Source organism: Lichenostomus cassidix, chromosome Z (assembly GCF_008360975.1).
Source record: "Lichenostomus cassidix isolate B80296 chromosome Z, HeHo_3.0, whole genome shotgun sequence".
NCBI lineage: Eukaryota > Metazoa > Chordata > Aves > Passeriformes > Meliphagidae > Lichenostomus > Lichenostomus cassidix.
The window spans coordinates 28,887,155-29,010,212 of NC_139511.1; the positions used below are offsets into that span (position 1 = coordinate 28,887,155).

The 123,058-nt window shown below is 39.8% G+C and overlaps 1 protein-coding gene and 1 long non-coding RNA gene across 7 annotated transcripts; one reads left to right on the top strand and one right to left on the bottom strand.

The window, feature by feature from the left end:
* Positions 1-10,279: 10,279 nt before the first annotated feature.
* On the top strand, positions 10,280-119,558 carry RNF38 (ring finger protein 38). 6 transcript variants are annotated; one of them, XM_085043189.1, is made up of 13 exons: positions 11,255-11,380; positions 25,016-25,100; positions 67,268-67,338; positions 89,945-90,138; positions 95,165-95,378; positions 98,194-98,361; positions 102,339-102,509; positions 104,135-104,296; positions 107,145-107,251; positions 108,791-108,875; positions 110,360-110,481; positions 110,811-110,910; positions 116,111-119,558. In XM_085043189.1, the coding sequence occupies exons 2-13, from the start codon at positions 25,052-25,054 to the stop codon at positions 116,171-116,173; spliced, it is 1,506 nt and encodes a 501-aa protein (XP_084899315.1). In that variant the 5' UTR covers positions 11,255-11,380; positions 25,016-25,051; the 3' UTR covers positions 116,174-119,558. The 6 variants fall into 6 exon arrangements, with proteins under 6 accessions (XP_084899318.1, XP_084899314.1, XP_084899313.1 ...); XM_085043192.1 differs by lacking the exons at positions 11,255-11,380; positions 25,016-25,100 and adding an exon at positions 10,280-10,297; XM_085043187.1 differs by lacking the exon at positions 25,016-25,100 and having other exon boundaries at positions 10,767-11,380.
* Positions 94,012-98,304, bottom strand: LOC146424609 (uncharacterized). The gene is made up of 3 exons (XR_014846988.1): positions 98,182-98,304; positions 94,515-94,579; positions 94,012-94,138 (listed from the first exon to the last, which is right to left on the bottom strand). It is a non-coding gene; the product is annotated as an uncharacterized LOC146424609 (long non-coding RNA).
* Positions 119,559-123,058: the final 3,500 nt, after the last annotated feature.

Consider the following 123,058-nt stretch of genomic DNA (forward strand, 5'->3'; position numbering starts at 1 on the left):
TCATCCTTTTATGCCTCTGGGTGCATTTGTGTATACACGTACCTGTAAGTGCATATGTATATTTCTATATCCATGTATATACACAGCAGGAGTATATCCCACTAGTGCTAGGATTGCTGTGCAGTTCCTTTAAGAAAAGGGCCAGGACCTCCTCTGGTCATATGTATAACTCTGGAAAGCCCTGCAGGTTTGTTCAGAGAAGCAAATATAGAAGAACAAATGTTGACTGTCCCCCAGCAACTGCTTGTCAACACAATAAACTAACCCCTAGTAGTTAGTGAACACATTGCAGATTTACAAACCAGAGGTGGTCACTTTAGACCTCTGTTCTGTTTTCCTCTTTGGCTTCTAAGTACGTCAATACTGGGCCTTTGACTGATGCTTGTCTTACAGTTTTCTTGGGAAAAAATTTCATTTTATTTTGAAGGCTTCAAAACAAACCACTTTCTGGAAGCTAGCTCAAAATCTGAACATCGCCTGTTAAAACTGTGGTGGCTCATTCTTTGCATCATCTAGCCTTGACCCTTCTCCAGTTTTTCTGCTGCAAATCAAGGAATTCTTTTGTCTGTATGTCACAAATAAATAAAATGACCAGAGTCATACCTGTGGGTGACCTCACCCCTTCTTTCACCTCCTCCCACTGCACACTGGGATGATCTGTCTCTCTGTCCTGTCTATTGCTCCACACATCCCCATGGCCCTGCTCACTGTAGACAGCTGCTGCCAGACCTACATGGAGCCTGAAGTGAGGTAATTTGCACTTACACATTGTGATGACTTGTCCAAGCAGATTTTTATGGGACGAGCACTTTTCTGCAGCAATTTTAATTGATTCAAGCACCAACACTTTCCCAACATAGTTAGTTCAGGACCACAACAGTTGCATTTTCTCTCTCCTGGACACCCTGATGTGAGAGGCAGACACTGTAACAAACACAGAATCTGATGCCTTTCTTGGCATGACGAATATGGAACATCAACTGAGCTCTTCACCCCACATCCACCCTCACAGCCAGCTCTCAATGTCTCTGATTTAAGCAAGGTTCTTTCACCTTTGTGAAAAATCTGCAAGATGCAGTGATCCTGGACTCTCATTTGATACCTTATTCACCACTGAAACAGGAAATTGGCCATTGGAGACCCTTGAAGATTTATATTCTTATTGATACACAAGTGAAAGATGATGTTTAGGAATATTTGTTCCCCACTGTCTGTATATACTGTGTGTTGTGTCACAAAACCCTCTCAGACACTTGCATGCTCCCAATTCTGCAACATGCAGACTCATGGTCTGTCTGTTATCTGCTATCTGTTACGGCAATACCTTGCCCTGCACCATCAGTCACTCCAGGCTGGTGCAAATCAAACACCAGCAAACCAACATTTCTAACATGCATCAGAGGGGAGTGAACTGTTCAATCTGTTTCAGCACCAGCCACTATCATATTATGTTACTCATAAGCTGTGCTGTTAATGTCACAAATGATATTTTGTTTTAGGTACTAATCAAAGATCTGGGGTTCTCCATTGTGTCCCTTTCATCTGGCTAGCTGAGCGGCTTTGAAAGGGCCCAGAGGAAGAGCAGACCCATAACATACTGACCGAAATTTCAGCTGCCTCAGGCAAAGAGGCCTTGGTTTGGCCAAACTCATCCAGAAAATCTACTATTCTGAGAGATGGCAGGGTTGTACTGGTCAGGAGGGAAATGAGAGTAAAAGAGAAATTACAATATTTGTTATATCTCAAGCATGTCATCCAATGAGGGAGCCTGCTTTTAGAGTGGCCTTGTGCAGCCTCTGTTACTCAAGCTGTAAGCAGCACCTTGCTCTGGAGATGACTTTACAGAGAAATAGGGCTGTCCACAGAGAGAATCATTAGGTACTTGGGTAAGAAACAGCACACATAAACTATGACACACTTCACTGAGTAACTGTTTCCATAGGTTGGTTGAACGCACCTGAGGGGTCTCTCTGTCTCATACATCTGAAAATCATAGCAGACAATACATTCTACCACCCCGTGAACTATGTACATACCTCATGGTTGCATATATACAACACTTTCAGAACCTTAGTCTTTAAACAGCCAGTCTGAGGCCATATGGATGATTTCCCCTCATCAAACCAAAGCGGTTTTTGTCATGAAGGAGAAATTCAAATGACAACTGCTCAGCAGTAGGAATTTGTAACAGAGGAATTACCTGGTGTAGCTCACAATAAGGTTTAACTGCAGAGCTGGTTAAACTGACTGGAAGCAGGAATGCCAGAACCAGAGCAACCACCATGTAAAGGAGTGAAGGTTCCCTTGCTGATGAGAAATGCTCCGGTGCTGTCTTGTAGGATCATGTCATTCAAGTGGTCAGGGGCCCTTTTTATAGACATAGCTGGCGCTGGGGAATTGACCTAATGCTGGGCTGAGGCTTGAGATTTTCTCGCTCTGGGGAGGCAGGGGAACCCCAAAACCCCACAAAAGAGGTTTCCCCCATGTGCTTACCACGCTGCCGTGGGCGAGGCGGAGACGGGACCTGTGGGACCTGAACCCGTGCTAGGGCTGGCTTCTCGAAGGCAGGATAACAGGAGCCTTGGCGAATAAAGGAAATGAAAAATTTCAGCCTTTGGAATCCAGGGTTTATTGGCAGGGATGACGGGGAGGAGAAGGCAGATGGGACTGGGACGGAACGAGGGAGGCAGGACACGGCGGGATTCCGAAGAGCCAAGAGCCCTGAATGGAAGCGAATATCGGGTTAAGAGGAATGGAAAGATGGGAGGGGTGTTGAGAGGATAGCCAACCGGGACACAGGGGATACAGACTGACAAGGGCTTCAGGGAATGGGGGTACAAGGAGGGAAGATACAGAACTTTTAAAAACCAATAATGACACTGTGGGTAAAGAACTTTCTAGCTATTAACTACATATGGGATAAGGGAAGGCAGATATGCAGTGCCAATCAGACACACTGCTACAGAGGCTCTCTGTGCCCACAGTGCCAACAATCACAGGGTGGGTGCAGGTGCAAGTGTGTATACAGGTTCAGCTCATGCTGCATCTTTGTAGCTTCCTTGGAGAACCATCAGTGACAGCAGGACTGTGTCCAAGGCACTTTCCATTAGATCTCTTTATATTCAACTAAAAACACAAGTTTAATTCACCTCAAGGAGTACAATAAACCAGTCATGACCTGTGTGTTCTTAAGAAATATAAAGTCCTACTTGCCTAAACAGAACAAGAATCAATTATCAGCTTCTTTGTTCACGTCAGCCAACATTTTACCACAAAGTCTTCTTTTAGCTTCTTCCTCTGTACTCCTTGACAAGTAGATGCTGGAATTGCCTGGAGTTTTTCCTTCTGCATCCACTAGGAGGTTTGCTTTTTTAATACACTCACTGTGGCTGGAAAATGGTTATACAGATTGAACACGTGTACATTCACATGTGCACATGCACACACACAAAGACACACACCTCCATTATATCCATCCACCAAACAACAGCAGGAACTTTATTCTGAGCCTAAATCAACCCACTAAAATTAATTGACTTAGAGAATCTCACATTAGTTCCAGAAGGTGGTGAGGTCATCTTAACTCCTCTATCACATCAAGATTTCAAGGGTTTTAAAAGGCTTACAGGTACAAATGCCTCTGACTCTGTCTGGTCCTCAGTCAGCTTCACAGTAGATGCGTGTATATACATATATACATATATATATATGTATGTGTGTATGTATGTATGTATATATTAGTGACAATATCTGATTTTGATCATTTACTAGTCAGTATTTTTTGGTTTGTAAATAACAAAGCCTTCAAAGGCTAGTAGGCTGAACAAGTAATGTCAATCTTTGCCACCTCATCCTAGACTTTCCTCTCTGTATGCATGGACGTTCACATGGAAATGCTAATTCACTTGTCGGGCTCTAACTGGAGGAAAGAAGGAAACAGTACAGGTTCTCCATTAACAGATACAGATGTCCTCCTCCTCTGTTGGCAGAATCCTTTCTTTTCACTGAAGTGATGCAGCATGTGAAAGCAAAAAAAACCCCAAAAAACAAAAACATGGGCATCAATGAAGTATGTAGCTCTGTCAAGCAAGAAGATAAATGTCACAGTGTAATCAGTGCCTCTGTAGGTGTGTTTTCTGGTTTTGGTGGATGAATGGATAATTTCTCTACTACTTGCTAAATATGCCTAAGAGTGAAATGCAGCCTCCAGAGGCACTGAGAGTCAGAGTCTGTCAATTCTGAATGTAGACATCTTGTAAATTCTCTTTGTGCCTCAGACCCACACAGTCACTAATGATGGTTTCTGTCATTCAAGCCTGTTTTTTAAATTTCTGGTTATATTTCTCCAGGAAACTTCAGCCTGGGAGAGAAGAAATTACTGCAGTGTGCACTTGATGGGAATGTACACACAAAGACTGTGAAAGATTAAACAAGGCAGACAAAAAGTTCTGTTACCTAAACCAAAAAAAAAAGTGTTAATGTTCTGCCAATGCCCTAGCCCAAAGTATATTACTCTAGCCTGTCTTCTTCTTGCTCTGTAACGAAACTCCAGTCACTATGGTTGATAATCCCTCTGTCCAGAATCAAATGACTATTTGTTTGTCCCTCTTTTCCTGTACCTTTCTGTTTTTATGGAATGTACAATGATATTTAAAGGCATTTTGCGGGTAAAAAAATTAAAAATTGAAAATTTGCAACAGCTCAAGACTGCATACTGGGTATTTCTTTAAACCAGGCTCTGGAGCCCTGTCAGTGAATAAGCAAATATAAATCTAGCTTTCAGTGTAGTCCTTGCAGGTCTTCTGTTGATTATACATACCTTTCTTATACACTATGAGGCAAAAGTAGGAAGGAGATAGTATTCTCACTGGCAGGTAATCATTCAACAATTGATGTGTTAAATGTGATGTATTTTCAACACAGAGAGATAAGCAGTAAGCAGATATACAAGCATAAGAGTAAGAAAGCAAGTAAAACAGAACAAAATAATACAATCATCATAGGATGTAATATGCCAGATGCAGATGGTGTGACTCCCATAAAAATATCACATCAGTGATGTCCAGCAGTTTGTTCAATTTCTGTTGTGATTCTAAAAATTCCAGTGGGTATCATGGTTGATTGCGGTAGTCACTTGTTTTTGTTACATGATAGCTTTTTCATATCTGCTTTTTTAGGTTTCCAGTTTTTCAGTCTGAGAGTGTACTGTGTTCCATATTGGTCCTAAGGGTACAGGCCAAGTCGAAGTCCAGAGAATTCTGACAGCATTGATGTGAGATTTTGGATATTTGGACCTCACTGTCCAAGTTACTGCAGAGGCTACTAGTTTCTGTGGGTTTACGTGATAGAATACCAGATTTCCCAGTGCAAGGGTTAGCATTGTCTGATACATGAACCTTCCTTTCTTTTTAGATGTTGTCAACATAGTCTCCAGTTATAACACCTCATCATCAGTGTATTCATAAAATTCCAGGGAATACTCTGTATACTTTCCAGATGGTTACTTTCTGTAGTATGCAGGTGGAATGGCAGCTTTTACATATTCATTTGTCAGCTCCTAGTGGAGGAGAAAGAAGACTTGAATCTTGGATTGTACCCAAGCCTCAGTAAAGACTAGTTTCACTCTCACAGAATCCACAGTTTCCCTTACTCCTTTCCCTTGAAAGTCCAGCGAAGTGACTTAGGGCTCTATGAATGATAAGTGTTGAATTATCTCCTGATTTCCTGGATAGCACACTAAGGTATTCAGAGTATACTGCTGGTGTTGCATCTTACTCCTTAAAGAATATTAGCTATATCACTTTCCCTGAGAACAGCTGCAGTGGGTGGTTCAGGAACACTGTTCAAGGCTCTGTAATCTACTGTCAGTCACCATGTGCATCGAGATTTTTTACTGGCAGCTACAGAGGAAGAATGAGACTTGGTAACAATTCCCCACTCCTCTAGTTCTGCTATCAATTAATGATAATATTTATTATATTGGTTCTTCTATCAATATAAATTCAAAATTATATAAATTCTAATTCTAACCTAATGAAACCTAATTCTTTCATCAGTGCACAGGATGAATAGCATTAGAAGGTAACTTGTAATGTGAAATATCAACTAGATTGCTATGAGATAAAGGAGCAGCTGTTTGATTAGGACATAGATGCACAGCCAGGTGTGTTTTTGCATGAAGTCAACTGTGGGCCAAAGGGTATGGTGCACTTTTTCCCTCTTTGACCATGAGACTACCCATGACTGTCCCTTCAGTACATGCTAACCAAAATCTGAGCAGGAGATGAGTGAACACAGTCCAGGAGTCTAACCGTCTGAAGATCAGCTTTTAAATCTGCATTTCAACACTGCAATAACAGGTCTGCTTTTCTTCAGTTTGATGTTCCACACAGGCTACACTCTGCTACCATTACTCAGTACCTATGATAATCACACAACTTCCTATGGGGTTTAAATATTAGACACCATGTCTAATAGTAATTTGAAAAACTGGTCTGTATTTCTGCTTCTACTTTTTCAGAAACAGGGGAATGCATGCTTGGTGTTTTACAGTATGGGATAAAGCTGCATTATCTACTACAAACGATGTCATATTCCCCATTGTAACATGGAAAAGCTTCACAACATCCCTTTTTGATGTGCATTTTAACATGTCTGAAGACTAGAGTGTAAGAAATTTAGAATTACTGAAGCTGTTTTACTTGATTTCTTGTGGAAAGCCTATGTGATCACAGGGCAAAAATCTTGTAATCTACATAGAGCCTAACTATCCAGCTTAATCCAGAGCAGCAACTGAAAGGAGGAGAAACATCCTGCCAGTGACAAAGTAAATGAAAGCATAATGAAAACACCTATCCTTTTGCCTACACTGTCCTTTCCACTTTGTATTTCTCATACTCATTTGAATTGCATATTTTTTCTGTACAAATCAAAACTTATTAGAGAAGAGTTACTCTAAATTGAAGAAGGATTAGTTTAAATTAGGTAGCAGGGGCTTGAGAGATATGGGAAGAGAGTTTGCCATTGAAAACTGAGGCAATAAATGTTGAGTGTCTCAGCCTTTTCTGTATCACACCAGTTATTCTGTCTTATTTATTGGGGACTTACATTTTCTTTGGTCTCCTTTTCTGACCACATACCTGCAGAAGCCCTCATTATTCTTTTTATTCTGGTAAAGTTTCTCCCCTGGTTGGACTGTCTATCACCTGGATTAATACCTCAATGCACTCTAGGAGCCTCCTGGCCTGCTTACATCTTGCTGTGTACTTTTCCAGTGGATGTCAGCATGGTTGAAGCCCCCCATCAGGATCAGTGCTTCAGTGCGAAGCTTCTGAAGTAAGAACACTTCATTAACCTCCTCCCCTGGGTCTGGTGGCCTGTAGTAAACATCAGCCATGAGGTTTCTCTTGTTGGCTTGACCCCAATTTAGCCATAATTTTTTACCCATTTTACCTGTGTTGTTGGTTTTCCAGGGCAGCTCTGTGGAGTTTATTCAATTTTTACACAGAGGGTAACATCATCCCCATAGCCACCTGCTCCTCCTTCCTTGCCTCTCCCTTCTGAAGAGTTTAGAGCCACTGATGCAGTGCTCCAGCCATGCCATTTGTCCCTCCACGTTCCAGTGACAGTGATTAGACCGCAGTGTCCCAGCTGCACAGTGGCTTCCAGCTGTTGCTGTTTGTTACCCATGCTGGGTGGGACCATGGCTACACAGGCACTTCACCTGGCTTACAGGTACAGCTTGTTTCACCTCTATAGGTGAATGCTCCCCAAAACCTTCGAGGCATTCCACAGGTCAGTTACCATATCAATTTTAAAGGTCCATTATCAGTTTTTCCAATCTTGCCAGACTTGTGGTAATTTTTTTTCTATGTTTTTCTAATAGTCAGGCACTTCAGCAGCACCAACAGAAACAAAACAGAGATAACGAAGGATTAATGATAGAAATCATTCCATTCCAAAGTTTGGGTTATGCAAAAAACACCACTTCAGCTGCTATCAGCTTTGAAGAGATTCCCTCGGCACAACTGATGTTTAACTGTTTCAGTTTTTAGTGAAACAAGACACCTAATCCCAGAGTTTTCTACATTGTGTCACAGCCTGATAATCATACCCGAGCCCTGAGAATCATATATGTAACTGATTCTTCCAGACCATCAGGAGATGTATGGAAACCTAGACTCCAATATCATATTGTGTTTTAGCCAGAATTGGTTATGAGGTTGGGAGAAAGGCACTACTGTTCTGGTAAACGGCCTGAATCAGTGTCAAATTACTTGTAATGATTGTTCTGACTCAAACCAGTGAGATCAGAACTCACCTGAAGCCCGAAGCCTTAAACACTGAGTGCAGCGGCTCTCTGATCATTGCAGCATTTCAAATTCGTAAATTTTAAAACAAAAATCACAGCAGAGGGGAAAAAAAGGGCTTTTTATAACTTTTCCCTGGATCTCTTTGATAAAAATTAGCAAGGAGCATAACTCTGGATATACATCAGTATGTTTCTGATTGGAAAAACGAGTTAACATTTGTTATAAACCTTAGATAAAACCTTGTATTTAAGTACCTGAAGACCTTAAGCAGATCTGAAGCAGGCTTTTTGTACACTGCTAAAAGCTTGCCTGTTTTCCAAATGTGCTACTTACCCTAACAGGGTATTAGACCAAAGGTAGCATCTCTTATCCTACTTGAGTAAAAAGACACTCTGGAAAAAAAAAAATCTGAGTCTAGCTTTTGCAGTGATGTTATCTTGAAAAGGCTTTATTTAAATTTAGAAGCAACAGGAAAATGGAACACCAAAGCTCCAGAAGCAAACGAATTGCAGTGCATCACAACTGTCAGGTTATGTCTGCAAGACTCCTGCCCCGCATTGCACATGAACAGCCTTCCTGAACTTCCAGATAGTTTGCAGTCTGGACTGTGAGTTAGACTAATACTTGAAGTAGCTTCATCCTGCAGAAATATCTTTTCTTTAATTATTTCTGGAAGAAAATCTACATTAAAAAAGATTACAAAGATTGTCTTGGTTGAAGGATTGGTGCTATTTTCACATGTTTTCCTGTAATGTAAAATTAGTATTCAAATCTGCTGTTTTTGGAGGGCTCACAAAACAGGAAGCCAGTGCCACAACGAACTTTTAGGTATTACCTTCAGCATCAGAGTAGTTTTAAAGCAACTTCCCTCCAGGAAGTGAGTGAAAAATAAATCATCCTAAAAGCAAAAGTGGCTCTGTTCATCTCTTTTTGCCAGTTGTGAACTGCCAGGAGCTTCATGCAGGCAGCATGTGCTTGCCAGAGAGCAGGAATCTGAAAGAGGTGCAGACACTTCGGAAAGGTGATGTGGAAGATGTGGCAGGACAGTACTTCAGACCGTCATATTTCACAGAGTCAGAAGATAGGAGCTGCTGAAATTGTTTCCTGTTTCAGGGCTGGAGACCTTACACTTCATGATGCTCAAGCAAACAAACCAAGAAAGGTTTTGAACGACCTTATAAAACTGTTGGGATACAAGAATCATCTCAATAGTCTGCTATAAACACCAGAGGCGTTAATCCTCTGGGTAGTCATGGTCACCTGCTCCCACATTGGATGAAAATCTCAACCGAATGACACAGAGTGAAGGAAAAGACAGGCACAGCGGGGCAATGCTAGTAAAGGCAGGATTTGCGGAAACCTTTCCCACTCAAAGAATTGCACAGGAGAAGGCAGCAGTGCTGTGATGTGCTAAATGAAATGAATTCTCTATCTGCATATTTAGATCTCAGAGAATTACAGAGGACAGCAACCCTCTAGGTAGTAAATTTTGCTCTGAATTTTCTTTGTTAATGCATGTGTCATTTTCCTGCTACCTCACTCTTCCTAAGAACAAAACCCGCTGGTTTGGCTCCACACAGGCAGCTGTTTCTCCGCATCGCAGAGACGCACAGACGTGCTCACAGAGGCATTCCCGCACTTTCAGAGAAACTCTTAGCTGTGTTCCTGGTGTATTATCCTTTCAACGGATTTGCTAGAATGTTGCTTTTCTGACAGCGAAGGAGTGAACCGCCTCACCGTGACAGGTTAAGGACACCCCTGTCCTTAACCTATCCCTTTACCGACATCCTTGAGTTCTTAGCATACACCGGCAGGCGCGGTGTGTCCCTGTGAGGGACCGGTACCCACCGCCTCCCGCTGACGCCTGGATGGGGCGGTCCCCGCTCCCTACACGTGCGAGTGGGGGCCGGCTCGCCCATCGATCGCGACCTTTGCCCCCTGCCCCCGGGCCGTCGCCCCCGTCCCCGGAGGGCCATGCCTGCTCGGTGGGTGCGGAACGGCACAGTGAGGGTGAAGGGCCCGCGGCGGCGCCCGCGCCCGCGGAGACGGAACCGGGACAGGGCGAGGATGGTTCCGTCTCCGCGCAGGGGCTGCTCGGGCCGGCCGCGGCTCGCCGGGGGTCCCGGCACGGACCCCGCTCCCGCCGTCCCGAGGGGGCACCGCCGCAGTGCGGGGCCGGCCGCGCCTGTGCGCGCCCCGCGGATTGTCACGCCCTGCGGCAGCGCTGCTGCGAGCGGCAAGAGGCCTTGGGGAGGCGCCGGGCTACCGGCGAGCCGCGGGGCTGGAGGCAGGGAGGGAAGGAGGGAGGAAGCAGGCGGGGAGACTTCCTCCTCCTCCTCGGCGGCAGCAGTAAGCAGCTTCTCCGCTGGAGCAGCCGGCACGGCTCGGCACCGGCCGCCTTCCGCCCGGCGGTGGCCTGCGCCCCGGCCGGAGGCTCCCCATGCCGCCCACGCGTCCCCGCTGGCGCTGACCGCTCCGCCGTCCCCGCGGTGGGGCTGTTCCCGGGACGGCGGCCGCCGCCGGCCGGCCGGAGCGGGAAGCGATGCCGGTGGCCGCCCGCTCGGCAGCCCCCGGGGCCCAGCCCGACGCCGGGTTCCTCGTCCCTGTCCGCCGGCGGGACCGCGGCGTCGCTCCGCGCGGCGAGGAGAGCGGCGGCGAGCGGCACCTCCGTCAGGCCGGCGAGGCGGGCCGGCGCGGCAGATGGGTGGCTTCTTCCGCCGCCCCCTTCCTGCCTGCCTTCTCCTCCTCCCCTCCGCCGCCCCCCGCCTCCTCCGTTGCCTCCTCCCCCGCTGCTGGGGCCGCCGTCGCCGCCTCCACCTCCCCCTCGGCTGCCTCCCTTCTCTCGGCACTCCCCCGGACCCGCGCCCGCGTCCGCTCCTGCTCCGGCTTTCCGGGACTCGCCATGAGCGGCGGTTCCGGTCGCTTACCGCCGCCCGCCGCCCTCTGCCCGCCGCCGCCCCTCCACGGGCCGAGCTTGCCGGAGGCGGGAGCGCGGAGCCAGGGCCGGGGCAGCCCCGCCGGGCACGGCGCACCCCGCGGCGCCCTGGGCGCCAGAGCCCCGCCACCAGGTGAGCGGGAGAGGGGCCCCGGGGGACGGGGAGCGGGTCCGGGCGTCCCACCCCCGGCCGGCAGCGCAGCTGGCCCGCAGGGCCGCGGAGTTGCCCTCCGCAGCGCCCGGGGTCCGTCCCTGGGTGGGGGCCACGGGCGGGACGGGACGGGACGGAGGGCAAACTCGCGCTGTTCTGAGCACGGCGAGGCGAGTCGCGGTGGCCGCTGCCGGCAGGCCGTGTGTCGCCCGGCCGGCAACGAAGTGCTCGGGGCCGCCTTTGCGCCGGTGGCCGGCGCGGCGATGGCTGTTTCCCCGACGGTCGGTCGGGATGCGGCGGTGCGAAGCGCGGGCGGCCCGCAGTGCTGGCACTCGGGCGGGCGCCTCCGTCTGTCGCGCTGCCGTCAGCGCTCCCCAGCCCCTGCCCCTGCCCCTGCCCCTGCCCGGCGGTGCAGCCGCGGGGGTTACGCCGTGCGGGGCATCGTGCGCGCTCGCCCTCTCGCCTGCGTCTCATCACACTTTGATGTGCCCTGGGCAGCGCCGGGGCCTCGCCGGCTCTGCTGCCCTCCTTCCCCTGCGCAGCGGCCGCTGGCCTGCTGCAGCCTGGCGGCTGCGCCCCGCTCCTGGAAGGATTTGTGTGTGTGTGCGTGTGTGTGAGTGTGTGTGAGTGTGTGAGAGAGAGAGGGGGCGATGTGTCCGTGTCCGTGCCCGGAGCCAGGCTCCGCCCCTCGCAGCGGGCTGCCGGTAACTGCGGGAATTCGCGGAGCACAGTGGCCGGTCATATCAAATTCCTGCGTGAAGCTCCAAAATGCTGTTTGCAAGTCAGGCTCTTGCCTTGTGAGACCCCGTTGAGTGTCTTCGGGACTCTCGTCGTCAGTCCCGTAGACGTGTTCTTGGATTTCCTCTTAGAAACCGCTCCACAGCAGGCTCCCTCTGAGAAGCTGGTTTTAGACATGTGGTTCGTTCATCCTGAAACTTCGATGTTTTCAAGACTGTGGTCCTAACATATGGGTTGATGTGCTTGTTTATAGTCAAACACAAGAGCTGCTTCCAAGGCTGCGCTGGAGTTTCCCACATGCTTATATTTAAACGCGTGTCTGTGTGGTTTTGGGATCAGGGCCTTAGATGTTTTCCTAAGCTGTTCTTTGTGAATGGCTGCCGGAATGAAGTTGTTTATGCATATATGAAGTTACTAATTAGGAAGTGGTATGGGAGAAGGTCAGAAAACAAGACATCGTTCTTTGGGCCTGGAGGCTGAAGAAACGAGGTGTCTAATTAAGTCTTTTCTTAGAATGTATTTTTAGTGGTGCTTGTTTCTTGGGCACTTAGTTGGGCAATTTACAGGAGTCTGTGGTATGAGTGTTTATACTGATAGAAATCTTGCCCTGAAATGAAGTAGGTTTTATAGACAAGCTCCTCTTGAAAATCGTGATTGACAACATATTAAAGGATTACCATGGAGGAAGTTGAGAGAGAACTTGAATTTTTACCTTTGCATTGTATTATATAGCTTAAAAGCAGCTTTTGCTGTGTCCTGAGACCACACAGCACGTGGAGCAGATTTGTCTCTCCTGGGCCTTCCAAATAAAATATATGGGAGAAAAATATTTGTTTTCCAGTGTAAGTTATTTGGAAATTGAGGTTGACCTGATGAAGCTCTTCTTCAACTTTTTGTTTTAAAATTATGTGGACATTCCCAGTGTAGATGATAATGTTATCTTAAAGCTTGATCTCAAAACCTATTCTAATCTTCTTAAGCTCTTAGCAATCCTATAGACAAACTGACCTAGTATGCTACTATTGGGAGATGAAAGCTTTTGTATTTTCCACGATTTGGAAAGTCATGGTGGAGAAAAGAACTATAACCTTTATCATATAATGAATTCATCACAGACCTAGTGTACAAAGATGTTAGTGTTGGATTAGGGCATGCTGGACTTTTTATTCCCCAGAAAGGAAAGGCGCTTTTTAGGGTTTGTTCTGAAGTTTTGATATTCACTAGGACAGTTCTTGTGTTTAAAAGCTCTTAAAAGTCCCATGTTTAGTGGTAACTGGAATAGCCAAAATAATTTTGCTCAAAAGAGCTCTTGCAGGTACCCAAATTGAAAGGTTAAGTTTTACAGTATACTTAAGTCACAGTAGCAGATGAATCCTTATTACTAGTCATTGTCTCAAAAATACATAAGACGTTTTCAGATAGTATGAAATGTGATTCATCTGCTAATTGTGAAATAGTGTAATAATTTACAGACAAATCCAGGGCATTTCTAGATTGGGCATGAGAACTGTTTGTTTGTTTGCTTTTCTCCGGAGGGAAAGACTGTTACTCTTCATGAAGGTCTACCTTTTTCAGTCAAATGTTTGTCACCAGAGGGAAAATTATGCATTAAACTCAGGTATCAGGGCTAAACTTGGATTGTTTCGGTGAGCATCCTCATAGTTGTACTCTTTATACTCTTGATCCTAATATATTAACTTTTGATAAAAACCCATATTGTGATCTGGTCTTCAAACATTAAGGGGCAGTGAAATTGCTGTAGTTTACGTGCAAGGTTAAGAGAATGTTTGCTATGTCTTTTCTCCCAGCAGAAAAATGTTCAGTGATGGTTGGGTCGTTTTTGTTGTTTTTCTTTTGTGTTTTTTTTCTGGTGTCTGTCAACAGAATGGAAAGTTGCTGTTCATGGCTGTTAAATGTGAAAGGATATTGGACTAGAAATGCTGCTGATTCTTTGCTTCATTCAGAAAATCGATCCTGATCTTAAAAGGCATTTAACTGTCCATAAAGTATTTTGCCTTCACTGGGGTATCTGCATCTCCTTTGTGAAAAAGAGTGATTCACCTAGGGGAAAGCTTGTCAGCTAGGAAAAGTGTGTCTGTAGTGGAAATTCTTAGGTTTTGTTGTTTGGTTTTTTTTTTAAATTTTTAATTTTTTTTATTTTAAATTAAGGTCTATATTAACATTCTCAGGTTTTGCAACATCTGGAAAAGAAAGATGTTTTTTGAAAGTTGTGCCGTACTTAAGATATGGTGTGATGTCCATGACTAGTGGAAACAGCTTTTCTCTTAAACTTATTTGTTACTCACATTGGCTCTTTGGATGTCATCTCATTAACTTTGTTTAATATTGCTTGCTTTCCTTATGATGTGAAGTTTTTAGTTAGTTGTTTTTAAGGTGCACGTGCAGTTAAGTCCTGTATTAAGAGGGGTAATGGAAGGTGCTTATTTTAGCAAGTAACTATGCATTTGCTAAGTCTTTCAGTTTGGAGAAGCTGAAACTTCTGCTGAAAGCATTAGTGCCAGTTTTCAAAGCACAGTTGATTGTAGAATGTGAGGAGTTGGACTTCCCAGTAAAGATTATATGAGGTGTCAGTTAAGTACAGTAGAAAGCTGAATTAATAGTGATTCTACTTAGTGCTGTATATGCTGAAAAGTTGTAATAGAATTGTATGTTCATATTGACAGATATAAACTTTTGTGCTTTCTGTCTCTGTGTGGTATTTGTGGTTTTGTTCTTGAACTGGAGATCAGTTAATGTGGCTTTACAGTGAGAGTAATATTTAATTCTGGCATGCCTGGAGATAGATGCTAGTTTTTTTTATTTATGACGTGGTGATGCCTTCACAGCTTTATAACCATATAAAATAAAGTGAGATGGAAAGATAACTTCTTGGTAAGAACAAGTGAAGTATGTTCAGTATGTGGAGACTTTTCAAAAGTTACAGTTGATTTTGATAGATTAAAGAAGAAATAAGGAAGCAAAAAAACCACTGAAACCAGAAGCTATCATTGAAGCATCTCCATTTTAATTTGTTCAAAGTGCAATGTAAAGAAATAGCTTGATGGTACTTCTTGGTTAGAATTACCACAATACTGTAAATCTGTTACTCTGCATGTTTGGACATAATCTCTTTGGACACAAGATTGCAATTACCTTTAGTATATCAGAATTATTTATTATAATGTTGGTATGTTAATTTTGCTACTTTTAAATTATAAAGGAAGATAGAAAGCTTTGTTTTTTACATAAATTAGTTGTACTTTGAATAGATTATAGTAATTACAGAGTTAATGTTAACAGACATACAATAAATATTTCAAGGGGTTGTTATAAGGGATATGAGTTGCATATTTATAGGATTAATTTGGGAAATAAATGCAAATGTACTTCCTTTACAATTATTTTCAGATAATATGTATTAATTTTAAGCCATTCTCTGTGACTATCACTTTTGTATTTTTATTTCACTTTTACTTTGTAGTGTAGTAGTACTACTAGTTTATGGGAACTAGAAATTACAATTTTATGGACTGAAGTTGTTCTTTGGAGGTGTACCTTTTAGGTGCCAGCAGCTCAAGTGGATGCTAGTAAATGTTGATATACTGCCAGCCCCCTGCTAAGGATAGTGTGAAACTGTTGTCTATTTTAAAGAATCTGTTTTAAAGAAAATATAAAATTAATAGATGGTTCTTTTAATTGTAGTTCATAGAGTATGAAGAACTTGATCCTTATCTAATCTGGCATATTCTAGATGAAAAATATGCAAAAGCATGGAAATGAAAAATTCTGAATTGTCTCTAATGTACAAATTTCAGTTTAGTAATAGGACGAAGAACAGAGATACGCCTTTAATTTGGAAATGCGTGCTCTGCTTTGCAACATCTGTTTATGAAATAATCTAAGTTATCCTTTTGGTCTAAGTCATCAAGATACTGAGTTTAAGAAATATGTTTGCCTTGTCACAGAAAGGTTAAAATGAGAAACTGATTTAAATAATAAGTATGATTTAAAACATTGTAAATTGGAAAAGCCATGTTCAATTAAAAAAATAGTGGTGGGGTTGTTTTTTTTTTTCTTTGCCTTTTTATATTTAGTGTTGTTGCTTACACAGCCCTTTTTTCACCCACAATTATCTTGGCAAGAGGAGATGAAATCCACATACAGACAAAATCTTTTTGACCTTTCCTTTTCTTTTTCTTTTTTTTTTTTTTTTCCTGATAAAGATAGGCTTTAAATCTTTTTCAACCAATGGCTTTGCAACTTTTTTTTTTCATAGTTCTTGCACCTTAGGTATTTTAAATGGTCTCATATGGCATCTGCTTCATATTAGAAGTTCAAATGGAGGTGTGTCATCTAAATGTAAGGGTTATCAGTGTTAATGTGATGCAAGATGTGGATGGAATAACAGGAAGGTAGGGTACCAGAATAAGAGAGAATGTTAGGAATTTTGCAGTGTCCTGGTTTTGGGTGGAATAGAGTTAATTTTATTCCTTACAGGCACTCTGGGCATCAGTCAGGGGATGGTGAGTGATGGTATTGTAAATCACTTGTTTCTCTTTGGTTCTTTGGTCTTACTCCTGGGCCACCCCTTTCCCCCCACCCACCTTATCTCCCTTTTTATTATAATTATAAAACTGTATAATTATTGTTGTTTTAGTATTTTACTTTATTTCAGTTATTAAACTGTTCTTATTTCAGTCCATGAGTTTCACCTTTCCTGATTCTCTTCCACATCCCACTGGCAAAGGGATAGAGTGATGGAGGACTGCTGCTGCTACATAGTCAGGGTTAAACCATGGCACATTGGGAGCTCCCTTTACATGAATATTTCAGTAAGATGGTGCTGCTCTTCCCCACCTTTGTTTTACTGGAATTTGTTTGTTGCATTATGCTGTGGCTTTTTTAGTGGCTTTTTTTTTTTAACACCTTCTGGTTGCATTCTTCTTTGGTTTTTTCTAAACCATTCTTTTCTTGTTTTTGTGTATGAAGTACAGTAAATGCTTGGTTGTTAGAGTTCCTTGCATTAAGAAAAGGTCCTCCTTTCTTCATGGGAAAAATACTGTTGTTCTTGTGCTTTGATGACTTAAAATAAAGCTTCCTTCAGGAAGTTGCATGATGTGTAATGTAGGGCAAAGAATGCATACTTCACTTGAGGAAAGATGCAGGAAGTGGTTTTTGAAATAGTAAGTCATAGGTATTTTCTCAACTATTTTAAGCAAGCATGATATATAGCGTTTTCTGAGCTTCTCAAATGCACACACATGCTCCAAATGTTCATTCTTAAAACACTTCCTTACGTCTTTCTCAATGGAGGGCCTGGCATCCCAGCTCTAAGCTCTTGGGTTGCTGTTCCCATTATCCCTGGCATCATGTTAAGGTTGAGTCTCTACATCATTCCTCTCATGCTAGCCCTTTGCTGCCATGGATGATGTATGGAAAAGTAACATCTGTTATTAGTCTCTTGGTGGGAAAGCGTGTCAAGATGTTTCTCTAATGTTATTTGTAATGACTGAGGTTCTGCATCCACACAAATAATCTATGCTGCTTGCTGCATTGTCTGGCAGCTGGTGTGGTTTCTTTCACATGGGCTGTCATAATAACCAGCCTTCAATGCAACATTGTAGTATTACAGAGCTCACATCTCTAAGCAATTTGGCTTGGTCATCAGCTTCTAGGACAATCCCAAAAGAAAAAGTGAAATATTAAAGGAAATGTACTCAAGCATTTCAATTAAAAAAGCCAAACCAAACCAAAAACCCCCCAAACAATAAAAAAAAGTACCAACAAAATATACCCCTGAAAAACTTAATTAAGTCTTTTAATTGAATTTTTGTTCTTCTGTATAAGGTACACAACTGTAGGACAAGGGTGTGCAGGCAGTATCATTTAAGATTGTTGCTTAAATTGTTAGGGGGTGCTTATGATAGTTTCTGATATCCTTTATGAATAGTGGAATTGCAGTTTTTCCTGTAATGTGACTGATCTTTGCTTCCAAAAAACGTGATTTGTGCTTCTGTGCATTTTTTTGGAAGGAGGACATGAGGAAGGTTGTTATGTTATATATTTTCTGCCAGCCTGTGGAGGAGTAAAGTATGAATTCTGTGAATCTTAATAAAATACTTCATAATCTGCATGCCTGTAAAATTCCTTGTTAGGAGGGCTACCCTTAAATAGTTTAAAAATTGCTAAAAACCATGCACTGTATTTGTTTGCGTGACTTCTAGCTGTATGAGAGCCTGAGGAATGGCTATTAAACCACAAAGTATGGCTAGAAACTTTAGCTAGAACAGTTGGGTCTGTTGGAGGGCATTTGGAACAGCTCCTGTGTCGTGTGACTGAACCTGCACCACGGAACAGCAACTTACAGTTTGAAAACATTGACTGCCTGTTTTTTCAGCACGGCTGAAAGTTAGCTCCTCCCCATCTTTTGCTGCTTGGCACTTAAAGTATATTCAGGTTCCAGAGCGAAAATATTAGAGATTTGTGTTTACTCTCTGCTTGGGTTCTTGCTCTGTGGAGTTTTTTTTTTGTTTGGTTTTTTTTTAAGGCACATGGATACTTCTGCTTTCATTAAGAGCCTGTGCAAATGTTTGAGGGATGTGAGTTGTGGTGGATTTTTTCCTTCATGCCTAGAAGTTGACATTTTTAAGTAATTTTTTGAATTTCCATCAAAAATGTGTTTATCTGCTTTTTTTAGTGTGTGTGGGCTTTCTGTATAGATCTTTTCCATGGCATCACTTTTTGCCTGTTTATAAGTTGAAGTGGCCTAAAGCCAAGAAGAGTAAGCAGTAGTTTTTGGAAAGAATTGTCATGTGTATTTTGTAGTAGGATATTGAATCTTTTGGCACAGAAGCCCTGTGGGTCTGTGATCGTTGTGGTTTGTGTGTGTTTTTGAGCAAATTTACACCAAGTGTTTATGATATGATCTGAAAATTGCTTTTGCAGATTATTTTGAAGGTTGGGTGCAGGTTAGACTTCTGAGCTGTTTCAGAAATGCCTTATGATTTTTGGAGGCTTGGGGGTGAAAGCTTTTTGCCACCAGTGTGACTAGCATCTTCAAACTTAACAAATTATGCTATTATCCTTGTAATGATCAGGAAGCTGTGGTACATACTGCAGGGAGATATTTCAAGAAAGTGAAAGTCAAGATGTATTTAATGTTGTTCTTCATAAAGGCCTCTTGAGTTGGACTGAAAAAGTGAATATTAGAAGTTAATTTTTAAAGCACTGTCAGTCTCTTGTGCCTATAGGATATTCATTCTGGTTTTATTCAATGAGGTCCAAAAAATATTAATAATGAAGAAGCTGAACCCTTAGGGAAAACAACTTAAAGGATTTGTTGTGTTTTAGCAGCTTTTTATTTGATAAGGCATTCTGAATGTGAAGGATTAGGGAAGAGCTATGAAAGTGGTAAATATGGTAAAAATAATACAATAGTGACTAGGACTGTGTCGCCTTACAAACTTGGAAAAAGCCCTATTTAAGGGACAGTGTATCTCTCTGGTGGAACAGATTACATCATGTGGTGAGGACCAGGCAGTGTGCTGGAGCGCAGGTGTGCTATCCAGAGGGACCTTGACAGCCTGGAGAATTGGGGACCTTATGGCATTCAGCAAAGGACAAGTCTTGCACGGGGACAGAGCAGCTGTGTGCCAAGAGGGTGCTGGCTGGGTCCACGGATGCTGATTTAGTGCAGTGAGCTCACTCACAGGCAGCAAGCTTGTGTAGGGGCTGGAGCACGGGACCTGTGCGGAGAAGTAGGATTGCACAGCCTGGTTGAAGAGATGGCCCAGGTGAGATCCCAAGTGAGAGATCTCAGTGGCCTCTATCCTTCTCTTAAGGCAGATGAAGAAAAAATAGTGCCAGACTTCTGCATGCTGATAGGGCAAGGGACTGGGAACAGGGCTCAGGCTGAAACACATTAATTTCTGGCAGATATTATTAGGAAGAATCTTTCTTCACTCTGAAGCAGAGAACTGCAGACGTTGTGGACCTTACAACTTTGGACAGATTCAGCACTTAGCCAGACAAGGCACTGCTCTAAATAGGCCTGGTCTGAGCTGGGGGATTGGATTACGGGATATCCAGCAGTCTTTTGCAGCCTGAGTAACTCTATTATGTGTGTAATGAGCATGATACCTTTAGCCTAGGGATGCCTGCTTCAGGTGTGACTAGAGAAAGGAATAGCAATTTGGGACTGGTTTAGTTGCTCATGGTCAGAAGTGATGGTGAGAACTCCATTTGCTTTGGCATACAAGTGTCCTGCAAGCCTGGGTATTTTTCAACCCTGAGTTTTTCCTGTGCTTCCTCCCCACATACCCAAAAGTACATTTTGTGATGGGTATGTAATATATAAATGCTTCTGGGTAAAGCATTGATAGCTCTTTGTATTTAAAGCAGAGCTGCATTTCTGCCTCTCAGCCCCTCTTCCTAGCTTACTTGCTGGCTTATGTACAAGCAGTGTTTTCATCTGACAGACAAAAGTATGCACTTCACTTTTTATTATTTTTCAGTCCTAGAGGCATAGGGGATGTTGGGTCTTGTTTTTGCTGTCATATTTGGTACTCTTTCTCAGCAAATGCCAGATAAATTAATTGAGAGATGTGTTCAGCAATGGGAGGGATTTTTTCCAAGCTTGGAGAGTATGTAAAAAAATATAAAAATATATTCACTGATGTATTTTTTCTTTTTTAGTAGTCTTTACCAAATGAGTGTTTCTCATGTGATAACTCTACTGGAGTATAAATTTACTATAGTATTTTTAAGGCAGAATGATACAAACAAGAATTCAGTCAGTAATATAAAATACGAACATAGCAGAAAGTACGAAAAGTGTGAAAAACTATGGTATATGACCTCCTTAGGCTGCCTTCCCATGTAAAAGTGAAATTGGCATTTTTAAGTAAAGCTGTCATACTTGTTTGCTTAGTCCTGTTTCTCTGTAAATAGCTTCTGACTTGAGGGAGGCTTCTTAGTTTCTTAAAAAGACTTACAGGAAATCTAGGAAATTAAGTAGGAGACAAATTAGTCTGCTCTCTGAAGCAAACAGCTTGAAGGGATCTGATGCTGTTCTGTTGGACTTACTGACCCATGGACATAGGTAGTTGTTGGGCAGCTAAATAAAAAATATTTAGCTTTCAAGCAGCTGCAGTGTATGGTCTCTCTTACAAGGATACAGGAAATAATGGAGGATCTTGAGGACTCGGGAAACCAAAGGAATTGCAGGGAATGGGAACTGTAAGAATTTGGAGCGGGTTAAAACAAAAAAGTGGGTTATTGCAGGGAGAAAACCTAAAAATACAGAACCAAATTCAGTGAACACAGATTTTAATTATTTTTCGTGTTCATGTAACAACTGATTTCTTTTGAGAATCACTCTTAAAATGTCTGTGTCATAAAAGAGCATTTTCAAAGTATGTGAGTTGCCTATATTGTTATGGACTTCTTTAGTGTGAATTAACTGAAGCATCATCTGTATCTCTTGTTTATGGGCTGCGTGGAGGCTGTGTGGCAGGGTGGGTAGTGAAGCCGAATGAGAATACCAGTGTTCTGGAGTTACTGAGTCTTCAACCAGGTTGGGGCAAAAGTGGTTTTAAAGCCTTTTATAATTAATAGTTGTGCCTTTGTTTCATTTACTATTCTGTAATGTTACATTTCAGCATTATGTCAAGTTTTTGTTTCCTATCAGTTGTTTGTTGGATGCTGCATTTTCTGTTTGTGACTGATGTCACAGAGAGGTAACTGTTTCTAGTAACTTAGCTCTTCCGAACCTTTGTGTTTCTCCATTTTCTGCTGATTTAGCCCTTTGTGTTTTTTTCATCTCAAGCAGTAAGAGAGGTAACAAAGCAGTCTAATAGTTTGCTTTAGAAGGCAAGACGTAGGAGATCTTTCTACCACTGTACAAGGCTGTAAGAGAGCTTTGTTTTCAAGGTGCTATGTTTAGTTACGGCCTGTTATGTCTCCATAGATTTTCAAAATAAGGTTGATTGTCTGGAAAAAAAATACCTTGAAGATTGCCACCTGGACTGGTTTTAATTTTGATCTTCTAAAGATCTTGAATTCATGCAATTTGATGAAGAAATGTTGTCTAAGGTTTATTTCATCTCTTGAACAGGAAGGTCTAAAATAATCACGAAAGATCTTATCATCTCTGTAGACAGCAATAGGAGAAAATACTTTAATACTGCTTAGTACAGTTGGTATGACTGTTGTTGAATATCTGTATACTGACATGCTTTGATACTTACTATGCGGTATCTTTGGAGTTACTGCTTAGGCATTGTCTGTGCTAGAAAGTTGTGTTATGATAACTTAATCACTATATCTGAAGGGGCAAGGGTGGTCTTCTCAAACATAAAAATGACTTTGAAATGCTCGTTCTGGGAGAATTTGTCCTATTTTGAGAAACAGGATAACTCATCAATACAAGCATATTGATCTGATAACCCAATTGTTCTTGGATTATAGACACAGTGCATCTGGAGAATTGTGGACAACAAATACATTTACCTGTTCTCTAATGTAGACCACCAGCTTATAGATGCTTGAAATTGAAAGTTCCTAACAGCAATGTGTGGTACTGAAAAGAAATTTTCAGCCATGTTGGAGCTCATGTGGTGCCTTTTTGGAGTGTGTGTGTCAGCTGCCTCTTCCTTGCAGTCAGTCCATGTGATGAAATTAAGAGGTGATGTCCTATAAAACATTTGTGTTTTAAGCATTTATCTTGCTTTGCCTAACTCTCGCTGTCTTGGGTTTGCTTCTCCTTGTGTTTAAAAATTTTGTGGTCCCCTCAGCTCATCTGAGGAGTCATGCTGGAACCTCCTGGATTGTTCTCATGGCTTTTCAAGCTTTTACCTTGTCTTTGCTAGCTTCCAGGCCAATTAAGCTTGTCCTTTTCAAGGCTATTGCTGAAGGAACAAGTTTCAAAGTGCAGTAAAATCCTTTGATGGGCTGAATTGTACCTCTTGCAGATTATGTTCAGCATTCCTGTGACCGCTGAAGCTTTTTATGTTATCATTGGAGCAGTGACATCAAAATGGGAGAGCGATCATAAAGTCTTAGAAGAGGGGAAACCAGGACATGTGGTTACCTGGTCTCCAGGGCTGCCCAGAGTGCTCAATACAGCTTCCCAGAGTGGAAAATACAGCTAGCTGGCTGAGGTTGAAGAATCACGTCCTGGGAGACACATTTCTGGGATTTGAAAGTGATTCTCAGCACTGGTAAACAAAATGCTGTCTTGCTTCAGCTGCTTGGATTCCTTTTGAGGATTTTGTATGAACTGCAAAATGGAGCTCAGAACTTTCTTTTTATGGTGTTAACAAGAAAAGCTTTTGCACATGAAGCAACCTGCTATTGTTACTTACGAAAGAAGGGGAAGTGGACTTTGGTTGTTGTCTACGTAAAAAAAAAAAGTGGCAGTCTGATATCTAGTTAAATCTGAACTTGCGGAGTTTTGCTCTGGCTATAGTACATTTGTTTTGGAAAAACTTTGGTGGTGAGTGCTTAAATTCTAAATTTACTCACCCAAGCACTCCAGATGTTACTTTCCAGAAAACATTGTGAAACAGAGCAGATGGAGGCAGGTTTTGAGGAGCAGATTTGCTCTACTGTCTTCAGAAGCGTAGACATAATTCTCATCATCAACCACAAATAGTCATGCGTCAGCTTCGCAAATCAAATATCGTGAAGACAGAACTAAATGTGTGACCTACTGGTCTGTATTGATTTCACTCTTTATGCCTGTGTTTAAAGAGTCATGTGCTGTTGTACTCTGAAATCTGTACTTGTAAAGAGAAAGGCGAGAGACATCCTTCCAGAAGCCTAGTGGCTGATCTTCGTTACTATAGAGGGGCTATTAGAAAGCTTTATTTGCTTTGAAGATGGTCCGGAAGCTGTTGAAGTTGAAAAGGGTAGTGGGCTGAAACAAAAAATGGATATCCCATGAGTCACAAGGTTGTTATTCATTCAAAGTCTCCTTTATACATATGTTTCTGTTGACTATTCTCTATTTTTCCACTGGCTGTTACTGTTATTAACATACTGGTGATCTTAATGAAGGCTTGAGAGTTCAAAACTGATGATGAGATGATTGGTGTTAAATCCAGTGTCTTAAGTTCTAACCTTTTTCCTTTTGACACGCATACTTTGAGTTTGTTTGCTTCTAGAGACAAACAACATGTGCATGTGGAAATGCTCACAGACAAGACACCAAACTTGGACACCTCAATATATATAAGCAGGCATCGCTATATCTCTTTAAAAGATCTGCCATTTAGCAGTGACCACAGTCCTTAATTTCTAATTGCCTCAGTGCATTATGTAAAGTCTAAAAAAAAGGTTTGCTGAAACTGGCTCTATGGTTTCCTAGAATTCTGTGTGTTGAATGCACTATAAACTTAAAGGGCTTTTTTTTGTGAAACTTGTCTACAGTATGCAGCTGTATAGCTAATGACTTGCCATTGGGACTGGATGACCCAGCTACTTTGTCACTTCTCTTCCAGTTCTGTATGCTACTTAATGAAAGCTTGGCTTCAACTGAAATATGCCTGAAAGAAAACTGGACTATATATATGTCTTTAAATCTGTGTATATACTTTTTGTGTAAATGTGAGAGCCCTGTGTTCTGGACTGGAGAGAGGTATGCCTTCATTAAGAGCAACAGTGGTAGTTTGTTCAGTTGTATAAAAATAATAGCAATGCCCATCAAAAATGACCATATAGCCTGGATATAACTGCAGTAACTTTTCCTCTTTCTCGAAGTTTTCATGTCAAAGGGATATTTTGGCTGCTAAGCTGCTAGACAAGTGAAAACTGCTGAGCTATGTGGATATGTCACAGGTATTGGCTGACGTGCATCTGTGTTGCTGCTTTTGCTTTCAGATGTTACCATGAGTATCAGTTGGAGCACAAGGAGCTATGGTAGTAGGAGTGTTTGGGAGAGCTGGGTCTTGTTTACTTGAGAAAGGTAAGAGTGTGATGGGATTGTGGGAATTCCTGATGGAGCAGAGTGAGAATGGATGATTACTAGCCAGGCAAGACCACCAGGCGATGAGATACTTTACCTTGCTGAGTTAAAGAGTATATCACAAGCTGAGAATTGGCAGCTAAGGAGAAGGAAATACCAAATCTCCTAATACCTCTGTAGCCTGTTACTGAATTAGGAGGCATGAATCAAATTCCAGAGTATAGTTCATTTGTGCAGAACACAACAAATGATACAATATGGCAACTAAAATTAAACTCATTGCAGAAAGGAGGTTATGTTGTGATGAGACAGATAACTTTGGCTGAACAACAGTTGCCCACCAAAGCCACTGTTATCACTCACCCTCCTCATCTGGATGGGGAAGAGAAAGTATGACAAAAGGTTCAGTAGGTATGGTCACATGCAAACCAGACTTGGTTTGGAGAAATTACTTAATTGCCAATCAAAAGTCGGAGAAGGAGCATGAGAAATAAAAACAAACTTTAAAACATCTTTCCCCTACCCCTCCCTTCTTCCTGGGTTCAGCTTCAGCTCCAGACTTCTCTTCCTCTTCTGTCTTGAGTGGCTCAGGAGAATGAGGGATGGAGACTGTGGTCAGTTTATCACACTTGTCTTTGCTGCTCCTCCGTCCTCATGTTCTTTACCTGCTCCAGTGTGAGATCCTTTCCAACATCTCCAGCATGAGTCCTTCCTGTGGGCTGCAGCTCTTCATGAACTGCCCTAGTGAGGTTTCTAGCATGGTCACAGCCTCCTTTAGGCACCTGCTCAGATGTGGAGTCCTCTGTGAGCTGCAGGTAATCTCAGCTGCACCATGGACCTCAGTGGGCTCCAGGGGGATAGCCTACCTTGTCGTAGTCCTCATCACAGGCTGCAGAAGAATTTCTGCTCCAGTGCCCAGAGCATCTCCTCTCCCACCTTTTACACTGACCTTGGGGTCTGCTTGGCTGCTGTTGTGCAGCAGCTTTTCTCCCTTCTTAAGTATGGTCTCTTAGAGATATATTCACTGTCACTGATGGCTTTGGCCTTGGTTCTGTTTTGGAGCTGGCTGCACTGGCTCTTGTGTATAGAGAAAGCTTCTGATATCATCTGACAGGATTTATCCCTATAGCCAGCTACCAAAACCTTGCTACACAAGATGGCTTGAAAAAAACCTCTAATTGTCCACATAGGTCACCAATGCAGACTAACATTGCCTGTGTGTATGTGTTATCTGACCTTTGGCTACACAAAAATTTTGATGTCATGATTTTGTCACAGCTCCAAGACAGTTGCTTGAAGAAGGAAACACAACTTCTTTCCATAGGGTGTCCTGCAGCAAGATGAGTTGTACGATGAACTGGGTGGAAAAGCTAACAGGGAAGTAGAGTGAATTCAGCACACTGTGTTTTTTTGTTTGTGATGGCTTATGACTTAAACAGTTTGCTGCCTAGAAAAGTTCTACAGCTGAAAAGGGTAATGTAGGTGACTCTAAAGGCAGGTTTTTCTGGGTTTCTCATCCTGTAGCTTGCATCTAAAATTAAAAATGCACTGCTTTGCAGCCATTATATTGGAAAAAGAAATGTGTATATACAGAGGGATCTAGATAAAGGCTATGAATCCTAATAGAGTTCTCTAGATTACTCACTTGTCAAAAATAAAGTTACTGTATATACTTACAAGTTTGCCATGGGGGAAAGGTCTGGAATTATAAAAAAAAGTAAAATAATGAAATTCAAAATGAAATGCTAAACCAAAACTTTTTGATGTAGATACACATTGATGTATCATGTCTTTTGATTACTTTCTTGGGGATTTCAGTTTTTCAACTTTACCCTGAAGGATTCCAGAAGGTTCTGGGGGTTTTGTGGTGGTGGTGTTGTATTTTTGTGGTTCTTTGTGGTGGTTTGTTGTTTTTTTTTCCCCACACACATCAGAGAAAGCAACTGTAGGACTAACAGAGATGCAGAAGTAATCCAACTATATAAATGGAATGAAAATAGTGTTCAGACTAACCTGTGATTTTCAGTAAAATCTACTTATGACTAACCTGCTGCTTTGTCATTTGATTGAAATTTCTGCACTTTTTCTGTTGTCGTTGTAAATACAGTACCTAGATCTTTGAGCATGTTTTGCAACAATTTAAAGTGGATTATGTCTAATGCCCATCTTCTGGTAAAATGTCAGTGGCTGTGATGTTCAGAGTAGACTTCAGAAAGCAGTCACATCCATCACAAGGACAGAGGGAGCTTCGAGAACATATTTTCCTGTAAGGACAGGGATCAGCAAGGTTGTTGACAGGAATAGAGAATAATGAACTTTACTCAGCAGTGAAACCTTGTTTCTGGAAGAGTGCATGCGTTCATGAGTAAGAAGAAAAGGGAAATGGCATCTGTCCTTGTGCTTATAAGGAAGTGCGCCTTTCCAAGTAGCGCTTGTTTTGCATACCAAGGAAAAGCTGTTGTGTTTGTGAGGATCAGTTGGTGTTGCTATAGGTGACCCATCTTGTATTTTGTACTAGTGAAAATTTTTAACGGTGAAAATCTGCCCATTTTTAGCCTGTCCAAAGTGCTGTGGCTTATCAAAGGTATCTGTATTGTTTGAAGAAAATTTTCTGATTTGTCTTTGAAGGAATCCTTTTTTCACTGGAATGAGAGGGTGTTGGTCCTTTTCATGAACTCTTAGGTAGTTTGTCCCTGTATGAAGCTTTCATTGTGATGACGCACAGACTCTTTAAGGAACACCAACTGAATCCATTGCTAGAACTGTTTCAGTGTATCTTTTATTAAATGTGATACTGTGGACCTTTGTGACAAAACAGAGGAAGAAGGTGAAATCAAGAGATGCTGCAAGAGCTGGTTTAGTTCGTGGTGATTCTTTGAGTGTTGGGCTGGTGTTGGTTGCTTAATGGCTGATGAAGACAGCTTTGGTCTTTTCAGAGTTCATAAAGCATTTGGCTTGTGTGTGTGTGTTTTCTCTAATTCATGTCATGAAGCTCAAAATCAGGCATCCATAGTTTTATTAGCTGTGTAGGAACAGTATAAGAAATATCCCAAAAACTGTGTTTCTAGGGTCATACCTTCATGCGCTCTTAAGCTGCAGCTGGAATGACAGAAGTAGCTGCACATTATCACCTAGCTTCTGACCGTCTTTCTCCTAAAATGGATGAATGTAATTTAACTAGCAGGTAGATCACTTGTGTGGAGGTTCACTGGGTGTTCTTACAGATACATACCTACAGCATATGGGAAATCTGGAAGTGTTTCCTTCATTGGTAGTGCTGCTTTAACACGGGATCGAGAAATGAAAGCAAAGAGAATGCAACCACTTTTTTTCTGTGTAGTAACTTCCAGGTGATACTTGGTTCCTCCTTTTCTCTTCCGTTGTAGCTACTTCAATCTATTTTGATTGTCTTTAGAGGGCTACTAGGATATGCACAGTAAACACAATAAAGAAGTGCTTTATAAAAGTAAATAAATAGTGATGACATTGATTTTTTTTTTTTTTTAACATTTTTGGTTCTTAAAAAATTCCCTATATAGAAATAATGATAGAGATAGCATTGGCGATGTAGGAACATATACCTGGGACCCTGTGAGGAAAAGAGAGTAAACTTGTTTTCTTAGGAAGAAAAGGTTTTTTCCTGTTGAATACAGTTCTACAGTAGTGTGAAATGAATGAAAAATTTTAGACACAATGGCCTCAATGTGCAGATGTTTCTTTGAACTTAACCTTCGTTTATGTGATTCAGATTGTTCATGAATCAAAGGGAAGAGCTTATGCACTCTGTAGCTGCAGTTTTGAGTAATCCTCACAAATCAGGGGACTGAAGCTAGAGACCTCTCATTTTGAGATACTGATCCTTCCTGCCTAATCCGAAATAACATTGCAAGGCATAAGTTTGCAGGCTGGAAAATGCTGGCCTCAGCTGCTGAATGTAATTTTTACCTGATTGCTGTATGTTTTGCTCATATAGCCCCAGTGCTTTCCTCCTGTACAGTACTAGTACAGGCTTGGTGTTCTTTGTCTGGTACTTCATATGCACAAGCAAATATGATGTAAATCATGTTCAAGGCATACAATGAATATTAGACAGCTTTTCTTTCATATCAAGCAAAAAGCAGGAAACCTGAATTGCCCTTTGTCACCCAGAAGCATGTTATAATTTCAAAGAAGTGTATTAACCCTCTCATACAGAACTAAGTGTTTGACTGCACTTTCCCCCCCAGCTGAATTGTTCATTAAAAACATTTTAGCATCACAGTTATTTTCAACTTTGTGTTCATTCTCACAAGCTTTTTAGTATGGTTGACATTATTGGAGAGAAACAGTTTCCTGTAAAAACTGATTGAATTTCCCATCATAAGATGTTACTTCTGTTATGAAAATAATATAGACACATTGGCTTTTGGACAAGTGAGGATCTGCATCTAGAAATCCAGAGCATAGCGTAGCCATTTTATTCTAGGAGAAATAACATTAAATGGATGGTTTATTGAGGCAAACTGTTGATACTTCAGTTATGAAATCTGAACTGTGCTTCTCTCTCTCAGAGTGGCTCTTGAAAGAAGATCTGGACCGTGGTCTATTAGGAGCACTAAGCAACGCTTTCAGTCTTTCTGAGAGATTGTATTGAGAGCACTTACTTTAGTTGCTGCTCTGTGTTGGGCTCTCTTGAAAGGATAATTTATAGATGTTGTAACATCCCACTATTAGTGGAAGTGGAAATCTTTTAGTATTAGACAGGTTGAGCTTTTCTCTGGGAGGAATCCTCTCCAGTTGCCTTTTTCCCCACTATTTAGTCCTGGCCACACATACCAGTGTTTATCTCCTTGATATTCATATCCTAATTCCTACTAATGTTTCCCTGTGTTCCAACTTGTTTTACCATCCATCACCTCTGGGTGTCTTGAGGAAGAAGAGGAGTAAAGACATCATCCCTCCGGAAATTCCTCTCTTTAGACTTCTGTAGCCCTAATGTTATTAGATATTCTTTCCTCTGGTTTCAGTTTCTGGGTACCTGAGACCAGAAGGGTCTGTCATATACTAAGTGTTGAGCAAGCTAAAGAAATTCAGCCTTCCCTCAGTGCTTGTATACTGCTGGAAATTGACAGCTGATGCTTGATCATGATCCAGGAAAATCATAGGCTTAGTGTTTGGCTTCTAAACCAGGAAATAGCATGCCATGCTTTTTTCTTCACGGGGCAGAATCCTTTTACTTGCGTTGCTGCTGTGCTTGGAGAGGCTGTATTTTGCAAAGTGCTACAAATAGATGGTGCTGAAAAGAAAAACTGCTAATCAAGCAGACTACTTTCAGAGTGGGGAGAAAGTGTCATACATATTTTGTCTCACCTGGGGTCAGGAATGTTATTTTGCCCTGTTGAGGCACTTACCAGTCTGATAGGACTGCTAGGGCTGTGGAAAACTGCTTGTGCCCCGTAACCACACAGTGCCTAATAACAGGTTTCTTCTCCTGAGAAGGACTGCTGTCAGTCTTGTTGATGGTGCCCTGTTCTGTCTTGCAGCTTTACTAACACCACACAGAAGTTCTGAAGAGTTTTCCAAAACCTGGAACCTGTTAAGCTGGACTTAAAATCTGGAGGGATGATTGTAGAAGGTGAACAGTGGCTTTTGGAGCAAATTGTTCTTGTTTTGTCAGATACAGGCTAGTCCTAAAACAGACTAGATTGTATCTGTCCCATCATATTTATCAACCTTCAGGAAGTTCTGGTCAGGAACTTCCTGACGGGTAAGTTCTCCCAGGCATATTGTGTTCAGTGGACTGGACTTTTCTGAGGCACAGTGAGTGCTTTTCATCAATGTTCTTTTTGGCAGTATGATACTCATTCAATCATCTTAATTAAAAAGCCGAAGAGTCCAGGTCTGAACGCTGTCTTCCTGCTTTTCCCCACACTCATCTACTTTATTAATGTTCTGTGACTAATTACAGGTTCTTAAGAATGCAGTTTTCAAGGTACTGGAAAACCCTGAGGTATTTTTCAGTCTTGTTCTGTAGTCTTTTTCTGATAATTCTCAATATAGAATTTCTGATAAAATTAACAGATGAACAAGTAGAATGTTTCCATTTAAGAGGAGAAGGCAGAAGGAAATTTTTGGTCCACAAGTGTTGCTGGGATAATTTTTCTTGTTGTGTGGATTCTTTTGTCATTACTGGTGCTGAATTTCATCAGTCACTTTATTTGCCCCTCACTTGCTATTGTTAAATCCTGTCATAATTCTGTTGTATTTTTCTTCCATTTAACCCCAGGTCACACCTGCTGCTGATTTTAATAAACTGGAAAATGAGGATTGCTTTGAAATGGATTGCTTTGAAACTTTTAAGGCCTTGTCCATTAATTGCAGAACCATGCTAGACAGATGAGAATGAACACTCCTTAGTTGAGCAATTCTGCCTACACTTAATCAAGCGTATTTGCTTCTCTGTGGAACTGGCTGGGTCATGTCTTCCACATCTACTTTATTGGCAGTGTGCTGCTCTGCTTGCTCCTGAATAGAGCATGTCCTGAGGATATTCTGGAAATGAAGAGGCCTTGCCCTGGCAATGGGAACAAAGGTTGTACAGAGTAACTCCCTCTGATTTCAATCATGATTTTGTCTTCTTGTTCTTCCTTTCATCTCCTTGAAGGTATTTTTTGGCCCTCTCCCTGCTTTTACTTATGAAGTTACTTAAACGATTTTTCCTCTTTAAAATGATAAGTAACTGGGTCAACAGCCTTGATTTTTAATTGCTATGAATAATTAGGAAGCTTTTATAGTAACCCATCACTGCTCCTTCAAGATGACTTAGCGAATCTACTGATCTCTCCTTCCCCTGCTTTCTGGGAATGTGTTCACTCCACATTCCACTGCTGGGATTGCCTCTTTTCCATGTTATTCCTAAGAGTTATCTTAATAGAAAATCTTGCTGTTAAGCCAAAGCGTACAAAGCTGTAATTGCACTACAGTGGGATGGAGATTGGAAGATATTACAAAACCCTCACAAATCTAGTGGTTTCCTTTGAGGAGTGCTTCCATCTGTTTGCTGTATTCCAATTTTAGATTGTGTTTTTGCACCTGCTTGAGAAGTCTGGGTTCTGTCCACTAGCTAAATCAACTTGTTGCTTCCTTGAAATTAGCAATATCATAAAGTATGTCTCATGTCTGCTTTGTTTGTCTTTTAAACAGAGAACAAAAGGCAGATGGTAATTACACTGCAGGGTAAATAACTGTAGATTTCTTAAATAAGATTTAAACAACGCTCTTGAGGAAAAGTTTCCTGAATGTAACTGAATGTGGTAGGGGTACACCTAGGACAGTCTCCCTCTTCTAAGAACTTTGTTTTTCAGCGGCAAAGTAAAGTATGTTCTGACAACGTTTTTGTGAATATATTGACTTCTCATGGAGGTAGTGTCACAAAAGAAAGGTGGACTAAGATCATATGGAATTTCATAGTAGTGGAAGTGCTGGAGGCAGGATTCATATCTTGCATCTGCACTTGAGCTGGTGGGAAAAGGCGAAAGGATTCACTCTGGGGAGTTGCTGCACTTAATGTGGCAGCCACGTCCTTCATGTTTTCCAAATAAGCTTTGACTGGAGTTCTCAGCTTTCTGATACATAACATCTGCTTGCTGTCCAACTTAAGAAACAAGTGAATATTTGAGTCTTCTGATGGGTGAGGAGGCTGAAGTGTTCTGTCTGAATAGCATGAACACTTTCTATTAAAAAGAAGTCTTTGGTGAGATGTTCATTATCATTAGCATGCTAGTTGGTCTAGGTTACTGGCTAGGTGTTTAACTTCACATTGTCAGTCTTGTATTATTTGGCAATATGCCTCAGGTACAAAGGAGGATGAGTGAAATAAATTTTTAAAACTGCTGTAGTGACAGAAATGGGTATTTTGTTATTTTAGTACAATGGTATAGAAGACCTAGTCATAGTAGCAAAGAATTGTTGCACATTTGGGACTAAGAGAGCAAGAAAAGTGAACAGTTAAAGCAATAGTACGTGATACGTGCTTAAAGGATGAGCTTCCAAGAGTATTCAAAAAATTTGTGTCCTGTGGTTTAGTTTTTGCTATAGCCATGCAAACATAAGATATCTTCCCTGTTTCTCTATTCTGGGTCAGAAAAGACTGTTTAATGATCACAGTTCAGCTCCTCAGTGTTCAGGCAGTTACCTGAAGTTTTCCCACTCCTGTTTTTCTCCTGTGAGCAACATCTGCAGCTTCTTGTCCCCGTAAAGTCTTAAGTTTTAAAACATCTTCTGTAAGTTAGGAAAAAGCAGGTTAAATATTGTGATGTGTGATTATCCCAAAAATTATTACAATATTCGTTATATAATGTTACTGAACTGCATAATTCTGACGATCTTTATCTCATGCCAGACAAACTTTTTTCCAGTTCCTCATGAAAACTCCTTCTGGGTAATTTCTTCTGGAACTTTTGCAGGATTGCACTCCTTAATACACATGATGCCCCTTGACCTTTTGCTTTCTCTTTTGGTATGTCTTCAGAGATACTCTTGCCTGTCTGATCAGTGACTTTCATACTGTTATGTAAACCTATGACTTCATGTTTTTAGGCTGAAGTGTGCTTTAGTTACCTCTTCTCTGAGTTAAAACATACTGGTCTTTTTATGATCTCTTCACGTCCTGATCATTCTTGCTCCGCGTCACTGTGCTGTATGCCAGGTTTGAGCATAACCTGTTGTGTATGCCTTTGATTCTTGCTGCTCTGCATCTGCCTCCTTGGCAAATTCAGCTCTCTTGTAATCTTCCCACCTCAGTCACTGAAAGCTGGTGATGGGCAGAAGTATATTAATGCAGAACTGAAATACATTGTGAGTGTATCCTCCCAGCTTGCTCTTTCCTAACCTTTTAAGCCTTGCTCTGGCATGCTCTTTGTAGCTTCCTAGTGAGTGTGGTAAGCTGTGTTACCCTCAGCTAGCCTAGCCTCAGGTAGTAGACTTCGTCTAGCGTAGGTGTACTGCACTGAACACTAGGCAAATAACCTGTTACAAGTGCTCATCCCAATACCCTGGTAATTAGCTTCGTTAAGTGTACAATTTTTTCATGTAGGGAGTGATTCAGAAAGCATGTTAATTCTGGAAAGATTGTACAGTTGGGTTCTCTGTGTTTCTTCATTGCCGTATCAAATAGAGTCATTTAGGGGGGATAAAGACTTTCCTGACTGCAAGCAAAATTCACGTTGTACTTAAAATCTCTTTGAATTCTTCCTTCATTTTGCCTAGTAATAAATAGTGGAGGCCAGATAAACTCTGACCTCACAACAGAGTTTTGATAGTCTGAACTATCAGTCGGTATGTGCAATAAATAACACTCAACTCCCTTCTTTGAGCAATGCTGAAATTTAATCTTTTGTCTTCTCTCAGAACATAGTATCTTCAGGTCTTCTCTTTGAAATTAATTGCACTTTTAAGTTCATGAGAAACAGAATCTCTGATGCAGAAGTCCACCAATATATATAGTTGTTTTTTTGGAAGAGAAGCATTTTTAATTCAAGAAACTTAATTTTCTTATTTCCAGTAGTTAGTCCTCAGTTTAGATCCCTGTATTGAATTACACCTTTTTCAGAGAAGAGCACAGATAGTGAGCAGTGTTGTCATGAACTTCCTTAATACAAATAAATTGTGCCTTGGGCTTCATCACTCTGCTGGAAGAGCATTTGGATAAGTATGCAAATTCTGTGTTTACACTGATTACATCTTTGGCATTATATCTCAGTTTGTTCACAGTCAGTTATGCAGGGTCCTCTACTTGGTAACTGTGGTGCTATTACTTAAAGCTTCACAAAAAACAGCAGGCTGAAAAAAGAGAGCATTATGTGGAAGGAATTTTTAAGGTTTCCAGGTTCTAATGAACAATTGTTGTTCAAGGCTTGTAGCCCTTCCTATTTCTTGTCACATACATGCCGGAGTTAATTGATTGTGCATTGTTAAAATTGTGGATTCAGAACTTTTACTACAACCCAGTAAGCTCAGCAAGTTTCTCCCAAATCATGCCTTTTTTAGAAGGAGAAAAGAATTGGGGCGTAGTCATTTCTAGTTCTTGCATGGAACTTTCTAAGTTAAGTTGGCTTTTAAATTGAGTGTGTTTTTTAATGTCATGGCTTTTTGATTGTCTGAATGTGTGTAGTTGGTAAACTAACTGTTCTTTTACTGTACATTTCCTTTCATCTGGTTTACTACCTCCTACTGAACCTAAAATGCCTTTTTATATTTTGATGTTGCAACTGAGAAGGTTGCAAATGCACATTTAAAAAAAAAAAGAACTGATGGATTTTCTTCCTTGTTCTTTAAATAGGCAGACAGCAGTAGGATTTTGGAATAATTTCACTTTCTTCTGCCTCAATATATTCTTACCCTAAAGTAAGTGGACAGTATATTGTGTTCTTGCATCCTCCATTCTGGGTTACAGGCTGTCTTGAGAAGTGACCAAAACAGCTGAAATTTGGAAAAAAGAGTAAAAGTTGTATTTTCTTCAGTTATGATAATTGTGGTTGAGGGATTGAGGATTGGAGGCAGTGAGCACAAACTGAAATGCAGGAGCTTCCTTCTGAACATCAGGACACGGTGAGAGCGACTGCACTTTACACACGTTGCCCAGGGAAATTTTGAAGTCTCCCACCTTGGAGATATTCACGACTCATCTGGACATTGTGCTGAGCAACCTGCTCTGGGTAGTTTGGCTTGGACCAGATGACCTCCTCCAGCAATCCCTTCCTTTTCCTACCTGAGCTGTTCTGTGACTGTGTGATTCTTTGGTTTTTTCACAGCAGAATTGTTTCCATAGTAATCAGCAATGATGGCAGATTATTTCTTCCACATTAGAAAAGCTGTCAAAGTTTTTCTCTGAAGCGTGAAATGGGAAGTTCCGACCTCCAAAAAATGTTCTCTTTCTTCCAGAAGTGCTTTCTTTTCTAATTCTTGGAAGTTACTTCTAAGGCATTTCAAATAAAAATATTTGACCAGAAATTGATTTATGCTAACTTCAGAAGGTGAAAATTAAATATTGTTACATTTCAGTTGAGGGCTGTAGATGAAGGTCAGTTTAGGTAGAGTATCCCAACTTCTCTGGAGAAGGCATTTCCCATAGTTAACTTTTGGAGGAGAGGGACACCTGAAGCAAATACATGTTTCTGCTGAAGCATTTGTACCTTAGTAATACATTTGGCAAATTTAAGCTTTATGTTTTCAGAATGTTATCTGTTCCTCTAATTTGGAATTTAAATAAGAATTGATAGCTTTTCAGAGACCAGAAATACTGTTTTCTGACTGTCTTTTGTAACATATGAGATCCATTTTGTGAAGAAAGGTGAGAGGTATGCTTTGACTGCATGGCTTTGATTTGAATTGGTCATCCTGTTCATAACTTTTCATGTTGCTGAGAAGCATAAGCCCTTGAAAACTTTGTCAGTAATCAAGTGTAGCCTAACTTGTAACCCACCAGAAAAATTCGCACTCCATGAGGAGAACAGAATTGACACAACAATGCACTACAGTGAGAGTGAGAACTAGTTCTCTAGGGACAACAGAAACCTTCCAAGATTTAGCTGGCTCAAAAAAAACAAAACAAAACAAACCAGCTGGCTTTATTGCAGAAACATCTTGTTTTGTTATGACAGTCTTTTTGAAGGCAAGGTCATATGCATGTTTTCCCATTGAGATGATAAGGTCTTAATGTGCTTTAGTTTCATGTGTGGAGAAAAGTATATTTTAGCAAAGAAGAGAAAAAGAAAGAAGTTATTTGAAAAATGAGGTATTTCTGATGAATCTATTAAATGAAAATGCATATTCTGTCTCTGGAGTGCCAAATAGATGAGGTGGTCCAACCAAGGCACACATTCAGATGTGTCAGCAGTGAAAATTGCTGATCATTGAGGAAAATCTGTTCATGTATTCTTTAATTAAGTGCTGAGGTAGTACTTTACCTTGGAAGAACTTGCCCCCTTCAATATGAAAGAAGAGCTGCCAGAAAAAAAAGCTCATGTCATTCCAGAGTGATGTACCAGACAAAAAGATCTGTTGGGCCACTTTTACTTTCTGTCACTTCTCTGTATAGCTTTTGTTAAGTACCACATATATGAATTCTAGGTTTTAGCAGCAAAAAGGATTGGGGGGGCAATGGGCCAGGCTGACAGTCTGTGAAGCAGTTTGCTCTCCAGAGGTGGTATGAGCCACCTCTTCACCAGAGCTTTCAAATGGAAACAAGCTCTGGACGTTTTTGCAGAGGACAGTTAGAAGGGGGCATAGACAAAAGTGAAGCTCTTCACTTTTGCCCACATCACACCTGGCAACAGCTGCACAGTTTTCGGTCATAGAGATTGTAACAAATTCACCTTGGGTTAACAAGGGTGGTGTTACTGAATAAGGTGACTACTTTCTGTGTGCTGTGGAAATGCAGTGGTCACTTCTGACCTGGCTGTTTTGTGGATTGCTGTCAAAAAAAGTGTTAGCTGGAGGTCGTGTGTTTGCTAACTGGCCATTGCAGCTACTCTGACTCTGAAAGTTGCTCAGAAAACATAAGGAAAGCACAGGGTTTTTTACTCTGTGTGTGGTTGTTGGACTTTTGCTTTTTTGTTATACACCTCCAGAAAAATTTGATACTGCCTGACTTCCGTAATCAAACGTTGGTGAGGGTAGAATTTGTGTTAGAAGTTGTCTAAAGCATTTTATTCATTTTAGAAACCAAATGTTCATGTTTTGCCACAGCTTTATGAAGGTTTATATCAAACTGCTCGGATATTACTGTAGAAATTGAGCAAACTGAAATGGTTCATAATTCTGTTGTACTGGTATTTTCTTTGAGCTCTTTACCAGCATGCTACCCACGTTCTACATCAACAGTTAAGGAATATTACTTGGCTTTCGGATAAATAAATTGGGACTCCAGCCGAGTGCAGGGACAAAGGCATGACTGAGCCCACTTAAAGGCTGCTCCCTGGAGCTTCCCTGATTGCAGACATGTCACATGCATGGTTGTTTGATATGCAAGTAGCAGTTTACATTTCTAATGGCCAGTGTCCTCCTTTGCATGGTAGATTCACTGACAGATTTATCAAGCTGTGGAATTGCCAGCAGCCCTGCAGGTTTGTACACTGCAGCTGCTGCGCAGTGACTGTCTACTGCCATGGTATAGCATCTTTTACAAGTGCTGCAGGTGAAATGCTCTGTGTGTCCTTTAATATTTAAAAGAATTTAAGGATACATCAATTTTTGTACAGCATTTTTTTGCTCTTTACCAACACACTTCTTTCAATGCAAGAGTCTCTGCATTTTATTGGAAAATGTTAGTCTGATATCTGAAACACTTAAGAGTGTTAGTGAATGTGAAAACCACCAATATGGGTTGCATTACTGTAAAGGTGTTTTTGATGCTGTTTCATTTCAAGGAAAATAATTTTCTAATGCTCTAAATTTTTGTCAAAGTGAAAGAGACTCTCCGAACAACTTAGGGGGCTGCCAGGTTAGCTTTAGGACACAAACACAGAAATTCTTGGTGTTTTCCCAAAGGTAAAATGCATTTCTGCTGTTGGACTGTTTTTGTGAATTTTTCACATTGCATGGAAATTTTTTTCTTAAGAGGGGAAGGCAGCTAAGGCTATAAGTTGAAACTGCATTTCACTCCATAAAAAAATGTCCCCGTCTCAAAACAACTTACAAAAAGAGCTTGTCTTTCTCCAAAATCAGTTAGAAACTTTCATTTGACCTACCTTTCCATTCCCAGACATCCTCACCCTCTAACTGGTCAGACAGACTTTCTTGCAGATATCTCATCAGAGTTTCCTTTCTACTTTTTATATGTTTGTATTACCACATTTTGGAGTTTAATGTACACATTTTTCTTCCCCATTTCCTTACTTTTGCTCTTAATTCTTAGGCTTGAAAAAGCAGGGATGACAATAGGAACATGCTTAGGCAGTAGTTTCTTGCTCCCTAATCAGGACATGGGATATGTTGGGGACGGGATCACCCACTGGGGTTTTGTGGAGGATTTGATTACTGCAGCATTTGTGAATAGTCTGGAGTCTTGGGCAAGTCCTGCAGGTGGCCCCCGAGACACAGCCTGGGAGTGGTGGTCCAGGCTCCTGGAGAGCCTGGCTAGCAGGCCACAGGGGATTGCTGTGATGAGAGACCAATGGAACTCACTGAAACATTGTCAAAAATCAAACAATTTTGACTAACTGGCAGATTCCAATCTAAATAATGCTGAGTTTTTCCTAACCTGCTCTACTTCTAACCCTCAAATTACACTTTGTGTTTTCTTGTCTTCAATGCCCTTCTGCTTTCCATCAGCCCAAACAGCTGACTTCAGCAAATGACTTCCACTGTCCCTCAAATAATATGTGGGACTTTGTTTCTATGTCAGGTGCACTGTTTTGCATTTCTTAAAGCCTTTGGATTTTTTGTCAAAGCCCTGTTCTCTGTCTCTTTCTCTCTCTCTCTGTCTCTCTCTTTCTCCCCCTCCCCTTCCTTCTCTTCAGCTTACTGTTTTCTATTTGGCAGAAAACAAGAAAAATGGTTTTGGTTGTCATTCAGATCTTAGCTGAGCTGGTCCCGAAGCTGGTAACTATCCCATAGGTTTATATGTAGTTTTGAGTAGTGGAATGGCATAAGTTTGTGTATTGTTCTTATAGATTGGAAGGTTTGCTTTTTATTATGAGTTTGCCCTATGAGATAAAAGAAAGATCCATGGACTTCTGAATAAGATGAGCTCAATCCCATCCCTTTTTCAAAACTGTTGAAAAGTTAAGTATGCTTGACAGTAGTAGCTGTGTAAATCAAAAGACTGTTGATTTTTCTTTGGAGACCATGCAAACCAGAAACTAGAAGAGGTCAAGTGCATGTTTATTGTACCAGTCTTGGCTTGTACAGGGAGCTCTCACTCATTACAGAGCAGTTAAGCAAGCAACCTACCCAGGATTGTAGACCTGCTGGTAACCTCTGGTACTTTATTAAACAGTTTTAAATATTCCCAAAGTGCTCCATAAAGCAACTTGTGTTACTTTAAGCCTACACTCTAGATGTGTGCAGTGGAGGGGATTCAATGACTGAACCCTGTTATGCAGTGCTGGGAGTGAATTCCTTCACTTGCAGTGTCTGCTGGCCAAAAGCAGGTATTCACTCTTTTAAATGCAGATTGTAAAAGTAAAGCAGAGCAAGATCATATTAAAGCTCTGCTTGGCACACCAAGAGATGATACAAACCTTGCAATACCAGCACACATGGATTTTGTGAAATTGTCAGAGGAACTGACTTGGAAGTTACAAGGCGGTGTTGGGGAGTCTCCTTAGCAAATTTTTTTTACTATTATTTATGTATTACAACTTTACTTATATGATCAGACAAGTCTCGTAAAACATTTACAGCCTTCTTTTTACCTTGGCTGGAAAATGAGTGCATTCTCTCCCTATGATATGGATCTTTAATTGGTTAAGAAAAGAAACAAACCAGCACAGTAGTTCCCATTTTGAAGGAAGTGGACTACATTGTTCTAAGTGGGATAAATCTCTTGGAAGCCATTCCTGGGTATGTGAAATAGGAGGTTTCACCAACCTGATTGTCTTCTGTGATGAAATTATGAGATCTATGGATGGTGGCAGAGCAGAGGCTGCCATCTGCCTTGATCCTTGGCAAGACTTTTGCTGTGGTATCCCATGGTATCCTTGCATCCAAGTTGGAATGGTAAAGTCTGGATGGATGAAAAACTACTAAATGAGGGTAATAAAGATCGTATAGGTCCTTGAAGGAAGCTGTGTGAAGAATGACTGAGGTCACTTGGTCTGTTCAGGCTGAAGAAGAGGGGGCTGAGGGGAGACTTCTTTACAGTCTACAAAGAGCAAGAGAAGGGTCAGACACTGATCTCCCTGCTAACCAGTGACAGGACCCAAGGAAATGGCCTGAAGTTGTGTCAGGGGAGGTTTAGGATGGATATTAGGAAAAGTTTCTTCACCCAGAGGATGGCTGGGCACTAGAACAGGCTCCCCCAGGGAAGTGTTCACAGCGCCATGCCTGACAGAGCTCAAGAAGCATTTGAACAATACTTCTGGGCACATGGAGTGACTTTTGGGGATGTCCTGTGCAGGGCCAGAAGTTGGACTTGATGATCCTGGTGGCTTCCTCCCAAACCAGCGTATTCTCTGATTCTTTGATGTGTGATTCTGTGAGTGAAAAACTTGCTAGATGTTTGAACTTGGGAAGTAGTGGTTAGTGGGTAGTACTACTGACCTCCAGATAATAGTATCACAGGTGTCTCTCCTGAAATCTGTTTAATGTCTTCAGGTTGCCTTTTTCAGCTGTTGATTGTGCACATCATTAAAATCTGTGAATGCGTCCAGTCTGGGTTTGCAGTTTATGCACTTGAAGTAAGGGCTGCCATCCAGAACAATCTAGACGGGCTAGAAGAGTGGTTCAACAGGCATGTTGTGAAATTGAGCGGAGACATAGGCAGCACAACATGCTGTTTCCCTTAGACAGGAGCTGACAGGCTGGGGAATTGCTCTGCCAAAAAGCTCTTAGAGATCCTGGGTGACAGTGGCCATGCGTGAGCTCTGCAAGTGATGAAGGCCAACAGCATCCTGGGCTGTATTAACAGGAACATGACAAGGAAATCAAACCAAGTGGTTTCTGTTTACTTAGCACTCGTTTAATTGCGTCTGGAATGCTGCATCTGCTTCTGATGCCCTACTATGAGAAAAAATGATGAAAAAGTAGACTGAGCTCTGTAGAGAGCAATGAAGCAGCACAGAATCTGGGGTGCTTGCTCTCTGAGGAGAGGCTGAGGGACTGGAGATTATTAGACATGGAGAAAAGATGTTTATGGAGCAGGGATATATAGTGACAGTCTGCCTACATCTGTAAAGAAGTTGCCTGAAATACAGGTACAGGCTCTGTACTTGGATATACAGCAGGAGAATGAGAGAGTGATCATGAATTGAATCAGGTAATACGTTGAATACCTTAAACTATTTTTAATAATAGCTTTTCATGCCCTTTTTAAAATAATCTGTTGTTATTTTTAATAATGGCATTTCATGTGGTGTTGTCCTTAAGGGGGTGTAGCAAGCTTTAAAATTCCACGTTTCTTTGGGATAGTGTAGCCTGTTCTGGAGTAGATGGCTTCTTTAGTTAGCCAAAAGCAAGCTCTGTTAGTGTATACAGATCAGAAAATGGTTGACATTGGAAGGCATATTTTGAGATCATCTAGCCCAGCCTCGCTGCTAAAGCAGCATCATCTAGGGCAGGTTGGCCTGTACAGTGTCCGCTTGCATTTTTTTTTTGTATCTCCAGATCTTGAAACTGATTTCAGGATAGATGCTGGTGTGAATTTTGATACGGAGACAGGACCTCTCTGTGACAGCACAACTCATGTGGAAAAAACTGCTTAAGAGTCAAGTAGTCCAAATAAGTTTGGTCACTGTTACAAAAAAAAACCAACCAAAAAAAAACCCCAACAAAAAACCCCAACAAAACCCCACACCAAAAAAAAAGCCCCTAATAAAAAGAAGCAATGTAACCCAAAACAAACAGTCAAAAGTACCTCAGAAAAAAAGACAAACAAAAACCCCCAAATCAAATAAATAACACCCCTTTCTGAATGCCTGCATCACTTCTTCAAGAAAAGAGCCTGAGAAGGCATAGCGCTTTTCCCCCAAATTGCATTACGGTTAAGTCTTTATTATTTTACTTTTTCTGGTTTGTTTTTAAGCATATGTATCCTTTGTTGTGGTCTATAGACAGAATGCAGGTGTTGCTTCTGTGACCTTTACAAATTGTATTTATTTGCACTGTTACTATGAACTGTAATCATGAACTATTATGTGTAACATTTAAAATCAACAAGATTAGAAAGCACTTGGGAGAGTTTGGAGTGTTTTTCCTAATTTGTTAACTTTAGGTATGTGATGACAATTGATACATGGAGTCTTACTTTTTAATACTTTCATCTACTTCCTCAGATCTTTTCTGATGATTTCTTTGAGTCTTTCTTTCATGTATCAGTTGAGCAAGAAGAAAGATGTTTTTCTGTTTATATGTACGGTTACAAACTCACTCAGCAGCTGGTGTAGATACCTACATAAAACCTAATAGTGTTTTTCACTCATTTTTCTCTAATTCCATAGAAAATTTGGCATAATTACAAAAATTGCTTGAATAATTGTCTTGACATATGATCAGTGAGTTTTAATAGGTGAAATGCATTAAACTGTTGAAAAAAAAGGGAGTCAAACTTCCTTGCTGTTTCTTACCTACAGAGCTAGTGAAATGTGTAGCTTTGTGCTTAACTCAGACAAAAGGGACCCTGACCCTAGTGTACAGACCTCACTGACATTTTCTAGGTTTGGAAAAGGAATTATAAATAACTACAATGTCCTTGCTGCCTGAGTTGTATGTCAAATGTGGGTGTCACTGCAGGGCTGTTCACTGATGTTATCTGCCTACCAACAGGTGCCTTTCAACAGTGAGGCTGCTGCTTGTGTGCACAGCAGGGAGCATTGTGAGGGCTGTGAACCCCTACACCCTTCAAAGGCAATGGCAGGAGGACATTTTCCACCCCAGGAAACTAAATAAACACGTGGCATAAAATTCTAAATGGAGGTTATATTTATACTTATTTGAAGGCTGTTGCGATGAGAAAAGAGAGTTTAGTTCAGGTTGTTCGCAATGTAGCATGAGAGAATCATAGAATGGCTTGGGTTGGAAGGGACCTCAAAGATCATCTAGTTCCAGCCCTACTGTGGGCAGAGACAACTTGCCCTAGACTAGGTTGCTCAGAGCTCCATCCAACTTGGCCTTGAACAATTCCAGGGACAGGGCATCCACAACTTCTCTGGGCAACCTGTGCCAGTGCCTCAGCACCCTCACAACTAAGAATTTCTTCCTAATATCTTGTCTAAACCTGCTGCCTTTCAATTGGAAACCATTCCCCCTTGTTCTGTCACTACATACCTTTGTAAATAGTCTCTTTCCATCTGTATTGTAGACTCCCCTCATATACTGAAAGGCTGCAAATAGGTCACTCCCTAAACCTTCTCTTTTCCTGGCTGAGCAATCCCAATTCTTGAGGCCTTTCAGAAAGAAGTGTGACTGTTTTGTTCTGGTTGTTCTGTGTTTAAGTAATGGTGCTGCATTCGCTTACTTTGTTTAATCTGTTTCATGTATTAACATGGGAAGGAATTTCTAGGAATGAATACTCAAAAAACTATCTTAGAAATAAAACTTGGTAACAAAATTATTGTTACAGATGTTTCTTCAGGCTCCTGTCACATGCTAGTTGTTCTTTTGGACTAGTCCTGAGAGACAAAACTACTTCAAGGTGCAGGTGTAGTGTTTTCTGTGGGTTTCTACATCTAATCTCTCTGACTGCCCTTGGTTTGTCTGTATACTGCATTCAATTGTGTTTCTGTCCTGGTTTTTAGCTATGTCTTCATGCTTCCTCACTCACTTGGGAGCTGGGCTGTACTGTGTAGATGTAGCTTTCAGTCTTGCTGTTCCTGCTGTCTAAAATACTGGGAAGCTATACAGTGAAGATGTCTTTGGGTCGTCTTTGGCTAAGGAAAACTTGTAAGAAGTGAAAACTGAATAACACGTCTGAATGCTGGTGGCATTCAGACTGTGAAATTCCTGGCTAAACCCAATAGCTCATCTAAAAACAGCCAAGGACTATCCAGTGTTGTTCTTGAATGTTGTAGATACTGGTTTCAGCCACCTTATTAGCTAATTTTTGTGATTCTCTGCCTTTCCAAATAATTTGAAATCATTTGGAAACATAGTTTTCTTTCCTTACAGAGTGTTTTTTTACTAGGTAAAAGTTGGGTTAATGTTAGATTTCCCTTCTTCATGAAGCCCAGTAAAATGTTCCACAGCTCTTAGTTTGTGATTTTATAGTTGTGCATCAAACATTGGAATTAGAAATTATTTTTTCTTTTCTATTTTTAATTGAGGGACAGCATGTCCTGCATGCAACAATATTTTTGTTTGTGTGTGAGAGTGCAAGATCTCCTGACATACAGTTAATCACTGAAAAATGCGATTTATACGCTGTGGTAGTCAAGGACTTACAGAAGTTCTGTATGTTCCTGGGAAAAACCTTTCTATTTTTACCAGTATATAATTCTGTCGTTCCTTTTCTATTTGGCTTAACATGTGGGTTGTGTGGGTGTGGTGTCATTTTAAGGTTTGAATGTTAGCTGAGTTTCATTCAGTTTCTCTGAGTAAGCCAGGATGGTAAGAATGGTTCATTGTACTTAGTCTGCTGAAGCTGGAATACCTAGAGGTTTAGTTTTGTGTTTTGACATCCAGTTTACTGCTTTGATTAATACATCTATGCTGGATGTACTGTGCTTCTAGTTTTTTTCATTGGTGCTACGTATGATAACGAGTGCCTTCATCTTGGGCCTCCTTTCTTCACTTTGTAACAATGAAAGGATTATTTGCACTTGGTTGAAAAGAATAAGGTATAAAAACCAAGAAAGTTGATCAGCCTGATGAAGATACTAATTTTTGAAGTTCTGCTAATGAAAAGTGGGATGTAGTTTACTTACATCCCAATTGTTTCTTAAAGCAAAAAACAAAACTACATAATAGACTTAGTCCCATTTAGTTTGCCTCCTGTGAAATAACATCAGCTGTAAAATCACATTGTATTTCAGAAACCTGTTTTCTGGCCATTTTTCACAATAATCTAATTCACTTTAAGGTGACCATTGATTACAGCATCTGTTCATAGAGTCACCCCAAAATTTACTCTGATTCTTTAGGATGCATCCAGGGGCAGAGCAAATTAGAGGAAATTTGTGGAAGCAGAGGAACCCATTTCAGTGCTGAGATTTCCAGTGTTTCATAAACTATCCAAATGCACACACCTTAAAACAGGCTTTCACACTGGCAACAAGTGTGAAAACATATGTGCAAAATAGCAAAAATCCAAGATGCGCATCACCAAGGGTGGAAACAAAATATTTGCTCCTGCAGCTTGCACAGACCCCCAAACCAAAATCCTTCTGCTTCTTTATCAGGTCCCAATCAGTCCCCTTTACTGATGAAATAGCTCTCTGAAGCGTTGCACTGGTTGTCCAGACTTAAGGGCTGGTTTTCTGAAGTCAGAAGGGTGGAATTTGTCTGACCAAGCCCTCTTGCTTGGCGTGGCCAGTCAGTCTGGGCAAGACACTGCGTCTGTCCCACTTGGGTTACCAAAAACTGTTGTCCCAGCTTGGGGCTTCTTCCCTAGTGTGCAGCACCAACTCGCACACCCAGGCAAGGTATTTCTTCTTTTTTTTCTGGTTTATGCAAAGGAGGGAGCAGGGTGGTAGCCCACAAAAGGCTGACTCCCTCATCATCAAAACTTTACATCATCTGTACATTTTAACACATAAAGGCATCAGCATTCACTGCTTACAGATTACATGACTTTTTCATCAATTAGTACTCAACCCCCTATTTGCTTGTTATATCTCTCACTTCTCATGCTAATTAGTCCTCAGGCACAGTTCTTCCCTCCAGCTGACCCTAGGGTCTGTTTGGAGTAGGTGATCGTTGAGCTGGTGGTCACGATCTCCTGCTGCTGGAATTACCTTTCCCCAGTCACTGCTCAGTCCTGACCTTACCCCTGGTGGTTCTCATCCAGACAGCCCATTCATCTTGGGATTGTGTTCCATTTTCCTTAAAACAAACATCACCCAAGCACACAACATTCACAATGTAATTACTTATCATAACTGTCTATGATTGACAACAAAAAAGTTGCAAAGTTGGATTCACATCCTGGGGGGCTTGATACAAGATGTGCAAGTGCTTTTGTCTGGATTCTGAGATCTGCAGTTGGCCTCCATTGTGTGAAGCTGTGCAAGAGTGTGTGCAGATGGGATGGGTGAACTGTAGTGGGTTACTGTGAGGAAAGAAAACCTGCTTAAGGCTCTGTATACTCAGACTGGGATTGCTGGGAAGCAAACCGTCCCAGCCTACTGTAACTGCAATGTCAGATGTGCTCCTGACTCTGCATACTTGGTCAGGTAAGGTGAACTACCCTGGGTTACCACTGCTCATGCCCTACATAGAGTGGCAAGGTTTTCTTGCTAGTTCTTGAGTATACCAGGAGATCTCCTTCCATGTCACAGTTACTAGAAGAATCATCTTTGTGTGCTTCATTGTCCCGTGAAGTCTGCATGAGAGAGACAAAAAACCAAACTTTTACTACACAGCCTTTTCACTTTTTCTGGTCTTTTTTGTTTCTTCCCCTCTCACATTTACATTCAACCTTTGAATAATATGGGAAAAAAACCAACAAACAAATGAAAAATAAGCAACTATGTGCTCACAACATTTCTGGAAGAGATGGTTGTTTGCATTCATTCTCAATTTTTCCTTTCTCAAAGTAAAGCCTCAAAGAGGCCTGAGTAGGAGGAGGGAAGAGATTTTGGAAGGTATGTTGTACCACAAATTCTCAGTTACATGAGCATGGGTTTTCAGTAAGTAATTTTAAGCCAGTATGATGTACAAGCAGGGCAGTGTAGAGGTAAAATGAGAGAGGACCTGTGTGAAACAGCAAATTTCTCAAAAGCTTTTAGTGAATATTTCTGGACAGCAATATTGTAATGAGGGAGCAGCTGGCATTTGCAGAATGCAAGCCTCTTCTCTCTGAGGGGTGGTCTATGTCAGAACACAGGGAATGCTGTTATGTCATGCTTTGAAACTCAGAAGGATGCTGGTGCTGAGCGCCTCTCAGTTCCAGCTGAGTTCTTCAGAGCTGCCTACAGCTGCCAGAGATAATAATTTTCAGGAACACCTGCAAATATTCCTCTTTTTAAAAAAGAAAGCCAATACTTTCTGTTTAGGAAGGTCTGTTGGGGTTTGTCTGTTGGTAGATTTCAATGGCAAATAAATTGGCTCTCTCAGTACCATTGTATTCAGCAGGTATTCCCATGGATTTGCATGGATCGAGATCTGTTTTATAATTTCTGATTAAATCATCATCAACCAATGCCCATTCTTTGAGCCTCCCTGAACCCTGTCTGTAAGAACAGGAGGACTTTGCAGGTAAACAACAAACACAAAGAAGACATTGAGTACCTCTCTCTTAATCTGTTCCTGTTGATGCTAAATCACCTACTCGGTTCAGTATCTATCCCATGTTTTCAGTGATCAGTCTTTTATTGTTCACGGAGCAGTAGAAATACTTATTATCCTTCTGATGCTTGCTGGTCTTACTTGCAGCTGAGCTTTGTCTTCTCTAATGCCATGCCTGCATGCCCAGGCAATGTTTCTAGATTCCTCCTTTGTAGCCTAACCTTGCTTTCACCTCCTTTTGGCAGGAGGAGCTAAAATGGAGTTTTCGCAAAGGAGTTCCACCATGAGTTTTTTGAGTGGACTGGTCTTCTGATACATGTACTTGATTTCCTGAGTATTGGTCTGTTCCTTTGCTTTGAGAATGTCCTTTGACCTACTTACTTTCTTGTGATCCTTTACCCATCACTGCCACTCTCAATGGGGTCATACCGACCAGTCCTCAAATCTGCTTTCTGAAAGTCCATGGTCTGTGCTCTGCTGCTCACCTTCCTCTCTGCCCCCAGCATTTAGAATTCCCTATGTCATGGTCATTACTACTGAGGCTGCCAGTGGTTTTTATATCCTTAATAGGTACTCCCCAGCTAGCAAATCACATATGTACACCAGCCCAGGTAAGCCTGTCCAGTACCTATGTTAACAAGGTACTCTTCATAGAAATTCTGTTATTTGTACTGTGTCACTCCACCTGCTTTGTTTTTTTTTTCTAGGAAATGTCAAGGAGATTAAAATCATTCACAAAAAACAAGGTTGTGACCAAGAGCAATCCTCAAGTTGTTTAGGGTGCTCCATCTGCATGGGTGGTCTGTAAAAAAGCCTTTTGTCATGATGCCACACTTCCTGATGTCTTTATTATGTGTATCCACAAATCCTCACCCACCTGTTGTTCCCTGAAAGAGCTCCGTATATCCAAACTGATCTTTTGCATAAAGGAATCCTTCACCTTCATCTTCCTGTTTGCATTTCCTGAAGAGCGTCTCTTTTTCCATCACAACTTTCATTCCTGCTATATCTCAGTTATTCCAGTCACATTGTGTGGTGACTGGATGGAGAGCTCTTGTTCCTCCTGTGTGTCTTCAGACTGCATGTGTTGCATGTACATTTCAGACAGGGGCCCCTTCAGCCTATAATGTTGCTCCTGAAGTGCCTCTTGTTCTTGTCATTCAGGGCCCTTTATTCCTTTTACTGCTGTTCCTCAGTTTTTCACTTATTTGTAAGTCTCCATTTGGAGTTAGTAAAAATGTGAGTTTGAAAGTAACTTGGCTGGTAAAAATTGATGATTGCCTTGACTAGTGCTGCTGTGCAAAGAAGTAAGTGGAAAGCATAATATCCATTCACACTGACTATGTTCTACCCTTTGCAATCACTGGCACCTCCCTTGTCAAAATCTTGTGTGTTGGTTTGGGGGGTTTGGGTTGTTCATTGGTCTTGCTTTTTGCCTTTTTTAAAAGACGGTTCAAGAAAAGGAGGAGAGGAAAAGGAGGAGAGTTTGCTTATCAACTTAAAATCTTGGAATTAACAGTTTCATGAAATGTGTTAAAGGCTGTTCCTGTTGCTAGTGTTGTATTAGAAATTGCTGTTCATACTATAACCTCTTCAGTAGCAGAATTTATTACTTCACAGTAAAAACATACTTCAGGCAATAGAATTTGGCATTCTTGGCTAGAGCCCAAGGCAATGCTTCTGTTTAGTTTCTTTGTTTCTTTTTTAATTTAAAAACATAATTTCATTTTGATTTGAAAGACCCTGAGTAGTAGAGGCTTTGTGGATTTGGCTGGTGTTCATAGTTCCAGCAGCTATATTCTGTTTGTATACAAATTGCTGGGTAATTAATAATGGGATCTAATTTGTTTCCATTATACATACACAGTGTTAAAATTGTACTTTAATGTTTACTGTTAACTAACAGTAAATCTTATGTCAAGAATGTGTTAGGGTTTTTTTTATACCCATTTGAATACATTTTAATGCTTCCCTATAAACACACAAACATAGAAACAGACCGTGCACATGCAGAGTTTGTTGTAGCTGGAAAAACAGAGCTGTGTCTTCACTGACTTCAGTTTGGCTGTGAGTGCTCTCGGGTGATTCCCGTGAGACTGATATCATAGCTCAGCCTTCTTGGGCTGCATCGCCTGCCATCTGAGCGTGTGCACATTTCTGATTGTTTTTCATTCTTTTCAGTTCTTCTTGCTGCATATACTGTGCAGTGATCCAGTGATTTGAGCAGGTGATTAAAAGGAAGTCTCTATTCGTGAATTGCTTTGCAAGGGGGGAGTTTTTGAGAGAAGCCTATTCAGCAGATGCTTACTATATAATGGTAGGTAGCTCTGCATCAAGCTCTGGTTTTGTTTGCTAGCTTCTACAGTTTTGGAAAAGTGCAGGTGAACCTTTTGTACTTGCAAGTGGCCTTAAGTGTGTGGGTTGTGGAGAGAAAGCTAGAGCTATAAACATTACTTAGTTTTGTAGTGAGTTGTGGGGGTGTTGTATGACAGTTTAGCTAGAATGAGTTTACCGGTGTGATTAGGAAACCAAGGTTACAGCATTGAGGCAGTTTATGCTGGCAGAAACATGTTCTGCTGGGAAAAACTGCCTCAGTCTCAAACATAAAAATTATCTCTAACCTAAGTTTGCTTTTGAAATGACGTAGTGTATATGACTTTTTGAAATTATGTTCATGTTTATGTGTGTTGCCTTGGCCTTTTAAAGCTGATGGTAAAGTAATAAAGTTAAAATTTGTGTGCCACTGTGCACTGTGTTCAGGCAATGTGAAGATTTTACAAATGATCAAACAGGCAGGTGGGGTTATACACACACTTACGAAGAAAGAAGTGAGCTCCCTGTAGTCCATTTAGGATTTAAGTTCACTTCTTTGGTAGCTGAAGGCACTTTGCTCTCCGCATAGCGTCTAATAAGCCTGTCTGACAAACATCTGACAAACCATATTACTCCCAGTTTTACTGGGTTTTAATTTCCTTGTAATGCCAGGTGGAACAGCATTCACAAGCAAAGGGAAAGGTTCACAAGCAAAGCCTATGCATTGCGTATTTTTTGATATAAGCATTTATGGCTGCTTGACTTTCTGTTCCTTTATTTTTCCTAAGTATAGTGAAGTGACAAGACTGTGTTAATTACATCAAAGGACAGTCCTGCATTGAGAAACTTTTGTTAGTCAGTTTCTCTAGGTTACAGAAAACTTGAAGTAGATGCAGTCTTCTAGGACAGAGAAAAAATTTCTTTATATCCATCATGCTTTTGATTCTTAAAAAAAAGAACAATAGTTTTTCTTCTCATGCTGCTCTTCTGTTTATAGTCAGCAGGCAGGGGAGGGGAAAAGGGGATGTACTTCTGTTCACAGCAGAGAGTTGCACTGTGGCAACTTTAGCCAAAGTTGCTCCAGATGAGACAATCTCATTTGCAGCTGAACTTTGTAATGTTACACCAGCTTTTCAGGTGATGTCCCTCTTGGTCAGCTGGTGACTGCTGAGCATGGGACATTTCAACGATGTCTGAGAAGACTATGGATGCATGAAGAGGAGTATTTCTGCTGTTGTGTCAGGGGTCACTAAGCAGGTCGGAGACTGATCAAGGAAAGTAGCTGCAAGACCCTGGACTTTCTGTGCACATTCACGGTCACAGTTTTCTCTCGTCATTGCGTACAGCCCAGGCTGCTTGCGCTGATGGCTGTAGGAGGAGTTATGAGGTAGCAAAGAAAGGCTCAGCACATGTGTAGTGCCTGGCCATGAGCAAATGTAGTGTTGCATGGACAAGTGTGTATGAGAAGAGGCTGGTAATTAGAAGACTTCTCAAATGCCAGTTATGTACAGGTTAAATATTTGATACAGTTAACCATTAAAATATTTTTACAGGACCATTTTTAATAATGGTATTATTTAATAATGTAGTTACTTTAAAATAGTTACATTGTGGTTTCATAATTGTTCCATTCCAAGGTCTTTTGTTTATCTGGTAGTGCTTCCAGCACCCCCCCAACCCCAGGAACAAATTACCAGGTTGCTTTACATTTCAGAGAAAGAATCTTCTTAGGTTTTGCAACTCCATACCTTGAAAACAAATGCTGTTATAAGTCAAAATACGATGTCCCATATTTTGTTCTTGGCTTTACTTAGCATATGTTTATGCTAGTGTGCCTTACATCTTGCTTCTTTTGAATTCATAAAGGTTGTGTGCATGCTTTCTGTTCACCTTTAACGTGGGGGAAAAAGGCCTCAAGCAAAACCCATAGGCCACCACAAAAATGCTTTCACAGGGAAACTGGGTTTGGTTGGTTTAATTAATTCAAATTGCCAATTAGGATACTTCTTTGATTTATAATTTTCAGTTTAACTGTGGAGCATTCATCTAGAGAAAACTTGATATTACTACTCAAATATATTTCCTATTGAACATAACGTTTGAACTCTTATTTGCTAAATTTTGTGAGGGAAGGAGGTAACTTACAGGAACATCTAAGGAATTTATATAACTGCACATTTTATTGGCTTCTTATGTTCCATGTTTTTGTCTTTTGAAAAATTGCATGGTTTACTTTGTTTTCCTTGATAAAAGTAATTTTTATTTCTTAATTGGTGTTAGGCTTCTATTGAATATAAACATAAATTTAATTTATACAACAAGCTTGTTAAAACAGTCTTGAAAGCAGATGTGTTTTGTCAGTGTGCTGAGAATAAAGCAGCTTTAGGAAATCAGGGAAATGGAGACAAAATTATTTGCAGGAGATGCAAATTTAACAATTTTTTTCTTTATATATAGTATTTGTAGAACTAGTGCTTTAATATTCACTCGCACTTTGCCTTCTTTTTCTGATATGTAAAAATTGGACTCTTTTCTCCTACAATTTGTAATTGATTTCCTAACTTTGAATGAACAAGCTATTAAACTCTTCTCAATGGAAAGATGAAAAAAGGCATGAACTTTTGAAAGAGTACCCTAAAAATCTCTGACTTCGTTTGGTTGGCCAAGAACTTCCTTTAGAGGCTTGACTGATCCAAAAAGTCCAGGACTAATGTTTACTCTTTGAAATATTTTATTACTCTTTGAGTTTTGCACTAGACAACTTAGGTTTCTATTTCAAGTACATTTGAAAATAGCTTTGATTGGGTTTAAATACACTGTCTTAATTTCAATTAATGTATTTTTACCTGCTAGTTTCTGATGTTCAAAGACTTGTCCTTGGATCAGGGACTGTAGCAAAGTTGTGCATACAATTTTAATATTGGTCCATCATGATTTTTCTTGGACAATGTACTACTATGGCATTTCATTGTTCTGCATTTTTTTGTCCTTTGTTATGAAACGGTTTGGAATAGAAATGCTCTCTTGAGAACTTCTGAGTAATCTTAACTTTTTAAATACTGACAAGCTGAATGTACAATCCAAAAAATGGGGCTGTGTGGCTGTTTGAGTCTCAGGAGACCTCCATATGGAAGAATCTTCCTGTATGCTGTGAATTAATCAGAAACTGCCTGTATGCTGCATATTTTATAGAACTGAAAGGAACTAACCTTTATCCTGGTATTACCCATCCTGTTAGTTTTGATGTTTGTAATGTTTGGCCATTTGATTCCAAATTTTTAACAGAGATGGATGGGTGCAATCCAGCTTGTGTTTCTTGAATAGATACTTGACAGAAAGGTATATTACCTTTCTGATGGATATTAACTGCAGTGATTTCAGAGTAGCATGTTAGTTAGAGCTAATTTTGTTAATGTGCTCTTTCAAAAGGAAGATTGTTCTTTGCTGAGAACCTTAGATGTGTTTTGGAGAATGCAAGGATTATCAGAAGGGAAAAATTTAATGAAGTTCAATTTCATTATGAAAAGGAGAGGACTGAGAACAGTTGGGCAAATTCAGGGGGGAAGGATCCATCACTGTTCATTTGCCAACTCCATCTACATGCAAGCCACAGATCTGGGGTCCCAGAACTATTGATTGTTGTGAGGTGATAGGCTGTGCCAAAAGAAAGAGAAATCAAGTGGTATCTTCTGTGCTCACTCCAGACAGAATCGCTATTGACCAATACTGTGACAAAATTATCTATTTGTTCTTAAGTATCAAAGCTTCCAGAGTTCCTTTACTAGAGTTATTAATGTTTAACAAAGGTAAAATGAATGTAAACATTTGCTCTCATTTGCAAACTGAATTAATTCCGTGGCTGACAAGTTTCTAATCTGGGTATTGGATATGTGTCAGAAGAGTGCTTCTGTTAACATTTAATGATCTTGCTAAGACCTGGTAGCCTGTGGAATATGGATAGGCCAATTTTTCTGTTTTTAAAAGAGAAAAGACAACATCATGCAAGAATAATGACTGACGCAACCATACTGAAAAGTTGCCCCATTTGCAATACCCAGTAGGGCAGTGTAGATGCTCTTCATATAGTGGGGAAAAAAAAAAGTGCATATTTAACCCTGGAAGGTTTTCACCTCTATCCTAGGGCATATGGTTGCTTTTTGGAAGAGTTTTTCTGTCTGTTGGTATTGCTGGTGAAACTAAAGGATTTTTCCTGTGTTATGTTTGGGAGGAATTTAGAAGACATGTTCTGCAATGTCTGGGATCCAGGACAGTGAGAAATGCATTTTGGCTCAGAAAGGTAACAGTATCCTGGGATTTGAGAGGATTTTGCCCCTCCTCTCTGCTCTCATGAGACCCCAGTGGGAGCACTGCACCCAGGTCTGGGGACCTCAGTACCCAAAAGCATGGGCCTGTTGAACAGAGAAGGGCCACAAAAATGGTCAGAGGGCTGGAGCACCTCTCCCTTGAGGAAAGGCTGAGAGTTAGGGATGTTCAGTCTGGAGAAGAGAAGCCTCTGGGAAGACCTTATTGTGACCTTTCAAAAGGAGTTTTAAAAGATGGACAGAGACTTACTGGCAAGGCTTGTAGTGACAGAACAGGGAGCAAAGATTTTAAATGTAAGTTTCCTGGAGTACTTCTTCATTAAAAAATTTCTAGTTAACTAATGTGCTCTTCTGATTTGAAACTTGGCAGAGGCTTGGCCAGTGTTCTGATTTACCCTCCTCATGGATGTCCATTTAAATTAAAGAACCTTTAGAACTCAAAATCATTGAAAAAGAAACCAGATTTCTGAAATGCTGGAAACTGAAAGCAACAAACCTGATGCTTTCTCCGTACCTGATTGCTGGCTGAATTACTTGTAGTTTTAGCTGTGGGTGATGCCTGTAATAACAGCCTCTCATATTTAAACCAGAACTAAAACTGGGGATTTTATGTACCAGTTGATACCCTTCCTCAGGACAGATGAAGAAAAAGGTTTTGAAAATAAGCATAGTGTGGATAAGAGCAAGTGGGATATATGTGATGATAGGGACTGTGAACTGTGGAAATGCCTAGTCATCTTGGGAAAGGAATACCAGGATCAAAGTATGTGGTAGTGCATCTTGGTTTTAAAAGCCAGAGTACAAAAAAGGAGTTGTAAAGAATTCCCCGTGAGAAGATTAGCACAGAATTGTTGTTCTGTAAAGCTTAACATAAATTACTTTCTGAACGGTACTCCAAAAACACAGAACCTGCTTTTTCAGAGAAACATTCAGCTGTGTAGGTGTCAAATGTTCTTATTTTCTCAGAATCTTTATCTTATTGATGATAATGATACTGTGGCTTTTGATAAACCAAGTTGATGTTCCTCAGAACATTTCTCTCTTCGTGAAAACCATGGCAGTTTGAGACAGGATATATCCAGAAAGGGAGGAAAACTGTAATATTGTGGAATTGAAATCTCTTTTATAATGTACTGCAAGCAGCATTGGGATAAGAGAGGTGTTCTGTCAATCTTTTTTTCTTTTCCTCCAAAGTAACTTATGTGTTACCACCATAGCTTGGTTTGTTCCATGGACAGAAATATTACTAAACATTTTCTATGATTTTTTTTTTGAGAAGTTGGTGTGGTGTCTCTGGCTGCTGATGCCCTTTGACTCTGCATGTATGAGAAAAAGACATGAAATGTTGATTGTTAACGTGGTTTTCTTTGAAACAAGACTGGGAGAAATGCTTACTAATTGGAACAAAACCAAGAAACACAGGAAGAGAGAAAGTTATTTCATGGCCTGTGAAATATAAATTAACTTTTTCGTTTTGTTGGGGCAAGTCACTCCTGACTGAATATGAGTGTAAGTTGCAGTTGTAAGCACTTAATCGACTGCAGGGAGGTGAGGGCTGTGAAGAACTCATACACAGTAACAGAACACTACTTAACTCTCACTTCTCTGGTTTCTCTCTTAGACCCGTTTGGACTGGGTTCAGGTTTTCACGTTTTACCAAATAAGTTGTCTTTGGAGAGAGCTTGGGCTCTCTCTCACTTGAAATAATTTCCTAGGGATCATGCACTTTAACCACGCTTCCAGAGTTGATTCTGTTTCAAACAGATATTTGCAAGGTCAGTTCCTAAGCAGGCATTGCATCATTATTACTCTTTGCTTTAAGGTTAGATTGAATATGCAGTGAGAGTAAAAGACAAAAGAATAAATAATCAAAGTGGATTTAAAACTTTGTTTCTGGGATTTCACTGATGTTGGACTGTATTGCTCTTTCATATTTGTGTCAAAGATGGCAGGAATTGGCACCAACAACATTTTTACTACTGAAGCATTCGCCTCTCCAGGCTGGGCTGGATGGGAGCTTTAAGGCTTTTTTTGGAAAAACTCAACCAAAACCAAAACACCCAATCAAACAAATCAGCCTTTGTGCAAATTAATTCTAGATTTGATGAGTGATCCCATAAAAACAGGTGGGGGTCAACAAACTAAGTTTTAGAGTTGAAGTTGTGCTTCCATGCCTGGGTTTTGGGTTTTTTTGTTTGTATTTTTTGGGGGTTTTTTTGTGGTAATGATGGCAGGTTTATGTTGGTAACAATAAATGTAAGCCACAGAAAGCCCTTTGCTCACTGCAGCCAGAAGGTTTGTATAAGCAGTCTTTGATTTTTTAGAGACTAAATGAGATTCTCAGGAGAAGATGAATTTCAAGAAAATCAGTTCAATAATCTAGTTACAAATAGAGAGGAGCAAATGGCTTGAAATTTCAGGTAGCTTTTGAAAAATAACTTACATTCAGGAGGCTCAGAAATTCAAGACAACTGACTCTTCAAAACCAGTAATTCAAATTCCTATAAAGATGGAAATGGAACAGTGTAGGGGATATCTGTGTGATCTTAACTGCTTATACAGGGCTTTTAATGTAGTTGTGCTTGGTATTTGCATCTCTTGCTTCAGCTCCCACACAGTAGTTGATGAAAACTGAATTCCAGGACAAGATTAAAAGATTTTATCTATTTTAAATGCTTTGTGTCTTGCCAGTTTTATTCTTTGTTCTAGGATTGATTTACTTTCAGCAAACGTCAGCCTTGAGTTATTGAAATACCTTTTTTCTCTCCTTTTCTAGCTGTTTGCATATGATTTGTAGTAACTGTGTTCGGATGCCTTTTGGGCTTATGGTACTGCTGTTAGTCTCCTTCGGAAAGATGATGAGAGTAGGCAAAAAATTTGCTTCTTTCTAAGCAGATACTGAACTTCCTGGAGGAGAGACTCTTTATGAAAAGGCCCTGCTATATTTTGGCCCTTGGGTAGTATTTTCTGTGGTGAGTTTCACCTCACTCTTTGTATAAATGAACATTATCCTTCTCTCTGGAATGGCATTAAACGTTCATATGAAGGGTGTGAGCACCCTTCCCTGGACTACACTTGCACAGAAGCAAGTGTATGCCTGAAGGCCTGATGAAACAGCCTCCAGGGAACAGCAAGGAAACTGTGACTAACTACTAAGCAAAGCTGCCACAGGGACCAGACACCACAAAGTGGTGATACTCTTCAGAGTTTCTTAGCAATAGTGTCCTTCTCTTGCAGAATTTTAATGCAGAAAGGGAGTTTCCTTTTAGCTTGTTAATAAATGATGAATTATTTTTGTTACATATGAGTGATAACTCAGGGTAGGAGCTGTGAATCTTGCTGTACACTGGGGAGGATAGAATGGAAAATAAAACATTGCTTGTCTTACTCTCTGTGTCTTAAAGCATCAAGCTTTGTGTATCAAGTATTCTTTGTAGGCGGGTCTTGTCAGAGTCCTGTAATACAGCACTTAAGAGGAAGTATGTTTTTGTGCTTTAGCTGCAGAATGTTTCAGACTGCAACTTAAGTTTATGTCAGTTCTTTGGAAAATAACCTCATAATTATTTTATTATGAGAGGAGATCTAAAGAGAATGACTGGAGGAACTGGTGATTGTGTTCGGTCTGTTCAAATACCTGACTGCCATGTCCATGGGAGTAACCTCTTCTGAATCTGTACATCTTGTCTGCAGCAGCATGGAAATTATCTGCAGAGTGTACTGGCAGATCACCCCTTAAGAAACATGAACTGGTTGTGGGAATAAGCTAGTTTTTGGAAAATTGTTCCCTTCCCCACACGAAGGTTGGCATATGTATTAGGTGTTATTTCTGTTTGATCTCAGAGCAGTTGAAATGGTTCAGATTAATGTATCTATAATCAGTAATCCCACAGGCACTTTTGGCTTTCTTTTGGAAATACCGTTTTAAAAAGGGTGAGATGAAGGCATTACTGACCAGTCAGCCTCACCTCTGTGCCTGGCAAGATCACAGAACACATCCTCCTGGTAGCTATGTCAAATCATAAGGAAGACATGGAGGTGCCTAGAGACAAGCCAGCAGGACTTCACCAAGGGCAGATCATGCCTGACTAATCTCATGGCTTTCTATGATCAGTGGGCAAGGGAAGAGCTACAGTTATCTCCCTGGACTTCTGTAAAGCCTTTGACATGGTCCTGCACAGCGTTCTTGTTGCTGAAGTGGAGAGAGAAGGATTTGATGAATGTACTGTTTGATGAGTAAGACATTGGCTGGGTGGCCATGTCTGACGAACTACAGTCAATAGTTCAATGTCCATGTGAAAACCAGTAATGAGTGGTGTCTCTTAGAAGTCTCTAACGGGACTAGTACATTTTGATACCCTAATCAATGGCATAAAATAATTGAGTGGAACCTCAGCAAGTTTGTGGATAACACCATGCTGAGTGGTGCAGTTGATAGGCTTGATGGAAGGGATGCCATCCATCACTAGGTGCATTGAGTGGACCCATGTGAACCTCATGGGGTTTAAAAAGGCCAAGTGCAAGGTCATGCCCCTGCTTCAGTGCAATCCCTCATTTCCATGGAGACTGGTGGATGAACTGATTGCAGCCCTGCAAAAAGGGACTTTTGGGATGAACGTTCACATGAGCCAGCAGTGTGTATTTGCAGCTCACAACCGTGTCCTCAGCTGTCTAAAAACAAGCATGGCCAGCAGGTTGAGAGAGGTGGTTCTGCCCCTTCTGCTGCACTCTGCTGAGACCCCATCTACAGTACTGCATCCAGCTCTGGGGTTCTTGTAGGTATCTAAGGAAGAAAGTTTAAACAATGAGGGTGGAGAAACACTGGAGCTGGTTTGCCCTCATGTGGATGTTGTGGAGAAGTTGTAGAAGTTCCATTACAGAAAGTATTAAAGGCCAGGTTGAACAGTGTTTTGATCTAATGACAGATGGTCTAGATGGTATTTAAAGGTTCCTTAAAATGCAAATGGTTCTCTGATTCTTTGAAATTAGTTCGTACCCTATTGGATGAGCAGTGAATTTGGCCTGGGGACTCTTAATAGTCATTTGATGCAAGTGTTTGGTTGCAAAATTCTTAAATGATCTCTTGGTCATGATTTATTGGCAATTTTCCATGTTTGACACTTGCATAAGATAGCTGGAAACTGTAATTTTTATGAACAAAATTCGCCAGAAATATGAGGCTACAAAGTTAACAGAGAGGGAATGGTCTGAATAGCTTATCTGACACAAATAGTGCTTTTACCTTACTTGTTTATGTAGTTCTTTTTCTCTGATTATGACTTACTATGAGGAACAAGACTTAACAACCTGCTAACATTTTGTTGACACTTGGCTGTGTAGTCTCTTCAGTTACACTTCATGTCTTGACATTTTGAGTGCTAAAAGAACCAGTAAAATACTGATACTGTGTTTATGGGTGGAGTAGTATTTCTGCATTAAGCTGATTTCCTGAAGGTTCATTGAGATGCTGTAAATTTTTTTGCTGGATGACTTCTTGCTGAACAGCTCCTTGAATAAGTAGGAAAAACGGATCTCCAGAGCAAAGCAAATAGCTCTCAATAAGCCTATGGAAAAAATTCCTTGCTTTTGCATGTGCACTGTAAATATATGAAAACACAAATTTTAGACTACTTCATGGTTATTGAGTCTTTGCTTATTCGGTAATGCTGCATTGTTAGTTGAGGAAAATACCTTCTGATGTTGTACTTGATACCTGACTTGAGCCACAAAATTGTAGGGTACGTGGGGAAGCATGTGGCTGATGAGTTGAATCCTTCAGACCCTTTATAGTGTCTCAGATTTTTTGTGTAGGTTTGTGCATAACTTAAAAATATGCAAATATTTTCAGAATTTGGACCTTGCAAGGTGAAGTTGGCTGCCAAAGCAGTGGCGTCTTTCCTTGTTCTAAAACTGCCATGGAGGGGATGAAATTGTATGGTTGACTCTGTGGGTTACCAGTTCACCTGAAGTGTAGCTGTTCTCATTCTTCACTGAAAAACATGTAGCTGCTAAAGTTAGTGCAGAAGGAAGAAGGCAACAGCTAGGCCACGGTACTTTCTTGTATGTGATGAGGGGGCCATTATTATAAGCTTGTTTGCAAGCACAGTGTTAAAGAAATTTTTGACACTATGTTCTGATCTCCTCTAGGTAGGTTTATTGGCCATCTCTCATGGTACAGTCTGGACAAATAGCAATGTCAGGGTCTGGGTCTTCTTGCTCTTCATTGGTTCATCGTTTGTTATCAAGTGGTTGCCATGTGGTCATCTTCACACTGTCTTAGGTTGGTTTTGGTGAGAGTTTCTGTTGGTTTTGTAGTCCATGTTGAAATATGGTTGTTACAGTTCATAAACCACAATGTATGAGCTTCTACTCCAGCTATTTATTTTGAAGTAATATTTAAGTTGCTAGGTTTGTCTGTGCTAGCTATTGCTAATGTTCAGATTGCTAGCTCCAGATTTCACTAGAATACCCCTTTGACTTACACAATATTGCCTTATAGTTGAGCCTAGCAATTCTGGCTAACAATCAGCTTGCATCCTAACAGTTCTGGCTACTAATGTCTACTTTCAAATAATATAAAATTTTCAACACAAAGGTAAAGAGTATATAGATAGAGTTATATTCAGATGATTGCTCTGAGGGCCATTTTGTGGACAGTTCCTGGAGTAATCAGTCCAGTTTTTATCTGTAAATTTAAATTAAACATTCCTTGAAGTAGAAGTATTTATGCAGTAGAGACACAGAAGAAACCTCAGGTAAAAAGATCTTTCTTCAGCCTGTCGCTGTGTTTAGGCTTTTTGCTGTATTAAAGTGACTTTGTCTGTTCCTTTTTTAAGCTCTGGTATTGTTAAAGTATGTTAGACTTCAAGGTTTTAAAATACAAAGTCTTCCCTTTGGGTTTCTCTCCTTTTCTCCGAAAATGTCTGAGAGGTGTCATTCAGTCAAAAAGTCTGACTGGAAGATAACACTTAACTTCCATCAAATTGACATAGCCCCAGATTTAATTTTGAACTCTCAGTTGTGTCATTTTCACCCCATTTCCTGCTGGTTAGTAAGCATTCTGTATGTTTATCTGATAGCTGCAGAAAGAAGGAAAAGCTGAGGGAGCTTTTCTTGCAGAGTGTTACCATGCTTCCTGATGCTTACAATACATAAGCATCATACATTACAATAGATAAGCATAAGTTCTCACTGGGTATGTGGAATTGTGGGCAGCATTCCTCAGCTGAGCATTGTGGTGGAGAAAAGGGGCTGGCAGGTTTACCAGCTATGCTGGCTGCAGTTTGACAAGAGCATGGATTTCTTAAGAAGTAGAGGAAGAGAAGGAAAGGAAGGAGAGAAGCTCAGGAGGCATTTTACTTTTTTTTTTTTTTCTTCTCTAGTGATTTTAGGCTGCTTCCTGGCTAGAATATGTTCCCGAGTTTTATTACAGCCTCTTAATTAGGTGTACTCCTTGCTTAGGAGTTGTTTAAAATTATCAGTGATGTGCCCCATACCACATAAATGAAAAATATTAGCTCTTCCTAGAGTGTAATAAATTCTTTCAACATCCTAAGTTGAAGTGGATGCAAATCTATGGTGAACCAATGTAATTTCAATTTGTTGGAGTTTATAAAAAAGGAGTGGAAGAAACAAGGGAAGAATGGCAATCCTAGTGCGCATTTTATTGCTAGCATTGCTAGCATATAATGTAACATGTTTCTTCTTCATGGTCAGATTTGCACACATAGGGAAAAAAGTTAAAAAGAATTATAATATACTTAATTTGCAGCCTTGCTCTTGCTTGAACAGCCTGAGTAGCTGTATCTTTTATTGAACCCGCCACTAACTTTTTTTGCTGTAACAGCAAAATATTCTGTTTACCCATTAAGTAACTTCTTCATTACAGTTTGAAAGGCTCATGAATTAGAAGGAACGTCTAAAATGTAAATAATGTAACACATTGTTACTGGCACATGATGATAATCTGCAGTAGTGGTTTGCATTTTTTTTTTTGAAAGCTGAGGCTCCTAGATCATAGATAAGTTAATCTCCCTTCCTTGTATCTTTTCAAGTAGACTAGCCATCCATGGCTGTATCTCACCAGAATATATATATACTCCATTCAATTTACAGTTTTTTTAAAGGGAGCAGTTAATTAGGAGTCTAAACTTGATCCAACTGAGACTTCTCCATTCATTTCCTACTTTGCAAACTCTAGTCTGCAAATCAAACACTTAGCCCAGAACTCATCTGATTCATGCAAGTTAATAAGACTCAACAGCTTCACTCTAGATAAAGTAGATTTAATAGAACAGGTGTCATACACAAATGATTTCCTAATGAGGCTGGTGCTGGAGAGGGGAGTCAGTGAATGTATTAATCAGTGGCATTCACTTAAGCAATGAGATACTTCCAGTAGCTCTGAAATTACTGAATTAAAACATCTGAACTCACACCTCGCTTTCTCTTGGACTAGCATTGTATGTGTTTGGATGGTTGAAATTGTCAAGCATGAAGCAGGCCATTCAAGCCTGATACCGATTCTGTCTTTACTACAATACACAAGTTAGAACCCATGAAATTCTGGAGATTCTTTTTGCTGTTCAGTTTAATGTGTGGGTTTAGAACAAAAACAATCCCTTTCCTGTGGTAGCTGGGGAGTGCAGCAGTCTTAGCAGTCTTTTGCTCTTGCGTGTTCCAAAAGAACTGATGTTTTTCCTGGAGTTCAAGCAGTAATATTAAGCTGGGTATTTCACTTTATTTGAAAAAGGGTGTGCAAAAGAATTGAACGGTGTTTAAAGAGGTAAAAGATATATTTGGATATATAGATAATATAGATACATGTGTATTGTCTTGGTTTGAAAGACAGGTGTCTGCCAAGAGAGGTCGAACCCTCCCCTAGAACAGAGAATGTGATTTTTCTTTCCCTCCCTCCGAATTATTTAATTTTGTAAATCAAGGGCTTTCAGGCAAAGGTATGGGAAAAAGGAATATCAGTTCTTTACTAGTATCTATAAACAAGCAATAACAATAATAGCAACCACAACTAGAACCAGAAAACCAATAGCAGATGACTTGTGAGCTGCTGAGCCTTCTCCCGTGTGGTGTAATCACGGTTGCAAGCAGCAGGGGCGCTGTTGAGCTCCCGGCCGGGCAGGGCAGGTGCGATGACTCCCGAGCGGCTGCAGGTGGCGCTGTGGCGCAGGGTCAGGTCAGCCTCAGGCAGCTGGTAATGGCGGGCAGGCTGAAGAGCAGGCAGCCAGGCAGCTCGGAGCGGCAGAAAGCAGGGAGGCAGGATCAGGCACTGGCTCCCTCCCGGCTAGCAGCGAGGTAGCAAGGATTTCTGCAGTCACAGCAGACGCCGTGGTCTCGTGTGGCAGAGGGCGGGGGCAGGCAGCAGAGGCAGCCGGACTCTCCCGGCAGCAGCTGCGGGAAAACACAGCCCGGGGAAACGCGCCCTTCCCAGTGGGAAGAAAAGTTGAATCAAAGCTCACCCAGCCAGGAGAAAAGAAAAACAGGGCACAGTTGGATTTTCCACTGGTAGCAGCTGGAAAGCAAAGAGAGAGCAGCCTCACCCCTCAGCGTCCGAACCACGAGAGAGCGTTCCCAGGGCCGGCTCTTCCCTTACCATGCCCTGCCCAAAGCCGAGCTTTTGTCTTTTACAAAAGACTTGATCGCTCTAAACATCTAACTATTTGTTGCTTAGTAACAGGAATGGGAAGAAATTCTCAACATGTATATAGTGCATCAATTGAAGGGCATTGCTCTCTACCCTGTCTGATGCCAGTAATGGTGAAGAGGTGGCTGATCTGATGTTTCATGGATGCCTGTTGTCTTTTGGTGGTGTCTCTGCATAAATTATGGCTACTGTTTTGTCGCCTAGGTATTAGAAGCTGTGAGTGTGTGAAAACAAACTGACTGTTACAAGTACCCTGTTACTTGCACAGCATGGAGACTGCTTTGGATTGTGGGACAGGGGGAGTTCAAGCTGGGATGTTGCTTGAAAAAATGATGGGCATTAAACCTCACAGCTGTATTTACTGAACACAGCAGGAAGGAAGCGTGTTTGGGAAGGTGCTGTGTGCAGTGGCCCGTGTGCCACATTCTGTCTCTCACATACGAGTCTTTATGACATTTTCCCTACTCTCAGTCAGCTTTGCAGAGATAATTCTTCAGAATTAAAACTTTGATTGTAGTAGCCCTAGGATCTGCTAGCCCTGGAGTGCAATTAAGTCTCGAGTTGGTCCGAAATTCCCTGTAAATTTGGGGATGTGAAGGTAGTTTAAGTGAGTCTGTATCTACTCCCTGCAGTCAGTGCAATGCAAATTGGCTTTTGTTCCTTTCAGTTCTCTGGCATCTTTAACAGTTAAACAACAATTGAAAAGTCTTTGACACAGACTAGAGAGCTGCTGAGGTCATCTTTTGAGATTCTGACTCTGATCTTCCTTGCAGGTGGGTGAAAGGTGATTAACCTGTCTTCAAGTTTTTCTCAGTGCAATCTGTCAGAAAGAAAATGCTTTAAAAACCTAATAACTCAGTTATTGAAAACTGCTTTTATATTTTATGTGTATATATATAAAAAATATTTTAAAGGTTAGAAAAGTCCTACAGGATTTCCTGACAGTGTAACTCAACATTATAGATTGCATTGTTGGGAAGTAGAGCCTTTAGCTGGTAGTCCTCTGTGTCAGTGTCTTCAGATCCCTTACCTCTGCTGGCTCCGTTTAAGGGACTGCATTGTCAATGCAGTCTTTGGAGTAAACCCTTTTTCAAAGGCAGCTTTTGGTGCGGCTGTTGGTGAGGTCAGCCAGCTCATTGGGGCAAAGCAGCCAGGATGTCTGTAAAGCCATCACTTCTCGCTGTTCGGGATTGTGTCTTATATCTTGCTGTTGTACCATAGGGTATTAGTTGATTGAAAATGGAATTAATATGTCATAAAGGCCATGAATGATCCTGTTATGGAAAAGAAAAAAAGAATTGAAAGGAAAATACTGCCATATTCTCTGCTAACTGTGTTTGGTTGTGTGTGGACCAGTTTAGTATGACTGAAACATGTAAATAAAACCCAGGTTGTTTTTTTTCTTGGTAATGTGGATATTTTTAGAATTGAAGCTATGGCATCGTGAAAACTGATGAGCTGCCCAGGTGTCTTATGTTGCGTTTACTAACTGGAACCTCTGCTATTGGAGCTGTGTTGCTATTGCTGGTATCCATTACAGCTAGAACAAAGCCAGCTTATAATTTTGATTGTGTATGCAATCACTGTTCTTGAAAAGCTTATCTCTAAAGCATATAATGTAGCCTGTAATGCTAAGTCCAAATTATTGAGTTTTAATTTGTTAGGGAACAAGTCTTAGGTGATGTTAGATGTAGGTCTGCACCCCTTCTGGAAATTCCTTTCATTATCCATATGCCTGGATGCCTGAAACAAGTTTATATGTATTTGTTATAATTTGGTAGAACTTAACTATTTTCAATATTTGTTGCCTATTTTCTTATATTAGACTGATTTAAGAGGTTGTATTTTATTTCAGTTATGCCTCTGGGGTAATGGGTAGAAAGGTATCAAGCCTTATCCTTAACACTTCATAGTTTTGTAGCTTACTTTTAAGCTTGAATTTATTCCAATTTCAAGAAAGCATGTTGAGTGTTTGTAGTGAAACACTTGAGGTTTGCATCCGTCTAAATCAAGCGGGAGGGGAGTACTGCATATTTTGAACAGTTTAAAACTGGTTATTCTTTCCTTTTTCACCTTGAAGCTTCAACTGTGTAGTGATTTCTTTTTTGCCTTCCCTTCCTACAAAAATACACTGTGTGATCATACTCTACTGCTGTTCAAGCCAGTACAATGACTCCTATAGCAAAATAATATTTTTTTCTGAAGTGATAAGTCAGAAAGAAGCTTTGTAAACTATTTTCATACATTCCTTAGGCAGAAGTCTGAGGACTGGGGTAAGCCTTTGTAGGGATGTACTGTCCCTTGTCTTCCTAGGCATAAAGAAACTTGTACAGAGACATTAGGCAGGCAGAAATTCCATTACAAGAACACTGGACATAATTGAAACTTTGACCTTGGAATTTTCCTCTCTCATTCTTAATGTATTGCTGGAATGAGACTCCTGGTTTGTGGTTACCCAGGGTGCTGAAAATGTTCTATATTACTGTATATAAACTTGGATTGCATAGCTTCTTCTTATTTGTATATGTGCATATGTACTTTACTGCATTTGTTTATTTTGGATTGAGGAATTAGCTATGATTTTATTCTGCTTAAAGGTCTTAAAAAAAATACATGTGCAGAAGCTGGCACACTTGTAAAATGTCTCTCTGATGATTCTGTTATCAGACCTAGCTGTTTGGCAACTAAACTTTGGAGAAAAGAAAGTTTGCTAAATTTAACTTTATTTTTAGTGTTCACAGGAATTGGGTTATCATTTTAGTTATTTTTTTTCTCCCTTCCCCCTTCTTTTCTAGGTAGTATTGGTACATCGTTTCAATGCCACTCAATCCATCAAGATCACATTTGTACTGATGACAGTGACAAGGTGAGATTCATATGAGTGTTTCATTCACAAGATGCACATGCATTGTGGGTTTTTTTATGTATTGCTTTTACTATACAAAGATGTATTGTTTTGCAGATACAGCAGTCACTTTTCAGAGTTGCTTTTTGAACTGTCTCTAGCATAAGATACATATTTTTTTCCAGACAGTCTTTTAGACATTTAATGAGAAATTTGTCTTTAGTATTGTATTTTTATTTTTGCTTATATTCTTTTGCTATTCTAAACATTTGTGATTTGCCATATTGACACCATCAGTTAATAAATAACAGCAATGGTTTTGCTAATTGCTAGATAACGTAGAATGTCGTGTCTTTTCTGACTTCAGAGATTGAAGCCTGGCTAAGTGTTTTTTTCTTTCCACAGTAGCGGTATATTCCTGTTTTGGAATTGGGAAGTGAAGCTTTTACAGATTGGAACTTTCTGTTCAGTGGTGCAGCCTTAAAATAGCAACCTGTCCAGTCGTGTGCATGCATTTCCCTAACCTTTTGTTGGCACATTTGCAGATAAGCTTGCTTGGGGTCAGTAGAGTACTGGATATTAAATGTTCAGTGATACTTGGATCAGTAACGTAAGTGTGGCATACAGAAGGAAATAGTTTTGACATTGAACTGCTTGTGACACTGACTGGCTTTCATGATTTTGCTACTGTTGATCATTTTACCTTAGGCTTTATTGTCTGTAAATAATGCTGATTGATTAACTTTAGTTCAATCTGTAATGTGTCTTACATTGTGTGCAAATATGGCACTTTACAGTAAATAATTTTTTGGCGTGATGTGCCTGGAAGGGGGCCTGTATTGGTTGAATTTTAAATAACTTTTCTTGGGAAATGAAATGCAGCCTGCTTGGCACTGCCTTAATAAGTGCAGTAATCGCTGTTTTGAAATTCTGCGGTAAGTTAATTTTGTAGTTGTTCCAGCTTATCCTTGAGCTAGACTTGTTATCAGAAAAAGTTTCTTTTACTGATATACTGCCTTAGTTTTTCCCCCTCTCATTCTCTCTTTTCACCAGTTTTGTGAGTGCTTTTAATTTTTGTGCTTGTTTGTCTTCTTGTTGGGGTTTTTTTATTTTTTAAGGGGTTGGGTTTTTTTGGTGTGATTTGGTGTTTTAGTTTATTTTTAGGTAACAACCCGAGTTTTGATGACTGGTTCAACCTACAGATACTGATCAAACATGCTATCCAGAGCGTGGCCAGCATTATTTTAAGTTTCCACTTGATTATCTGGTTAGCTATATTCAACAGTATTCACTCCTTTGTGCTTTGGGCACTCTACATTGGAAGATTCCTGGGTGAGGAGCGGGTGGGGGGAATTTCATTTCAGAGCCATCCTGGTGCTCCAACCTACCATTCTTCCTTTTGTGTGTCATTACATGGAAGATCATTTCTTATCTTACACTGATTGTCTTCCCTTGGTTTTATTTCATATCAAAGCAATTAAAACTGGTTTAAATCTTGTTGGAAATACAGTTTGTTAGGTGTTTCCCTGGTTTGGGGGCAGGGAAGTAGGAAGAGATTTGGCAGCTTACCTGGTATAAATTTCAGAAGAGTGGTTATTTGGCACACCAGGTGCATCCATATTAACAGAGAACCTGAGCCAAATGTTATTTTTTTGCATACTTAGAGGTGGTAGAAGAAAACAATCTTTCTCACTGGAGTCAATTCTGCACCAGTTGAGAACTTCCAACTGTAAATTTTACTAAAGTAGAACTAGTTTAAAAAGCAGAAAGAATATGGGGTTGGATCTATTTCAAAGACATGTTTTTCTCTCAGATGTCAATTTTATTTGGAAAGAGTTTTGATTTTTATATAAGAATACAGAATATAAGAATGAAGCTCTTTGACTTGGATTTAATAGAGAATTCTAATTGATTCCTTGATTAAAATAACCACTTGTTTGGAAAAACTTTGAACAGTCCTCTTGTCCAGGTCTCTCTGGATGACATCCTGTCCTTCAGAAGTGTCAACCACATCACTCAGCTTGATGTCATTTGCAATTTTGATGAGGGTGCACTTGATCCCTTTATCTATGTCACTAATGAAGACATTAAATAACACTGGTCCCAATACAGACACCTGTGGGACACCACTTGTCACTGATGTCCATCGGAACTCAGAGCCATTGACCACTACCCTCTGCATGCCCACTGATAGGGGGTATTTTTTTTTTAAGGGTTGTGTATATGGATGTGCTTTTTTTAATCATAAGTAATGCTTCCTAAAAGGAGCCTGCTACAGTAATAGCGTGTAATTGCAACCCTGTATCACTCTTCACTTGTACTCACATATGCCTACATTCCTGTTTCAGTTTTGGTCACAGTTTCCACTGTGAATTACTTTGAAAATCAGGTTCTGCTTTATTCTGCAATTACTTAGTGATACCACCTGTTCATTTTGGTATCAATATCATTTTAAGATAAAATGCAGGATTTACTTTATCCATAAATGTATTAATTGTTGGGCCTTTTTGTATTAATTCCAGAAAATTTATGAAAAGCATAGGTTCAAAATAGTTTGACATATCTTTGATTGGTCAACAGGCGTATTTCAGCAAAATAATGTACTGTTCTTTGCCTGATTGCACGTAATCAGTTTTTGCATTTCAGAAGAAATGTAGAAGTTAGTATTTGACTGGCAATCTGCATGTATTTTACAGTAGTTTCACCACAAGCCCAGTCGTCATTTTCTGGACAACAGCATGAGAAAAGTTCTACAGTGCACATGCTAAAGGAATGTTGCAATCTTAATGAAAACAATTCCCAGGCTTCCACCCCAATTACTTGATTTTGTTGACTTGGCACATGAGAATCTTGAATTCATGTTCAGTGACATCAGCAGGAAACCAAAGTTTAAGATTTTTCATGTGTGTACTCACTGCATGAAGAGGGATATGTCATTTTTTAGAACATTATTGGTAGTAGTAAGAACTTGTTTAATTTTGTGGTGTCAAAAGCAGAGGTTCTTGTCTTACAGAGAAATCTAATACAGCATAGGTATAGAATATATTTCCGATTTTATTTGGTATAGCAAAGTGATTAGAATTGAGATCTATTTTAAAATAATTGTTGCTTTTGAGGTGGGAGCTTTTAAACCTCAATGCATGAGTCAAAGCACACATTTTCATGTTTGTAATTTCTTTGGTTTTTCTTAGAAGTATAAATACTAAATAAAATAATGGAATAAATGTCTCCTTTGATCACAGCATTTAAGGAAAGGTAGTTCTAAGAAGGAACTAGTATTCCTTGGTATATTTTATTTATCCACTTTAATGCTTGTGTGTATTTCTAGTCATGTTAGATAAATGCAAGTATATCATCCTGCAGAGCCTTTCAATCATACCAAGTTTATTTAGCTTCAAAAAATACTTTTTTGTCTCTTGGGTGGCTGTTTCACCAGTGGTGTGCTTCCATGAAAGAATGCTTACTTATCTTGAAAAGGAAGTCCAAAGATGCATCCCTTAACTACTCTTGTGACATCTCTTTTCAAAGATCTCATCAAATTATCTATTCCATGCAGTTTATAACCAAATTGACCACCCAGTAGTAATGAAAAAAATTAGTCATTATGGGGCAATCCAATGGCATTTTTTCCACTACTGCTAATGGGTTGGCAATTATACTTTGCTTTTCTCCTTTTTAACTTATTTTCATTTATTTTATTTTATTTTCATAGCATGTAAAGAATGTATTTTCGTTTTTTGGTACTTCAAACTGAAATACATAGCTACATAATTTGTTTTACTATTTCTAACCTGTAAATTTCCCAGCTATAGTTAGTACATCTTCCACACGTGTCCCGTGTCACCTGCTTGAGGTGACCCTGCCTTGACCAGGTGGTTGGACTGGAGGAACTCCAGAGGTCCCTGCCAACTCTAACAATTCTGTGCTTCTGTGAACTTACTCTCACTTGCCTGTCTTAATGGACATCTTCATGGACATCAGGTACTCAGTCTGTAATACGGAGGCCTGTCAAGTCATTAAAAAGATGTTTTCACAAGAAGAGAAGTATTTATAAGTTCTAATCCTAAAATAAAAATGATCAGCTTTGTGTTTGTTTTTGGATGGTGTAGTGTCTGGTAGCACGAACCTAAGAAATTCACACATAGCTGAACAAAAAATGATTCACAAATTCAGATATTTGAAGGACTCATCACATTTATTCTTATGTGATATATAATGTAGGACTATATGCACCTCTTATGGGGAATGTGTGAGGCACAGTACATACAAAAATGGGAATATTAGGAGGAATTTCTTTTGCCCCCCCCCCGCAGTTTGAAAACCGGAAAAAAAAAATCTTCCTGTGCAATTAGGGCAGGTCAGATTCATTCCTCATGGTGTGTGTTGTTTTCACACACCCACACCCCCTTAGCCCCATTTCATTCTGCCTGTGTTTACTGAGCAGCTTTATGCCTTTTTCATTTCACCTCTGGCAGCTGCAAGGATGTCATTTACCAATTTTGAGCCACTTACATGCCTAGTGACTCATCTCCTTTAGAGCATTGATTCTTTATTCCTACAACACCTGGTTTGTTTTCCTGGATCAGAGTTGGGAAATACTTCAATTAGGCTGAGGTAGAGAGTGCAGGGAAGTTTGAAAGGTGAAAAGCATGGCGCTAATATCTTATTTGAGAGGAATAGCTTGAGTGGATCAGTGCTGTGAGGCTCTGTTTGTCCCTTCGCTGATGCGTGCTCCATCCAGAGCCTGTCCCCGGTGGCACTGCCAGCGGAAGGCTCATCCCTTCCCTCCGGTGACTCCTGAAAGGAGCTTGGAGCCGGGTGCGGGCCTGTCTCGTCAGCCGACAGAACAAGAGGACGTGTCCTCCAGCTGCGGCCAGGAGAGGTTCGGGTTGGACATCGGGAAGGATTTCTCCACACAATGGCTGGTTAGACACCGGAACGGGCTGCCCAGGGAGGAGGTGGAGTCACCGCCGCTGCAGCTGTTTAAGGAAAGGCTGGACGCGACTGCCGGTGCCGCGGTCTGGCTGACAAGGTTGGCCCGGACAGTTTCGGAGGTGTTTCCCGGCGCCGTCGGTTCCGTGATGCTGTGAAACCGAAACTAACAGGGGGCGAGGGGCCGGGCCGAGGGGCCGCGCCGTCACCGCGCCGCGCACGCGCCTTGGGCGCGCGGCCGCCGCCGGGCGCGGACAAAGGACGCCCCGCGCCGGCCGTGGTGTGACGTCACCGTGCGGGAGGGTGACGTCACCTGCCCGCGGGGTGGGGGGCCGCGCTCCCGGAAGCGCTCGCGGAAGGGTCAGGCCCGGCCCGGGCGGCCGCGGCGGCCCGGAGGCTGCGGCGGGGCGGCCCGGAGGCTGCGGCGGGGCGGCCCGGAGGTTGCGGCGGGGCGGCCCGGAGGCTGCCCGCAGGTACCTGCGCGGGCGGGGAGCGGCGGGCTGGCGAGGGGCGGGGCGGGGCCTCGCCGGCGCCTCCTGGTGCCCGCGGCGCCCCAGGCGGGAGGAGAGGGCGGCGCCGGGCCCCGCCGGTGCAGGTAGAGGGTGAGGGAGGCCCTGTGGCCTGGGCCGACGGGGGCCCGGGCTTCTTGCGCGTGGGGCAGCCCGCGGGCTGGACGAGAGCTGGGGAAGGGCCGTAATTGCCTGGTCTTGCTGAAGTTGCTTTAACTGCTTTGGCAAAAGGTAGAACTGGAGCCTAAAAATCAACAGGCTTTCCCGGACTGAATTGCTGTGTGCAGTCCTCAAGACAGGCAGGTTCAATGTGCAAGGCGGTAGCAGGTGTTTCTGAAGCACTGAACGTCCTCCCTTATAGGAAAACAGATATCTGTAATGCTTTTAAATTAGTCAAAAGAACAACTGTTTGGGGAAACACTGATGTTAGCAAGTATATGTGTTAGGGCATTCATTATTTTTCAGTACACGTGAATTAATTGCTATTCCGGCATAACGCAAAAGGGAATTATTTTTTTTTATACTTAAGCCTTAAAGTCGCATCTTGTTTCCTTGAGGTGTATTTTTAAACTGATTGTGCATTGAGACGTTAACCGAGGACATCCATTTCAAATTGTAACTGATTAAAGCAAGTGGTTTAGTTATTACTTACACGGAAGTTCATTGAACTGTGAGTTGTGACAATGTTTATGAATGTATAGCATTTGCATATCGAAACAGATTTTTGAAGGTAGTATTTGGAGCAGTTGTGTATTTTCTGATAAGTTTTTCACACGTAGAATGGGGCAGCTGGAATGGTAAGATGGACACGATTACTAATTAACTGCCTTATTCAAGTATTGAATGCAATTGCTTTACAGTTTGATTTGGTGTTGCTGATGATGTGCTTGTTCTTAAATGTCGTTCACTGAGGCAACTGCTTTGGTTTCATTTGCCAAATTTATGGTATTTATCCACATCCTGGGGATCTTGCTATCTGCTGACCCCACAGACTTCTTAAGTGCTTCACAGCATTACATTACCTTTGTTACCTTCAAGGGGGTATTGGAGCTGTGGTATTAGAGATCCATGTCCTGAGAGAAGAAAAACCTCGATTTGGATACTAACCTTTGCAGTAAGCGATAGGAGAGTGCAATCATTAGAGTACAAGATGGAATTAAGTACAAGGTGGAAGAGCAAATAGGTCCTATGCCAGATTTAATGGTTTGTGATAGTTGATAACGTTTTTGTTCTTCCTTAATCACCAAATCTCTGTCAAAAAATTAAACATAGGCATACATAGAATTACGTGCGAATAAAGTTTTCAGGGAACTGTAATTAGGAGATATACTACTTGTGAAAAGTGTTAAAGGTGAAAAGTGGTATGTAAATAAAAGGGTCTTGTAAATTAAAGATGTCATGATTCTTCTTTGTGAATCCTACTTTGTTATCTCGTGGACTTACAGAGCAAGTTAAACTTCATTTGGTTCTCATCTGGTTCACTTTGTGGGTTTTTTAATTAATAAAAGTATAATAAATACTAAATTGAAGTTGCATGTTCATCAGTCCTTGCTTTGTATCTGCAGTGGTGTGAAAGTCACAGTCTATAAGTGTCTTTACTTTTTCTGAAATACAAGGATTTGTCTCAGAAGCCAAACTGATTAGTTGAATCAGTTACTGTTGTGATTTGTCAAGTTTATGCATTAGCTTATCTGAATACATTTTAAAATACGGTTTATTTAGAGATAACTTTTGTGATTTAAAGTGACAGTGTTGATGAAGTCAAGTTACTTTTTCAACTCTTTGCTGAGAAAATCTTTGAGTTACGATGGTTTCTATGCAAGGTCTTACTAAAGTATAAAAGTGATGCAGTTAGGAAGGGAAGTTACGTCTTCAGACCTGCTATTGAATTGTAGTCTTGTACTATGAAACTGTAGTCTTGTTGTAAGTCAAAGCTGTCATGCATATTTGTTTGTGGAAACTACATGGGCTAAATTGTTAGGGAATCTAATGAGAATTTGTACAGAGCAAGTCTTTGAGTTACAAAATTATATTCTCACTTAGTCTTTGTATGTGCTTTGCTATCCCCACCTCCCCTTGCCCCAGAAGGATTTAAAAGGCAGGAATAAGGGGAGAGGAAAGACGTGGAACTTCTTTTTTCCTGTTTTTAGTCACAAAATTTTGATTGTGGAGGAGTGATTCTTGAAACTCGTGGAAGATACAGACTTGACTTAAGTTGTGGTTTCCTTCTCTACGTAAGAATTTATATCAAATTAAATAATTTAATACAGAATATTTGAATTCTGCTGTGGGCAGAACTTGACTAGGTTTATGATTTAACAGGATGGTTTTCATGTTTTTTTACTTTTCAACTTCACGTGGGGGAGGGTAGGTTCCTCTTTTATTAGGCCCTTTAAAGATAAGGAAACTTGTTTTGCTTTTTGGTGCCCTCTGCTGATGTCTGTGAGAACATTGAAAGCTGGTGCTGGTTTTGGTCTTTAACAGCAGTAAAAAGCTAACAACAGCAGCTCTTTTAAGAGCAGGGGGAAGGGGAAAGAGGGAAAGGAAGTCCTTTCGCACCTTAAATATTTTGCTGTTTGCCTTCCAACTAGTTTGTCCAGATTGCACTGGTACTATACCTCACCTGGTAGAAGAGTAGGTAAGCAGCATGTATCTGGCTTGCCTAGTGTCTTTTGTTGGCATTGCAGCAGGAAAAAGACTGATTCCTTTGCTTTTCTCCTCTCAGGAAAACAGAGACATTCTTTCTTTGATGTCTACAGTTCCTGGTTCTCAGTAAATACGTTTCAGGTTTGCTGTCTCTGAATTTTTTATCTCCTTGTTCATTTTCAATAACCTTGCCTTTTTTGTATTTCCCCCTACTATCTGAGATACTACAAAAATGTGTAGTGCATCATGCGAGCACCGCTACGTATGCTGTGCTTTGCTTACTTTCTGTTTAAGTAGCCCTGTCTTGCAGTTTTATTACTACTGCAAAATCTGTGAACACCTCTGTCCTAGAAAAAATGAGAAATTACATTAAGACAGCTGCATTCTCTCTACAGAACTTTTTACCCTAGCCTTGTGGTCTGTCTTTGCTGGCTTTATTAATTTCTGACAGAAAAGGCCAATTTTTTTTTTTTTTGGTCACATTGCAGTAACAGTAAATTGTGTGAGAAGGGATGAGAACATTCATGGCACAATTTATGGTGCTGCTGAGCAGATGCACTGTCTGGCAGTCTTCATGAAAGCTTTAGGATATGGCTTTCTAGACAAAAATTAAGGACTTTTCTTCCTCATTCAGGTTATTTCTTTAGATGATCTCTGTTGGGATTGTTCTTTTAAAAAGTTGTGATAAACATTTTTGATTATCAAAGTCAGATTCTTGGAAATTAGTGTCTTGCAAAGACATTTAAAACTATTTTGTTAGTATGTACTCAGGGAGGACATTTTTGATCTGTGTCCTCTGTGTTTCTGTCTTGGGAAAACATCAGAACTGAATATAAGGCAAGAGGGAAAATGAAGAGATGGGAGACATGAAAGACTAGGAACAAGTATTCATTTAAAATAGTGTTCTGGAAGGAACTTGTGATGATGAATAAGAAGTTCCAAGTAGATCAGTAAGGCTTTGAGAAAAACATTCAGATATGAGCACAAATGTCCTGGTAAGACTTGTATGCATTTGGTAATTTTGTATGTGAAGCTGTACTGAGCATATGTTAGCGATCATATGTGAAGTTTTCTTCCTCTTTATTTAATTTCCTTACTGTATCAGAGAGCAATCAGAGCACTTTTTCTCCAATTCAGATATAGAGACTGGGTATAGTATTTGTATTCTTTGGCTCTGTTTTCTGTATGTGAGTGTTTATGTGTATCTGTGGTTTTGTTCAACCTTGGGCAGAGCATGAGACCAGTTTAAAAAAGACACATCCCACCAAATTTCTTACATGGTTTAAGTTCTTAATGCCTTTTTTTCTTCCTGTTTGTCAAAGGTGTGGGATGAGGTTTTAAGAAGGGAGTTGACAAACTGTGCTTATTTGAGTGTGTTTGGGGAAGCGAGGCTTGTGTTCCTTCACATATATTCTAATGTGTATCATGTGGTTCATTTTTTATTGCCAGACCTTCCTTTGGTTTTGTGGGAGAATAATCTTGTTTTCTAAAGTAGATGAAAAGATCCACACAAGTAGAAGCTGTTTCTTGAAGCTTCAGCGAGAACCTGCAGTGTTTTCTCATATATGCCTTAGTTTGGGTAACTTAGCAGAAAATGCCAGTTCTTTCTTGGTTTTACCGTGTCAAGTTATTTGTCACTTATATCAAGGAGTGACTTCTTTACCCATTATGTCCCATGTCCTGTTAGACAGCAGCCTCCCAATATGTGTATTTTATAGGGGCAGAGGAGCCAGCCACTGTTGGAGTAGTTAATATGTTTACAGGACCTGTACTGAGTCTGACACATGTAAAAATGAAGTTGTGCAAGCTACTAAGCGTAAAAGGTGCATTCAAGTCCCAGCTCTGGAGGTGAACTATTTCTTTTCCCCAAAGCTTTTTAAAGCAATCCTTACTAATTTATCCAAGCTGTTAATAAAAACTAAATGGCCTGTGCATATTTAAATCAAGTAGTCTCTAATATGTAGCACATAGTCTAAACATGATGAGCTTTGAAGAGAATAATAGAATCATTTAGATGGAGAAAGACCCATAAGATCACCAAGTCCAACCATTAATCTCGTACTGCCGAGTCTAGCACTTAATGACATCCCTAAGCACTATGTCTATACGTCTTTTTTATTACTTCCAGAGATGGTGGCTTAACCACTTCCCTTGGCAGCCTGTTCCAATTCTTAACAAACCTCTTGGTGAGGAAAATTTTCCCAATATCTGAGTTAGACCATCCCTGGTGCAAACTGAGGCCTTTTCATCTTGTCCTATTGCTTGGAAAATAGACCAACTCCCACCTTTGCTGCAGCCTCTTTTCAGGCAGCTGTAGAGAGACAAGGTCTCACCTGAGTCTTCTTTTCTCCAGGTTAAACAACCCCAGCAGCTTTAGCTGGTCCTTGTAAGATGTGCTCCAGACCCACCACATGCCCAGTGCCTCTGTGTCTTTATTGTCATGAGGGGCACAGAACTGGGCACAGAACTCCAGGCGTGGCCTCACCAGTGCCAGGTACAGGGGAACAATCACTGCCCTGGTCCTGCTGGCCACACTACTGCTGATAGAGCTTAGGATGCCATTGGTCTTCTTGGCCACCTGGGCACAGTCCTGGCTCATGTTCAGTGGCTGTCACCCAGCACCCCATGGTCTGTTTCCGCTAGGCAGCTTTCCAGCTGCTCTGGCCCCAGCCTGTAGTGATGCCTGCGCTTGTTGTGATGCAAGGGCAGGACTCAGCACATCGATCCGGCCTGTCCAGATCCATCTGCAGAGCCTTCTTACCCTCTAGCAGGTCAACTTCTGCCCAACTTGGTGTCATCTACAAATTTACTGAGGAGTCACTCAATCCTCTTTTCCAGTTCATTGATGGAGGTGTTACGCAGGGCTGGCCCCAGTGTTGAATCCTGGGGAATGCCACGTGTCACTGGACAGCAACTGGATGTAATTCCATTCACCAGAATTCTGTTGGCCTGGCCATTCAACCAGTTCTTTACCAGGGAAAGACAGCACCTCTCCCAAGTCATGAGCAGCCAGGAGAATGCTGTGGGAAATGGTATCAAATGCTTTACTAGAATTCACTAAACAGAATCCTAGACTGTGCTGTTGTTAAGGATGGTTCTGCAGTGTATAAACATGTAGTATTCTGTAGCATAAATAATTTTTTAAAAAGTTGTTTAACAAAATGCTAACAGCAACCTTGTGCTTAGTGACGCATTGTGTTCAGCCTTTCATAGGTGATGAAGAGTTTACTTGTCCTAAACTGTGTGAAAGACAGAGTATTTATTTCAGCTGTGAAAATTTCCTTTTGTGTGGAAAATTCTGTAGAAGAAGGAAAGAATAAATTAAGTGTCAGAAATAGGAGAAGGACAGAACTGATACACACAGGGGGAGAAGAGTCCTGTTTGGTGTTGGTGACTGTGACGGTTAAGGACAACGGTTGCAGTTGTACTGTGTGCCATTTGGGATGTGTTTTCTCTCTCATTCAGTGAGATCTCCCCAGAGAGGAAGGAAATTGAAAATGGTAGAATTGAGAGTGCCTTATTCTTAGAATTATGTATCTTGAACTTCTTTGAATTTTCAGACCTGTGTTTAAATACAGCTCTCTTAAGCTGTATCTCTTAAAACTTGTTCTTGGTTTTTGTTTTTGTTTTTTCACTAATACCAGTGTGAGTATGTTGAAGAACATTCTATTGTTAACAGTTTGATTTTATTAATTAGGTAGGTAGCTAGGTAGTTTTTGTGGATTCATTGCGTAGTTTCTGGAATGGGTTAAGAGCAGGTGTTGGCGCTTCAAATTTCTAGCAATATGGAAAGACTGGAGCAATGCAGACAGAAAATTGTGGTACAAACTGAGAATACATAACATGTTATACACAGAAATTTTTAACAGTATGGTGTGCTGAGCAAATACTTCCATCTTTTGATAATGCAGTTCAGTATTGTGGTGACAACAGTGAAGGCAGCCAGGTATGAATATGCGTTACCACAATAGAGGTCGAGTTGTTATGCCAGTAGTCCTCTTACTAGGAACAGATTTCAAATGCTGACTTGCCCTTGTGCCCATTATGGACTTCAGTTATAGTAGTGTGAGTAATGTTTTTATTCGTGTAAATGTTTGGATGTTCTTTTGATGCTTTGTCAGCAAGTAGAGTCAGTATAACATTCGTTCACACACATAAAATATTTTAGTCTTCAGTGCTCAAGTGCTAGCTTGTGCATTTATGTCTGTTGTATTTCATATATGTGTGTGCATACCTGTGTGCCTCTATATCTATGTAGTTTAATATGGGGGAAAAAATCTTTAAGTGGAAAGAGTGTAATTTTGGTTTTTTAAATAATTGTCCTAATTACCCTGTCTCCCCTGAGGTACCTGTATTGTTAATTTCGCATGCCTAAATGGCAAAATCATTAGTGAATACACACTGAATATGCAAGCTATCCACAGAGAAGACTTTGTTGTGAAGCAGTTTTGAGCGAGACTTCTCTGCAGACCTCTTGTCCCATCAAAGCAGAAAGAGCAGAATTATTTTTGAAATTGAAAATTTGATCTTTTTGAAATGTGCTTATATCTGAACATCTTTGTCTTGATTTCACTGCTTTACTTTTGCCCTGGCATCATTTTAATTATGTCAATTTCAGCACATTTTGTGACATTTAACAAATTTCTTTACAGTAATGAATAAGTTTTAATGGTACACATGCAAAGTTTAATGTGTTTCTATGTTGTATATAGGAAAATCAGCTCTTTTTCTGTATCTGTAATTCTGTGATTTTAATTAAAGTTTTATCTTCTGTTTACATATAAAACAGGAGATTTTGTATGTTAGGAGGCCCAAAGATAGCTTTTAGAACCATCTCCTGAAATGACACTTTGTATATTGTATAAGGTTATATTGTCAAAACATGGGCACTTTACCTCAGATCTTGGTAAGCAGTTTGGAGATTGAGTGGTAAAAAATGATCAGTGGAAAATATTTTTAAAAAATCTTAGTCGATACTAGTTCTATTTGTTGCATAATTCTTTAAATTTTCAGTTTTAAGAAAGCTTGAAATGTTTGCTATCACAGTGCCTACTAATTGCAGGAAACATTGCAGAAATAGCACTTTTTTTTTCCATTTTCTATCACACATATCATTGACTAAGCAGAGTTGAAAACTGAGACCATAAATTGGGACTTTAAGGTGACATTAATATTTTTCCAACAATTGGGATTTTTTTAATAGACAGGGAGATATATATAGCTGATGTTTCTTCCCTTACTGATGTTTGGTTGGTGGTTTTGGATTGAGAGTTAAAAGATTCCCATTCAGAAAAAATGAAGTAGTGTGATACAAAAATAAATAACTGCTAATATCTTTTTGAGTTTGAGGCATTTAAGTTGCTTTGATTTATTCCTCCAAAAAGTGGTTGCAAAGCCTTTTCATATTTCTAAGGATTCTTGTTTGCATGCAGCAAAGCATGCAAGCACTAGTAAATACTAATAACATTCAATTTGAAGAACTTTGAGATGGCTGTGTACTGCCTTGGTTCTTAAACCTGCTTCAGTATTAAGAAAGGAGGTGCTACAGTTCTGATATGTGGGTTTCACTGTCCATTTTGTGTGAGCAGTAGAGCTTGAAAATAAGAAACATGTAATCATACTAAATACAATTTCCTTCTTTTTTTAATGCTGTTGAATCTGTAGTGCTAAATATGATGCTAATATTTTTGCATTTTTCCAATGTTTTTGTCCATTTTAAATTTATGTGCAAAATAATATTCCAGTATTTGGAATGAGAAATTGATATCTAATAATCAAATTCTTAGGACTGTTTCAAGTACTTACTGTGTAAAACTTAAGCAGTTTAGCCTTAGCTGTCTCTTAGTGTTGTTTTTTGTATATCCTAAACATCCAGTTAAGTGAGAAATGCATTTCAGAGAAGAAACTAATACAGAGAAAACACTGCGAGTAAATGTCAGTCTGACGTAGAGTAAGCAACAAATTAAATATTCAGGTTATTAATGGTGTTTTGACCAGAAGTAAAACAAGTCTCTATTGGACTGTCCATTGTGTCAGTGTTTCTCTTGTGGTGGAAGCCCAGAACTGCATACAGTACTCCAGATGCTATCTCCTAGGAGTTTTTCAAGAATTGGCTCATTTTGGCCTTTCTTTCAGTCGCCTGCTCTGTTTGAAACAGTTCTATGCTATTGGGATGCAGTTTGCTGTTGCATGACACAGATCTTTTCAGATCTACTTTGCGTGGAGGACTCATTGTCAGTTCTGGTTGCTGAAAAACAAACTGGCTTTTGTGCCCACTGTCAGTAAATAATGAATTAATCCTGTTAGCCATGAGTGAATTATGGATGGCCAGAAAGATTACTGAGGCATGTTCTTGGTAAAGTTGTTAGATATAGTAACAATGTAATTGATACATACCATCATAGCTTTGAAAGACAAAAGGAAGAGACAAACTTGTGAATTCTTTTTACCATGTGTGGTAATGTTGCTCTTATTTTACAAATTTTATTCCTTTTACTAAATACTGTGGAAAGTTCTGCTGTTCCACTGTCAGAAGGGTTCTTTAATTCACATAAATTACTAAGAAACCTGATATATATATAAAGCTGCTGCAGCAGATTTTGTACATGGCTGTTGTACATTGGTTTCCATTTTAAGATGGAGCGACTAGTTTTCTTTGTACCGCATGATCATATTTCTAAAGCAAGGTAAAGAAAATATTATAGGCTTCATTTCAGAATGATGTGCCTTGCTAAGCACTCTTCTGTCTGAATTGAAATACAAAATGCTTCATTTTCTTAATTCTTGACAGTGCAAGAATTAAGGGAAAAAATGTAAGAAAAAAACCTCTGAAATGCAGAAAAAAATGCATTTCATTTGGAATACTCAGAGGTATCTGCTGTTCAGTGGAGAATCGTAGACACAGGGATACTTTTTGTCTCAAGGATACATCTTGAAGTACCCCAAAGAGGTATTTGAGTTGCTCTTTGCTCCTTTCACAGGAAAAAGGCTTCAAAAAGCCTTTGTGTTTAGCATTGGATGAAAATCAATTGTAGAATCACAGTGGCTGAAGTTCGAAAGGACTTCTGGAGGTCTTCTGGTCCAGCTGTCCTGCTGAAACAGGGCTAGCAAAGCCAGCTGTCCTGCTGAAACAGGGCTAGCTAAAGCCAAGTGCCCAGGACCATGGCTTTTGAGATATCCAGGGAGGGAGACTCCACAGCCTGGCATGGTGTGAAACCCGTGCCCGTGTGCAATCACTCTCCTGCACAAAGAAGTGTTGCTCACATTCAAATGGAGCCTGCTGTGTCTCACTGATGAGATAGCCCTGAGCCTTCTCTTTCTAGGCTGAACAGTCAGTCCGAGGCTGTCTCAGCCCTTCTTTACATAAGAGGTGCTCTAGGTGCTTAATCGTCTCTGTGACCCTTTATTGGACTCTCCAGTATGTCAGTGTTTCTCTTGTGGTGGGCAGCCCAGAACTGCATACAGTACTCCAGATGTTATCTTCTAGGACATTCGCAAGAATTGGCTCATTGTGGCCTTCCTTTTAGTCATCCGCTTTTTTAAAAACAGTTTGCAGATTTGGGATGGTCTGTATTTCTTTACCAATTTTTTATTAGGCTAAATTCAGATTACCTGTCATGTTCCTTCATCAGGAAGTTTTCTAATGTGTACCCAGACAGCCATGTTTCCAAGTTATGTCCTGGTCACAGCTCTGAAATCAAATCTTGGCTACAAAGAAGTGGCTCTGAATATTATTGATAATGAGATTTTTAGGTAAAATTTGACTGGTTCTTTAAAACAGAAACATGAAACATTCTTTACATTTAGGATTTGTATCTAGTACCTGGAGGATGCATAGTGTGGACATCAATTTTAGAATTTTTATTTTCTCACTCTGTACCCATTTGCCTTCACTTTACCACTTCGTTGTACCAAGATTGTGCTCATTGTCAACAGCTGTAACAGTTTGCAGTTCTTACCACTCTAAGAAGTCACTGTATCTGTCCCAGATTTTCTGTTATTCATGAGAAGGGGTGTAACATTTATGTGAATGGTGGTGGGTTGAAACAAAGTTTTGACTCCTGCTTACCCTGCAGAAGTTGAACAAGCCGTGTTATTTGCTCTACTTGGACTGGCACACAGTTGGCAGGATGAAAAATATCACTGTGTTGGCCAGTGCGGCTAAGCCAGCAAAATTCTTTGGGCAAATCCAATTATACTAGCAAAAGATTCTTTTTTTCTGATGTTTATTTTGTCAGCTGTAGTTCCTCTAAAGAGCTTTTGCCAGTGAAAGATGTGTGTCATTACAGTATGATTCTGCTGTCAGATCTTTGTACATGGACAAGTCCTTTGTCATGCAGCCCTGAGTCCAACTGGATAATCCTTGTTTATTTTGTCTTGGAAAAAGCACGTCAGTTAGGCTTGGAAGTAGTGCACTTGTTCATAAAATCTGTTACTTTTTTGCCACTTGTGGCACAGGGCATTTAATTTACTGCCTGTAGTTGCTTATTATAGTAGCTCCTTTCTGGTTTTATTTAAAGCTAGAATTTTAAGAATGTATTTAAAGGAAATATCAAACTTCATTCACCCAAAGAACTTTTCATCTGTTATCTTACACGTTAATATTATCCCACTTTTTTTGTCCTGTTTTATGTTTCTCCTCACTGTTACACAAAATGTAGTTGTGGATCCCTCATGAATAAGGGAGGACAGTGAGCAGGTAAAAGCTTTGGCTCTCATGAAAGCTGAGAGTTACCACCATGTGAGCCCGGGACAGCAGCTCTAATCAAATAGGCACCTGATCAGGAGTGAAGCTCAAGGGAAAGCATGGCAGGGAAAGATGATAAAACCTGGCTTTATTAACATATGACATATATAAGGTATCCTGTTTTGCACATTAAGGAACTGGCTGATGCAGTGCAAGTGCTGCTGTCGGATTCCAAGATCCACAGCTGGCCTCTGTCATATGTACTGGTGCAAAAGTACATGCAGACTGAGGGGGCTGTGTACTATCCTGGGTTGTTGTGTCAAGGAGATAAAATGTCCTTGGGGACTTTATATACCCAGATGGAGGTGGCAAACCTTCCTGGTTTAGCATAACAATTTTTTTCATCTTACGCCAACCCTTTGCATTTTCATTAAATATTCTTGTTTAGGGCAAGGGGTGAAGTGCTGCTGTTTATTCCCATATTCTTCTTAGTTTTTGCTATTTTCAGAAGTAGCCTTCACCTCACTCTTCCTGGACTTGTATGTCTGACGGAGTCCTTAAAATTGTTCTGTGTAGTGTTAGTGTTAGAGTTTTGTGATCTGTAAGGGAACATGGAAGGGGAGAGAGTATCAGCCCATGTAAGTTTTGTCTGGTCAAGGAACTTTTCAGTGCCATAAGGGGATAATAAGAAACGGAGAAATAAAACATTCTGAGACACACATCTATCAAACTAAAAAGTAAGGGAGACAGATAAAAGGACCAAACCTGATCAGTCACTAATTGAAGAGTGTAAGTGGAATGTGGGAATGTTTATTTCAGTGAGATTATTTGAACGAAGGCCTCATCAAATGGCATTATAAGGGAAAGGAGGAAGCCACAGACAAAATATGGAAAGAGGCACAAACTTGCCAAACAAACTTAGTGGAGACAAAGACAAGAAACAAAACCTCGTCTGTGACACTACTTGATGAGCTATCAGAAAAGTGTACACAAACAAGGATTCTGTGACTGATAAGGATGCAAACCTGAGGGTCCAGGATCTTGAGGCAGGTCAGTGAGACTGTGCCAGCTGAGGAGGTGCTTTGCAAGGGAAGGGAGTTGGGAAAGGGACCAAATGTGGCCAGACAGAAGAAGGGCTAATGTAGGTAAACTGTGGCCAGTCTGTACACTTGTCTGTCTGAGCTCTGTGCCTGATCACTATGGTCTGTCCTGTTTTATTAGATCTTTTCTTAACTACCTCTCTATGTAATTTCACTTTCTATACCATGTGTGTGAGTGCTGCAAGGGCTAAGTGAGACCAGCTTGAGTAGAAACTAGGCCAGCAAGGAGGCTCAGTGGAGGTGTCATCACCAACGAGGTTTGCAGTGCCAGCAGTGGAAATGAATTTGACTCTTGGTGGCAGGAACTGGAGGGGCTGTAGTTATCTGAATTATTTTGTTGGTTTTCTACAGACTTTGTATCTATAGTGCCAGCTACAGGGGGACTTACATGAGCTTGTAAACTACCTTGTAATGCCACACCTAAGTTAAGCTTCTGCCTCTCCTGCTTTCTGTGGGAGAGAAGGAAGAAGACAGTAATGCTTACAAAGCCATCTGGGCTGCAATGGCTCCATCCAGTCACATAAGTGATTTCCCTTGCCTTGTTTTAGGGTTGTGGGGCACAACTCTTCCAGAGCTTACTAGATCTAAGCCAAAAATTGTACTTACAATTAGGTTGGTCCTGGATTATGAATAAGCCACTGCACTTGGATGTAACTGTCTGTTCAGTCCAGGAATTTACTGTTATTGTAGATAAGATCAGACTAATAGAAATGTTGAAATGTAATTCAAATTACAGTTTTTGGAATTGTTGGAGCAGATAGGATGTGCAAGATACTCAATTTACTAGCCCATTAGATGCTTATAGTTAAATTTGAAAATGTTGATATTTACCAGTTTATATCATGGGGAAAAGACTAATTTCCTTTTCAGTATGCACGTATGAAGAGGAAACATGCAGTTGCAGATTTCTGGTCAGCCTGGTAGCATTTTATAGGGTATACCCATCAGATTGTACTTGTTCAAAGCCTTCTATGGGAAAAGGCTATGCTTGAGAATACTCCTGAAGTATAAGTTTATTTTTAAAATGCAGGTCTTTTGTGGGCTGCAGAATAGATGTAGTTTATTCTCTGAATTTGAGATGGGGGGTATGGAGTAGTTTCTTGTGCTTCCTAGGACCATTAAGTAGGAATATACAGGGAGTTGGAGAGGAAAGTGATTTTCAGATATTTGCAGGAACTGCTTTGGTAATTATTCCCTTCTGTGATGGTTGATACACACAATCCTGTGTGTGGCTGCCCTATTTATAATTTTACTGGAAAAGGACGGTGAAAAAGACACACCTCAGAGGGTGTTGTCTTGGTGAAAATACCTAGTTTTTCCCAAAAAAAATGGAAAAGCTTTTAGATAAAACATTACTGCAAGAAACATATACAGAAATATAACCAACATTTTTTAGGGGTGTTTTACAAGGAGGCATACGTTTTATTCACCTTTGTTACCATTACACTTAGCAGAGTTTGTAGGGTATACAGATGAGAATGGGACAAAACTATACTGGGTATGTCAGTGAAATTATAACTTCTGGGGACGTCAGTGAAATGCTGACTTTTAAGGTTGAGACTGTAGGTTTTAGTGGCCTGACACATACTGCTTCTGTTACTAGTAACAATCTGATGACTTTTGCCTGATATTGCTTCCTTTAAATATGAAGTAATCTGTATTCCTGTTCCTCGTGCTCTTTTTGTTACAAGTACATTTAAAGAAGGGCAGAGAGATTATCTTGTTAGTTAAAAGCTACATAGAGTGTTCTTGATAACTGTCAGCCTGTTCTTGTTCTTGTTGCCTGTTGGACATGAGAAAAATACATAACATATGGCTGGAAAAAGTAGCAGTAGTCCCAGATAATATTTTGAATACTGACAAGAAACAAATAGAGTGTTTTGGGATTTGGAGAGCTCCTGTCATTGCAGACAGTATCATATTCCACAAATAAACTACTGAACTTAATGACCAGTAATGGTGTAGACTGCAAAAACATACTGTCAATATATAGTTATTCCACATGCTGATTAAAAATAATATGAAAACAAAATTGTACAGGGTATGTGTCTTTTATTAGCTCCTTGTACTTTCCTACATGCTAGTATTATGCAATGATCACATGACAATTGATTTCTTGATAAAAACTAAGACAAAGCACCAAGTCTTCAATGAATTTAGGTTTTTGTTGGTTTTTTTTATAACGTCTGTTGGCAAATAAATTGGACTTAGCTTTAGTTTACTTCTTCTTCAGTACAGAAAAGGACACAATTGCATTTTAAATCTCTTTACATGTAATTCCGAAAAATTACTTTACCTTTATTTACTTTCTAATGGGAAACAATCTTGACTAAAATTACTGTTGCTTACTGCAGAGGGCTGTTAACACGAAATTTGAAATACTTGTAAAAGTTAGTCATCTGGAGTGATGATGAAAGCAAACTACGTAGCAGTTTGCATCTCCACTGGCTTTGAAAGTGGTGCACTCCTGAAGCAAAAGGAAAATAGTAATAATAATAGTAATAATAGAACTGTGTTTCCAAAGTAGACTGCTTTCTACAGGGCAGGGTGTATTACTGTTAATGCTTGGGAAGGGTGTCACATTTAAATTTGGGCAGTAGCAGTGGGAGATCCCCAGCCAAAGGCATGTGTAGATTGTATTAGGACAGGAGTGGTTGTTTTATTATTTCAAGGTTTTATTTCCTGCCAGCTTTGCTAAATCCATTTTTTCCTTCCTCCATTGGATGATTTTTTTTGCACTCACAATATCCCAGCTTACATAATTTTCCAGCACTTTCATTACCTGTCTTTCTCTTTGAGTAGGCTTTGTCTTGGTGTAAAAAACTGGGCCACAAATCATCCTTCTCTTACTCTCATAGCATAATTTCTTTAAGATTTGTCCTTTGGCAGTATTCTCTGAAATCTAATAAAATATGTGTTTTCACAGAAGCTGTGCTCTCAAGGCTCTTACTGGGTATCTCTTCCAGTTGTTTTGATGTTGAGCTTCTGAGGGCAGGCAGCATTCTAGGAGAGTCATCCTTTGCCTGGACATCTACTGTCATGAACTGTCAGGTGCATACCTGCCTTTTGAACTATTTTTGTCTAAAAAATTAAAGTGCAGCTGGTTAAGGAGTTCAAAAGAGACAGAGCAACAAATAGATGCACACATCATCAGGCTGGTTCCCTAAGGAAGCTGACTGCTTTAGATAAGATACAGTAGGGGAAAACTACAATCTGTATTAAATTTTTTGAAAGCAAGAGACTGAAAAGCTCTAAGTTTTTGTAAAAAATGGCCACAAAATTTTGTAAATAATTGCTCCGTCCACAAAAGAGAGGAAAATACCTTTTTTGTCTTGAACACCTGGGCCAAACTTCAAATTCTTAAAAAGTGTGTGCTCCAGCGCTGGAAAGAACACTGCAGTACAAACTATATGTCAATGGAAACCTATCAAGAAGCGACTTAACAGTGTTCAGAAAATAAAATGCCCCTGTAAAGCTAAGAGCCAGAAGAGGTTCATAATACAGTCTACAACTGAGCCTGAAATGAGACCTCTAACAGTCAGGGACGGGGGTGCACAGTTCTGGAACACGGAGATACTGCAGACAAGTCATTTTCTCTGCTTCAGCTGTCTGCAAATGTAATTGAAATAGTGCTGTGGTGAGCTGCAACAGAAGTGGTGGAGTGGGTGTACAAGCTGGAGAGCAACTAAATACTACAAGTGCTTGCTTGCACTTGGAACTCTGTCAGAGAAGTTCAAGTGATGTTTGGACTCAAGGATGGTACCAGTGGTAGTTTATATAGTTTTAGTTTTCATTTGTTCAGCTGGTGATTTCTGAAGTACGATGTGTACTTTTCTATATTTTCAGTTGTCATGCCTATTAACAGCATGATGTGTTTTAATTTTGGCAGAATAGTAGGGTGGAGGGGAGGGATGTTTAGTGCTTCTGGTTTCACAAGCATTGGTGGGAATTTCTGGGAAGAATGGCATTTCGGTTAAATTGTTCAATAACATGCACACAGTGAAGAGGAAAAGTAGTTGTGTTCATGACCAACCGGGAGGACATTGTTTGAAGGTGAATGACCTTCACATCACTAGCACTGGAAACTTCAGGCACTGTGTAGTCCCTGTGGAATTTTAATGAAGTACAGAGACTTAACCAGTGATTGGTGATTTGTTTTTTTCAGGTTATGTGTATGAATGGCTATTATTACATTAATAACTAGGAGGATGAAGCATCTCTGTGCTGAGCTAGCCGAATTAAAATAGGCTGCAGTACAGAGCAAATGTCTGATTAGATAAGTACAGATCTGATAGGAAAGGGATGCAGTGCAGAGAGTAAGCTGTGTGTGGCAGCTGCTCACTGACTAGTACAGATTCCATTGCTGTGAAGACTGTGTTTATACATCTTTCCATGCTTCTGTAGCCTGTAAGCGCTAAGGCAGCAGGAGTGTAAAATAGGCGATGTCTTATTTTCTTCATGTTACTCTTTTCTGATATAATTTTGGTTTTGCATGGATGTTGCAATTTTTATATTTTAGTGCTGCCGAAGTGTAATTTAGTAGTAATTCTTCCAGGGGTCAGGGAGCTATCAAAAATCTGTGTTTATATAGACAATATAAAGGAGAATACTTGCAGGTGCTAAATATCATGGTGTTGAAGTGCAGTCTTTAGTAAGTCACTGCTAATGCTAGCTGCAAAGCAATACTGAAATATGGGTTGTAATTCACTCATCTGGAGGTGGGTTTTGTTTTGTTTTTCTTTGCACTGGCATAGAGTGAAGACAGTCCTAGTCCCAAGCGACAACGCCTTTCCCATTCAGTCTTTGACTATACAGCAGCATCACCAGCCCCATCACCACCAATGCGACCATGGGAGATGACATCAAATAGGCAGCCTCCTTTGGCTCGACCCAACCAACACCACTTCTCAGGGGAACGATGCAACACACCTGCACGAAACAGGAGGAGGTAAGCAAGCTGTGTAACCTGGGAAGCACGTTCTTATTCTTTGTGATTTTAGCTGTATTTCAGACAGCACTGACTAGATTACATGTGGTAAACATGTTAATGTTTCCTTTGAGCTTCAACATACTGCAATTGTGACTAAAAAAGTTACTGGAAGTAATTCAGCTTTTACGTTATCTTGTAGTTTATGTGAATAGTCAGCTTGAGGAAAGGAGTGCTCAAAACATGTTTTGTTATGAACCTAATCCTCTATCACTCTGCACTGAGGCAAAAAGCCTGCAGAAAAGTGCAAGGAAAAATCTTTCTTGTCAGGGTACTTTGAAATGTGTTAAAAGTTGCTGATGTAGTATCATAATTTTCATTACAGTCACAATTACTTTTGTACATAAAAACGATCAAAGATGAGAGTAGCTGGGGAGATGAGGAAGTGAGCATAGTGTCAAGTGTTTGCTGAGGTGGGTGATTCACATGTAATAGGAGTTAGATTTTCATGTCTGTTTTAGCTTGTGGCTCATGAACTTCTCAAAGCAGAGATTTGGGAAGAAATTTCCATGGTCATGGAATAGAGAGATTGGAACTGGTGCCTGTATGGATGATAGTCTAGCAAAGTATAAAGCCATAGATTTTTTTGCTATTCTAGTTAAACAAGTTACCCGAAACAGAAGCTTTCATTGCCTCACATTCTGCCTCAAAAATACTGAGTCATTTTATGCAAGTTAAAACACACTGTCTCTGTTTGCTTCTAAGAAACGTTTTGGCTTGGTTTGTAGTAAAAAAAGAAGTGTGTATGCTTTTTTATTAATACAAAATTTAGGCTTAAGATATATTTAGCTAGTTTTCTTCAGATTGCGCAAATCAAATTTGTCAACAATTATCGGTCAGTAATTTTGAATCAAGAGATTTTAAACCATGCTAGTTTTGTATTTTTGCTTCAACTTCATGAATTTGAAAGCTTACAGTCAGTGGCTTGTATAATATGCACCTCTCAAAAAATGCAGCTTGTCAGACTTGTGAAAACAACTGAGTTGTGAACTTGAAAGCGTTGTTGTGAAGACAGAAGATCAGATCTTTTATATAGTTTGGTGCAAGGATGCTCTGTTAGTAGCATTTGGTCCACAAAGTGATCTTGACCTCTAATGGTTTGAACTGAGATGCCTAGAGCATGTACATCTGGTCATTTTTATTTGGTATCCAGTCAGCTTACGCAAATTTTCTTGCAGTGTTCATTAACATCTGCAGAGTTAAGCAGCATGGTTCACAAGCTAAGCGCTAGACAGTGAAATGTAGACAGTTTGGATATACTGTGGGATTGAGGATAAAAATGGAAATGTGAAAGGGGTGAATGTGCATGGGACAAGTGTCTTGACATTCAGATACAGTTTAGTGTTGAAAATACTGCTTACTGAGGTAGTAGCCTGTGGCTTTTGCAAGTAAGTAATTTGCAAACAGGGAGACACCTCATTGCAAAGCCATCTTCAGTCTGACAGGAACTGTTAGGTTGGTTGAAGTGTTGTGGACACAAAGCATTACTCTTTCTAGGGTCAGTTCACCTGCTCTTGTGTAATAACACAAGTTTTTGCTCTAATTTGCAGACATTTGCATTTGCAGACATTTGACTGTGTCAGTACTTTGTTTCCCTGCACTTGAGTCGGGGTATTTTTTAGCTTGGGTGCAGTGTTGCATTTGAGCTAGCTCTAGGTCAATTCCAGAGTAGCATTGCACCCAGTTTCCTCATCTAGAACAGGATTGCTAGGGAGAAAAACACATACATGTTTCTTGTTTTGGAGGAGTCTTTCTGAGTCTTAAGAGTGCTCTGGAGTCATATCAGAACTAATAGCCATTCTCAGGGATCAAAAGCTTGATTCTTTAAGATTACTGTGAATGCATCTGCTACTAATGCTTTAGGTGAGGTTGTGCATGTGCTTTTGAAGCAAATTTCCTGTTTTCCCTGCTTTGTTTTCTCTTCTCATTGCAGAGTGGTTTCAGAGTTTACCAGGTTTTCAGATTAAGATATGATGAAAGGAGCACTCCAGTTGCAAATGGTCATTGAGCTCAAGGAAACAGGCTAGGGCAAGTGGAGGCAAAACCTCTGAAGTGTGTGTAGTGTGGATATCACTGCTGCAGTGTCATCAGCATTAACTCTTTCATCCTACCTGTTGGTCAGGATAGTCTGTCTTGAGTTTTTTCATTACCTGGATCTTTTTCCATTACCTGGCTTACTATTTAAACCTTACCTCTTGGTAATCAGTGATTTTGTACTGTGCCTAAACAGCAGTGTCCTGATTTGTTGTGGTTTTTTATTCCAATTCATTGTAAGCAAATAACTATTGCATTTAGGAAGATAGCCTTCTGGTGTGAATTTGGAGAAAGATTATTTTTGTCTAGATACTTATATACAGTACAGCTAAATTATGAATGTAAAAGCTTGATGTATGGCTGTATGAAACAGAGAAGGCCATTCCAGTTTACCAGTCATTGTCAAATGGGGGGATCTGTACCATTGCTGTGCCTTACCTTTCATCTGTGCTTCCTTTCCTCCTTGTCTTGAATGTAACTCTGAACTAAAGGGATTCAAGAATGTGTTACTGCAAAGAAACCTCCCTTGTTAGAAATACTAAGATCTGCACATACTAACTCTGCAGTTATGGATACCTTTTGATGGCTGTTCTTACCTGAGGGTAGGAATTCCTGCAATTTTTTCACCACTTCCATCCTGTCTCTTTGTTTTAACCTGGCATTTACCATGTTTATACTGTGCATGTAGTAACAGAGGATTTTTTTGTGGCTGTTTTTTAAAGACTTGGAGCACAAGTTCATTATTGTTGTTTAATAATGATTTACATCCATGTCTTGGCAATTATTCTGAAGTAATTTCCACTAATTCAGAAGCTAATAAAGCTATGTGTCCAGATGCTCTGAATTTTGCTGACTGAAAGTACAGTATATTTATATTTCTGCATAGGAAAAAATCCAGCTTTGCTTTTTACCAGAGAATGATACTTCTTCGTTCATTTTAAAAAGACACTCCAGATGTTTTGCCAGCTTTTGTTGGCTTTTTCATAATTCTGGGTTCATAGAAAAGTAAAGCCAGGCCTTTAACCAAGCTAGAGGCAAGACTAGTTTTATGAGAACTACCTTGCCTAAGAACCCACCCTGGTCTAAGTGCTGGTGGCAATTAAGAGACTGTGTGTTCTTCTGAAGCATTGGTGCTGTCTTTTGTAACATTCCTCTCTTTTTGGAGCTTTTCCAAAGAAAAATCCTCACATAGACATTTTTATGTTAAAATATTCAGACCATATCTGTTTCATAGGAGGAAATAGCAAATTTAAAACAACCTGAGTACTCCAAACGGTAGAACATCTTCTGCATTATTACTTCTGTGGCTAGAAATTATTTTTGCCAGTTTTACCTAATAAGAATGTAGCAGTTGTATATTAATACTAAAGCAATAGAGAGGGCAGCAAAAACTTGGGGAAAGGAAACTAGATTTAAGACAAAACACATTAGTAAGAATGTAAATTTAGGTTCTCAGGGCTTAGAAGAAAACACAGCTTGTATGTTCTGCCATGGTAGTTTGTAAAAATAAAGGTGGCTATGCATTTTTTAATATGTTTCAGTTTTTCTTTGCTGTGTTACAGCTTGGCCTTATGCCTTCCGTCTGACCTGTTGAGAATTAGCATTTGTTCCAGTTCTAAGAAAGGCAATAATGTCATAAAATCTCTGTGAAGTGAAAATATTGGCCTGAGACATTGTATCATATACTCACAGTAGCCTCTGGATAGCTGGTAGTGTGGTCTCACTTCCCCAGAGTATGTCTGTTCCATGCAGCATAAAAGTGGGACTCAACCTGAAAAATATATGGGATTTGCCAACAGGTTTCAGATTTATTTGATTTTTATCCGGTAGTAGCAGAAGTTCTGTTCCATTAACTGTTGGAGAGGACATGTTCTAACAATGGTCACAGATCCTGTTTGACTCTTCTCTGCAGTTTGGTTCCTTTAGCCTGTTTCATAAATGGGAAATCATTTCACCCCATGTAGCTTTAATTTGCTGTTGCTTCTGGGACCTGTAACTTGTGTGGGTGGTGGAGGTTGGAAGGCATGTGCTGAAAGTCCTGCAAGATGGTTTTGTGCTTTCAAGTGCTTTCCCCTTCCGAATCAATGAGAAGTGACTTGTTCAAAATTTCTTATAGTGCATTTATCACCTCTGTGTGCATCATTTTTGGAATGCTGAACCTGAGCCACTGGTCTCTGATTTACAGAAGTCTCGGCTCCAGGTAGTTGCAGCTCTGCTCAGAAGAGCAGAGGAAGAATATATAAGTATATATTATATAGATCCATATATATGTACATATAAGAATACATAATCAAATCCTACACCTGTAGATCAATTGCTCAAAAGACGTATATGCTTGGTCTAAATCTATCTGCAGAACTTTTTCACTCTGAAAAAGAAAGAATACCACAATCATAATTTCCTGGGATCTTTTGGAGAGAATTTTAGAAAGCACTCAATTATGTAGTGAACATGTGAGAGCTGAAAAATTAATTTTTTTCTTCAAAGAAGTCTATTGCTTTGTCTGCTGTTGCTAAGTAAGCAACCATTCTGTGGCATGGTTGAAACAAAGACCCTTTGGGGAAATCTGTGATCATTTAATAAGGGATTTTTACGTAGATAGAACAAACGCATGGAAATCTCATGAAGTTTGCTATCTTGACTTTTGAGCACTATTATGGCAATCCAAATGCCATTTTTTTAACGAGGTGATATTTACATAGGAGTTCATCTCTTGGTTTCCCTAACAGCGTTAAGCTATGCTCTGTTAAGTATTTGCATACTGAAAAAAATGTAATTTTTAAGGATTCTAGCAGTTCTCTCAGTAAAAAGTTTTATTCCAATCCAATGAACTTGTTCTAGTGAAATTTTCTAGTTTAAAAAATTTCTTTATATTTGATTCTCTTGAGGTTTTACTTACTAAGAAGGATTTGTGCCATTTATGTAACTTCTAATATTTTTAATGCATTTCCAGTCCTCCTGTTCGGCGTCAGAGAACAAGGAGAGATCGTTTGTCTAGACACAATTCTGTTAGCCAGGATGAAAACTATCACCATCTCTCCTATGGACAGCAACAAGCAATAGAAGAGCCTCGAGCCTTTCGCCCACCGAATGTATCTCCTCGTATGTTGCACCCAGCTGCTCACCCACCACAGCAGAATGCAGTGATGGTTGACATTCATGATCAGGTAAAATTTTTAGGGTACAAACAGAAGGCTGTTGAAGATGTGGTGTTTGGTATTGGTGACTTTTTTTCCCCAGAATCTTCAAGATCCCTCTCCTCACCAAATAATTGACACTGAAAGTCATGGAGCACTAAATTCTATTTGACTTCTTACAGAGTGGTGTTTTTGTTGAGTATTTAGTGTGTCTGAAGCGTTGCAGTAGGCAGTGAAAAAAAGCCCAAAAAGAACGTTCACATTTTTAATAAAGAAGATTGATACTTAAAGCATTCGTCAGTGAATGTATTGGCATATTTCTCGGTCTCTGTCTCAAACCTTTGAAATGCAGTTACTTTGCTTTTGTAGTTAATTTCACGCCGTGAAGATGTGATATGATGCTTACTAACTATGTATACTATTTCACATGAAATACCTCACTTTAGCTTAGGAGTCATTAAATAGTTAAAAGGTATTATTTAGAAGTAGAATTCACAATGCCTGTAGTTGGTTATGTACATAACAGCAGAACTCATGATAATTTTGTTGCATAACTAGATTAACCATCCAAGCCTAATCAACTCCTCCTTAAATTATATGAAAAGACGATGTATGTTGTTGGTCCAGAAAGTAAGTAATTCCTCTCTGCAGCAGCAGTTTGTATAGAATTCTGTAACTGAGGACCTGTAAAAGAAGTTTTGGGTCCCTCACTACAAGAAGAACATTGAGGTGATGGAGCACGTCCATGGAAGAGCAGTGGAGCTGGTGAAGAGGCTGGAGTGCAAATTATTTGAGGAGTGGCTGAGGGAGCTGGGTGTGTTTAGCCTGGAGAAAAGGAGGCTCTGGGAGGACCTTGCCAATCTCTAAAACTACCTGAAAGGAAGTTGTAACCAGGTGGAGGTTGGTCCCAAGTAAAAACAGGACAGGAAGAAATTGCATCAAATTGCACTGTGGTGGTTTAGATTGGATATTAGAAAAAATTACTGAAAGGATTGTCAAGCACTAGAACTGGCTGCCCAAGGAAGTGGTAGAGTCACCATGCCTGGACATATTTAAAAGACACAGGTGTGGCAATTACAGACATGATTTAGGGGTGGCAGTGCTTTGTTAATGGTTGGATTTGATGAACTTAGGGGTCTTTTCCAGCCTAAATGATTCTGTGAACCTTTTGGGATAACCTTTGTTGTTGTCTGCTTAATTAAGAGGCTGCAGCACAAGTACACTAGTTGCTACATAGCCATGAAAAGACATGGGGGTGTGGATGTCCACATCTGAAACTGCATGTGCACAGAATGCAGCTGTAACATCCCTGCTTAAAAGCTGGCTTACATTCAGTGCAGCTGCATAGCACTGATGTGTCATGTTATGTATGCAGCGCAGTTCTCAGCAGGCAAGTATTTGCGTTTGGGACCAAGTACAAGGATGGAAGCCAATGCCATTCTAGCCATCTCACAAACTTACATTTTTAACAATTCTACTGCTGTGGATCAGATAATGATCTTGCTTTAAGTTTTAAGCTTGCTTCATGGCAAGTCCGGCTGAACAGTTTTCCATCCTACTACCTGTAACTTCCAAACGCTGTCTTGTGATCAGGTGTCAGTATTTCCAGACTAACTGAGGTCTTCCATGGTGCTACTTTCCATTTCAGGGGATTAAACATTTTGAGAGGTCATTTTTTTGTTATTACTGTGACTGAAAAACATTCCAGAATTACACACAGCATTGCACTGTATGCCCAACTCTTGTAGCAGGGCCAAAACAGCTTTAAATTCGGTGTCTCTCCTGAGACTAGTTTCTGTCATTATTGATACATAGGTTGAGATTTTAACCTCTGCTGAGTGATCTGTGTTCTATTTTGGTCTTTGTGTCTGACTGTACACTACCATTTCAGTAGCTGAGCACTCTTTACTCATTCTCACCTTCCTGATGAGCTGTTCTTGTTCCATTTTAAATAAGCAGGTTCTGTTTTGGCTGATCATGAAGGAAGAGAGAGCTTTGAAGTAATTACTTTCAGTTAATATGTACTGCCTGACTCTTAAGCCTTTTCAGTTTTATTAAAGCATCAGAGTGTTAAAAGACTGTTTGGTGTTAAAAAAATACCAACAAAACCAAACCAACAACAAAATTCCAAACAAAGACACCAGCAACCCATGTGGTTTTTAGGTCCATAATACCTTTGGATCTTAGTTTGATCATGAAATTTTAGGGATTGCCACTAGTTAGAAAATTGGGTTACATGGTTTCCTAATATGAATCTAGATAGCTAAGGTCTGCTGCCTCTTAGTCATGTTAACTTTCCTTTTCAGCTTTCTAGTTAGTTGTTCTGTTACTTAGGTTAGGAATTTAGCTTAAATGCTGGCCTGAAAGTGGTCTCTTTGGAAGAATAAATCTAGGAAATTGTTTTGTTGTTTAAAGATACACATCTCTGAGTTAATATTGAAACAGTCTCTTCAGAACAGAGAATTCTTGAGCTGCTTGTAGATTAGCTTTTATGTGCAAGTTACTACCTTCTTATTTCATAAGAATTAACCTGGCGGAGAGAAGGGAGGGCAGGTGGGCTTAGTAGTCTGAGGTGCTTATGAGTGACTAAGGTGCCCCTGAAGTTTTAACATTTCAAGCTGAGAGATCCCTCTTGCCCCAAAACTTCCAATGCATAAATAATGTTCCATTGATAAAAACATTTTCATGAACAGAAATTACAGCCACAGGCCTCCTTTCACTCTTTTGTTGTGAATATATTATTTTTCTGGTATGTAAGTAAAAGCTTGTTATCTTACTGTGCTGTACAACAGTGTTAAGACTTTGCAGTGAGTTATTAAATCCTTTTTTTTACCTTTTGCTGCAGATCCATCAGGGCACTGTTCCTGTTTCATACACAGTGACAACCGTGGCTCCACATGGGATACCACTTTGCACAGGCCAGCACATTCCAGCCTGCAGCGCACAGCAGGTCCCAGGGTGCTCAGTGGTTTTCAGTGGCCAGCACCTTCCAGTTTGCAGTGTGCCTCCCCCAGTAAGTGGGTCTCTGTAACTACACTGGCTTCAATCTTTTTTTCTAGTATAAATCTATGATGTCATACACAGTACTGCATACAGCATCCTGTGAACATTTATTATGCTGGTTTCTGCCAGCAGTGCATAAGTTTGCTTTTCCTGTGGTGCATTCTGTGACATGAATAAGCCTGTGTGGCACTGAAACAAAACCCGTGATATGACTATCTGTTTCTTTAAGCTGCTTATATAAGAGTAAGGGTAATTTGCGTTTATCATGTCGAGGTGCCATTTATCTCCATGAGAGGCAGCAAGGTCTGCATCCTGCTGCTGGCTAGCCTGGAGTATTTGTGAGAATTAGTTCCCTGTAACTTTCAAATTGGTGAAAATCTGTTACATAAGCTGGTGTGTATCCCTGAGGCAGCATGAGAGGTGACCTTTTTCTTCTGTTTAGTGGTGGTGTTAGTGGAACAAAGCAATCTCATAATGGGTACCCAGAAGTTGGAACAATGCTTACATAGTAAATTCAGCAAGGCAAGAAAAGCAGCATGTCCTAAGAAGCAACAATAGAGAAAAATCTGAAACTACATTGGCCTTAGGGAAATCCTTCCAATGAATACTAATAACCTTACCCTCCCCTTTGAGTAGGCATATTATCTGCACAATTCATAAAACTTTTTGTAGTTTAACAATGCAGTTGTCCTTTTAATGCATATAGGAGTAAAGCTCTGGTTTTTGTTTTGAAAGTACAACAGTTAATCAAGTGTGTTGAAAGGATGGATCCAGTACAAGTGAATATAAACAGTTACGGTTAAGTTTCTGTAGCATCAGCAGGCAGACTTTATGCTTTCTTCTGTTAGAGCATAAAACTGAGGAAGGTTTTAAGTTAAGAGGGGACTCTGGAGGTTGTCTGGTGGTCACCTGCTGCAGTACGAATTTCCAAGTGTGGAGATTTCACAACCTCTCTAAGCTTCTGCTCCAGTTGACTGTCCTTGTGATGAAAAATTCCCTCTGTATGTCTGCTTGAGTTTTCTTTGTTGCATCTTGGTCCCATTAGTCCTTGTCCTGTTTCACTTTGCTTCTTGAGGAGGACTTGGACTCTTCCTCTCCATTCTCATGAAGTAGTTGCACATAGAGGTAAGGTTTTTTTTTGCTTAGTTTTCTCTTTTTAAAGCAGAACAAGTCTAGTTCTGCCACCTTTTTTACACAGTTTTCCTCAAACTCCTGGACATCCTGTTGTCATTGTCTTTGTTTCGCACTGGGGCGCCCAAAACTGGGCCCAGGACATGAGATTAGTGTCACAAGTTTGAAATGAAGGGGCAGAATCACTTCACTGATTTCATGAATTGCATTCTTAGAAATGCAGCCCACCATGCCCTAGGCTTTTTTGACTGAGTACACTATGGGTATTGTGTACATATCCACCAGAACCCCACTTTTTTTTCTGCAAATCTGACTGCATCCAGTTAGTCTCAGAGTGTCCTGCTCCATGGAGTTACTCTTTCCCAGTGCCAGACTTCACATTTGCCTTTGAATTTTGTATAGCCAGTTTCTCCAGCCTGTAAAAATACATCTCAAAGGTAGCCCATGCCCTCCAGCCTGTCACCTTGCTCACCAGCTTAATCTGTGAACTTCAGTATCCTTTTGTTATTTCCACAGTATTTGTCTCTCTCACTGCATGTGTAACTATGAAGGAAACAAATGTCATTTATTAAATACCTTCATCAATTTTAAAAGTTCTTTGAAGGACAGGATGACATCCAGAGGAACATGGACAAGAAGTGGGCCCATGTGAATCTCATGTGGTTTAACAAGAGCAAATACAAGGTGCTGCATTTCACCTATGCCAACCCCCAGTATCAGCACAGGCTGGGGATGAACAGAGCAGAGCAGCCCTGTGAGAAGGACTTGGGGTGCTGGTAGGTGAGAGGCTGGACATGACCCAGCCATGTGCACTGCCAGCCCAGAGAGCCAAACGTGTCCTGGGCTGCATCCAGAGCAGTGTGGGCAGCAGGGAAGGGAGGGGATTCTGCCCCTCTGCTCTGCTCTGCTCTGGTGAGACCCACCTGGAACTCTGCATCAGCTCTGGGGTCCCAGCACAGGAAGGACATGGACCTGTTGGGAGAGAGTCCAGAGGAGAGACACCAAGATGATCAGAGGGATGGAGCACGTCCCCTATGAAGAAAGGCTGAGAGAATTTTGTTTGTTTGGTCTGGAAAAGAGAAGGCTTGGGGGTGTCCTAATTCCAGTACTTGAAGGCAACCTTCAAGAAAGATGGAGAGAGACTTCCTACAAGTGCATGTAGTGACAGGATAAAGTGCGGAATGGCTTCAAACTGAAAAAGTCTAGGTTTAGATTAGATATTAGGAGAAAAAAAAAATCATTACTGTGAGGGTGCTGAGGCACAGGAACAGGTTGCCCAGAAAAGTTATGGATGCCACACCCCTGAAAGTGTTCAAGACAAGGATGGGTGAAGCTCTGGTCTAGAGGTGTCCCTGCCCATGGTAGGGCAGTTGGAACAAAATGGTCTTTAAGGTTTCTTCCAACCTCCAGGCCATTCTATGGTATGTCTGAACAGAAGAACTTTTTGGAAAGGCTGAGAGAATAAACAGGTAATTTTAATTTCTTTGTGTTTGGAAATTAGTGAGGCCTCATTTGCTCTAACTTAAACAAGTAATGTTGGCATTGCACAAATCAAATGTTCCAAACATGTATAGGAACTATGGTAATCTTTACCAGCTAGAATCCTAGTTTGATGTTTCCCAAAGAATCTCATGTTTTGAAGAGGACTGTGAGATGTTCTGCCTGCAGATTTATCTTCAGCTATTTCAGAGGACAGTTTTCAATTTAGTAAAATACAATAAAAATGTATTGTAACCATAGAAACACTTGTCTATGGTATTTTTTTTTTGGAAAAATTATATAGTAACTGAGGGAAAAGAATAGTCAGCATTTAAGGAAAATAGTAGTCACATCAAATTAATTTGCTACTGTTTTGGTGCATTTGAAGATCTATGTTTTATCATGATCCCAACAAATTGAGATGATAGTTGCACATCCACTACTGAAATAATATTTTAATTAGTTCCTTTCACCATTTTATGCTGTTATAGTCAATATGCAAATGTATGCTGTGTGACATGATAAATAAAAAAAAGTGAGAGGTCCGAACTGGGTAATTTTTATTTTAAGATTTGATAGTATCTTAATTAAATGCTCTTTTAATTGTTAAAGTGTAAAAGAGATGACTGACATTCTCATACTGGATCAAAATGCAAGAGAAAAAGAGAATGCAGGTTTCTTGCTCTTCCATATATGAAGGTGGAAGTAAAATTGAGCAGTGCCACACAGGACATTCCTGTTCCCATGCAGTGCCTTTGTCATTTTATTGTTTAAACTTTAGTGCCCAAAGTTGCTTTTATGTCAGAATGTAAAGGAGGAGAGAAAAAGGGCTATTTCCTATAGTATCTGTCCCTAAGGAGGTGCTTTTAGAGCATAGGACTCACCCGGAAATGCAGAACTGGGCAGACTGTATGAATTATTCACAGTATATGAGGCAACAGAGGTCTTGAAGCATAGTCTGACAGGTGAGTGTCTCTCAGCTGCATCTAGACATTGAAGTGGTTGCAAGGCCATTGCTTTGGCATGTTTTGAAGGTGGTATGTGCAGAAAATAAAATAAATTAGGAAAAATGTATCTGCTCATCATATAGGAGCCTCTCTGTTTCTGGAGTATTGAAAATCCAAACTCCTGGTGACCTCATGAGCACCTAGCAGATGTCACACTACGCTACTTCTAGAGCCTGTTCTGTACTAATCACTGTTCCTTGGGTATTTGAATGAGTTATTATTTATGTGTCTTTTGGAGGCTTTTTCAACAAGGCAGAAGAACTGTTCTATTATAATGATATCTTCCTATAATAAATACATAGAATATGGAATGTTGTATAGGGAATGTTTGTACTAGAGACAAAAATATATTGTTTTCATTTTATTTCAGATGCTTCAGGCGTGCTCAGTCCAGCACCTACCTGTACCATATGCAGCATTTCCACCCCTCATTTCTAGTGACCCATTCCTTTTGCATCCTCCTCATATCTCTACACACCACCCTCCTCACTTACCTCCTCCAGGACAATTTGTTCCTTTCCAAGCACAGCAGTCACGGTCGGTAAGTAATGCTTCTTACCCCACTCTCACTAGCACTGGTGGGCTGGAGGGACACATAGTACTGACACCTGATTGAGGAAACAGAAGGATTTTCTTTCAAGCTATAACCATGTGGTATGAAGATGAAAAAAATACTTTGGAAGTTCAGTGTTTCACTTCAGATTTCATCATTGTCTGTGCTGTTTCTTCATAGGCTTTTACTTCTCTCAGAAAGATTGGAATTTCCTTCACCATTAAGTATTTCTTTCCCAGGAAGCAGCATAGAATACAGAGGAGGTTGTGTAAGCATAATGGCATCTCAGAGAAAAGCATAGCAAAGAAAGAAACATGATGTGTTACTTTATTTACATGCTGCTTTTGTGTTACTTCTTGATTAATTTTTAAAAGACCAATCCTTTTCCTAGGGCATTCTTTTCACACTTATAAAAGTTGCTGATGTTGTCTGCTTAACCAGATTTGGGTTAGTGATAGGGACTGTGCAAGCATGGGAAAATGTGACCCTGTTTTGGATTTGGGGGGAAATCAGGTGTGCAGTTCTGGCCTATGACTCTTACTGTGTGGTTGGTTATCTGAGTACTTGAGTAGAAGATGCAGATATTTCAGTAATGCAGAGAAAGGATATAGCTGTATTGTTGCAAACACTGCTGAGATTGCTTCATGGCATATCTCAGTGTGGATAGGGTTGTAATCACTTCATTAAAGTGATGAGAGGGCAGCTTGCATCATCATAACAAGGTGGTCTTCTGTGCTAGTAATAATTATAAGACTTTGCTTTAGAAAATGTATGGATTCAGTTTTTAGCTTGAGTTGCTTACTTAGGTTTTTAACTGGGCTTGCCTGTCAGCTTTCAGCTTTGGCAAAAAGCTTGCATTGCAGTGGTCTAAGAGTATCTTGCCATTAAAGTTTGTTCCTGCATAACAGGAAAACATAGTGTTCCTTTGGTTTCACAAGGTGGCTTTCGTAGCTGAATTTCTTGAAATGGTGAAATTCGGTGTCAATAACAGAAAGGTGTAGTTATGAACTCCATGAGAATTCCTGGTTATTTCTTGAGCACTTTTGGACCTGACTGATGTAATAGATTTGACTAGCTACAAGACTAAACTGGAATCTCATGCTTCTGAAACCTCAGGACTGCTTGTTAGGATTGCTTGCATGTCCCTCCTTGGAAAGCATCTGCTTGATTACTGGCTGTCATTATAAGTTTAATCCATTGGAGCCACCATGTTTCCTCTCCACTTTCCAGTTTTTCTGGCACAATTTCAGTTCTTGTCTATGGTTTATTTTTTTCTCTCGCATAGTTATACAGTGAGAGCATCCTGGCAAGAAGGAGAGCAAATATTTGTCCTGAAAAATGCAAGATACAGGAAATTACAGCCACTCCTATATTTGCTAAATCACATAAGTTCCTGGTCTATAAGCATGGCTAGCTGAAAAAGGTGAATTTATATTGGATGTGTAGTGTTGTCTCTGCTTTTTTGAGCAGTGTTAATGACCTAGGAATTATTCACAGAGTTACTATAAAATTGATCAGAGCAGCACAGAATATACAACTGGGACTGCAGTTCTTTATTGGGGAAAAAATTCATCTCTATTATTGCAACAAAGGCTATCTCTGGTTTTTTTTAGCCACTTCAAAGAATAGAAAATGACGTAGAATTGCTTGGAGAACATCTTCCTGTAGGAGGTTTTACATACCCTCCCTCAGCCCATCCACCAACGTTGCCTCCCTCAGCTCCTCTTCAATTCTTAGCCCATGATCCATTACACCAGGAGGTGTCATTCGGTGTAGTAAGTATTGTTTTATATGCTACATTCTCTTTCATACCACATTAACATTCTTGATCTTTATTCTGTAGTACATTTTGTTGAGAAGTTGCACTTCTGCAGTCATATTCCATTATTGGAATAGATGTGTACTGTGGTATTTTCTTGGAGCTTATGTTAATTAAGTTAAGGGTAATTTAATGACACCAGCAAATTATTTCCAGTAATGTTATCTGCAGAGTGCAGCAGCATTTACTTATAAAACTTTCCATGTAGTCACACAGTCCAGGATTTCTATTGCAGAAACTGGTTAGTACAGTGTAGGAAAACTGTTGTCATTTTTAGTTAAATCTTCATTATGTGTTGAGTTTCTACAGCTCAGGAGAGCTAGAATGCTTTAAAAACAGTTCTTCTTTTCAAGCAGTTGTAGAGTGCTTCCATAATTTAGATCACACCGTATATTATAAAGTTGGCCATGTTATAAAGCTTGATTTAAGCCAGCTTTTGGGGGATCTACAGGCAGTTCAACTGCAGCAGCACAAAATAAAATTAAAAGTGGTGCAGGATAAGGTCTGTGTTGAATTTTGTTGCATTGTGTGCTTCTGTGGTGTGTCCAGTGGTGCTACTTCTAGGATCTTCTTCTTGTACTTCAGTTGTAATTATATTAGTCCTGAAAAGAGTCAGGATTTTGTTGTTGTTGTTGTTGTTGTTTTGTGCAGCTCACTTTTTTTAAAAAAGCAAAATCCCCCCTTTCCTGCCTGTGTGGTGCTGGAAGAAATAGCTAGAGCCCAAGTATAGGTGCTGAAATTTTTTATTGTTTGATGTGTGTGTCAAGTTGTCAGAAGTTTTAGAGGCATGTTGTTATTTAAATTTAAATAAGAATGAAATTGTAGGCCCTGTGGCTGCAGAATATACAGATAGCTTGTCTTTATTTGGTCTCCTTGAAATCACAGAACCTAGTCAAATGCTTGCTGCAGTTTTTATAAAGGTTCAAGTTAGTGTCCACCATTTAAAAAAGTGTTCAACTTACTGTTAATCTAGAGGTGTACAGATTTTCAGTGAAGCTTTCAGGCACTATGAGACACTCTGGAGACCAGGACACTTGAAAGTTTCCATAGTACTGCTTGTATTTTATTCAGTAGGCTTGTTAGATGGATTAGTTTAATGACATGTTTTGCTTGGAGTGAGACTTCCTTCATTTTTAAATTCAGTTCTTAAACTAGATAGGGAGCATAGTACCATTTTCTGCAGATTGTAGCATTTGCCCTCTCTGCTGCTTCATCTCTGTGTTGTTTATTGCTAAGGAGTAGAATACAGACATATTACAAGTTACCATGTGGCCTTTTATAAAGTAATACTACATCTTTATAAAGCTTTATTTATATTAATATTGTAAGTGAATCGCTGCATTTCTGATTCTTTTTCATTCAGTGAACACAACAGTTGCTGATTATATTTTTGGACTGTGTAATTTGCAAAGCAGTAAAATTAATATTTCATAAGTCTAGTTTAAGACTTCCAAGAAAAAGGAACCTGGCTCTCTTGCATTGTGTTTATAGTCATACATAAGTTTTATGTATGACCATGGCTACCTAATTATAATGTTTCCATTGTAAAATTTGGGGAGTTTAGGTTAGTCATTATGAGTATTGGGCTTTTCTGCTTTCAAATTTCAAACGTGGAAGAAGAAAAACATGGTAGTAAAGTGTGTTTTTTGCTTCAAAAATACAGTCCCAAGGCCCTCAGATGTGAATTCAATAGGGGTACACAAATTTCAGTTGTAGAAAATACAAAAAAAAAAATTAGTAAAAAAAAGAATGAAAAAGTGCCCCGATTTATCCATGAAATGAATGCATTGAGGCTTTAGGCCTGAGTGTCTGTCTAGGTGTGGTCTGACTCTACTGATTAAACTTTCCACATAGACTTGAAAGGCTTCAAGCCTTTAAGCCTAAATGTAAATATTTACAAGTGCTTAAAAGTAGGGTTTTTTAACAGATACTTTTTTTAAATTCTCATTTTAAAGACTTTTTTAAGGGCTTCTTTACTCAACTGCTTGTGCAAGGCCTGCACAATAATCCCTGGGCTTCTATATTCACAAGAGGGTCAGCAGTTCTTGTCCTGTTTCCCAGGCTATACTGCCTGTAGAATAAAAATATAAATTGCAAGGATTTCTGTTGTATATTACCAGTTTTTCATGTGGATTGGTATGATTGTGTATTATAAATGGGAGTAATAATTTCAAATTGAGACTGAGATTCTTTGGGATTTGAGCAGAGGCTGGATTTTTTTAGTACTTTACTGAAAGTGGATTTCAGTATTGGGGGTAGAGGTTGAGAATAGAAAAGGTTGAATCATTGGCTCACAGACTGGATAAGGTTGGAAGGGAGGTCATCTGGTCAAGCGGGGCCACATAAAACTGGTGTCCAGGACTATGTCCAGCCAGCTTTTGAGTATCTTCTGGAAGGGAGATGCCACCATCTCCCTAGACAACCTCTGCCAGTGCTCAGTCACCCTCACAGTAAAGAAGTGTTTCCTGATGTTCAGACGGAGCCTCCTGTGGTTCAGCCTGTGCCCAGTGTCTCTGGTCCAGCCGCTGGGCACCACTGGAAAGAGCCTGGCTCCATCTTCCTTGCACCCTCCCTTCAGGTATCTATATATGATAAGTTCCCCCGAGCCTTCTCTTCTCCAGGCTGAACAGGCTTAGCTCTCTCAGCCTTTTCTTACATGTGAGATGCTCCAGTCCCATCTTAGTGACCCTTCGTTGGACTCTATCCAATATGTCCATGTCTGTCTTGTGCTGAGGAGCCCAGAACTGGACACAAGTTCCAGTTCCACAAGTTTCAGTTGAAGCTTATTTTCTTCTTTCTTGCAGCCTTACCCACCTTTTATGCCTCGAAGACTCACAGGGCGCAGCAGATACCGATCACAGCAGCCAATACCACCACACCCTTACCATCCCAGCCTATTACCTTATGTGCTGTAAGTGAAAAGTACATTTGCTTCCATGTAGTGTATTAAGAAGTCAACAAGCTTCTTGGCACTTTTTATGGTTGGACTCTGCCAGAGACCAGGTATATTTCACCAGTGTCAGAGGAAAACTTCCATTTCTGTGTAAACTTTTCAGCCTATTTTGAATAACGTACAGCATTGAACAAAGAAAAATACATGTGAACAGTTTTTGCCTGGGGTAGTTTTGTAGGTATTTTGAGGCACAGTAGCCTCTCGTTTCTGAACTCTTGGTAAAATCTTCAAGAAATTTTAAATAATAGTTCTGTGATACCCTTACAGAGACATGGTTACACTGTAGGATCAAGTTGCAGGAGTCTTCACTTATGGAGTAAATTAATTTGGTGTGGTTCTTAATTATAAAACAAGAGGGTGGGACCTTCTGTGATGTGTTACTCTTTATTGGCTGAAGTTCTACTCTTTCGCAGCTATCAAATTTCTGTTCTGCCTCTGATTAGCTGTTTCTGGAAAAGATGTGGGACAATTAAAATTTAGGAATTACCTGTAGTGTGTTATGGTAGACTCTCTGGGAGGGAGTTTGGGTCTATGACGTGAGATGCATTAGTCTTCTGTGTTCTGTATTGGAAGTAAGAATTAAATGTTTGGAAAACAAAGATTAAGTTTTTGGTGACAAAGGTGACATTTACCAGGAGATAATTAAACACTGACACCAGTTCTGTAGTTTCTCTCTGCATACTGTGGCATGAGATGTGGCATCAAAATGGCACCAGAAATCTGATTCAGCAAAGTTCAACTTTTCATCTTGCAGTCTGAGAATGTCATAGCTTCTTGCCTATCCACTGAGGACATGATGTCGCTCAGTAATTCCTGATTCTGCTATATCAGTGCTTTGAATTTGTGTTTTCCATGTCTGTGGGTGAAGTTTTGACCCATAGTACTATCTTGGAGAGTAAAAAGATTTACTGAATATACAACCAGAAAAACATCTCTCTGATCTATCTTAAGGGATTCTGCTTTAACTAACATCACACTACATGAGAAAATGAATTTGTGCTTGCCTTCAGTATACAAGTCTGTCCGGTAGCAAATCCTATTTATTTTCATTGTGGGTTTTAGGCTTGCAGAAGTTGCAAGACTTTTGTGTTGGAGACCTGAATTAACTCAGCATTTCTCTTTGATGGTCTTTTATCCACTTAAATAAAACATATTTAAAACTAGAATGTCAATTTATTGTCAGTTTTAGCTCTCCATAGTCTGTGATAATTAAGAGATTCGTTTTCATAATAAAGCTGAGCTTGGTTGAAAGTACTAAGTGAAACATGCATGCAATTAAAAAGTCAGCACTCCCAATATCAGAAAGTAGCAGACAAAGCTTTTTCCTGTGACTCTTTGACTTCAAATGTCTGTTCTTGGCTTCAAACATAATTTTTACCAGTTCTGAGAAGATGTTGATTTGAGAGGCATCAAAAAGGTAACTTTACATCTGCCAGATGTTTCTGTGCTTTCCTTCAGCAAGATGCTGAACCTTGTCCTTGTTTGCTCTCGTGGTAGATCAATGCTCCCAGTGCCACCTGCAGTTGGACCAGCTTTCAGCTTTGAGTTGGATGTGGAAGATGGAGAGGTAGAAAACTATGAGGTTGGTGTGTGAACTACAACTACCTTTAAAGAACAGATGTTAGCTCAAGCAATAGATAAAATTTTATTATATTTTGCTTTTAATCCTGGTTTTGCCTTTCAAATAAATATAGTGACTATGAAGACAGAATCCAAAAATGGTCCTTTCAGATATTTTTGTAATACTGGGTATTAAAATTGTTTAGCTTTCTTTCTTGTCTATTGCTCCTTCCCAGAATCTGTCTTTCCAGGCTAGTAATTCAATTATTCAGCTTTTATGTTCTACATGCTAATCTTCTCCTTTCAAAATTTTATTGATTTTAAAATACCAAACAGAAGTGAAGCACTGTTCAAAAGAAAAGGGGAAGTGTAACTGAGTGTAACTTTCAGAATAGTTTTAATATCATAGGATTAATTAATCTAAGTGTAATGTTAATAAAACTGCCTTACTGCCTTTTCTTCTTGCCCTCAGGAGGGAATGGTAATTCACATCTAGAGATGCAGAATCCTCTTAAAATCGTAGATAATTGTGGGGCTGTTCCACCTTGTTGTTATTGTTTCTTTGCTGGTTCTGAAGCTAATGGATTCCATTTGGTTTCTCTTGAGTCAGTCATCATTAAGCCTGACTTTTGCATCTCTTTGTCTGTGTTCCCATTAAGATCTCCGTGTAGTTGCACATCTTCAGTTTAACCATGAGCACTTCTGTAACAACTTCTGTGGGTGGTTCAGAAGCAGCAATGCCTTCTGACAATCTGGGCCCTAGGTTCAGCAGTGTAAGAAATGGGTACCATTTGCAGCTTTCACAGGGTCTTTTCTGTGCATTGATTCTCTGTCACATTTACAATGATGTGTTTCCTAGGCCCCTCACGAAGGATTGTGAGCTTAATACATGACAGACTGCAAATTATGTACATGAGACAATTTTAGTTTCAATGCTTGGCTTACAGAAAATTAACATAAAAATTAGAAACAAAAAAAGTGCTTAAATTTTGATGGTGTGTATTTGTTTTCTAGATTGAGGATAAAATCTCTGTATTTTAATCAACTAGCCCAAGACATGTAGTGGAAATGATAAACTATCCCATTAAATTTATGATTTCTCTTGCAAGACCAGACTCACATATTCTTAGAAAGGCAATTAGTTGACAATTTTTTCTGGTTATCAGCACTGCTAATTTCATGGCAGGTTGAGGGGATCCCTCAGAAGCAAATTACTTACTGAGCTGTGCATGCAGTCACAGGACTAATTGGAAGTTGGGTCCTTGGGAAGTGGGTTTTGAAATCCCAAAGATATATTTTACATAATTACAAAGATGGTTAAGTTCTGAAATACTTTTCAAGGAGCTTATATTGTATGGGAGAACTGAAGTTCTAAACATTTCTTGGTAGAAGGGTGTTTTGTGTTACCAGCTGGTGTAGTGAGATGTGATGGTAGCCCCACCACTAATGAAACCAGAGCCCTTTTGATCAATGAATTTTTAAATGTCTAGTTTTCATGTTTTGCAGGCACTGCTGAATTTGGCAGAACGTCTGGGAGAAGCCAAACCACGGGGATTAACAAAAGCAGACATTGAGCAGCTTCCATCCTACAGGTTCAATTCAAACAATCACCAGTCAGACCAGACATTGTAAGTATATTGGTCTCTTTCATAGATCCACAATTTAGGTGGCTTCATTTTCATTTCTTTGACTTGCAGTCTTAGCTAGGTCAGAAGAGCAAGAATACTTGCTTTGTGATGTGGAAGCACAGTAAATAAAAAAAGCAGCAAAACACCCATGAAACCCCACAGAGTCAATTCTCAGTTTCTCAGTTTACATTGTGAGACGTAGATTACTGTAGCTACTGAAGGAGTAAAATAGCTACTGTATTGCAGTCATACCTGTAAGGTTTTGTATGGAATTGCATATTTGTTGTTCTTACATAGCAGATACATTTGAACTTCATTGTCTTTTTTAGATGTGTGGTGTGCATGTGTGATTTTGAGTCAAGGCAGCTACTTAGAGTCTTACCCTGTAACCACGAGTTTCATGCCAAGTGTGTCGATAAATGGCTGAAGGTAAGAAAAAGTAATCCTATTTTAGATGAAATTGATTATGTAGTTTTGTAGGAGAGGGTGGGGATACTTTGGTGTTCCACTTCATTCCATCTTGTTTCATGTTTCTGATACTTAGGCTAGAAATGCCAGCACAGTGGAAGCACTGCCTAGATAGGATATTTTTCTAATAATTGATGGAGATTGTTTCTTTGTAATCTTTGGCACAAGGGAAAATAAATATGAAGACAATTATTTTCATTGACAGCTCTTGCTGTGTTTTCCATTTGCTTAAAACATTAACTGTGAATTTGAGCAATATATGACATAAAAGAAGACTTGAAAAAAAGAAAATTATATAGGAGGTATGACATAGAATGTTTTACAGAGCTTGCCTAGAAAGAATGAGTCCCAACGTCTTTCCTTCCCCACTTTGCTATTAATGTTAGTTTCTGGGGCAAATAAAATTGGCTACATTTGTATGTTTATGTGTATTCATATACACAGAAATGTGATACATACAAATAGAAGTTACAGTTTTACAAAATTACTTACCCATCCAAGAGAATCTGAGCAAAAAAGAAAGGCTTAAGAATCAGGACAGCCCAGTAAGAGCACAGATACAGCCATACAGAAGGTGTGAAGAGAAAGAAATACAAGTAGATTATGCCAGACATTTCTACAGACTACATTTAGCCACATCTACTGCCAGCAGTGTATTGATTCCCATCTTGCCTCAGTTTTTTCACTATTTTATTCTATTCAGCTTTAATCCATTTGGTCTGTTGTATAGAACAATGGAAACTGCAATGATCCTATGTTGATATGGTCCCTAGAAAATTACAGACAGTGTTTGCTGTTTTGGAAAAATAAATAAAAAACCCATGCCTTTATGGCATCATATCTTAGGCAAGTGCTAAAATATGCAGTGCAGAGAATGAAAAAATCAAGTTAATATTGATGGCACTTTTTTGGCTAACAAGATACCAAGAATAATGAGAAGGATTTGAAAAAGTGAGATATGAAATTGCCCTTTGGCTACAGTACCTGTGTCAGTCTAAGTCTAAAGCTTCTACAAAACCTAGGGCCAGTGTAAATATTTCTACAACAGTGCTCATAACTTTCAGTAAAATGGTCTGAAAGTATCTGAATCTACGTACATGCTCAAATCAGCAAGAGGAATCTAAGCACCTGCTTGTTTTATTGTCATATTAAAAAGCCACATGTACACATCCCACGTAATATTACCAGTTTCTCTCTGCTGGATGTATGCAGTTTTATTTACTCACTACAAGTTATGACTAGACTATATATATTTGGTGTTTTTCAGTGTCCCCCTCCTCTTCTTGAGCAGCATTCACACTACATGGGTCACTCTTTCATTGCATGAAACTTCCTATGTCAGTTGTGGTGTGGACATTGAGTATCCGGGGATAGTATTGTCTCCATTTTATGAAAAAAAAGCCAAACAAAAACCCAAAACCAAAAAGAAACAAACAAAAACCAACCAACCAACAACAACAACAAAAACCCAACCAAAACCAACCAAAACAAAAAGACCACCAAAACCAAAACCCACAAAAAACCCAAGACAAAAATAAAAACACAAAAAGAAAAGTCCAACAAAAAAATCCACACCACAAAAAAACATCTTTTGACACAGCCTGTGGGATAGTGGATGCTATAGGTTTATTATGTGGACATTTTTAAAGACAGCTCTTTCCAGGCTATTAACAGAAAAAAATATACCTCTGATTCATAGAACCCCTGATCTACAGATTTCTGGAAGTTAGAACGTCTCAGGAGAGCATCACGCATGCTTGTCTTGTTGTTAATGCGCTTTCTTACCTGTCATTACACTCAGGAGTCAGACAAGAATGTTGAGTTTAGGTTTTGGGGGGTTTTTTTGGGACTCAGTGTGGTACTTTTAAAGTTAAGAGTTAGTCCTTTCAACTGGTAATGAATTGGCAATAGAATTCGGAACTGCAAAGTGAAAAAAGTAGATTTAGTTTAGTCTGTTTTCATAATCGTAGATGTACTATGCTAGTGGTGAAATAGTTCTGCCCGATGTTCCTGTCCCATCTTAGAAACTGCATTTTCTAACAGATCTTCACCTGTGGTATTTTCTAAAGCTTGTCTTTAGAATGAGGTGTAAAATATGCAATGAAAATATAGAGGGATGCAGTTAAACCTACTACAACTGCTTGCATTAATATCGTTATTCCAGAGCTGAGTGCAAAATAAAATAGACAAGGTTAAACCATTCTAGTGTAGGATCACTAAGACAATACTTTTACACCATGTGGGTTCAATTACAGTGGTACTAAGATGGTATGTGGAAATAAAGATTATTTTGCTTTGCAAGCTATAACAAATTACCTGTAACACCAGTCTTTTTTAGTTACAGCCTCTGTCTAAATTTGGTTACAGTTGAGAATACTACATCTGGGAGTGACTGGGAAATATTTTGTGCTTTAGTTTTGCTTCTGTCCATTCCTTTATGAATTTGAGAACTTTTTTATATATCATGATTGTATAATTATGTCCACGTCCACTTAATTCACATCATCCAGCCAACATCATGTTGGTAAATTCTGCAAGGGAAAGTAAAAATCGTAGCTTTCAGTACTTGTAATGTTACTCCACGAAGTAGAAAAAGAAAAAAATTACTGGTTTGTCACTATTTTTCACTGATTTGATCTCATTTCTTTGAAGAGAGTATTTGCTATCTAGGACTTTTTCTAGAACTATGGAGTCAAACTGATTCTTTTTGAAGTTTCATCATATGTCACTTTAGTGAAAGATTTAAGTAAAAGGTTAGAGATTCAATATGATTACTTTAAAAATATTCTTCTTGGGCTGCCTGTTGGTGATGATGGAGAAGGAAAAAACTATCAAAAAAGTTTTGTGGCTTGTATGCATGGAATATTTGACAGTACTATCATGTGAGCAAGTAAGAGGAAATGTTCTGTAACAGTGCATTAGATTGCCCACTTTAGCTAAAATACATCCCTATTTAAGCAAGGTTAAAGACTTATGAAAGATGTAATACAGGGAAGGAAACAACAGAACTAAAAAGAGGGAGGTTATCGTTTTACTTTTTATAGTATTCCCAATTCCCATATTTTACAGTATTTGCCTGCTTCTTACCTTATATCCTCTAGTCAAATATGAATACATGAGAAATATGTTCTTCTATAAAGTAAAAGCCACTATTACAAAGGAGAGCTTGACAGCATGACCTGTCTTCATCCTGAGGGTTTAGAACAACCTGAAAAGGGCAACTTGTCTTTATATTTGACATTCTGATAGGAAATGCTGTATTATATATGAGAAAAGACAAACTGTAACTGTACTTCAACTTATCTGTGATGGACTAACACCAAAGGAATACAATGGTTTTTAGAGGATTCTAGTAGCCCTACAGTATCATTATTCTAAATGCAGTTCACTAACTATAAATTTCTGCAAAATATTAAAAAAAAATCAATTCATTGTGTAACACTCTCTAATTTCAGAACAAAATTAAGTCTACCTGGAAGAGTGGCATGTTAGAAGGTCCATATTACAATATTATGTCCCCCTTACTCGTCTTTTGGCACCGGAGAGTCATATTAAATGCTAGGAAGGGGAAGTTCATTTCAAGAAAGACACAAGAATGCAACTAAATTTAAAACACATGTTCATGCAGGATCTTGAAAAGTTACTTAAAAAGCAGTCATGTGGTGTCCATGAGTATTCATTTTATCTTGGCATAATAGATCTATTTCTGCAATTCCTATCACAAAATTACTCCTACTGAATGCTGATCTGTGGGGCAAATGGTTGTTACTTCAGTATCAATCTAAGTGAATAGCTCTTCATTCATTAATCCACTAAATGTTGAAGAACATGCCTTTTTATTTTAAACATGATATTAGCCAGGTTATATTTAGAATCATGGACATAGAATGAAACGACTGAGTAAAGACATTGTCCTCAAGTATATTTTAACACTGCTAGTGAAAGAGAGAGAAATAAAATTTTAATTGATACTCCAATCCATGATTTACAAAAATTACAAAGCAATAAAAATTATGGACAGTGATAATAGTTGACAGCAGGAAAATTGACAGGAAAAATATACCCTCACTTTAGCTTCTGTTATTGAATTTTTCAGTATTAAATAACATATTACTTTCACTGGATTTAGCTATTATTTGGATTTAAAATACATGACAAAATATTCTGACTTCTGGCTTACAGAGTCATATTTTTTGATGTTCTACACTTGTATTTTAATTGAAAAATCTGGTTTCCTTAGAAGACTTGGAGTAAACAGTGGTTGGTCCTGCAGTTTCAGTAACTGAAATAGAGAATCTGGGGCAGGGACGAGTTCTCTTCACTCTTCCCTTTGCAAGGGAGTTACTGACTCACAGGTGATACATATTTGTCTGGGGCTTTTTCCCATCATTTGCTAAAATGTAATTATTTGAAATGGGGAATGAGAAGGCAGAAATACTTTTCCAGTAGCTTAAGGAATATAACTTCTCATTTGGATTACTTTTTAAGGAAGTTGTAAGAATAAATAAGTCACAGGACATATTTTCAGTGTGTGCTTTACTAAAGAGCTAAATCTAGACCTGCTGGTATGTGTTACTTGAATACCTGCTTGGTTGGGTTATCTTCCTTTAATTTTTTTTTTTATTCCCCTTTATTAAAACCCCCTCCCTTTTTCCCTGGTTTGCTTTCAGGTTTGACCAAATCTGTATGATGTTTTAGTATAATGATAACTGAATAAACAAAGTACAATGTTGTACCTGATCAGTAGAGTTTGTGACAGCATGAAATCCTCACACAAGATGTTTATTTGCAGCCCAAGGTGTCTCAATTTGTTTTGGTGGGTTTCTCTAGAGCATACAGTACAGGTTGTTAGTTGCATTCATCCAATTGCAGTATACTAGAGCTGTGAATCTGCGTTAATGAAACCACCATCACTTAGCTAGAGCCTTACCTGTTGTCTTGCTTTGTCTTTAAAGATAAAAGGCACATTTTTTTATAAATGTAATTTTGAATTGGCAAACTCACCACACCACTCAAACATAACAAAACAAAAGGCATAAGCACATTCTGTCTTCTCTTGAATTGCTGTTCAGCAGTCACAGATGTCAGTGTCACATACATGTTACCCTAACCATGTATTTGTCAGTCTAGTTAACCCTCTGTTGTTTTTCTGGTTTTACAGGCAAATCGTACCTGCCCGATTTGTAGAGCTGATGCTTCAGAAGTGCATCGTGATTCAGAATGAGCAATCTAAGAGCACAAATCTGGTTTGGATGTTTCTGGTCACATGTATATATGAACTCTCTATTGAACTTACCCATGTGGCTTCCAGCCTGCCCTTTACTCAAAAGGGTCAATGGACCTTACTTGCACTGTGTGACTTAATCAATTATAAAGCTTATAACTAGTCTTCACAGTTACGGGATTGTTATACTAACAAGTGTGATTGGAACTCCAAAGATTTTTTTTTTTAGCTTAATTTTGTGTGTGCACTAACATTCCCTGGGTTTTGTGTGATCATTCCAAGTATTGCTGCGAGATTACTGTGGATGTGATCTTTTAGCATGTGCTTTTATATAAAAGAAAAAGGAAAAAAAAAGTGGTAGCTCCAAACAATATAGCAATCTACCTTATATAGAGCCTTCAGATACTGTGAGTGGGGATGAATGGTGTGAGTGTTTGTTTGCCTGTGAGAGGGTGAGCAAGGTGTGCTTGTGACTGAGTGTGCTTGCGTGTTTGAGAACCTATATACCAGCATGTACTGAGAACGTATGTGTGTAGTAATAATTATGCTGCAATGTATAATCTTGTGTGTTATTTAAACAGTACTAGTACTGTACACTGGTTCCTTTCCTTGTGTTTGCAGTTGCACACTGAATGCAATGGGTGCAGCAATTACGTTTAGTATTTCCTCCCCAACATACTTACAGGTGTAAAGACCTTTCTACCTACTATTCAAGCAGCTGTTATGCTTTCCCTTCATTGGAGGCTTTAAGTGTGTACCACTAAAGAATGCATTGATTGTTCATACATGAGTAACCTTGGGGGTTTTATCATATGTTACAAAGTTTGGGTTTTTAATGGCTGATTTACAAGTTATTTTATCAATGTAGAGTTGCAATAGCGCATTTAGCAATATTAACATTTTCAATTGTTAATATGAGTATCAATGTTTTTCTGTTTTCCTTTTAAATTTTTCTAGCTGGGTTTACCAGTTATGTGTTTCTTCCATGAAAGGAAGCAGAAAGTACACTGAGGGTCTTGTGGAACAGCTCTTTACTTTTGGCCACTGTACTTGCTAAGGACATCATCTTTTAGCTTATAAACATTGGCTTTATTCACATACTTTCTTTGTCATCTGCAAGGGTGTTTGCATGTAACTAAAATAACTTGTAAAAGGTTACAATTTTATTCCTGCAACTTCATGAATAAAATACAATTTTTAGCGTTTTCTCAGAGAAGTAGAATTTCATGGTTTTTTCACCATATCACAAGAGGAGGTAGGTTTTGGTCATTAACCACAGAATTCAGTTGCCCTGATGCTGCTTCTTTCCCTTCCTTATTTTGTGATGAGTGTAATAGGAAGAAAGAATTTCCTTAGTTTTTGCAATCAAGTTTCTGGAGCGCTCCACTATAGGAAAAATTTGGAACACTTTCCAGAACCGTGCTGTGAAATAGATGGGGATAACTTCTATTCAAGTGCTCTGAATAATACTTTATTTGGGCCATTGAAAAAAATCAGCTTTCTTTATAACATTCACCTTGTTAACATCTGTGATGTGTTCTAGCAAAATATTTAGGTCTGCATATACCACAGTTATTAAAAGAATGCACTTTTTGCAGTGAAATGCTTCTCTTAAATTCAGTGTCATTGCTTCGGTTGCAGCAGCATAAGTGGCACAATTACCAGTATTGCTACAACTTGCTGCCAGTCTCAGCTTTAAGTTTGTTCTTTATCATTTCTGATGCTTTTGTGTGCTGCTATGCTTTAGTATCAGTTATAATTTCAAACAGTGTTAGATGTTCTCCATGCTGGTTTTTCTCTTTGAGTATTTTACAGACCAGTCACAGCTCTTGGTGCAGCTAAATAAAAGCACAATTTTGCCCTGTTTCAGATGTTTTTCCATCTGTTTAGTTATGCAGGTATTTCTCAAAAACAGTGAAGCTTTCCATACCTGTCCTTACTTAGGAACACTAAATAAATAAAAATGCTGTTACATCCACTTCAAAATATTAGAATTTCTCCACTCTTCCAGTGGAGTTAAAAAATAGGCTTTTCACAATAGCACCTAGCAGGTTAAATTACATGTAATAAAATTTATTTTTTTAACAAATAAAATCATGTTGTTTAAAAAGCATATGCCACGTATGTCTTACAAAACTTAGGCTCTTTTATATAACTGCAAAAGAAAAAAATCCATGTGTACAGATTTAAACATGACTAACATTTCTATGTTTAGTATTCAGTTCAAAGCATGGAAGGAGGGTACTTTTTCTAAACTTGATACAAGTGATCAAGACACATCCTTCTGAAGCCGAGGGAAAGTAGTTCTCTTTCTGGAACTGGAGAAATGTCCCTTTCCCCCCCCCCCCCCCCACTAAAAATCAGTGAGATAGTGGGAGATCTAGGAGATGGAGGGTCTAAGCTGGTAAAATCTTGCAATTAATTGTTGCACTCTTATGGCTCATCTCTTCCTAGAGTGGTTCTTTAATTTGCATGGATGAATGTGGACTTGCTTCCCGTGGATAGTGTGTACAAAGAGCACACGTGCTTGTGTTCTGAATCAGCTCAGACAGACTACAACCACATCCTCTGTGGTGGCTGTCAAGGGCAGGGGATTTATGTTCAGCTCTTAACTGCCATGTATTATGCACAGCTGCTGTGGTGCCTGACAGCACCTGAATTCAGCAACACTTCTTTTATATTCATTGCCTTTCTGCCATCCGCTGACTCTTTCTTCTCCAAAAAATAAACAAAAACACCCAACCTCTAATATATGTTTGCTTTATCATATTGGCACTGCTGTGTTTTTTTGCATAAAGTGTCAATTTAATTTGACATTTTGGTGGATATCAAGGCCTACAGATAATTGCAGTGTCTCATTTTTTGGCTTTCTTTAGAAAAAGAAGGCCATGTGTTGTATGTCATTTTGTACAGGCTCTTGAATGTGACTTCACAGCTGTTAATACAATGCATAATACTTGGGATGAGATTTACCAACTGTTTTAATTTTAATTGTAGAAAACAGTTTCAACTGAGTTATCTTTGGGCCTTTGTAAAAGCTGTGGTTTTTCCTTTGGTACATTGTTACCTCATTTTGCTACTTGTATTTCAGACTTGCTAATTATTCTGAAAGCTTATGATTTTTGTTGGAATCATATTTTGTTAAGTGTTTTCTTTAAATCGTATGCTATTGTATCATTTAACATGTAGTTTTAAATGTATTATAAATATCTGTAACCAAATCATTTGAAGGCTTGATAAATTTTTAACAAAATTTGTACATTTTTTATGAGAGTTACTAGTAATGCTTTACTAGGTAGTGCAATGAATTTTTATTTTTAATCCCTGTGCCCAATTTTGGAGTTGAGAGAGTTGTTCGGTAATAAATGTATGATGTACACTTACACAGTTTTTGTCCTGTTCTTTCTCTGAGGGGTGTATTGTTTTCTTTTGTTACTGGGCATATTTCTGGGCATGATCATGCAAATTGAAATATTATTGGCAACAGTCAATTGAAATGTTATTGGCAACTTGTGTTGTAGTGAGATGTTTTGCTTCCTTAACTGTAGTGCACAACATTTTTTAAAAATTTTATATGGAGAGAGCATAAGAAGCTGATACAAAATGCTGTACCATATTTTTAAGTGTGTGAGTATTCAGAGTTCTCAAAGCCTTGCCTGAAAGGTCAACTTTCTAAAGATCTTACTTAGCCAGAAGAAAATTCACAGGGATGAAGGTGCTCCTTAGGTGTACTATTTGCACTGTATATCAGCTGAAGATGTGTTACACTTTTGCAGTGTCCTAACAGTATAAGAGATGCATCCTGAATTATAATGAGTTTGATTAGCCAGGGTCATATGAGAAGCTGGTAGTGAAACAATAACATGGAAAGAGTTGTGTGATTTTGGTTTTAAGGTAATGTAAACTAAGTTGACAGATGTAGTTACTTAAGAGATTTTCATTTACATGAGACATTTAATAGCTGCATCAATAGGAGGTGTTCTTGCTACTCAGACCTATTTGAAGATTCATTTGTGCCTTTGAGAATCATTATGCAGGTTCATACATGCATCTTTTGGATTTGGGAGACATTGGAAAAGAGAATCAGTCTGTGAGTCTCCATACTTTCAAAGCCACATTTTGTGCATGCAAAGTATACTGCAGAGCAGCTTGCAGGATCATCTGTAGTTTGGCCATGACCAGCCCTAGCCTGAAGAGCAGAGTTGCCCTCCTCTTCTTTCCTGATCTGCTCTCAGCTCTCATCCCTTTGTGTCACAGCCTCTCACTCTCTTCCTCAGCCTGTGCAGTGTCTGTCTTTGCTGATCCCATGTTATCACTGCTTGTGAGTCTCCTGGCATTCTCAATAATTAGTTGACAATTTCTGTCGCTAAGTTCTAATAAATGATATCACTGCCACCAGATACTGCATCCTGTGTACTCTTTTGTGGTCCTTTTTTCATCCACTGGCTGCAGCTCTAGTTTCTCCATCTTGTGTGTCTGCTGTAACCATTCTTCCCCCACAGCTCACACTGTGATGCGCAAGACCATCTGACTTTCAAGTCTGGTATTTCCTTGCAACTGATTCCTGATTTGCATGCCCAGTGCTTATCAGCTGATTTCAGAATGACAGCATACTTAAGAACAGATGTGCAAGCCAGCACAGTCCTCCGTGATAAATATCCTGGGAGATATCCCATGAAGCTCCTTCTGTGTTACTGTTTCTTCCCATAGGTTTGTATGTGCAGGAGAATCGTATTCTCCAAACCATGTTTGCTAGGGTTTGGAGAATGTCTGATTTTTCGAGAAGCGTTTAAGGGAAGAATATGGAGAGAGAAGGAGCAATTCATAGCTCACTTGAGTATTGGAGCTTGGGCCATCATATAGTCTTATTAAAAAACTGAAGATAAAATCAGTGAGTTCAACAAGAGAAACAAGGAGGAACTGTAGTCAAAACAAGAAATGGAAATCCTTTTTTCATGTGCAACAGGCTAGTAATGAAATGAGATACAGACCATAATGTTTATAAGGTCTTAGCATCTTAAAAATCCTTAACAAGTAGCCATGAGAATTTTGCACAGTAATGAGAAAGTATTTCTGTAAAAATTCTTTAAAAAATCTTGTTAATTGAAAGCAGTAATTATGCACACTGGTGCTGCTAAAACATGTGCTTTTGCAATATCTGAAGTATTAGTTTTCTTACAGCTTGCTCTTGCTCTGCAATTGACTGACATGCTGTTGTTCATAGACCATGTTCCTTCTGGTACAGAGGTTATTACTACTCTATTGTAACATTTGCTTTTTTTCTACCTAAATCTAGTCCAACATGCAGAGCCAGGAGCACTTTGGGCCTGTATGATTTCATTTTGCTTGGCCTTACCTTATGACATTTTACTGTCTTTTCCTTCTGGAGAGCAAGGCCAAATTAAAAAAATAGTTACTGCAAACTGCTTTTTATCTTCCTCCATACACCATTGCATCTTGAGCCAGCATCAACAGATTTAAGGAAATAGAGCAGAGAAAGGAGATTGCAGAGCATGAAAAGAAGTGATTGCACTTCACCTTTAAGACTTCATCGTGGAGAATGATCAGTTAGCCGCAAAAGGAGTAAATACAGTTGAATACTGCAAATGACACAGCATCAAAAAATAAAGATGTCAGTTTTGGTCTTGGATGATTGCTCACTCAGATACTACAATTAATTCTATCACCAGACCATCTGTCTGTTATTAATGGGGTGTCCCATTCAACAAACTTATGTGCTTCTACAGTGCACAATCTTTAACTGTACACAAAAGGACAGGAGATCATACAACTTCTGTGGGGTTTGACATATACTGATGAATATTAATACCAGATGCTGAGGAAATCACAGGGAACACAAATCATAGTAATGAACTTGTAGATCATACAATTCTGTATACTCTCATTTTTGTGTAACGTCCTCAACAAGTCAAGTTTCATCAATTCGCTAATAGAAGAGTGAAACAAATAGAGAATTGTTGTGTGACTTCAATTTACTGCAGGGGAGGGCTAGGGATGAAAGCCAGAAGCACAAGCCTTCAAGTTAACTGAAGGTCACTGTGGAATAGTTAGCTGTTAAATTCATCCTGGGGTAGCAGGTAGGAGTGCTATTTTGACAGAGCTCCATACCTGAAGTGAAAGGTGCAATCTGTCTGAATCCATTGAGATAAGAAGCAAATTATCTGCTTTGGTAAATCTTTCTCAGGGTATGAGAAATTTGGAGCACAGATAAGATTTGCTCCTGCTGATTAAGGAGACTATTCCTTGGGAATCTATCTATACCTAACACTGTTGGGCTCTGGCCTTCCTGGGGATTGTCTTAATGAGCCCATAGTTTTGCTTATCATGGGTTTTGCGGGATCTGATGCCAAGGGGATCACAGCATCCCTGAGCTTCAGAAACACTGCTGAGTCTGTTGTTGATACACAACAGCTTGATTGCTAGAATTTCTGCCCTCAGTTCATGGACTGTTAGGTAGGTGGCTCTGTAGGAGAGGAAAAAATGAGCCAAAGAGAGTTGAGAAGGCTGTACCCAGAGACAGCAAGCCTCTGCTGCACTGTGCCTGTTGGATGAGGCAGAACGTGTCAACCAGCAGAAGGCTTCCAGTCTCCCTAGGAACTGCAGATGGCAGCAATTTAAAAAGTAGTTCTTTCTGGACAGGGCATTCCCTCCACTGCCCTTTGCATCTGGCTGTGTCTCAGAGCTGCAGTTTTAGAACACAAAACCTTCAACCACAATGTGAGTTCTGTGAACTCCCATTCCTCCTCCTCCGTTTTGTCTTCCCTCCCCTCCCAGCATGGTGTGTTTCCCTTTCAGTAGTGGAAGGGATCATGGGTTATTGCCAAGCTGAACCAATTTCCTGCCCGTTGTGACAATGACAGCCCA

Excerpts from the sequence above, each read along its gene's own strand:
- RNF38 (XM_085043187.1), top strand. The coding sequence starts at position 10,855 with ATGCCGGTGGCCGCCCGCTCGGCAGCCCCCGGGGCCCAGCCCGACGCC. Across the intron at positions 67,339-89,944 it reads GTACTGATGACAGTGACAAG|AGTGAAGACAGTCCTAGTCC; the intron begins GTGAGATTCATA and ends GCACTGGCATAG. Across the intron at positions 107,252-108,790 it reads AGCCTATTACCTTATGTGCT|ATCAATGCTCCCAGTGCCAC; the intron begins GTAAGTGAAAAG and ends CTCTCGTGGTAG.